Source organism: Artibeus jamaicensis, unplaced genomic scaffold, assembly GCF_021234435.1.
Source record: "Artibeus jamaicensis isolate MK-2021 breed Jamaican fruit bat unplaced genomic scaffold, CSHL_Jam_final contig_585, whole genome shotgun sequence".
Classification (NCBI taxonomy): domain Eukaryota; kingdom Metazoa; phylum Chordata; class Mammalia; order Chiroptera; family Phyllostomidae; genus Artibeus; species Artibeus jamaicensis.
In genome coordinates this window covers 20113576-20244838 of record NW_026521894.1, presented here as the reverse complement: position 1 = coordinate 20244838, position 131263 = coordinate 20113576, and the positions used below count along the sequence as shown (strand labels likewise).

The following is a 131263-nucleotide window of genomic DNA, read 5'->3' as shown; positions in this document are numbered from 1 at the left end:
GAGGAGTTACTCAAGGTTACTCTAAGCTTTCCATCTGTTTTCCATTATTGAAAGTGGCTATTTACAGTCCACACATTGAATCTCTTAACTGCTGAAGAAAAGTCCAGTATGCTCATTTTCCCATGTCAACTACTGCTTATAGAGTTAGAAAAGTCACTTTTGCAAAAAACAGTCGGCTGAGGAGAACTCCTTAATACGAATAAACAGAGAGAAAATGGTCTGGCAACTCCTTTTAATGGTCCGGCAATAAAGAAGGATTAATACATATGACAATATAGATGAATTCTGAGAACATTACACTAAATGAAAGAAGCCAGACACAAAAGCTCACATATTGTATGATTGTGTTTATATGAAATGTTTAGAATAGGAAAGTCCATGGAGACAGAAAGCTGACCCGAGCTTGTTAGGAGCTGGGGGAGAAGGAATGGGAGGTGACCAGCAATGGGAAGGGGATTTCGTGGTGGAATGGTGAAATCGTTCTAGAAGTAATGGTGATGGCTACATAACTCTGAGTACACTAAAAACCATTAAACTGTACACTTTAAATGGATGAATTGTATGGCATATGAATTCTATCGCAATAAACCTGTTATATTAAAAAAATAAAAATAAGCAAGGGGACCAAGGTGCTGTGATGGTCCGCACAGGCCGAGCAGCCGGGGCCATGAAGCGAGGGGCCGGCCCGGAGGCCTCTGCTGCCAGCACGGCCCGCTGGATGTCTTCCTTGTGTTGGGTGCGGGCCCAAGAACACGCCCATTTTAGACACTTCACAAAACAAATTAATGTTACTTAGAATGAAAAAGCATGTTCTCTGAGGTCTGACTGACTGGATTTGAACCCCAGATCTGCAATTTATAGTTGTGTGATGTTGGTCAAGTTCCCTAACTTCGTCTCAATTCCCCCTTTGTGAAACTAGAATATGAACAGTTCTTACCACCTTGAAGGCTTAAGTACAAGGCTGGGCAAAAGCAAGTTTATAGTTGTTCATGTGGAAAATAATACAATAATTAATAAGCAATAAAAGGGTAAACCCTGTGCTCCGGGCACTCACCGCTGGAAACCTTCTCTTGCCCCACCATGTATATGAGTCAAAACATGAAGAGCTCTCAGCCCCTGGTGCCCCATCGGGGGCTTTAGAATCGTAGTTTTTGAAGCAGCTACAATTAATTTTGTTTTGAGATCATTTGGAGGGTTTGTATATAGTCCTTGAGATAGCTGAAGATGTGATGAGCTGTAGCAACACAAGGATTGAAAACCAGTGACCTGAATTATTTTCCAAATTTCAAATTAAATCAATAATCAAATAATATACTGACTGTGGTTAACCCCCAAAATAATTCTTACAGATCATTATTTCTTTGTTGAGTAAGAGAACTGGCTCCCAGGTATAGTTGTAACAGTCTTTCTAATACATAGGAAATTGTACAAATTTTGGAAAGATAGAGTCTTTCTAATGCGTAGGAAATAGTGACTGTGTTTGCGTCAAAACTCAATAGGAATATGTGCATGCTGATTTGAGGCAAGAATTTTGTGCAGAAATAATTTACTACATAGACTACTCATTTGGCTTCTGCGTAACATAGTCCAAAAATGTTTTGTTAAGTAACAGTTTTGAACAAAACATGGTTCATCTGCTCCTCTGGGGATCAGGGTTTGCAGTGTGATGACCTCTAAACAGTTTCCTGTTAACCTCAGTTGTAACTATATATGGGTGGCCCAGAAGCCCCTGGAAAGCACCAGGAAGGTTACTAAGGGATGAAAAAGTTCACCTGGGTGGAGAGCTTCCCAGAAAGCTCCACATTAAATTTTCTGTGGCTGGAAGCAAGCTCACCTCCATTTCTCCTGGTGTGAATGGCAGAGCCAACTGTGTCTGTTGGGTCCCTGTTGGGTCCTCTTTTGTGTCCTCAGATGTTGACTCTGAAACACCTTAGATGTGTGTTTCACACAGCAGATGGCAACAAACTATGCGGGTTTTTGTTTGGAATTCTGTGTGATGTATTTTTAAATTATCACACAATCTTCAAGCACTTTCATTTATATATTACCCAGGTGTTTCCTCTTTATTTCTGTTTTTAGTCACTTCCTTCTACAGGCAACGATACTGAAGGTTCTTTGTGAATATCACAGCTAAATTTACACAGCGAAGTGCCATTTGAGAAGAAATACATAATGCTGGTCAATGGGTTGTAGTTTTAGACTCCCATAAGGAAGCATAGGAAAGTCGAAGCTAAAAATGCTCTGCTTTTCTTCCATATAGGCCTGAGTAAAAGGAAGACATTTCTTCCTTTTCTTTTCTTCCTCTTCTGATAATCTGTCATCTCCTGGGTCTGTCTTTGGTCCCATTACCATCCCCAGCAAGGCCAGACTGAAGTGCATGCTATTACACTCAAACCTCTGGTCCCTGCTTTGCTCCCACCACGTAGACTCAGAACTTAAGTAGAAGCAGAATTTGTTGGTAAACAAACTATAGTAGGAACTTAGTGAATGACTCTGAGGTCCAAAAGAGGACTCTTTTTTTAATGCACATATACTCGTTTAATCTCTTCTCCACTGATTTAATCCAACGTCCTTTCCTTTAATTCCGTATATCATTTTAAATGGTTGGAGATGGAATTAAATTGTTGTTGCACAATGCAGCATGTTCTTCTGAGAAGAGCAGGAATGATCAGAAAAGGACTAGAGGAAGTCAATGAAAAAACAATTGCAAAAGACCAGTTGAGAAACGTAACATTTAGATCCATTTTAGATGATCTGCAGCGGGGAAAAAAAATATCCGTATAAATAGTCAGCGATTTGTTTATTCTTGGAAAATCCCAGGCATTTAATGCAATGATAAATAACATGAGCTTTTAAAGTTGGGTAGTAAATGTGTTTACAGCTGCCTCTGTAAGGGCAGGGATATCAAACCTCCTATTAGAGCATATTTTGCGTGAGTTGCAGACTGCCCAGTGATTGTAGTGTGTCACTACTAAATTTTAGATGTATAGTCATAAAAGAATTGGCAATTTCTGGAAGCTGATATATTGAAGACTTCATTTCTTCCCTAAAATAGTTTAATTTTCACAAATAATTATTTCAATCTTTCTGAAGGATCTAGGTACCCCAACATATTCACCCTCAGTATTCACGTTTAATTCATTAAAAATACTTATTAATCATTTATTTTATGGTGGCACCAACCTAGGCTCAGCTACTCTCTAGTGTGAACTTCTGCCCTCAAGGAGCTTACGATCTAATGAAAGAGATCTACCATGCGAATAAATAGATCCAGCTACATTGAAAGACACTAAAAATACTTTGAAAAAAATAAAGCAGGGAAGAGGAAAAAGGGTGTTAGAGTGTTGTTTTATAAAAGTACATTTGGAGAAAAACATGCTGAGTCACAGAAAATTATGCGGAGATGTGGGTAAAGGGAAGGAAGGTGTCTCTAGGTTTCAGGTAGAGGAAGCAGTAAGTGTGAGGCCTTAAGGTAGGAAGGGATTGGGCATATCTGAGACACAGGATGGCTGGAGGCAGTGAGGGAAAAGTAGCAAGAGGCGCCGTCAGAGGGGAAGCCAGCCAAACTGTAAAGAGTCTTGTGGGTCCCCTAAGGAGATCAGATTTCATGCTAATGAGATAAGTGTTTTGAGCAGGTGGATGCATGGTCTCTGTTATGTTTCAAGGGGTCTCACCCTGGCTGCTGGGTAGCATGCAGCTTGTAAAACTGTCGTGAGTGAATGCAGAGACACCAGGCATGACATTTTCTAAGGTAGAGTTGATAATGGCACTGACCAAGAAAGTATCAAGTAGTCAGATTAAGGAAAATTCTGCAGGTAAAGCCAACAGGATTTGCTTCTAAAGTGTAGGTCTGATTTAAGAAAAACAAGAGAGTCAAGAATGACTCCAAAGCTTTGAGCCTAAACAAGTGAAAGAATGGTGGGAAAACAAGGAGGGCTAGAGGAAGAGCAGCTTTATGAGAACTGGAAATCAAGAGTGTAGTTCTGAACTTGCTACATTTGAGTTGCCTATTTGACATCCAAGGGGAGATGTCCAATTAGGCGGATAAATATAGACACTGGGGTTCAAGGAAGAATTGAAGCTGCAGATAGAAATTCTGGGGTCATATTCCTTATAATATTATTTGCAACTCTCCCTACCCCTACAGACTACCATGGAAATTGGGGTAAAAATAGATTCTAAAAGAGTAAGAAAGCAAGTAAAAATGAAATCAAGGGGTTTTTTTTGTCTTTTTAAAAATTTATTTAATTATTGTTCAAGTACAGTTTTCTGTCTTTTACTCCCATCCTACCCCCCCCAGTGCTCCCCACCTCCCTCCCATCCCCCCCGCCTTAGTTTTTGTCCGTGTGTTGTTTATACTTGTTCATGTAAATCCTTCCCCTTTTCCCCTGAAATTCTCTCCCCTCTCCCCTCTGGTCCCTGTCAGCCTGTTCTGTTTTTCAGTGTCTTTGGTCATATTTTGCTTGTTTGTTTGTTTTGTTGTTTAGGTTCCTGTTAAAGGTGAGATCATATGGTATTTGTCTTTCAACACCTGGCTTATTTCACTCAGCATAATGCTCTCCAGTTCCATCCATGCTGTCGCAAAGGGTAGTAGCAATCAAGTTTTTAAGTCACTATTCAGCTTTCAATCTCCTAATCCACTCTTCGTTTCTTCTTCAAGAATATGGTTTAATTTTCAACAAGAGTTTTTGAGGTTTTGAGGGATTCTTTATCTTGGCTTTTCATTCACTCTTGGTACAAAAATCAAAAAGCAAATCACAAAGGAAAATACCAAATCATAAGGATTGCTTTTTTACAAGAAAGTTGTTAGTAGCCTTGGAACTTATTAAGGTAAAAGAGCATTCAAGATTTTTTAAAAATTGATTTTGTTCTTACAGCAAAAACACCTGTGTGATCTTACCATGCCTTACAGAGAAAGTGACTAGTAAGATGTCTACCATGTTCTTCCACATTTCCCTGAAAACCAGAGTCTTTGTGCCTTTACCTGAAGGTAAAGTCCTTTCCCAATACCCAAATCAATCTTCAGGACACAGTTATCCCTGGAACCTCAGTCCAGCCATTCAGTGGAGCTTGTTTATCAAAAGGGCCAGTCTCACTCTTCAGTGGGCCAGCATACAAAGGGCAAAGATGAATTCCAGATATGTACACCCTTTTCTGCCTGACCCACTGTGGCAACCAGGCCTCTGCCTAAAATTCCTCTCCCAGTAAACAGATTTCTAACCCTGCTATGAACCCTAGATCACTTGTCTGGTGTCCCAGAATAAAATATAGCACCACAGTGGTATTTCAATCATCATTGCATACCTAATTTGCTTTGTGACTCACAGTAACCCTGAGAAGTATTATTGTTTCCACAGTTCCACAGACAAGACTAGAAATTTACATAAACATGTACAGAGAAGAAAATCAATGCAAATTAATTGCCAAGGGGGTGTCATGGACCACACATGCTATAAGAACACAAAAAAAGGGCAAATGTGGCAAGAGAGAGGGAAAGAGTGAAGGAATCTTGGATTCTCCTTCCTGCAAATGAACTTGAAGTTGAATTCTGTTCTTTTCATAACATTAATACTCTAAGTGGTTAGGGTGAACTTCCTGCCTCTCCATAAACACAACCAGATCATCTCTCTCCTCCTCCCACTTTTTCTTTTTGTTAATTACAAGTTAGTCACAAAAATATTTCCCTATGGTTCAGCCAACTCAAATTTAGTTTGAAAGCCTGGAACCTAAATAGATCACATGCATATGAATGGAAGTTTTACTGAATTGGAAGCAGGCTTCAAACTATTACACAAAGTAAAATAGAAGATAAAATAATAGTAAAGGCTATTCTGAAAAATATATCATATGAAAAACTTTAACAATCTCTTTCTGGGTTTTTCAGTATTTCTGCATGTCCTCAACACATCAGCCCAGGGCTCTATCTTTATCAATATCAGAAGGAGGCTGGGAAATGATTTATTATTTTGTTTCTTCATTCATTCAGGTATCTATTTATTTACAAGAAAAAAAAACCCATCCATAATTAAAGCCTTTCTGGAAACCAAAGACACTGCCTCTGGCTACTTTCACAATCTAGGAAAGTAGGTCTAGGTTTATGGGCTTTGTTTATGTAAACTGTTTCCAAGGTCCCACTACCATGGGGATGAGCTACCCCCTCTTATCTCAGGAAAATCTAGCCTAACTCAAATGCCCCCTGACTAGTTCTGGGAGTTCTTAGAGGGTCTCTCATGTATGATCAGGATTTATTACTCTGCTATTTTTTCATCAGATAATTTCTGGAGATATCCCCTATTGCCGAAAACACTGACGGCAAAGCGACCACCGTGCACCTGCCCCCCTTCCAGATCCCGCAGCCTGCTCAGGCCCTAACTCCATCCTGTGCTACCTCAGGTCTCCTGAGGGGCAAAGCTGCCTCCCGCTCCCTGAATTTCTCCCAACAGTGTTTGTAGTTGTCAGTGTCCAGGTCTTGAACATATTCTATGAAATTTTTCACTACTTATATATGATCCTGCTGCAAATAGTATTCTATTTTCAAGTATTCATTGTTTGTATATAGAAATGCAACTAATTTTTGTATATTGGATTTGAATTCCATGACATTGCAAAATTTACTTATTACTAATGGTAGCATTTTTATAAATTTCGTAGGATTTTCTACATAATAGGCAATTATGTCTATGTAGAGATAAGTTCACTTTTTTCTTTCTAATCGTGACGCCTTGGGCCAACACTACAATGCTGACTAAAAGTGAGGAGAACAAACTTCTTTGCCTTGTCCCCATTCTTAGGGGCAGGCGTTTAGTCTTTACCATGAAGTGTGATGTTAACTGTACGTTAATTATAAAGGCTCTTTGTCAAACTGAGGAATTTGTCTCCTACTCTCATGAATGGGTATTGAATTCTGTCAAATGATTGTCTACATATGTAAATGATGAAAGAGTTTTTAAATTCTTTTATTTGTTCTTTTACTTATTTTTATTATAAATTAAATAAAATAACTTTCAAATCTTAAGCTGACCATGCACTCATTCCTGGAATAAACCCTATTAAGTCACGTCGCATTAATTTATTTTTATGTTGTAGGTTTAACTTTGCTATTTTGCTTCAAATACTTGCAACTGTGTACATAAGGGATCTTAGCCTGAGATTTTCCTTTCTTGTGTTTGTCTGGTTTTGATATCAGGTTAATGCTGATCTCATAAAATGAGTTGGAAAATATATCCTTCTCCTTTGTTACCTGAAAGAGTTTGTCTATGGTCAGGATTGTTCTTCTTCAAATAATGTTTACTGGAATTTACCAGTGAAGCAATCTGGGACTAAACTTTTCTTTGTGGAAAGATTTTAATGGCAAATTCAAATAATTCACATAAGGCTATTCAGATTTTCTATTTTCCCTGTGTCTGTTTTAGAAAGTATAGCTTTAAAAAAAACTGTCTATTTCCAAAAAGGTGTTGAATCTACTGGTATAAAGTTTTTAACTAATGTTCCTTATGATCCATTTAATATATATAATAAATATATAAGATCTTCTTTCATTCCAGAAATTGCTGAGTTGTATTTTTACTTGTTTTTTTCTTAATCAGTTGCTAATGGTTTGGTTTTTTATTTACAGTTCAAAGAACTTATTTTTATTGATTTTTCTCAACTCTATGTCTATTTCCTATATTATTGATTTGTCACTCTTACCTTGATTATTTTCATACTTCTACTTACTTTGGATTTAATTTACTTTTCTATTTCAAGCTCGTATCTTAATCATGCCCCTTTTCACACCTTAACATTCTTATCTGATCCCTTCTCTTTCTCTGTCTCCCTTTTATTTTGATCCTCACCTGAGGACATTTTTTTTTCATAGTTTTTTAGAAAAAGAGGGAGGGGGAGAGAGAGAGAGAAATAAAGACAGGATAGAGACAGAGAGAGAAAGAGAGAGAGAGAGAGGAGAAAGAAACATCGATAGGTTGCCTTCTCATATGAGCCCCAACCAGGAATCAAACACGTAACCTGGGTATGTGCCCCAACCAGGAATCGAATCTGCAACCTTTCCCATCTACAGGGCATTGTTCCAACCAACTGAGACCCAGAAGAGGAATTACTGGGTCATATGGTAATTCTATTCTTAATTTTATGAGAAACCTTTATACTGTTTTCCATAGTAACTGTACCGGTTTACATTCCCACCAGCAGTGAACGAAAGTTCCTTTTTCTCCACAACTTCTCCAACACTTGTTATTACCTGTCTTGTCGGCAATAGCCATTCTATGAGTTGTGAGGCAGTATTTCATTATAGTTTTTATTTGCCTTTCCCTAACAGATAGTGAAGTGGGGTATCTTTTCATATATCTGTTGGTCGTTTGTATGTCTTCTTGGGAGAGGTATCTGTTCAAGTCCTCTGCTCATTCTTTAATTGGGTTGTTTGTTTTGGTGTTCAGTTGTATGAGTTATTTGTGTATTTTGGATATTAACCCTTTGTTGGAGCTATTGTTTGCAAATATTATCTCCCGTTTGGTTGCTTGCCTTTTTGTAGATTTTTTTGTCAGTTTCTTTTGCTGTGGAGAAGCTTTTTAGTTTGATATAGCCCCATTAATTTATTTTTGCCTTTACTTCCTTTGCTTTTGTAGTCAAATTCATAAAATGTTCTCTATGACCAAGTTCCATAAGTTTAGTGCCTGTGTTTTCTTCTGTGTAATTTATTGTTTCAGGCTTTATATTTAGGTCTTTGATCCATTATGAATTAATTTTTGTACATGGGGACAAACTGTAATCTAGTTTCATTCTTCTGCACATGACTCTCCAATTTTCCCAGCACTATTTATTGAAAAGGTTTTCTTTTCTCCATTGTGTGTTTTTGGCTCCTTCGTCACAAAGTATTTGTCCATATATATGTGGTTTTATTTCTGGGGTCTCAGTTCTGTTCCATTGGTATGTGTGTCTGTTTTCCTGCAAATACCATGCTATTTTGATTAATCTAGCTTTATAGTTTAATCTGAAGTCAACTAGTGTGATGCTTCCAAGTTCATACTTTTTTCTCAGGATTGCTTTGGCTATTCGGGGTCTTTCATGAATCCATACAAATCTGATAAATTTTTATTCTATTTCTTTAAAAAATGACATTGGGAATTTGATGAGGATTGTCTTGTCTGTATATTGCTTTGGGTAATAGGGCCATTTTAACTATGTCGATTCTCCCAATCCATGAACATGGAATATCTTTGCATTTCATTGTATCTTTTTCAATCTCTTGTAATAATGTTTTGTAGTTTTCATTATATAGATCTTTCACATCCTTTATTTATTTTATTCCTAGGTATTTTATTTTTTTGATTGAATTTGCAAAAGGAGTTGTTTTTTTTTCTTGTTCTGAGGTTTCATTATTAGTATATGGGAAAGCAATATTTTCAATGAAATGTTTTGTTATTGACTTCTAATTTAATTGCATTGTAGTCTGAGAATGCAGTCTTAATTACAAAAATTTTTTTAAATTTGCTGAGACTTACTTTTTAACTTGTCTTTTGATTCATTACATGATCAAATTTTGGTAAATGCTCTCTGTGCATCCAGATTTGGTTTTTAGTATGTGAACTTTCTTTTGAACATCTTGTTTTCCCCAGATGTCTTAGTAATTTTCTCTGAGTTCTTCACGTTATCAGTTTCCCTGGCTAAAGGATGAAGGCCCACATCTTCATACCATCTTGCTGAGTTTAGAGACTGGGAAGGAATTGAAGCACCTCAGGGCAGGGTGCTTGCTGATGAAGTCTGGACTCAACCACTGTCATTTCTCATCCTCACCAGTGGTTTGTCCTCTCAGGGACACCTCAGAAACTCAGCATCACATTCTGAACATCCCTGGGGGCTGCTGCTAGTCTGTGGTTGCCTAGTGTCTAGTGTGGGGAGGAGTAAGAAAGGATCTTTCAGGAGCTGGTCAAGCTGACTACTTATCTCCTTATGGACTTCTCATCTTTGCTGGCATCCAGCATAAGTTCCACACTAATTTAGTCAAAGGTATTATTGAGCGACTACTTGATCCTTGAATTATATCAGCAAACAAAAGAAAAGCCCTTGCTTTCATGGGGTTTCCAGTGCACCCGAGGAAGACATACAATGAGTGGTAGACATAAAAAGTGATTAAGTTGTACAGTGTGTTAGAAGATAGTAAGTTCTATGGGGGAAAAACTGTTGAGCAGTGGAGGGCATTGGGAATTAGGGGTTGGGGTGTAGTGTGTAGTTTTAAGTATGATAAGTCAGGTAAGGCCTTACCGAGAATGTAACAAATTAATGTCTTCATTAAAAAACAAACCCATTTCTTATTTTAAAGTAAAATGTGCCCTTGTATTGTACTTAACACTGATAAATTAAAGAAAAGACTTAGCTTTTTTCCCTAAAACCAAAATTATTAAGGCATTCTGATTTGCCAAAGACTTACTGATTATTATGTGAACTTTAAGAATTTAAGAATCTTAAATTCTTAAGATGTTTCTGAGTCAAGTCTCTGTAAAAAAAGAACTTGAGAAAAAGTATATATTTACCATATTAAAACTTCACTTTTCTTGTTTTCTGCAAATTTGGGGAATATTAGAATTACGTAAGTGCTTATTTACCTCTATGAAAAATCAGAACAGGCTTCTTTAATTTGAGACTATGATCTAATTTATTAATACTCTCCAGTATTAATACTTTCCGGAAGTTGGAGAGCATTTCTTACTCTCAGAAGTAAAGGATGAGGCCTTTTTCAGTTACAGCCACTAATACACGCAGACACAGAGACACACGGAGAGCTACGGCTTCAGGCTCACACTTCAGCCATATGTCAAGAATAACAATAGAAGTACAAAAACTAACTGGTCTACACCTCCAAGAGCTGCTTTTCTTCTGACTAGGCACAAAATCCTGCATTGATTTGAGCCACAAATAGATGGACAGACAGAATAATGAAAAAGACTAATCAACCAGATTCTCTTGTTTTTTTCTCACCCAGTAGAGAATTCATCTCTATCATCTAGAGAGATCACAAAACAATTACTCCATAAAACCAATTTCCCAATTACTGATGCAACCAATTTGGGAATAAATAGTGACTATGGGCAAACCACAATGAAAAACAAAACCCAAAAGTGGTAGACAGAGAGACAGAGGGAAAACAGGACAGGAGCAGAGAACAGGCAAAGCTGAAGTTTTATTGTTACTTGGAACTTACTCTGAAAGCCAAGACAGGATGTGCCCATGTTAAGCAACCATTAGTGATCGCCCCCTGAAACACCACTTACTTGATACTTTGTCAGGTGAGCCTATTCCCAGCTTCTCACAGAACCTCCACAATTGCTAACCTATAATTTTTCTAAAAGGTAAAATTATCACTCTCAAACAAACAAAATAAACATGTCAACAAATTTGTGTATTCAGTTAATTAATGGGGTACTAGGCAGAGATTTGGGACAATGTATATATGCAATTAGGAATGCTGAAATAATTTTTCTAGTAAATGCAAAACTCACTAGTATCCTGTAAGTCCATAAAATATAAACTTTACATTTAAAAAATGTATCTTTATGGGGCAATCTGCATTTCTATGGAAAAGATTGCTTGTATTCCTGTGGACAGGAAAATACATGTACTGTTACCAGTTTTCTACAACTTACTTTCTATCCTTACAGAGCTATAAAATAGCTCAGTTACTTGGAGACAGTCAAATAATTAAACAGAATCAAATAATCTTTGAGGATCAGCTGGACGCCACTCAGGACCACGTCACTGAAAGAACACTCTATGCTCTCCTTTTTACCCTTTTCGAGTCTGATCATTTTTCCTGAAATTTAAAACAAATTTAAATAATAAAATTTCCCACATCAGTTTACTCAGTCCTATATAATTAACTTGTTGTTGAGCTGGATCATGGGCCGGCAGTCTGCCTACATATACCCATACTCACGTGGCCTAAGAAAAACCAGCACTGGGTACTGCTAATCGCAGGCAGCCAATTAGACTTGGCCGTTATTTGAAGACTTGTTGTAATATTAGTTTCTAATATTCTGGTGGGACTTGGGATTTAATTTTTATTTCCTTTTGAAGTAATTTCAAAATAAAAAAATTTCAACATATTTAAAGTTAAAATTAAATGAAAGACACACCTCTAAGTCAAAATACTGCTTTCTCCTCCCATTTTGCCAGACACTATTCTTCAGAAAGTTTATTATTAGGTGGAACATCTACTGAGAAATAGGACATTTGAGAGAAAGGACACTTCTTGGACAGAGTAGCTGACGTGGCCCCTGCAAGTTCACTGGAGCACCCAAACACAGTGCCTAGTAGGTGGTGGCTTTGCTCCTTCCTGTCTGGGAAATGCAGGCAGGTCCAGAGCCTCCACACCGGGACCAGTGGTATTCCCGTGTCTGCATTCACCCAGAAACCAGCCTTCAAACCCACACCTAGCAAGTGATCAGATGTGTCCATCACTGAGGCATTGTAATGCCAGAATAACTGACTAAATAAAATTTTTTCATCAAATGGTTTTGGGTACAACTAAAGTTTTATCAAAAGCGTAAAAAAAATCCTTAAAATTTGATGTTTTTACTTTTGATGAGTAAATAAATTAATGAACAAATAAGAAAACATTTGAGGAAGAGAAGTGGTTTACATAGACAATTAGGAGAAAATAAAAATGATACAACTTTTAAAGAGAATTATAAGGAGTTCGGACTGTTATATTGGACTTACACTGTGAAAGATCCTAAAAAATAAAACTGAAGACTGCACTTTGTTAAAAGAAAAAAATGCAGGTTATAAAATGAAAGTTTTTAAAGGGCCTAACAGAAAAAAAAGCGGTATTTTAAATAATGTTTGGTGGTCCGCAACCCCAGGAGTCCCCAGGTAAATTTGGAACAGGCTCCAATACGTGGAGGGCAAGGAAAGACTGAAGAGAGAGGCAGGCCACTCCAGAGACGTAGGTGGCAGATTTAATGAGCAAAAGAACTTAGGCCTGTCCTGGCCAGCAACAAGATGAGTAGATCTCCACACATGCCCACCAGAATCTTATAATTTATATACAGAACTTAAGTGAGTTCAGTTACATACTAAGTCCAGAAGGCCTCAAAAACACCTTACGTTCTCAATGCTGCATCCTTGAAATGGCTCCTAGCGCAGGAAGGGTAGGCGGAAAGTATATTCCCAGGAGTGGGGAGCGGGTGGGTCCAGCTTCAGGGTCAACCACTGGTCAGTCCTTCTAGATGACTCCCTTGGTTTAAACTAAGTCATCATTGTGTTAACTGAGAGGAACAATTGGTTAGGAACCTCATGTGAATATAGTGGACTTTTGTATCTAAAGAAGAAGTGTTGGCACGTGACAAACCACTTGCTTCTCTTCGGAAGACATTATTACGGACATGTTCAACAGATGTAAAATTAAGAACGCGCTGTAAAAGTTTACAAATGCTTACTCTCAAGTTCCAGTAGGTGTGTCCTCACAGGCAGATGGCAAGCTGTTTGCAGACAGACATCAGTGGACCACATTTTAAGTGGCCCTGGTCCGTAGGACATAGCCATTCAGGATGATGGGCCTTAAATTCAAACCTTTTATCTTATCAACAATATCATTCAACAAGTTTGCAAACTAAGGATGCCATCACTGAGACATCTGCAAAATGTGCTTATATTATATATATTTGTATTTATTAATTATCTAAAAACAGATTACAGAGGAGATATAAAGAAAGAAGAAATGGAAGGAAGAAGGGAGCAAAAAGAATTGACTGGCAAATTCTTATTTTCACCAAAAGTTATTTCAGTAAGGCCTTATTCATAAAACATTATAGCCAAGTATAAAAATTCTACTGAGGAGAGAATAAAAGAACATTAAGTTAAATTTCACCAAATAAGAATTTAATGGGAGTGTAGTCCTTAAACAATTAAAAATGCTCTGAAGAGTGAAAACTGTCAAGCGTTTCGATGTGATACCTGTCATACCAAGAAACCCTGCCTCGTGGCCTGGCACCGTGGGACTTACCCTGGTCTCTTTGGGGAAGTCAGCCAATTCCTGCCCAAGATTTAATCATTCTTCTCGTAACAGAGCCCAAAATTCCCGAAGGTAACCACGTGACTAACCATAGTTTGCCAAAAACTTCAGGCCAGTGAAGCTCAGGAATTTAAGTATCAAAGAGCACCAAACCACATAACTAGGAATAAAATATAGCACAGAAAGTTCCCAAGTTATAACTGGGTTTTATTTGAAAACTTTGCTAGTTAATTCTTTAGCACTCAGAACATATTGCTTATGATAATGATCTAGGGGTGTATCACCTACCAGGAAAATTGCTGGGTCACAATCTGCGCATATGTTCAGCTTTAATATGTGCCACCAAACTGTCTTCAAAAGTGGTCACATTAATGTCACTCCAGCCAACAGTGTGTGAGTTCCAGTGAATGGTCATTTTTACTGAGTATTTGTTATGTGCCAGGCACTGTGTAAGTGGTTTACATGTGTTACTTCACCTAATCTTCACAGCAGCTCAGTGAGGCGGGTGTTAGGGTGGTGTGATGCAGGCTGTAAAAGAACTCACAAAGAGAAGAAAGTGCAGAAAGTAAAGTTTTTTATTCACTCTCCAAGAGGGGAGAAGGAAATGGTGTGGAGAGATACACCAGCATTGAGGGGTGGGGCTTTGAGCTTTTATTGGATTATAATTGGATTAAAAAGGGGGAGGGGGTGCTGTTTCAAGGCCCCTGGGCTGTTGGGGGCCATTGCAACCCAGCAGGATTGGGTGGTTTTGCATAAGCTGCAGTTTGCTCCCATGTTATCTTTTGCCTGTGGCTGAAAGGAGTGGTTAGTCTTGTTCTGTTCTTGCTTCCCAGTACTTTCCAGTCCTGAGGACACAAACTCAGAAGAGTAAAATGGCAGTTGTATTTAACAAGGTCAGGTCATAGCCCTGCTCAGCAAATGATGTCATGAGAGCAAATGGTGCCGGCTCTGTCCTTCAAGTGGGTATTACTGTTTTCTCCTTTTGGGGAACTTGCCCTAGTTATACAGCCAGAAAAAGGCAGACTCAGGACTGGAACCCATGTCCGGGGCGCTTAGCCATTAAGCCTTCCCTGAGAAGGACTCCAAGGCACACAGAGAAAACACAGATGGAAAATACCCAGCACAGTGTTACCAGACGGGAGGGGGCTGTGTGAAAAGGGGAAGAGATTAGTACAAATTGGTAGTTACAAAAGGGTCACGGGAATGTCAAGTACAGCACAGGAAATATCGTCAATAGTATTGTAATAACTGTATATTGCCAGGTGGGTACTAGACTTACTGGGGGATCACTTCATAACTTATATAAATGTCTAATTACTGAGTTGCACACCTGAAACTAATATTAAATATTATTGAATGTCAACTGTAATAGAAAAATTAACTTTTGAAAAAAGAAAAATACACCTCATAATACACAAAAGGAAGAGCTGCGTTTACTCCTGTGCATAAAGCAACTGTCAGCTCTGCGTGGGTGTATCTGAGGGCTGACAGCAGCAGTCAGGAGGCCTCCAGATGGAATTAGCACAGGGAGAAGATTCGGAGGTTTGGGAGGAAGGGAGGGGTGGCTTGCACAGGCTATGAGGTCGAGAGTACCGTGATTTGGCTCTCTCTGCTTTTGGCATTTGCAGCCGCCTGCACAGGCCGCATTATTAGCAGTGAGTTTTCTGATTTTCCTGGAGCTCTCTCAAAATAATAGACTCCAGGGCTCTAAGTGAAAGAATAGTTTTCACCCACATTTCACCTTTCCCAGGAGAACAAATTACTGTTATCTCTTCCTGGAACTACACCCTTTGTTCTTTGGTTCTGTTTGTTGTTTCTGAGTGGGATTTTCTTCCTCTCTTCCTCATTCCACTGGTGCAGGTCTATTCTCACCACTGGGATAGGAATTCCTCCGAAAATGCCCCAGTCTCTTTGAGGAGCAGAGTCTGGCTCGTGTTATGGGACCTGTGCTCTGAACCTCTGGCTGTCTGACCACATTCCCACAGCCCATAAGTGTCTCTGCACAGATCATAGGTTTTTGCCTCCTCAAACTCTTGGACTGTTTTGAGGGAAGGAAACTCTGGGAAACTCAGTCTGCCTCCTTGAGATCCAAGTCTCTTATTCTCTGGGCAGACACTCCCCTGAGCCAGTTTAGGGTGCTGTATTTTAGCTCCAGTGTCTCCAGATTCTTACCTTTGAGGTCATACTTTTCTCTAACATCCAAACACAATAATGAGAGCCCTCATTCTGTGCTGGGTCTCAAAAGTCATCACCCCCACCCCTTGCCCCTCACCAAACACCACCACCACTCAAATCCTCTGAGAACTGCCATGTTAGGGGGGATGCTTACATTTCCATTTCTTATCATCTCTGATTTGTCCCCATCAGCTCTTCTCCAAGCTCCTTCTCTGACCATCATCATGTCCATTTGTGCCTTGTCACCCTTCCTGGGCTTACTGTCCTCTTCAGTGTGGACACAGGCTCTCTTCCCCATGCTGCAGGTCATCACATGCACCGTGTTGACATGAGTACCAGATTTATTGCAGGTTTAAGGGGGAGTTCAGAGCACGGAAGAGGAAATAACTTACAGATGAACATCAAAGCTCGCTGGCAACATTCCTGACCATTCTCATCCCAGTATCTATTCCTGGTTGAATCTCAGCTTTAATTTCTCTTGTGCTACAGCCTCTTCTCTCTCCTCTTGCCTGTATTTTCCCTTTCTCCACTCCTCCAAATTCAGAAATCCTTGAAAACTTCCTTGGGACCACCAGAAGAAATAGGAAATTCCTGTTACCTTATCACACAGATCAATTTAGCTTCTTTTGACCTCACTTCCCAATTCCTGGATCTGGGTTTGCATAATCAAAATGCCATAAATGATATTCTCAAAACTATCCACTCTAGGCTTCCAGCTTCAGCAGGGGCCCAGATCTCTGCATTTATTTTTAATGACTTCAGAGTTTCCAGTTCTAGTGTTATTAGATTCATGGTGAAAGCACCTGTGCTCTTCTCTCCCAGGAGTCTAGAGGTCAAAGGAAAGCACCTAACAATGTAGACTTCCCTCCTAACCTGATCAAACACCAGGGCCAGGGCTCTTTTCCTTGTCTTTCACAGATAAAAATGCTTCTCAAGGACGCAGTCTCCTAGAGAGGAATCACGTTTCCAATACCAGGCAAAGCTTAATTTAAGGTTTGTTCACATCGAAGAATGCAAAAATTCTTCTTCCCTTCGCTATTCCCTTTGAGAAGATAAAGCACCTCTGGGATATGGAGTCAACACAGAGAAGCAGCAAAGATATGGAGTCAAACAATAACAAACTCCAGTCATGAAACCAGAAAAGTTGTCATTCATTGCTACTTGTCATTACCAGAACCAGTAAGTAGAAGCAAGGATTGAATCTTTGTGGAAACTTTATTCAGATGCCAGTGATCTGGGAAGATGGCAGGTTATGTACCCTAAAAACTGTATTAACAGCTCATCTCAAGCCAAGCTTTTTATAAGGAGAAGGATCAATCATTCTTTATCTGATGAATTCTTTATCTGATATTCCTTCCCAAGAACACAATGGCTACTCAGATACCATCTCATCTCTTGCAGACCCCCAGGGGCACAAAGGTTGGATTGTTTGCTGACCCCCTGGAGTCACACAGGTCACATGTTCCAGTTCCTGGAAAAACAGCTTCCTACTTGCATTAATCATTTAAGCCTATCAACTATAACAAAAGCTTGAGTTCCCCTAGCATCATATACTTTGGACTAAAAAAGGCTACAAACTAAACCTGACAAGCTCAGCGGGAAGCCTAGCCAGCAGCCTTACACACTCAGAGACCTAAAGTAACCATATAGGATGGTCTGAAATTAAAACTTTCTAACTAAAAGCAGTTCATGACAGGTAGTCATATCCTAGGGCAGTATTTTTCTTTAACAAAAGTCAATCTTCACTTTAACTAAGCCTGGGGTGTGTGTGTGTGTGTGTGTGTGTGTGTGTGTGTGTGTGTGTGTGTGTGTTTCATCTGTGATAGTACTTTGGAATATCAAAGTAATTCTCTTTTCTCCTGACCCCTCAGAGCGCAACCACCACACTAGAGCAGAGACCACAAACCATCTCATTATTATCATGTTAATTATTGACTGATTAACCCACAAATGTGAAAGAAGTACGTGGCCATTCATTTTATTTTTTATCCAATCCTTGCTTTGTTTTTTCCCACCTCCCTAATCTATCACCAGTGAATTTCATGTAATCCCCCATCTTTTTTCTAAAGATTTTATTTATTTTTAGACAGAGGAAGGGAGGGAGAAAGAGAGGGAAAGAAACATCAATGTGTGGTTGTCTCTCATGCACCCCCTACTGGGGACCTGGCCTGCAACTCAAGCATGTACCCTGACCAGGATTCAAACCAGCAACCTTTTGGTTCACAGGCCAGCATTCAATCCACTGAGCCACACCAGCCAGGGCTCATGTAACCCCTTTCTGCCTCCTCCTTTGGTTGTAGTAAATAAAATAAGTTGCATAACTGCCATTTCGTGGATCATTTTCTCAATCTGTTGAGGATTTTGCTTCCTGGCAATTGTTGTCAGTTTGGTTCAAATAAACTCATAAAAATTGTTCCAGGTTTTGATGTTTATGTTGATGATACAAAACAATATTCCAGAGATCTGAAACAAACACTATTGTAACTTCAAGATGCATGTATCTCCCTATGAGATATTTAGGTTTTATTTCCATAGTCCCTGTGAAAGAACTTTCTGTTCCTGTCCTCTATGCCAAGAGTTTATTTCTCAGAAGGGTCCTGCGGGGTAGGGTCATTACTCTCACCTAACAAGTGCTGTAAGTAAGGCTCACAAAGGTTAAGAATTTTGCTTAATTTAACATAAATAAGTGCCAGAAGAATGCTAAAACCTTGTTCTTCAAATTCCAAGTCCTCAGTGAATTGTTACTCCAAAATACAAAAAATAGTAAGTCAAACATCCAAGTCGTAATTAATGGCTTTGCATTTGCCTCACACCCCAGGTCTTCCAAAAACTACATCAGAGGAGGGGACATAGAGGCTATGGGACAATGAAATATGAAGATAGTTTTCCAAGGCAGGAGAGAAGGAGATGAAAAATGAACGCAGCATTACATATGTCAGCCTATGTTTATTACATATATTTGTAGCTTATTCATTTATAAAGGTATTAAACTATTGACTTTTCTTTGCAGAAATCTATTGTACTGCTCTGCCCCTCCAGGATAGGGAAAACAGATATTCAAATAGATAATAACAAAATGCTGAAAAGTATTGGCTTCAAGAAACCTATGAAGAAAGGGCAGGATTTCCGGCCTACCTGTCATGGCCATGAGTGAGGAGAATGCCATGTAAAAAATGAGAAGTCAGCACAAGGCACGTCAATTGTGTTGTGCTGCATTATGTTGGTCACCTACATTATGTTGGTCACGTTGACCCGAGACAAGCAGCTTCAAAGTCTCCCCAGCTATGTATGAAAGATCCAGACACAAACAGCATTTCTGCAGCTCGAGACATCCACCCACATGCTGCTGTCCTCAACATGCTCACATTATAAGGGGTTCATGCTTCACTGTTGGGAGAGCTCTGGACAACGCTCTGTCCCACCCTCTCATGTTATTTACCAAGCAATGCAACTTAAATAATATGCCTAAAAACTAATAGGTTGTCAAAGTAGAAACCAGAACTCAAACCCAGGCTGCATTCCTGGAATCCTAAAATGGAAGGGTGACTTGCTGGCTGGGTGGGGGTTGCAGGGGTGGTCAGTGGCTGCAGCAGCAAGCGAACAGCATTGGGCAGTCCTGCTGTCAGTGTGCTTTCCCCTTTCTGTGCTTTTCTGCTGGCGCACATATCACAAGTCTGTTTTTTCATCTGTAGAGTGGGAATAACAATTACAGAACTACAGTGAAAATGAAATGAGGTAATTGACATAAAGCACTAGCACAATGTCTAGTTCATAATAAACAATACCTTAATAATTAATATAACATTAAAATAATTAATGATTACTTTTTGTTCCCTTTCGAGTCTTGCTGGTCTAATAATCAAATAGACAGGAGATCATTAACAAGAGAAAATCATCAAATTTAACACACATAAAGGTATGGGAACCCTGCATACATGACAGGTTTAGAGGCCCTTGCATGCATGAGAAGTTCAAAGCTGGAAAGGGGGGTTGAGTTATATCCACATTCTGAGCTGGGGTTGAGGTAATGCAGCCTGGGGACTTCATTGTGGAATTATAGTAAAATGGATGGTTAGTACAAAGAAGTTTGTCCTGCCATAAAGATAAGTCAAAAGAAGTTATCTCTGATTCACGCTCATCCCAGGGACTTAAGGGAGGGGCAGAGTTTCTATTGAGCCTGAAACTAAAAGTGCCTTTAGCTCAAAACAATCCACATACCACGAAAGCTCATTCAGGGCGACTTGCTCTGATCCCACTCAGTACCCGCTCCTGAACAACAAGAAATCTGAGTTCCAGTTCTGTTCTTCTGCTAATGAGCTCTATGTTCTTGGCTGATTTGCTTCATCTTTCTGGACTGACTAAATCTCAGTCTGCTTTTTATTTATCACTATGTGTTAACAACTCTAAATAATACCATCGATGAACTATTCCTCCTCTAAAAATCTTGTATTAGTTTATGTTCTAAACAAATGCTCAAATTACTGTTGAATTTTAATAGTATATACAAGGCCTGTCCAGAAAGTATCTAGCCAAGTAATATAAAAAATAGAGACATTTATTGAAGAAGATACAAGAAACATTGCACATGGGACAATGACACCTCAGTCCCTTTCAAAGTAGACACCTTAGGACCTCACACAGTTCTCTCAATTGCCATCAGCTGCCCTGTCATATTTTCCCAATTCTCATCGGCTGCCTGAAATCTCTTCCCTTTCAAAGGTGATTTTAGTTTTGGAAAAAGCCAGAAGTCTCAGGGCACCAAGTCTGGGCACCAAGCAGGGCTGAGTCACCTGGGTGATTTGATGTTTTGCAAAAAGACTCTGCATGAGACATGATGCATGAGCAGGTGCATTATCATAATGAAGCTTCCAGCTACCAGCTGTCCATAGCTGAGGCCTGCTGAATTATCCAAATAGTTTCCCTGGAAGAATATGATGCAGATTCATTGTTCTACTTGCTCAGTCATTTTGAATGTGACAGTCACGTAGTACACATGCTCACTCAACAGTGTCTACTGCCCCTACTGACTAGTACAGTGAAGTTGTCATTGTTCACACATGTGCATTCCAGTCCACTCTCCTTGGCTGCCAGGTTACATCAAAGTTGCCCAAACGGTTCTCATTATATTAACAATGGTTGGACTTTTTCTGGACGGACCTCATATGTATACTTCAAATTAGTACATTTTTATTCTTTTTTTTTTTAACAGGCTTAATTCACTTTGTTTTTCTCATACAAAAAATTATGTGGTGGCCACAGCTGGAGCCTGGGTCCTCTGCACAGAAACTCTGGTGTGGGTCTTTACAAGATGGTTGGTGAATTCCTGGTAGGGAGACTTGGTGAACACAGTCTCTTTCCAGAGGTCAGGGGTGGGATAGCTGTAGGTCTTGGAGATGGCATCAAAGGTGGCCTTGGCAAAGTTGCCCAGGGTAGCAGTGCAGCCCCTGGCTGAAGTGTAGCAGTCGTCAATACCAGCCATCAGCAGCAGCTTTTGGGGCACAGGGGCTGAGACAATGCCGGTGCCCCTGGGTGCAGGGATTAGGCGCACCAGCACAGAGCCACAGTGCCCAGTTACCTTACAAGGGACGGTGTGGGGTTTGCCGATCTTGTTCCCCCAGTAGCCTCGCTGCACAGGGACAGTGGAGAGCTTGGCCAAGATTATGGCCCCATGGATGGCAGTGGCTACTTCCTTTGAGCACTTAACACCCAGACCAATGTGTCCACTGTAGTCCCCAATGGCGACAAATGCCTGTTTTGCTTCTTTTACGGTCTGGGCGCCCCCCTGGGCTTTGCACCGTCCTTTGGTGTGCTAAAAATTTAGGCTATACTTTCATTTTAATAGCTATTGTGTCCCACCTAGAAATTAATTCAGAGAACTTTGAGCTAAACAGCTAACCTTGGACAAATGAGGATTCAAGTATACACATACATTTGAAAGTAAGGTAGTAAAGGGTCACGATCACCTCAGCACAGTTTGTTTCTCCAATCCCTGTAGTACATCGAATTCCAGGATTTAAACAGCAGGTTCGAAATAAATGTAAGATTACAAAGAGAGAAAACAGAATTTGAATTGCATCAATTCTGTCATTTCCTGTGACCACCTGGAGTTTTAATTTGTATTTTTAATTTGTATCAGTAGAGACATATGAAAGATGTTAAATCCCAATGAAACAGACAAGGATAATATTGTGATTTCTGGAACTGATATAAAATGAGCTTCTTTTTTCATGACACTGACAAGCTTATTCTTAAGTTTAAGACTTTTCCTGGCTATTTGTATATTGGTTGCTCCATGTGAAAGAAAGTTTTCAAAATTAAAATTAACGAAAATGTTCTTTGATTCACTATGAGTAAAGGTAGATTGACAAATGAACATAAACATACTAAGATCAATGAAGGAGTTCTGACCAAAAAAACCTGTAATGCTCTTCACTATTATGATAGGTTACTATTATGATATGAGAGATATGAAAAAAACTTACGGGAATAAGTTAAACATTAGTGCAATATTCCCTTTTGTACTCAAATATTTGTTTATTTTTTGTGTGTTTCCCTGACATCATTATATATAGAATATTTAGTAGGCAAAAGTTTTGCTTTCTGCATTTCTTTTCCTGTCAGTATTCTTATTCATTTCATTTCCTGATTGTGACTGAAAAGAGAAAGGGTATGAAAAAAATGACTCGTTCCCTGGGCCACATACCCCAGGTATGCTCCTGTCTCTGTCAACCAGAGGTAAAGAGGTTGGGCTGGTTTCAGGGTCAGAAAGGGGTGGTCCACAGGTGAAACCTAACTTAAAAGTGTGTTTTCTTTAAACTCCATGGTGTTCACTTACATTGTCTTGTTATTTATTTATTTATATTAGTTAAAACTATAAAATCAGGATTTTCCCCACAGATCATTGGAACCAGCATGCTTGATATCCTGACCAGAATTCCTAGGTTTTTACAATGTACTACCTGCCGTGTGTGTGTGTGTGTGTGTGTGTGTGTGTGTGTGTGTGTGTCTAAGAGAGACTATAGTAGGGCAGGTGTCAGTGCAAGGGTACAGAAGGGGTCCAGAGAGGATTTGGTTTCAGCATATTGACAAAAATTTATTTCCAAGAGGACTAATCGCTGGATCAAGTCCTAGGCCAAATGTTTTTTCTCTCCTTCCTTCAATAAGCATGTGTCTGTAGCTACACCTACTAGCCAGGCACTGCACTCACCAGTACATTCATCCCTCTAACCTTTATGTCCTTAAATTCTCTCAGCCCCATGGTTTCTGAACTTCACACTGACATACCTCATGGTGCGCAAGTGAGCTCCCAGGACACTTTAAATTTCCAAGGGAAATGCAGTGACACTTGACATTTGTAGGACACCACACAACGCAGTAGCTCCTCACTACGAGATCACGCTATGTTCCTTTACATGTCATCAAACTTTGCAAAACTGGGTTTTCCACAGTTGCTGTGATTAAAAAAAAGACAAGTACCATATAAAAATCAATGTGGATTGACCTTATTCCAAAAATCAAGATGTTGTGCAGTTTCCAGCAGGTACACACATTCCACTAGTAAGAAGTCATGGTTATTTAAGAATGAAATAAAAATATTATTTTTTCTTTCCATTTCTGTGTATTCTTTTTTCAGATAGATTTCAAGTTGCTGGGACATAAATAATTATTAAGTTGATTTGGAAGTAACTCAGGTCCATAAGGAAAAAGGTTATCCCTCACACAAAATAACTCTGCCTGTAGCACATGGAGGTATAATGTCAGCTCAGCCCAGACTGTGATGAGGACTAGACATCAGCTGTGGGAAATCCAGTAATAAAAGAGAACTGGTGCAGTTTCATACTAACCAAGGGTAATCTTGGTGACTGTGAAAATGCCTTGGGAAATTTTCAGACTACGATGGCCAGGATAAGCCATGATGTTAGAATTACTTCCAAAGGATATAATAAAATTAGAGAAGTCTTTCCTTCACCACAAATGAAAGTAACTTTATTTTTAAAAAAAGAAGTAGGCAAAAGAAAATCCTGATTGCAAAAGTATCACATTTATTACCAAATGTCAACCCCAAAATAGTAGTGGCATGATGTCTAATTGAATCATGATTTACATCAAGAGAAAAGAAAGTCCAAAAATAATCTAATGCAAATTAAAAAAAAAACACCAGCTATTAAGCCTAAGGGGAAGAGAGGAGACTTTCCACACACATTGTAGTGGCCCCCAAGACCTGCTGCCCTGCAGGTGCTTAACAGTTATGAGTGGGGTGAATTGACCCAAATTACTGGACACTGAACTAAATACCAGAGTGAATTTGAAAATTCTCCCATGAGCTAAAACAAAACTCTCTAAGACTTTTCTGTTTCTAAAAAACCAACTACCATTAACAGGTAAATTTTATGTCATGTAAATTATATTTAAATAAAGTTGTTTAAAAAACACTACAAGGATCTCCCCTAAAAATTGCATCGATGATGGTTAAAAAATTCTCTCTTCATCTGGTAGGAAATTACTGATTTTCCATTCACATTTCTTATCACATTTTTAGTTTCTCCAAGTTACATAAGTAACATGCATTCATAAGCATGCTTATAAAAAATTCAATAATGCAAAAAAATTGAGAAGGCGGTTGGTTTGACTAAATAATGAAAAGCACAAGTTTTGGCATCAGACTAACATGTTACTTAAAACATCTGTGCTTCATCTTCCTCATCAGTAAAATGGAGATAATGATGATGATGGTGATAATTTTATGAGAGCTTACCATGTGTCAAGGGCTACTCTAAAAAGTTTATACTTAATCTCCATTAATCCTTACAACATCCCCATTACTTAAGTACCACTTTTATTTCCATTTTACAGAGGAGGAAACTGAGGCACAGAAGATTTAAGTAACTTGTTTTAAGGTGACAGTCTTAAAAGGTGACACTCTGGAATATCTATAACCAGGAAGAGCCTACGCTGTTAGCCACTCGTGTCTTCCTCATGGAGCTGTGATGACTGAGTGAAATAATATAGGAAAAGCTTTAAAACAAGGCCTAGAACATACAATAAATGTTAGCTTTAACTAATTATTTTAAGGTAAAAAGTGAAAATCTCCCTTTATTTGTATTGTATTGCCCTCCCCAGAAGAAATCGCTATTACACATATATTTTATATTTAAATATATATTTATATAAATAAAATAATATAAACATATCATTCAGCTACTTGCTTGCATTCAGTTACATTCTTTGGACACTTGGAGACATTTACATGACTCCAATTGTCCAAAGGACACATTTACATGTGCATAAAGATCATTTAATTTAAGGTAAAGATGATGGTAGATAGGGGGAGGGCAAGAATAGTTTGGGAAATAGAATTAAAGAACTTGAGACACATGGTCATAAACTAAAGGGGGGGAATCATGGGGGTGGGGGGTGCAGAGTGGAGGGGAATGAAGGGGGAATAGAACAACTGTAATGGCATAATGAATAAAATTTAAAAAATAAATAAATAAAAGGAAGGAAATTCTGAAAAAAAAAGATGATGGTTTAATTAAGTGGGGAAGAAGAATTAGTTAATTAATGCTGTTAGTACTACCAGTTATCTTTTCTTCCATATTTACTGAATATGGTCATGTTCACTGAATATGACACAATGGGCTACAATCGTCTATGGCATACCAAAGGTGCCCTCCCAGGTGAAGGACATGCTACTGTATCTTCTACCTCCCAACACGAAGAAAATAAGCACAACCATCTTTGAAATTTTTGTGATAGCAGGTATCACTCTGACCTACTTATTGAATGAATTTACAAGGCTGCTAGATTTAAATAGGGTCCTGATCCAGAGAGAGAATTTTCTGGCAGGTTAAAACTATAAGCAAAACCCCAAAAGAGAGTCACAGAGCAGACCCCCAGGACTGCAGGATTCTGTAGCGCACAACTATTTGCTTCCTGAGAACACACATGATGGCAATGGTACCTTCAAGAGCAGACCCAAGCTGGTCTAGAGAGTACATGTGACTTGAGTAGGAGGCCAAGACTGCTATGTAACCTTCACCTTTCACACTGATTCCTCTCCCCCAGATTATACTTACAGCCCTGTGATGTTCTCTATGGCTAATATACAGGAAAAAGGAAAGCATTTTTCCTCTATCTGCCTAAGTTCTCTAGCTGGGGCTCAAAAGTTAGACTGACAAGAAATAGATTAACAAGAGAAAAGCCAAGTTTATTAACATGTGCATCTTGCCTACACAGTATGGTAGCACTCAGTGATGAGTGACTCAAAGTTGGGCTTATATAGTATCTTAACAAAAGAACAATAAATTTTTAACAAGTGACAAGACAAAGGAAAAGGACTTTGAGCTTCTAAGGAAGGTAGATATATTGGGAAACCAATGGAAGTTAAAGACTAGTTAGTAAAATTCATTATATAAAGTCCTCCGGTGGCATCTCTGGGCTGAGAAGGGTCCAGAGCTGTCTCTGGTGATTAGCTCCTGTCCTTCCTGATAGAGAGGGAAGGAAAGACACCTTCGCAAATTCATGGCCTGTTTTTAGGCAAATAGGGAGAGGGCAGAGAACTTTTCTTGTCTCTGTTTCTTCTCAACTGCCTTCGGTTCAAAATGTTTTATATAAAAGTGGCATATTTTGGAGTGGCATATTCTGCTCCTTTCCACTGAAAAGGAGGAAAAAATTCATGACTAACTCACTAAAAATAAATTGCTACTGTACTATAGCCTCACAGAGAGAAATGCTTCCAGTAAAGACCATAGAGGGAGTAATACTTCCAGTAAGGAAGCATCCAGTGGTGCATTTCATGTTGACAGTGACGATAAGTAGTCATGAGCTCAGTCTGGAAGGAGAAGTGACCTTACGTAAGAATATTCATAAATCCCTGAGTAATCACAAGTTACTAGATTGGTTTATCAGAGTCTGAAAGGAACAAGATAGAAAGATTATAAGATCAGAAGAGGTTGGGAGAAGTAACACCTGAATGAACTTATGCCAGAAACACAAAGTGTGTGGATCACTGTGTCTCATATCAATTCCCAAAAGAGAACATCTGCGGAGGAGGCAGCACTGAACACCTGTGTGGATGGGGTGATGCCTCCAGGGGAGGTCAGCCAGCCTCCATCCTCACCTGCCGCATGAACAGAATGGGCCTGTGAATAATGTGGCACGGTAATGGGCGTGGAGTCTAGACGTGAGCCCAACTACGTTAGATCTGGCTGCTGTTGCAGGTACAACTTTTTAGTATAAGAACTGAAGCTGAGCCCTCAGGATGGTGCCATTGTTCGATGAGATCAACTAGTTACTAATGAGAAGTTGATTAAATCAGATATCACAGATATAAGTCTGCCTTCAGTACATCAGCCCGCACTACCAGGTGTGCTAAACGGTCTTCCTCTGTATTTCTCAGTATCTCAGCGAATACCTTCACCATTGCACAGACCATATTGAGTTCTAATTTTATGTGTCTATTTCATGCCAGCTGCTAACTTCTTGAGGGAAGGTTCTAGGTGTTACTCTTTGTGAGTTTCCTAATCCTACCAGAGGGCTAACACTTCCTACCATATGCTTTACAAATACTCGGTAAGTAAATGAAAGAGTAAAAAGACTCACGTAACAACCAAATGAGCTCTACTAAAAGTGATAACTAGGACAGTGGCAGTGGTTTTGAAGAATCTCTGTCCTTGTCTCCCAATGTATTATTTCCTATCAGTCAGCACACTACAATTAAGTAGCCTTTCATAACCATAGTGAGACCAGGATAAGGAAAAAATCAGACTGGACCATAATTCAGTGGGTGAAACGATTTTATTATCTATTCATTATTAACTTTCATTGTTAAAATGCACAGTTTAACAATGTGTCATTGTTAAATCACAAATCACACAAAACCTAATATTAGAACTCTGTCACGTGTCTCTACGGCCCTGGCACAGTGCCTGGCGTAACACAGACACTTCATATGAATGACTTAATGTCTGAACTAATGAATAAGAGGTGACATGGAATATTGAAAAATCTATGGGCCTAACATACAGGTAGGGCTGGATTCAAATCCCAGCTGTACCACTTACTACCTGTGTAACTTTGAAGCTAGAATAGAGATAATAATACCTTTGTGAATTATTTGGGTGAATGAGTCAGAAAACCAACCCTAACAATCACAGTGAAAATAAACAAACAAATATATAGGATATCCTGTTGGCTTGCTTAATTGGGAAATCCAAGTAGTTAGAATCACTTGAGCTCTGCTGGAATCCAAGAAATCAAATGATTTGACTGGGAATCGCAAGACCTCTGCTTATTTTTATTCTTAGACCACTATTCTCCGTGGAGTAGCAAGATGGCCACTAGATGCTCCCAGCTTGCATGGTTCCTAGAACTCATGTTCCCAAGAAAGAGCAAGACTTCCTCTCAGCCATCGTGTGCAGCAAACCCAGAAAGGACTTCTTACTGGGACTTCTGGGGTCACATGTCCACTCCTGGCCTAGTCACTGTATCCAAATCCTGGAGAGGCGTGTGGGGCCAGTGAAAGCACACGAAGAATTACTAAAGTCGGAGAGGGGTGGTTCACAAAAACAAAAATTTCCAAGCTAACATACTTGCACTTGTAATTAATTACCTTTGTAGCATTGATGTGATGAATAACTGTAAAATCACATGTAAAGTACTTACTAAACAGTAATGGGCATACAACAAACAGTAGCCATCATTAATAACAGAACTTTTAAGGGACTGGAGTTCAATGTAATTATAAGACTTATACATTCTTAGAAGTTTATTCATTCAAATAAAAAATACTTCTTTTTAAATGTTGGATTTTATAATATCATCCTAATTTAAAAAAAACAAAAAAACAGAAAATTGCCCTGGTATCACTAAAAACTAAGAAGGAGAATCTGGTAGTTGCAAACTCTGAACTTTTAGAGTTAGGCCATTATGCTTCATTAAAACAGTTCCTGAAACTGAAATTTGATATCATTATCAAATTGGCTCATATAGTTAGCTTCCCTCTTTTGCTTATTTTCTGGTTTAAAGAAAAAAATTAAAGGGTACTAAATACAAGGTGGTATACAGGATTGGACACTGGAACAGAAAAGGACATTAGCACAAAAACAAGTGAGATCCAAAATGGCAAAACACTGAGAAAATTTTTGAGAAGTCTTGATGACTTCACATGGCGAGAAGAAGTAAAACTTAAGGAAACCTGGTGACCAAGTAAGGCGGGACGAGTGACACTGTACTCCCAGCAGCAGTTCACCTTGTGAAAACTGAGGGAAGAAGGAATAGTCTTGGTCAGCAGGAAACGTTCACTCCTTCCCAAAACGTCTTCAACAGAACTTAGTGTCTTTGGCATGTCTAAGTAATAGAAGAGGAACCCTGGCCAAATAAGTCTGGGGAACACAAAGGAAAACATTCTGAAATCATCGATTTCAAATGCACATTTGCATTTTGAAGACTCTAAGACTTCCTGCAATAGACAAAGCTGAAAACAGTTTTTCCCAAAAGTATTTTGTCATAGCATGTTTCCATATAACACCCATTAATGACTTGCCTCTTAGTGCTCTTGGAAAATACTTACAGGTAAGTTCCTAAGTCTGGTAGTAAGCTAAGGAAGCTTGGCAAGTATGTAACCAAGTCATCAGGTATAAAATAAAACACATGACACCAAAGAAATGTCCCCACCTGTGGTGAGCTACTTTGGACCACACCCTCAGAATCCTAAAGGGCACCTAAATAGGGAGGTTCGAGAAACACAGTGGTAAGCAATAAGAAACTAGTGACAAACCCCTTTCCTGGTGACAAAGGCCCAGAAACACATATCCACAAGGTAAGGAATACATGATGGAGGCAGGGGCACTCAGGAAGGCTCCCTTCCTGCAAAAATGACAATCACTGATTTCTGGAGTTTCTTGAAAAGGAAAATGACTATTCTGTTATAGACATAGGATTAATGCCAGCAACCTTGGGACCTCCGATGGAGGTTAAAGGTCACACTGATGACCTATTACAATTCTGAAAGTTAATGTAGGCAGAACAAGCATTAAGGAGCTCAGTAGTTAAAGAGGGTAGCCATGGTGACAATGAGCTGGAGGGAAGGGGCTGAAAGAGATAAACCCCTAGTTGATCATGGAACTGGCTCTAATCTGAATCTAGATTTAAAAGGGCAAGTTTTTTTAGCCTCACACTGGCTAGTGTGGCTCAGTGGATTTAGCACCAGCCTGTGAACCAACAGGTTGTTGGTTCAATTCCCAGTCAGGGCACATGCCTGGATTGAGGACCACGTCCCCAGTTAGAGGTGTTACAAGAAGCAACCGATCAATGTTTCTCTCTCTCTCTCTCCTTCTTCCTCCCTTCCCCTCTCTCTACAAAAATAAATAAATAAAACCTTAAAAAAAAAGAGCAAATTTCCTTGGCCTTAACGACATTAGAAAACTGAGTGGAGATGCCACCCTTGGAGAGCCAGAGATTTGGCCTCAAAAGAATCAGAGGCTGTCATGCAGCCGGAACCCAGGTGCTGCCCAACGGACAGAGTAACCGGAGGCAAGCTGCTTCGGGGTGGTGGGCATTGCCATCTCTCCTCTTGCTGGGGTCATTCTAAACCTTGACATGCATGACTTTCTTCAAAAATTATTGCTGATTTTACTTGTAGTTTGCAAACTACCTGCACTATGAGCGTAAAACAGCACCTGTTGTTCTGTAGCACATCCCAATAACTGTCTGGTTCTAAGGGTCAATCTAACTAATTTTCAACATCAATCAAACTTGGGAAAAGAGAGGACAAAGTAGGGCAAATATTCCCAGAATAACTGATCGAAAACCAAACATTTTTCCACCAAAAGTTATATTTAGAGTAAATTATGCAATTTAAAAGTTATGCCATTGCAGTTATGGAAACAATCAAAGGTAAATTATTTGCTTCTATTTTTAATCACAAAAATCAATATAATCATAAATATCAATTACCTCTAGAGAAACTGTAAGTGTAGTCCATGTTATTTATGATGTAGTTGAGGAGCTAAGTTCTTGTTTCACCTGGTTCCTCTAGAGAAATAACTGTTTTTGTTTAGAAAAATACCTTGATAAGCCTCTTAGTAATGGAAAGGGAGACCTGGAGAGCTTGGATTGTAAGGAGACAACCTGGAGAGGACTAAGATACCCCAATTAAAAAATAATAAAACAAAAGTGTGGGGTTAGAAGCTCTTAGAAGCCAGCAGAAGCAGGAAAAGCCCGGCAGGAAGCAGGTCTAGTTGGTGGGAGAGTTTTATTAAGAACTGGGGGGGACTTCTGCCAAGATGGAAGCGTAGGTGGAAGCACTGAGCCTTCTCGCACAACCAAGTTTAAAAACAATAAAGTTTTAACAACAAAAACACAGCCAAACCACAGAAAAATTGAACTACACGGAAGTCTGACAATAACAAAACCTTCAGCCAAACCGGTAAGAGGGGCAGAACCAGCAGCAGAGCGGGGTTGGGCAGGGAAGATACATCAGACCAACCTGGGTGCTCGACCCAGGTGCGCCAGCAGCTGTAGGCGGATCCCAGGTGTGGAGAGCGGGCAGACCCACTGAGGGCTGATCGCGGTCACACATTCGCACACAGATAAACCGGTGAAGGAGCTAGCAGTGAGATGGACCGCACAGGCCCCAGTGGCAAGAAGCAGCAGAGGGAACTGCCATTGTCCCTCTCTGACCCCGCCCCCACATACAGCGTCACAAACCAGCGACCTGGGTGGCCCCGCCCTGGTAAACAACTAAGGCTCTGCTCCTCATAAGTAACAGGCACAAACAGATCAAAACATGGCTCAAGAACAACTCAGAGCCCCAGAGCTGATAAATCTAAGTGATGAAGAAATAGCCAAACTTTCAGATGCACTGTTCAGAACACTGGTGATCAGGATGCTCACAGAACTGGTTGATTTTAGTCACAAATTAGAGAAACATATGAAGGCTAAACTAATTGAAATGAATGGAAATACACAGGAAACCAATAGTGATGGAAAGGATACTGGGACTCGAATCAAAGGAGTGGACCAGAAGGAGGAAAAAAATGACCAAACAGAAAAGGATGAAGAAACAAGAATTCACAAAAATGAGGAGAGGCTTAGGAACCTTTAGGACATCTTTAAACGTTCCAACATCCGAATTATAGGGGTACCAGAAGGGGAAGAGGAACAGCCACTAGTGGAAAACTTATTTGAACAAATAATAAAGGAGAACTTCTCCAATCTGGCAAAGGAAATAGACTTCCAGGAAATCTAGGAAGCTCAGAGAGTCCCAAAGAAGTTGGACCCAAGAAGGAACACACCAAGGCACATCATAATTACATTAGCCAAGATTAAAATGAAGAAGAGAATCCCAGAAGCAGCAAGAGATAAGGGGACAGTCACCTACAAAGGAGTTCCCATCAGACTGTCAGTGGATTTCTCAAAAGAGATCTTACAGGCAAGAAGGGGCTGGAAAGAAGTATTCCAAGTCATGAAATCCAAAGACCTACATCCAAGATTGCTCTACCCAGCAAAAGTTTCATTTAGAATAGAAGGGCAGATAAAGTGCTTCTCAGATAAGATCAAATTCAAGGAGTTCATCATCACCAAGCCCTTATTATATGAAATGTTAAAGGGACTTACCTAAGAAAAAGAAGATAAAAAAGATGAACAGTGAAAGGACAGCAAACTCACAGTTATTAAGAACCACACCTAAAACAAAAGCAAACTAAGAGGACAGCTAGATCAGGAGCAGTACCATAGAAATGTAGATCACGTGGAGGGTTAGCAACAGGGGAGTGGGAGAAGGAGAAGGGGGGAGAAAGTACAGAAAATAGGTAGCATAGATGGTAGGTAGAAAATAGATAGGGGGGAAGGTAAGAATAGTAGGGGAAATATAGAATCTAAAGAACTTGAGACACGTGGTCATAAACTAAAGGGGTGAGTGGTGGGGGAGGGGTGTGCAGGGTGGAGGGGAATGAAGGGGGGAAATAGAACAACTGTAATGGCATAATTAATAAAATATATTTTTTTAAAAAAAAGAACGGGGAAGCTTAGCACTAAATCTAAGTCATCTACAGGACAATGCTGGTCCGTAGCTCTGCTTACATTACCCGAAATCCCCAGGTAAATCTGTTGTACAGAGCATATGTGTCTCTCTGGGGAAGATCAACCATACAAAGTTATATCCTGCTTCAGTTTTGGACTGGCACAAGGATAATCACTGCCCTTTCTTTCAGAGGTAGGACTTGGAAAAATTGGCACTATTTTGGAAATAATACCTAGATCTGTCATTTCCCTGACCTTCCTCTTGCAAGTGGGGAAGATAGGCTTGCTTAATCAAGGTTCGGGTCCTTTAAAGTTAGGATTTGAGGGGAAAGAAAAGAGTAAATAAAGAGGAAGAGTAAATGGTTTTATTTTTTGCCTTCTCCCCTTGGTGATAGAGAAGGAACACAAAGAAAAATGGGACCTGAGCAGAGGCTGTGGTCACTCCAATCATCCTCTCTCCTACTTTCCTCTCACCTGCCTTCCCTCCGTGCCCTCCTTCCTCCTCCACTTTGCCAATTCTGCAATTCTTCTTTCACTAGTAGGTGCCTGTGCTCAGGAAGGCGGCAGCTGCACCAGCTCAGCTGTCACCTTGTCCAATAGCTTCTCGCCCAGATGTAGTGGGAGGGCTTCTCACAGCACCGGATGCATTCACTGCCTTCCTTTCCTTGGACAAACCCTTTCTCCTGAATGTGAAATGTTTCCATGCATTTAAAATCAAAGTTGTGTTACTTGTCCAAACATCTGATTTACTCAATTTCAATTTTTGTGGCTTTTTCTTCTGTGGATATGTTCTGTTGTTCATACTATCCACCTAAATATTTTATATTTTATTGATAAATACTACATATGCACTTCTTGTGTTAAAGGTCAGTGTTGTCTATGATAAGGAGATTTTCTTGGTTAGTTATTATAACACACTACATTGTAGTGTTTAAAATAGTTACTTCCCTGTTTCTCAGAAAACATTGACATTATCAAGTATCAGTAAAACTATCAGAACAAAACCATTTACTTTCTTTTACTCCTACTTTCTTGTATACTTAGTTATCTGATCACCATGCTAGGTTCATATATAGGAAAAAGAAGAAGGGCACTATAATAAATGAAACTCCTAGCATATAATGGCAATGACAACGATACAAACTAGCATTTATAGAACCCTTACCATGCTCCAAAAACACGACTCATTCTTTTGTATACTTAATCCTCTTATCCAATTCTCACCACAACCCAAAAAGAAATGTACTGTCTCCATTTTTCAGATAAGGGACCTGAAGCACAAAGAAGTAAGCGTTTTATACTATGACACAGTAGGTAACCGACCAGGGCTGAATGACTCCCATTAAACACAGTAACAAGTGAAATCAGCCTGGTCAGAAAATCAAAGGAAAAATCTCACACTGCAGCAGGGGAAAATCAAAAGTAAGAAAGGAAAGCTATCAAAAATTAGTCATATTTAGCTCTTAAATATAAGAGCTAAAAATATAAAACTCTTGGAGGAAAATAGGTCTAAATCTTCATGACTTTGATTTGGCAGTGGATTCTTAGATAGGACACCAAAGCATAAACAACCAAAAAAAAATAGAAAGTTGGACTTCATCAAAATCAGCAACTTCTGTATATCAAAGTACATTGTCAAGTAAGTGAAAAGACAACCTAGAGAAAAGGAGAGTATATTTGCAAATCCTATATCTGATAAGGGTTTTTGACATTCTGAATATATAAAGAAATCCTGCAACTCAACAACAGAAACACAAACAATCCAATTAAAAATATGAGCTAAAGACTTAAGGATACATTTCTCCAAAGAAGACTTACAATTAAACAACAGGCACACGAAAACACGCTCGAGATATGAAGAGCTCCATCCAAGATGGAGGTGTAGGTAGAGATGCTTCACTTCTTCGCACAGCCAAAAGCAGGATAACAACCAATTTAAAAACAATGAACAACCAGAACTGCCAGAAAATCAAATAGCATGGGATTCCAACAACCAAGCAATTTTATATGTAAATATATATTTATATATAAATATAAATATATAAATATATATTTATATAAACATAAGTATTTAAAATTATATGTAAATATGTATTTATAGAGAGAGGGAGAAAGAAATAAAAACATCTATTTATTATGAATTTATTTGTTGCTTTTGTATGTGTCCTAACCAGAGTTTGAACTCACAACCTTGGTGTATCATGCCGATACTCTAACCAACTGAGCTACCCAGCTAGGGCTCTCATCTGGATTATAGTAATAACTTTTTCTTGATCTATCTGCTTCTCTAATACCCCTCTACAGAGTCATCTCTACTTCCACCATCCATCTTCAGAATAGCCACCAAAATTTTCTTACAATATTACAAATCTGATAAGGCTGTATCTTTTTTTAAAACATCCTTCGATGCCCTTTAGGATAAAGTCCGAACTCCCTAGCATAGAAAGCCAGCTCTTCACAACTTGACCCTCACCTTTTCCAGACAGTCACCCCCCTGTCCCCAACAACACTGGCTGCTCACTCTATTTATGATCTTTTCTTCCCAGATACTCTTTCTATAATTGCCTATCCCATGGGAACTCCTGGTTGCCCTCCCAAATCCCGCTAAAATGCCACCTCCTCTATAACTATATAAATCATTTCTCAGTTCCCATTGCAAGGATGAGCTGTTCCTTTCTCTGTGGTAGCATTGCATACTATAAGCATTTGTCATGTTGTTTTAAGAGTATTTACTTCCCTATATCCCCACCCCCGAGCACAAGTTTTCAAAGGCAGAGACTGGGACTTGATCCCTTTGATTCATTTTTTCACTAATTACAATTTAGATGAACAAGAGAAAACTTTCTTCTCTATCCAAAAGTGAATATTCAAGAGTTACTAAAATTCATTTAAAATATCTGTAATGCTGAATTCTCTTTAAATTACTAAAAATAAACAGAAATATAAAGTCTGAGAATACCTTTTAACTTTAATTCAATGCAAAGATCATAGAAAACCTCATATAACTTTCAAATTAGTGGGTCCAAGCTCATAAATATTCATTTATTCTATAAACATTCACTGTACACCTGTTACATACCAGATACTGATGAGAGGTACCAGGTCTTCAAGTATAGTTGAACTGTGACTATGCAAAATTAAAGCAACTATGTGAAGAAAGCAAATTTAATTAACTGATCTCAAATTTTTACCTTAACTAATACAGACTACCCAATCACCAGATAGTTTCGAAGATATATCTAAATAATTAAATTCTGCAGCTCCAGCATATACATGTATGTTGTGCTCCCCATGATGCATTACAGTCGAAAAACATGGTGCTCTTTCCCAAAAAGTGTATAATATAATGACAAAATGAATAGGCAAGGTGATATGATAGAAAAAGCACTGAACTTGGAGTCGGGACTACTATTAACCAGGACCTTGGGAAAATAAATTAATCTGTCACTTTAACTGCAATTTTATCTTTGGTAAACATTGAAGTAGTTAGACTAGATTAAGAATCTCTAGATCATGGATTCTTAATTGTTATATGTATAACGACCGTTATGTGTATCAAGGACCAAACCAGCCCTAGCAGCTGGAGTTGGGGTGATTAGAAGAGGAAGGGAGTCTGAAGAGATTCCCAAACTGAAGGCTTAACTTTGGATAAAACTGTTTCTATAGAATGTGAAGAGTGGTAAGTACAGTAAATGAACAGTCAGGCCTATGCTTACAGATTTTTATTTAATTTTTTTCATGTAATTCAAAAGAAATTCTGAGTAATGTTACCGCTAAGAAAAGAAATGATCTGTTTAAAAGGAGACTTAAAGAAGGGAATTTTTGCCCTGGCTGGGTGGCTCAGTTGATTGAAGCATCATCTGGCACACCCAAAAGTTGCAGGTCTGATCCCCGGTCAGGCCACATATGTCCATACTACATACTTAACTTGCATGTTCAGTCCCTGCGGGCAGGTATGGGAGACAACTGATTGATATTTCTCTCTCACATCAGTGTTTCTCTCTCTCTCTCTCTTTCTCTCTCTCTCTCACTCACTTTCTAAGATCAATAAACATATCCTCAGGTGAGGATTTAAAAAGAAAAAGGGCCCTGGCTGGTGTGGCTCAGTGGATTGAGCACAGAATTCCAACCGAAGAGTCACCAGTCTGATTCCCAGTCAGGGCACATGCCTGGGTTGCCGGCCAGGGTCCTAGTATAGGGGTGTGAGAGGCAACCACACATTGATGTTTCTCTCCCTCTCTTTCTCATTCTCTTCCCCTCTCTCTAAAAAGGAAAAAAATTAAAAAAGAAAGAAAAAGAGAAAGGGAATTCTTAGTGCTCCACCAAGGTCCCTGGAAGGTGAGGGAGTGGAGCACAAGCTCTCCTTGGCCACTGACCCATGTCACAGCACATTTCCCTTTGCCATTCCCGCCCTCATTCCCCTCAGAAACACAGGATGCCAGCAGTGTTCCCCTGTATGACTTTTGTGCCAGTTACAGAATGTTCACTTAATAATTACTTGATTGTTTGCATATTTTACATACCGTTCTATGCATTTTAATGTTTTAAATTCTTTTAAGATATGTGGTAATGCCCAAAATGATGCTCCCCCAAAAGTTTAAATTAAGAAGATATGTCTGAGTAGCAATTTGATTCTGGCAAATAAAATGTGTTTTCTCATGGATTAAATTTATACAGCACACAGGGGAAAAAATCCAAAGGCAAATACACTGTGTGCTTTTTGCCAATAAGCACACAATACTTCCTCGTTGTCGTTAATGAAAAATAACACACACTTTAAAATTCTGTAGACACTAATGAGAAAGAAAACATTCAAATGAGTCACCTATTTTTACATTCAGGGTTGAGAGGCTATATAAACTTCTCCAGCCTCTGGAAAAAAAACAGTAAACCAACCATAGATCTGAAAACAATCTCTGCACCCTGCGATGCAGCTGGCCGTGCTGTGCGCTGTGTGTCTGCTGCCCGGCAGCCTGGCTCTGCCGCTTCCCCTGGAGGCAGGAGACGTGAGTCAGCCACAGTGGAAACAGGCTCAGGTATGTCACTGGCCCCCTCACCTGGGGCTCCACGGTCTGGCCATCAGCATTAGGAACTGTGCTTTCCAATTTTGCTAACTTTTCTGTTCTAAAGGCAATCTATGTTTTAATCAAGTAGCTATTAAGAACAGACTTTAGAGCCTCCCACAACTGGGTTCAAGTTCCACCTCCATTCACTATGTAGATTAATATTATTAGCATAGGAATACTATGATATTTCTCTGAGCTTCAGTTTACTAATTCGGAAGTCAAATATTAACATGGTATCAACCAAATGGGGATGTAGTGGAGCCTCTAACACAGCACCTGAAATATTGTTCCCCCTCAGTGCATTGAGGTTGTCACTATTTAATGTAACCAGATTCTTTTTATAAATAGCAGAGGGAACGATGTGTAATGGAGAGACTGGAAATCAGAAAGCCGGGTAGAAGGGATGTGCAAGGCATGAACTTTTGACTTTGTGTTCTCATGTGTCCAATGGAAATAATTATGTGTTTTATATCTCACAGGATTATTCTGCATAAGCAAATAAATGAAGTAATAACAATGCCAATTATCACATGTGTAACAATTATAAAGTACTTCATATATATTATGTCATTTGACCTTCAGCTCAATCTTGGGAAAAATAGGAACCTAAGTTATGTTGATCCACATACTTGTTAATGGTGGCGAATCAAAAATGAGTTTTAATAGGCATCGAGGACAATTTGTTCTGGTTCAAAATCATGTTCTTTCCAATACATTACTTCAGAAGCAGCCTAATAAGTATAAATGATTATTATTTGGTAAAATAATGAGGTGTTTATTTGTATATATTGTTTATAAATTTGTGTTAAGCATAAGAAAAGTTGGGTTTTATTGTACATTGACTTTTAAAAGTAAATATTAGGTTGGATCATATGAAATTACTGATATTCTATTGTTTTTTACCTGCAAAACAGCCATTTCATATGGTTCCACCCAACAGATTATCCAGAAGGAGGACACTTACAGGAGTACTGACTCCCTAAGCTTTACTCAGTGTGCAGGTTACCAACAAACTAGAGGGAGGCCAGCTAGGTTTAACCTGAGGCAAGAAAATTCACCTCAAGAATGCAGAAAAGATTTCTTCCAGAAGGTGTCTTTGTAAAGCCTGTAGTTATGGAATGGATAAAATAAATTTTTTGTTTTTAAATGAGATTAATTCCTAACTGTCATGGATGAACAATAAGTAGTTGCTGTTTTGAATAAAATGCAATCATTGGTAACAGGAAGAGAGACCACGATATTTCTAAGGTCAAGTGCATACTCCGAAAAGGTTCTGAAACAAGTTACCAATTGACCTACTCCAAGTTAGACTGTCAGTGAGTGAGCCAATGTTTAAGTCATTTCAACAATATAACTATGCATTATACAGCCTTACATGTTTTTCTAACAAAGTGGGCTTTGGAATCAGAACACATACTGGTTCAGATACTGGCTCCTTCAGTTACTGATGGGGTAAACTTGTGCAGGTTATGTTGCTTTTCTGGGCCATGATTCTTTACATGAAATAGGAATACCAATGTGGTCCCTACTTCACAGAGTGATTATGAGCTTTAAACGAGATAAGTATGTAAAGCTCCTAGAATAGTCCTTGCCACTAGTTAGTGCTTAATAAAAGTTCTTGTGAGGCTACAAGCTGCTGCTATTGTTATTTCATTCACTTTTTAATTTTTTTTATTTAGTACAGCAGCTATCCTATTCAGACACTAGGGTCCTTTAAGAAATGTCCAGGGACCGATTGCACAGGGGATACACCAGGGAGACCTGCTCTCCTGCAGCTTCACAGTGGTTTTTTTTTTTTTTTTAGAGATTTAACAGTAGAAAGAGCACAGGACTGCAGTCAGGAAACTCAGGGCCAGTTCTGCTACTATTTTTTTTTTATTCTGTTACTAATTTAATATGTGATCCCAAACAAGTCATTTAGTTGCTATGAGCTTTGATTTCCTCATGGAGAATATGTACGCTAAACTAAATAATTTCATATTATCCTTTCCCAGAACTAAAATTTTAACACCCTTGAACCTGAGCTGGGACCAGATCTCCAGAGATCCTCAGAAGGGGCCGGGCAACTTGGATCTCCTGAGACAGTCTCCGATGCCAGGGAAGGTCTCAGCTGTGCCCCTGGAGGACATCCTAGTCAGTCTTCCTGATTGGCTATTACAGACAAGTCTATGTTGTATGAAGTGTACGGAAGGTTTCTCCAGAACAGTTAATGAAATAAAAAGGAAAATGGAGGGACTTTTTCCTTCTGCTCATAAATTGGAATGACAATGCTTCATTACCAATACTAAATTTTCTTTTCATGAATGCACAGTTATTTTACTCGGTGACTGTAATTATTGTGTCTTCAAATCACTGTTTGAGTCCATAGGTATAGAGGCAAAGATGTGCAGACTACTGAGATAAAGGACAACAAGCAAGGATTACAGATCAATTACTCTCTTTCCAATAGAACTACCTCAAGAAATTTTATCCATTTGACTCAAAAACAAGGGGCGCCAACAGTTTAGAAGCCAAACTCAAGGAGATGCAAAAGTTCTTTCGCCTGCCTATAACTGGAATATTAAGCTCCCGCATCATAAAAATAATGCAGAAGCCCCGATGTGGAGTGCCAGATGTTGCGGCATTCTCACTGTTCCCAGACAGCCCAAAATGGACTTCCAAAGTAGTCACCTACAGGTGAGTTGTGCTTTGGCTTGTCTAGGCACAAATAAGAAAGCCCTTTTCCTAAGAGGTCAAACATTGTTTTCTCCTTTGCTACCAGGATCGTGTCATATACTCGAGACTTACCACAGTTCAGAGTGAATCAGTTAGTAGAAAAGGCCTTCGAACTGTGGGGCAAAGAGATCCCACTGCAGTTCAGGAGAATGCGATACGGAATTGCCGATATCATGATTGGCTTCGCAAGAGGAGGTAAGGAAGAGGTTCCTCTAGGCCAGGTGTCAAACTCATTTTCACAGGGGACCTCATCAGCCTCAAAGTTGCCTTCGAAGGATCACATGTAATTTAGGACTGTATAAATGTAACTACTCCTGAATAGGGGCAAGGAGCTGGGCACTGCCAGGTAGAAACAAGGTGTCGGGCAGGATAAAGCAAGGTGGAGGGCCGGATTTGACCCGAGGGCCTTGTGTTTGCCACCTGTGCTCTAGGCTAATCCTCTGAGCCATTTTGCTCATCATATCTGTGCCCTCCTCTCTTCAGAATTCAAAAATCTTTAATGATATGTATTACTAAACAAATATATATATATATACATAGATGAAGGGAGAGATGTTAGTACACTTTTTCTAGTACATTTAGAGTCACTTTTCTATAGCAGAGAAAGGTAAACTATGTGACCCATGAGTCAAATCTAGCCCACAACCTGTTTTTGTAAATATTTATTACAACACAGCCATAATCCTTTACTCACCTATTGTCTGTGGCGGCTTTGGGGCTTCCATGGCAGTTTAGTAATCATGGCAGAGGCCGTCAAGCCCACAAATCCTAAATTACCCATTGTCTAGCCCTCTACAGAAAAAGTTTACCCACCCCCATTTTGTAGCATTAGTCATGACACACAGACGTCCACACATACATAAATATTTACAGAACAATTTAAAATATATCTGACATGAACATTAAACCAAGAAAAGAGATTACAACGCCCAAAGACCTTAAGTGGTCTCCAAGAAGCGGGCAGCCCCTCCGGACTGTTGCCAACACCTGTCATGGATAAAAATGTAGAAAATAGAAAACTTTCATATTAAAGGGCTTAAGGAAACATAACCCATATAAATGAACTGCTATTAATTACTAGTGTTTTATGGTACAAATTTAGAGAAAAATATTGCCCTTTTCATTCTGTACTAATATTTGAAATGTCTTGGTGAGGTGAATTTAGCTGAAACTGAACTTCAGCCACGATAGTAGTAACACTGAAGAACATGTTATGGAAAGCACTAATCATGACATTAATGATTTTCTTCTGTTTTTTTAAGTTTTTTTAAGAGTTATTTATTTATCTTTAGAGGGGAAGGGAAGGAGAGAGGGAGAGAAATATCAATGTATGGTTGCCTCTAGTGCATCCCCTGCAGGGAACTGGCCTGCAGGGAACCTGCCTGCAACCCAGGCATGTGCCCTGACTGGGAATCGAGCCGCGATCCTCTGGTTCACAGGCCCGTGCTCAATCCACTGAGCTACACCAGCCAGGGCTTCTTCTGGTTTTTTAAAGATTATATTTACTTATTTTTAGAGAGAGGGTAAGGGAGTGTGAAAGAGAGGGAGAGAACTATTGGTGTGTGAGGAAAACATCGCTTGGTTGCCTCTCTCACACCTCCAACTGGGACCTGCCCTGCATCCCAGGCATGAGCCCTGACCCAGGAATCAAACTGACGACCTTCGGTTTGCAGGATGATGCCCAACCCACTGAGCCACATTAGTCAGGGCCGTTCTATGTTTTATAAGAACAAATAAATGACATGGCCCAATATCCACTGAAAATAAATAGCTCCAAATCACAACTAAAAGAGCCATCCATTTAAGACATCTTAAGCATGGTCCTCCAAGAAAATGTCTTCTGTACCCACGAAGATTAAGCTAGGTTTTTAAGTTATACTATAACAGGTATACATGTTACTTGTTGAACACTGTTCTAACTCATCCTCCATTCTGCCACCACTTGGCCAAGGAAAATGAGAAAACTTAGAAGCTACCATAAGTTAGATGTGAATGTATTTAAACTCCCATATCCAGTAAGCTTTAATATGTAGTGGGTATCAGGGATAAGCATTGGTTCTGTGACAGAAAAAGTGCCTATGACCAACACCCAAACCACCCTGTGTAAGCACCTGACTGCTGGTAACAAGTGTTACCTGCTTGGACTAGGCTCATCTTTCCAGCTCAGTAATCATATAAAATCAAAAATAAAGTGACTAAAAATAAATTCAGTCGCAAAGGGCAATCGTTCTATTTTTTCCAGCTCACGGGGACCCCTACCCATTTGATGGGCCAGGAAACACACTGGCTCATGCCTTTTCACCGGGACCAGGCCTGGGAGGAGATGCTCACTTTGATGAGGATGAACGCTGGACCGATGGTAGCAGTATAGGTACAGCATCCCATTTCTCTCCCCGCTCCACATCCTTTTTAAAATCCTGAACTTCTTATACTAACTTTAATATTTCCTGTGATTAGTAATAACTATTGAGCCCTTAATAACTGCCAACCTCTGTGCCACATTCTTTAAATACATAATTGTATTTAATAATACTACATACACAGAAGATGGAAGCTCAGGATTATGGAGGCAAGCAACGTTGGGTTCACTTTGCTGTACCTCATCCAATCCCTCCCTGTGTGCCTTTGGGCAAGTAATTCAACTTTTTGGAGCCTCTTTTCTCATCTAGAAAATGGGATTATGAGTAATCCCCACCTCACAAAGTTGTTGTTTGAGTTAAATGAGATAATGCTTATACAGTGCTTATCACAGTGTTTGGAAAATACTAATAATTCAATAAATTATACTTCTTTGTTTATGTTTCCCTTAAATTTGTTTTTAATTGAACAAAAAGGGGAGCAGTGCTATGATATGTAAAAATGATGTATAATTGTGAGTATTCACTAGTGTTCAGGAAGAACTCACATCATAACCCAGCCCATCATATTCATCATTTTTCAAAGTAGAAAATTAGAGACACATCAGAAAACTAACAGAGAAAGGCTCTGGCATAAATAATTCTAATTGGAGATAATTCTTAAAAAAGGGAAATCAGTACTTGGGTCTGGCGGTGGGAATTCACCACTATACTGATGCTTTGCTGTGAAAAATCTAACCTGTGTGAAACTATGACACTGTCTCCACTTCACATCTTATGTATCTTTTTAATTCTTATTTCTTTCCACTCAAGATAAGCTAAAGGCAGCTTCCTGCAATCTAATGCACTGTGATTGGAACTCTGGTAACTCAAATTCACAGTCTCACAACCTCTCCCTTCTTTGCAAAGCCTTTCAATGAGTATGACAGAGAGAAAAGCATACATAATACAACGCAATAAATAAAAAGCCCAGCATTTCCTAGCAATTCTGCCTATCAGTCTTGCTTTCGCAAAACCAACTTTCTTTCTCCTGCTATTCAAAGTCACTCTTATTTATTGACTAGCCATTGTTTTTCAGATATTGGGAAACTCTAAATATTCTGAAAAACCTACATGATAGGAATTATTATGTCTGTTTAACAAATAAGAAAATGAGACTCAGCGATATCAATTAATGTGCCCAGAGTCATTTAGCTAACAGGTGGTGGAGCTGGGTTTCAAACCTGGATCTTAATGTTTCCGAGGCCTTCATTTTCCTCTTCTGTAGAAGAGAGGAAAGCTATGTGAGTAATTGTATAAGGAGCAAATAGACACAAAAATACTCTTAAAAAAATAGATGTAGTGCTAAAGTTAAAACACTACTATTCTATTGTCCTTCTAAATTTCCCTGCCCTCTTATGAAAGCCTAGAAACAAATAAATAAATTATGGAGAATTTAAAGAGGTAGGTATTTTTATAGTTATTTATTATCATGTTTCTATATTATAATATATTTCATACATAGGTATTTTTATAGTTACTGTATGTCACTCTTTGGTTGTAGGAATTAACTTCCTGTATGCTGCTACTCATGAACTTGGCCATTCTTTGGGTCTTGGTCATTCATCTGATCCTAATGCTGTGATGTATCCAACCTATGAAAACAGAGATTCTGAGGATTTCAGACTTTCACAAGATGATATTGAGGGAATTCAGAAATTATATGGTAATATTTATGGTTTCAAATATGGAGAATTTCACATTACCTTCTAAGAGTAAGCTTGAAGGAGAAAGACCAGGAAATGGATATTTACTTGGAAAAACACACTGGAACTTACACTAAAAGCCTATTGAGGGGAGAAATTTGAGAACTTAGATACTCCGCATTTACCCAGACTATTTTATATTCTGAGGATATTGATTTTAAGTTTTTGGTAATAGAGCATCATTAGGCAAAATTATGAAAGTGACACTATAAGATTTTGGGATTTTTGTTTTCTTTCAAGCTGCCATTTACTGTTCTTTCTTTCTCAGTTTAAACACTTTAGGAGAGTCTCCCCTGTGGGCAGGAGCTGAGGAACAGAACACCTTCCTCTTTAGCTACCTACTTTCAGATTCAGTCCTAGGTGACTAAAAGTGACCCAATTTTTCCTGCTTGTGGATATGTGTAGAGGAAGAGATAAATCATTGATAATGATTGCTTGCAACTGCCAGTCACAATGCTTATGAATATCCTATGTCCTGATCTATACTTTTTTGTTTTATTCAAGTTCCAAATTTAGTTTAAAAGAATAAGCTGATTTGTACTGATGAGAAAAAAGTGAAAGGACAAGGAGAAAAACCATGTCTGTAAGTAGAGACGAGAATAGTACAATTCAAAAGGCTAAATGGATTGCTATGCAAGGTCACATGGCTGCCCGATGATGGAACAATGATTCCACAGCAGGGCTATAGGGTTTCATACACTTTCTCCTACCTATTTCTGCCTATTACTATTTAGTAAGTTTTAAGAGCAATTTGGAAAGGAGAATACAAATCAGACCTTTCCAGTGAAATATCAGGATGATAAGAATACTGCAAAAACTTCGCTTAAGAGCCTCTGAATGATCAGAAGAGCAATGAATGTACTTCCATATAATAATGGGAGAAAATTATTCAAATAAGATAATGTACTCACACTGTCAGGTGAACTTAGAATTTACTACCAATCAGCATTTCCCAAATTGTATTCCTAAATGCCAGTCCTGCAAGACAATTTCTTAATTACAATGCTGTGGAGAAACACGTTCAATAATGCTACCTATTGTATTTCAGTTGCATAAGATATTTAAAGAGTACCTAAAAAATTCTTGCTTACCTTAGCGATTCCTAAATTATTATCATTTATATGGAACACCCATTGAGCCCTCACAGAACAGTCTTTCAGAGAACACATTTTGAAAAATATCATGTGACTGTACCTTAAAGTTCTGACTCAAAGAGCTGCTGCACACTATGAATTGTTGGTAAAATTATTGCCAATAAAAGAGAACAAAGTACTTTCCCTTAAATGAAACTATGGTATATTCTGTGGCATGCATAACTACCTCGAAACCTTGAGAAAACTAGAAAGGGCCTCACAAGGATTCTGAGGCAGACTAATTAGAAGAAAACAGGCTGGTAAGATGCCTGCCCCTAGTCAAAGTCAAAAAGCAGTAACTTCTAGACAAAGGAAAGTAAGATTTAATTATGGGTTTCAAATTTAGGAAGTTTATTAGTCCAAGAACTGATATGAACCAAAAATATAAATTAAAAAATTTAAATAAACTCATGGGTGTAAAATTATCCAATGCATTGTTATTATCCTCATTTTGCAGATTGGTAATATAACATTAAAAGAAGCTAAGCAGTCATTTGCCCAAGATTATAGAGCTGGTAAAACGGCCGATACCTGACCCCAGACCTACATTCCACACAAAACTGCCTTCTCAGCCTTTGAAGATTACTCTTCAAAACCTTTGTTCCAAGCACAGAAAACACAATGAGCTGATGAGAAATTATACACAATTAAGACATTTTTTTTGAGTTTTTATAGTCTTAGTGTAGTTTTTATGTATTTTATATCATGTTAAAATTATTTTTATTTTCTCTCTTAATAGGGGAGAGAGATGATTGAAAAAAGAGTTTAGAACCTTCTGGGAGAACACACGCTCATTCGTTGGATTCTAATCCATTGTTTCCCAACCCGAATCGGAGAACACTGTTCCTGCACCCCGTTTAGCACTTATTTTATCTTTCCTTGTACTGTGGTTGGTTTTTGCATGTCTCTGTTCCTCTGGAAATAAGCTTTTTTTATGGCGCAATTGTGTCTTACTCCTCTATGTCTCTCTCCTTAAGCAACTTATGCTTAGAAGATGTCAATGAATGTGAAATAAACAAATGAAATTTTATTTCATAGGAAAATGATTTATATTTAGGAGCATCATTTCTGTGTCAAAAGAAGACATGTTATACAATAAAATCAAAGACTAAGACTAAAAGCAAAAACCCCATCACATTATTGTGTGTCTTCATCTGCACCCGACCCGATCACCAGGTGTGTACAGAGAGCTCCCACCCGGTTTGTTCATTAGTATAATCCAAAGTCACACTCAGCACCGCTTACCCTTTAGTGCAAGCTCTAAGTATTCTGGAAAATCCAATTCTTCTCACAAAATGCATGTGAATTCTCAAGGTTTTACATTCCCACAGTCCCTTCTGGCTCCATGTTCTTAGCCTTGACCTCCTGATTCCACAGTGTCTCTCCAGCCACAGCTGTTCTGTGTGTTTCCTGCGTCATGCCAACCAAGATATCAGCCTCACCCTTTCCTCCTAAACTCTCTCTTATTACAAGGCTATTGGCATTGTTGAAGACTTGCATCAACGGTGATATTTTACACACACAAAGACAATGAATTGAATGAAAATATAACCAGATATTATCCCCGTCCTTCAAATCCCTTACCTATCCCAGCATCAGAAATTTCTCACTGGCCACTTACTTTTGCAGGCTCCAACGTCCTACCCTGTCTCTCCCTAATCCTCAAGTCTCTGGACTCTGTTCCTTGCAGCTTCCTCCACAAACTCATTTTCCTAAAGTCCACACAGCTCCAGACCTCCCTTTCTACACACAGAGACTCTCTAATGTGTTTCCCTGGAAGAATCATTCTCTATGCAGGGCTTAACCCTGTAGCAGAGCACATAGCTGGCAAAGAGGCTTTGCCTTTTCAGCCTTACTTGCTCCTCTCCCTGCCCCACACCTGTGCACAGCTGTCTCTATAAATAGAGGGATAGAGACTTGGAATTTACTTTCTTACTGATATAAATCACACACACACACCTACAACCACCAAAGCCATTAGGAAGCCATTCTAGGGATAGTTCTGATAAAGGGGCAAGTGTAATGTCTAAGCCAAATAAGAAGTGTATACAAATAGGAATTCAAATATCCTTTGAAAATCTAAGGCAGTAAGACTATAATAACAGAATGAATAGGAAGTTAGAAGTCACTGACTTTGAGTTTCTCATTTAATAGAGGACAAAACAAATGGAGAGAGGCTAAATGATTTCCATAAGGCTTGTATAAGTAAATCAAGAAGTGATTAAAGCATATTTTGGGTTGTTTGCCTGTTTGCATTTTGGTTTGGGCAGCAGAGGGCAGTATTTATTTTGCAGTTGAAAGGGATATCAATTGTTTTCAACTGCCCAGCATCCTTTCCTTCTACTTTGGAGGACAGGGACAGTGTACCGGGACATCACTTAGGATGCCATACACTGCCTGCTGTTAAGGGAGTACAGGACCCAAGTCTGGCCTGTCAGACACTCCACTAAAGACACAGAGTTTACTCCATTCTGGCAGTGGGTTCTGGAGATGCTGCCTATTCAGTCCTTCATCCAGACGAATCCCTGAGGTTGCCCCGGGTTCTGTCCTGCAAACAGCTTAGATGTAAGGCTTCTCTTCCAGGTTTTGCAACTGACTGCATTACCTTCTAATAAATTTTGTCTCTTGCTTATGTTAGCCAGAGTTAGTTTATGTATGTTGTTCAGAAAACCCTGACATAGTAACCAGACTGGCTCTCCTCTGGCATCTGAGGTATGAGCTCTGTTATGTACCTCACCACACACTCCAATCTTAACAATAAGTTAAGCTCTAACCGAAGCAAAGAAGTTAAATTTTTTATTCCTATCAAAATAGTATAAAGCTGACTCGTAAATAGAACTTTTCCCTAGACTATCTATCTCATGTTCTTTTTTAAAAGATTGTGCTAAAATACACATATAAAATTTACTATTTTAACCATTTTGAACATACAGTATTGCTGAATGTGTTCACGTTGGTGCACATAAATAAAGGCTCTTAACCTCAGTGCTATTGATGCTCAACTGGATAATGCTCCACTGGAGGTTGCCCTGCACATTGGTGAATGCTAAGTAGTATCCCTGTCCTTCTCCACTAGGTGCCAGTAGAACATCCTCAGTAGTGGCACCCAAGGATGTCTTCAGACATTGCCAAATAAATGTCAGTGCCCCAATATTGCAAGTGAGACTAGTCCATGAAATCCAGAAATCTGGAAACTACTGCAATAGGCTACAAAGATAGGGGAGGTTTTGGGTAAGGAACTCCCAAAATGAGATTAGTTTTCTCAGAAGTCAACTAAAATCTCAGCTTTATGAATTACGAGCTCTCCCATCCATAATCCTTCAGAAAAGGTCAGGAGGCCAGTGGACTAGACTATAAAAAATACTTACCAATTTACCAAGGTAGGAATAGCAAACAAAGTGCAAAAAAATTTCGTAGGTTACATGGGATTTACTTTACTATAATTATTTAGAAGTGTATTTGCAACATATTTTTAAAAGGTAATAAACATTTAGATATTTTATTAACAGTGAATCCTTGTAAATAAACCAGATAATTACAGTTTATTCTGAAAACTACACAGAAAATATAATTTGACAATTTTTCTCAGTTAGCCATTCTACAAACATCCATTGCAACAGGAAATTAAGGAATAAAAAAATGCAAAGGTGAAAAATACATAGAACCCTCTTTCAAGAATCTCTAAGTTTCATGAATAAAACAGATACTCAAGAAATTATTATAATACAACATTCTAAGTGTTGTAATAAAAAACGCAATGTGAGAGAAAGAAATCTCTCCTACTGGGATTCTAAATTATTTTAATCAGTTTTTGAGCTGCATTCTACAAAACCTAGAATACCACATATAACACACATGTCCAAAATTCCAGTTTGATGGTTAAGTATTCTGCATAAATAAAACCTCTCTAACAGGCTTGAGACTCCCATCAGCCTGGTCAAAGTTTCTCAAAACTATGGTGTATCCTAAGACTTCACAGTCTCCAGGTCTGCACCATGGAATCAAGGCTCTCCCTGCCTGTTCTGCTCATTCACCTTTGACCCTTCCTAAACATACTGAAGCATGCCTAGCAATAAATCTCTTGCAGATCTAATCTCATCTTGACATCTGTTTTTCAGAGAACCTGAATTAACACAAGGTGTATTCCAATCGTCTATTATTGCATTAAAAACTACGTTAAATAGTGAAGGGATTAAGATATATCACATATACTTGTAGATATACGTATATGAATAACACATAGGCACAGACAACAGTTCAGTGATACAGAGGAAAAAGGGATGGGGTAGAAGTGGGCAGAGTGGGGATAAACGGGGACAGAAAGAGACTGTGGGTGATGAGCGCATAATGCAGTGTGCAGGTGATATTTTATTGAGTTGTACACTTGAAACCTCTAAGGTTTTATTAACCAATGTCACCCCGATCAATTTAATGAAAAGTAAAATACTGATAAAATAGAATAAAATGAGAAAAATATGTTTGCAGTTAGAATTCTTAATATAAATTAGATATTAATATTATTTAAATTTTTAATTATTTTAATTTTTAAATTATATTCAATATTAGTACTAAAGATCTATACTCATGATGAAATTTTGAGAAAATACATTAAGTGGAAATAAAGGAAAATAAAATTACTTGTAGTGCCAATATTTAAAGATAAGCACACTTAAAAATTTTTTTAAACTACCTTAAATAGTGGCTTCATATAACCATTATTTTATTAAATATCATGATTTTGTTGGACAGGAATTTGGGCAAGGCTCCGTAGGATTCTTCTATTTCATGAGCCAGATGACTGGTTTGGAGGGTCCAAGATAGCTTCACTCACGTGTCTACCAGCTTGGTGTAGGTGGCTGGTAATCTAGGCTCAGCTGGGACTGTCAACCCTATTGCCTACACTGTCAACCCTCCGCCTCTCCAGTGAGATCTTCAGGTGAGTCAGACTTCATAGGTGGCTTACAATAGCAAGTGTTACTGCAAAGAGGGAGAAGCTGAACAGCCTTTTCTATCTAGTCTCAGAAGCCTCATAGATCCCTCGTGCTGTACTCTACTGTCGGAGTAATCACAAGGCCACCCAGAGTAAAGATGAACGGATATACATCCACCTTGATATACATGCTAAAGATGCTTCAGTCATGGTTTTTGTGTGTTTTTAAAATAGTTTATTTATTTATTTTTAGAGAGAGGGTAAGGGAAGGAGAAAGAGTGGAAGAGAAGAAACATCAATGTGTGGCTGCAATTCATGTGTCCCCTACTGGGAACCTGGCCTGCAACCCAGGCATGTGCCCTGACTGGGAATCAAACTGGTGACCCTTTGCTTCACAGGCGCATGTTCAATCCACTGAGCTACACCAGTCAGGGCTTCAGTCTCATTTTAAAACTCCACGGGGGGTCACCCTTTTTCTTTTAAAAAAATCTATATTTAACCACAAGACATATATTTATTCTAATGGAAAGTATGACTGTTGTAATAAAAATCTTGTATGAATCAACAAAAATAAGTTCTAGTTTGCCCCCTCTTTGCCATCACAGCTAAGAAATCAATCCCTCAACCAACAAAAAGTGAGTTCAGAGTTAGTGCTTTACTGTTCAGGTGACAGATGACTCTGTAGACCATGACCCTGGTGACCACAATGTTTCTTTGAAAGTAAATTTTATAATTTCTGCAAGTATAGAAAGCTGTCATGCAGCATGAGCCCTGCCAACTTATTCACTGATCATTCTAAGTGTGCAAAATAGTAACTCCGATTACTTGCCAGCATGAAGAGGATGGTGAATTGCACTTTGGCCTGTTAGGTAAGGGACAGCCATGATCTGCTATTGCAACTTTTATCGGTGTGGAAGAAACACAGCCTTATGATTACCAAAGGGTAGTTAAACTTAAAGGAACAATACTGTCCTTTATCCTTGTCATCTTTTGCTGAGGATTTCCCTAAGGATGATAGACTTTAGGACCAAGAACCAGTGATTCTTCTTGATTGCAAACTAAGGGTACACTTGTTCTCCTAGACTTTGATAAAGGTAATTGTCAAGTTTGTGTGTGCGTGTGCATGTGTAATGAGCTAGACATTTAATTAAAAGACACTTTGATAACTACCTCAGCATCATACGAATGCATTTGAGAGTCTTCTTTTCTTGCTTCTCAAATTAGTAAGTTTATATAGCCCTGAATAAAAACAAATAACCATATAGAAAAGTTTGAAAACCTTAAATAATGCACTGAAAGTCTATTCAAACTTAATATTTAATTACACTTTCTCAGTTACCTATAATTAGATGATATTCAGAGAAGAATCTACCTCAAAGTATGTAGATTGAAATCTCTTAATCAAAGGAATCATTGTGGTCTAGAAAACATTGATTGATCTAATTCTTTTTTAAAAAAGCTTCTCCCCAGTGATGTTCTTGTAAAAAGTAGAGTTCTTTTTTAAAAGATTTTATGTGTTTATTTTCAGAGGGGAAGGGAAGGAGAAAGAGGGAGAGAAACATCAATATGTGGTTGCCTTTCATGGGCCTCCTACTGGGACCTGGCTCAAAACCCAGGCATATGACCTGACTGGGAATCCAACCAGAGACCCCTTGCTCACAGGCCAGCACTCCATCTACTGAGCCACACCAGCCAGGGCTAAGAAGTAGAATTCTTGACAGAAATGGCAAAGTCAACCTGAAGTGTTCAGAGTTAGTTAGGAACAATGATTAGCACAATCACTGGCACATAGAAGTTGTCTGACAAATACTTGTTGAATTGTTGAATGAATGAATATTGGAGTTAACTTGCTCAATTAAAATTTTTGTTTTAGATATCTTCTAGAAGGTGATGGTATAATTCAAGAATGCTAGGTAAGATAGAGGCTAATTAAAATTTCAAATAGCTAAATGGTTTTTATTCATCTTGTTAAGAATTAATACTTAGAAAGATATTAAGACAGATTTCCTTTGAATTTCATTTCTTTTTTTAAAGATTTTATTTATCAATTTTTTAGAGAGGGGAAGGAAAGGAGAAAGAGAAGGAGGAAAACATGAATGTGTGGTTGCCTCTCAGGACCCCCCTACTGGGGACCTGGCCTGCAACCCAGGCATGTGCACTAGATCAGGAATCGAACCAGCAACCCTTTGGTACAGAGGCCGACATTCATCCACTGAGCCACACCAGCCAGGGCTGAACTTCATTTCTTTCATGTTCATAGCAAACAGGCCTTTTTTTAAAACCCTAATATTCTGAATATCTTAATAGCCATCATATCACTAACAGACTAAAGGATATCATCTTAATTCCCTTCAGGCAGAGAATTTAGCTGTGTTGTACCTATAAGAGCATGTAACATAGAGTAGGCACCCATTTAATATTTGTTGAATGAAGAAATTAATCAATTGGTGTATAAATCAGTAGCCTGAAAAAGCATCAACTGGAATTTGAATTTTCCTGATTGATTTATTCATATGGTGGGCCCACAGGGGTAATAATCGCTAGCATAAATGCTTTAAATAATTGCTTGGAATACTATGCGTAACAAGTACTCTGATGGTTGCTTAATATACTCTTCGGTTATTTATGACTATATAGCAAATAAACCCAAAACTTAGTGTCTTGAACTACTGCAACCATCTCTTATCATCCAATTCTGTGGATTGACTAGGTGGTTCTTCTGCTGGTCTTGTTTGGGGTCTCTCTTATGTCTTCAGTCAGATGATGGCTGGGCTGGAATGTCCAAGGTGGCTTCATTCATATGGCTGGCACCTTAGCATGGATAACGGAAGAGCTGGGACCTCTCTCTCTCAAAAATGTTCTCTTCTTTACACAGTAGCTGAATCCCAGAACCACCATTTCCAAGAAGGAAAATGCAGAAGTATCACTTCTTCCAAGTTCTATTAACTAAAGCAGACACAGTGCCAGTCAGCCTAGATTTTAAAAATGAGGGAAAATAAACTCCTTGTCTCTATGGGAGAACATGACAAAGACTTTGTATCCATTGTCAATCCGCCCTATATATTTGCATTCTATTAGGACAATCCTGAAAGGTGTGTATTATTTCATTCATTTCATTGATGAAGAAATTCTCACAGTTGTATGTAAGGGCACTTGGATTTGAAGCCATGTTTATGTTTCCAGTCTTTTTTATTATCTTGCCAATAAGATAACATCAAGGACATATACAAAATAAAAACGATAATACTGACTATCCAACTCTGTGCCTAGACTTGCTCACTTGCTTCATTCTTGTCCATGAAAGCGATCATTGTTTACAGAATCATTGATCGGAAGCTCATATTGCTTTTTGGCTCCATATTCTGACCCTTCTGGATTTCCCGTTATTGTTGTCAACACAAAAACCACTCATTCCCTGGCCTTCAGCCGGGTCAGTCAGCCTGGTCTTCCTTTCTTTTTACAGCCTTGACAATTATTCAGACACCTGGGCACAGACAGTCCTTGGTTCTTCGAATGGTACTATGCTCACCTAAACTAAGCACACAGATTTCAGCTCCAGGCTAACTTGCTTTCATAACACAATCACTTTCTCTGCTGCCGGACCTCTCAGGATGCAAAATAGTTTAATACTGGACTAAAATTCATAATTCTTCCCTACCTCAAAGCCCTAAAGATATTCCATATTTTCTACTAGCAATTTTAAACTTCAATATTTAGCTCTTACTTATTTTTATATTTTGGAGGTTGTGTTGTCCTGAGGTAGGGATCTAATTTATTTTTTTCCATGTAGTGAACCATATAGGAACCAATTTTTACTACAAAATGTTTCAATGACCCAAATGTTCATATGCCTCTTTCTAGGTTTCATTCTGTGCAATGATCCATCTGTTGTTTCTATATCAATACGTCATTGTTTACCTACTATGCCTGAATAATACGTCTGAATATCTAGTAGAGTGAGATTGTCTCCTCTTGCTATTCTTATTTATGATCGTCTTAATCAAGAATGAAGGAACTACAACCCATGGGCCAAACACTGCCCTCTATTTTTGTCAATAAAGTTTTGTTAGAACACAGCCACAACCATTTGCTTACATATTGTCTACAGTTGCTTTTGAGCAAAGAACAGCAGAGTTGAGTAGTTGCCACCAGTCATCAAAGCCTACAATGTTTAATATCTGGCCTTTCACGAAAAAGTTTGCTGACTCTTGGTCTTCAGTACTCATGAACTTGTATTCTTCCACATAAATTTGAGAATCGTTTTGGCGAGCATTTCAGCTCCAAGTGCTTGATTGCAAGCAACAGCAGAGACTGGTTCTGGCTAATTTAATGCAGAAGAGAATTTATTGGAGAAGATAACAGAACACTCACAACTCCCTTGAAGGAGCTCGAGAAAGTCTAAGAAAAATGGGGCAATAACCAAAGGGGGCCTGACTGAAGAATGAAAGACAGGGAACGTTGCAGGTAGCCCCTGGAAGAATGCCACCATGGGTTCTGCCACAGTGAAAAGCCTTATAAATTCTCCCAGCATCACCATACTACTCAGCGCAGATTCAGAGTCATGGGTAAGAATTTTATGTATGAGTTCAGGTTGCCTACTCATGTGCTAACTTCCAAAGAACAAGGAGTATCTGGGCCCTCTCCCACTTCCACAGAAGGAGGAAGGGCCTTGCCTTCTACCGAGACTCACTAAATGGAGGAGGGTTCATGCAAAGTATGAGAGGAACAGAATTTCCCAAAAGGTGGCTGTGACTTAATGTATAATTAAGTTTGGGGGAAATTTCTATCTTTAAATACTGCATTTTCACTCACGAAGATGATTTATCTTACAATTAATTCAGCTCTCTATCTGTATCTTTGGTAGAGTTCTAAAATGTTCTTCTGTAATAATCCCATAAATTTTTGTCTAGTACAGCATTCATATTTTATAGTTTTGTTGTACTTTTTGGATGGTAACTTATTATCTATTATTTTCTTGATTTTCTTATCACTGGTATTGAGAAATGCTACTGATTTTTGTATATTGATCTCATAATCAGCAAACTCATTTAACCATCTTATACTTTTAAGTGTCTCTTTATTTTCTTTAGTCTTCTATTTAAATCAAAACACAAATGACAATTTAATTTCTTCCCATCCAATCTTTATATTCCTTAGTGTTCTTTCCTATTTTATTACATTTCCCTGAACCTCCAATGTTATATAGAACATTATCATAGCACGTATTTTTTGTATTGTCCCTAATCTTAAAGTAAATGCTTTAAAAATTTCTCCAGATAAAAATAATCAATACCTTTCTATCACATTAAGGAAGTTCCTTTCTATTTCTAGTTTTCTACTAGCATAAGTCATAAATAAGTATAGAACTTTAATTAATGCTTTTTCTGCATCTGTTGAAATGTTGGTAAGTACTTCCTTCTTTAGTGTGTTTGTATGGGAAATCACATTATTATATTTTTCTAATGTAAAACTTTCAATTTGCATTTTTTAGAATTAAGCAACCATAATAGGTCACAATATGTGATAGTCTTTTAGTCATTACTGAATACAGTTTGTTAATACATATTAGGATTCTTGCATCTGTGTTCACAGGTGACACTGAACTGTAATCTGCTTTCATTGTACTGCTCTTACCAAGTTTTGGTACGAGGGTTAAATTGGCCTCATAAAAGGAGTTGGCCAATCTTTCTTCTCTTTTCTAAATAAAGGAAAATAAAACCAAGTGTACAAATCAATAAAATAGAGAATTTTTTAAAGTAGAAATAAGTATCAAAATTGTAATTTGCTCTTTTTTTCCCTTTTTTGACGTCTGATCTTATTTATTTGTTACTCTCAGAAAATCTCATCTTGACTGAACTCAGTCCTAGAGGTAGGAGCTCTCAGAGAAGGCAGCCTAAGTCTCCTGGTGATATATTCCTAGCATTTTTCTCTGGCCTTCTTTATTCTCTCGACCAGAAGTTTAGCTTATTGTACATCCTTGTCCTTACTTTTGCTTAGCATGCTGTTTCTTTGGAGCAATAATGTGACATTTGTGTTGCAGGATGTGTGGAGTAACAAGACACTGAATTTTGGGTGCTTTGGTTCTAAGTGTCTTACCTTCTTTGTTCAGAGACTTTCTCACAACATATTGGTGGACATCACCTTCTGTAGAGAGATTGAAAAGTTTGCAGATTCTGCTAGATCTTTGGGACCCCAGGCAACAAGGTATAGTAGTATCAGTGAGTCCAAGAGTATCTCTCCCCTGATCCTTTTTTTTTTTTTTTACAATGACCAAGTTGAGAACACTGAGCTTGGCATCCGTAAAATGACCACAAAGAGATTTTCACTTTCTTTCTCCAATCCTCCCTGGTCTCTAACCAGAACGCCCCTCACTCAGTAGCAGGCAGAAACAACCATGGGTCAAGGTACCCTGCTTCATAGGGAAACCTTGTTTGTCGTCCCCACCACTGATTCGAACTACATAACCCTTCCAGTCTTTGCCCAGACCATCCGCAGCAACTTCTGTGGCCATACCTTATCACAAAAGATACAAAGTCTGTGTTCAGTGTCCTCCTCAACAAGTTTCTGGCAGCCAGTCATTGAGAAAAAGATGTTCAGCTTCACCTTAAAGCAGCCAACAGCCTCCAAGGTGCCACAAAAAAAAGAGCTACAATTGGTTTTTGTATATCCTTTAAGTCAGTAAAAATAGAGAAATACCCAGTTGCCCACACATCCCCCATCTGCTCAGGAGCACTCTACTTTACTTTAACTGGCACAATTATTTTAATAGCATCCCCTTTCATTCTCCAAGTGTCACTGCTGGGCAATTACAATCACTGACATGGATTCGGTGCGGCACGTTGTCTGTTTCACGGTGGTCAATTCCCCCGGCTGCTCTGAGCTTCAGGGCTCCCATCAGCAGAATAGAAGTGCTAACACCTCACTGGGTTGTTTGAAGAGCGAAGGAAATAAAGCAAGTTCTAAAACTCTTAAGTTTTAACTTCGAAATAAAAGTTAGTTGATTCCAACACCAGCCATCTCCTGGAATCCACAGATTAGAGTACGGATCCCTGCACCCAGTTTAAACCCAACATAATTCCAAAGAAATCTTGATTAGAGACAGGAAAATATGTATATTATTGCCCCTGGTTCAAGGCACAGAGCTCCTAAAACCCCTAAAATGTCCTACATGATAAGAGTTCTAGGAGCACCTTTTGTTCTAAAGTTGCTTTTTGACGCACTGCGTGACACAGAGCTCCTGAAACCCTTATAATTTACTGGCTGATAGGAGTGTCTTTGTTCTAATGAGGTGACTCTGGACAGTCTCCTGGATGAGGGCCGGTCAGCAGAAAGACCCAGTCATGGTTAGAGGCTTGGGATTTTCAACCCCACCCCCTTTCTTTTGAAAAGGGAGAGGCGCTAGAATTGGAGTCGATGATCAATCATGCCTACATGATGAAGCCTCCATAAATATCCTAAAAGTAGGGGGTTTGGGGAGCTTCCTGGATGAACGCATCCACAGGCCAAGTGGTGATGCACCCCAGCTCCACAGGGCTACAAGCTCTTGCACTTTGGATCCTCCCAGACCTCACCCTATGCACCTCTTCATCTGGCAGTTCCTCTGTATCCTTTATCAAATCCTTTAATACATGTTTCCCTGAGTTCTGTGAGCTGTTCTAGCAAATGATCTAATCCAAGGAGGAGGATCATGGGAAACTCCAATAGGCATCAAGTTTGACAAAAGGGGTGGGTAACCTAATGACCCAATAGTTGTGATTGGCAACTAAATTCTCCTGGGACTGAGCCCTTAATCTGTGAGATCTGATACTGTGTCTAGGTAGATAGTGTCCGAATTGAGTTAAATTGTAGGACACCCAGGTGGTGTCACAAAGTTTTGTTTGTTGTAGGGAACGCCCCCGCCCCAGTAGGTCCAGTGTCAGAAATGTTGTACATGTGGTGTTAGTGTGAGAGTAAAGCAGAAACACAGGATTGGGTGTTTTTCCTACACAGCCACCAATGCTCAGCCCCTCTCTCGCCCCTCCTTCTGAAAATCAGCAAAGCCCAAGTTCAAAGATGTCGCCTTCAGCCATTGCTTATCCCCATCACCTGCCCCACCGACTGTCTAATTCATCGAGTCTTTCAGAGGACTGGGTTCTCCCTCGCTCTTGCCAATCTCCTCTCCACCAATATGTGGGAAGATGTTCATGTTCACACTATTTAGATGCGTAGTTGGACCTGTTTTTATTTTCCTTCCTTTCCTTTGAGGCACTAGAAAGTTAAGTACAAATATTGTTCTCATCTTTGCAAAGTAAGCTCTCCCTTCCCTAGAAACATATTTTTCAAGTTATGGATTTAACAAACTTAAAGTATGTGGTGAAAGAACAAGAGGGAAGAACTTCCACCCAGACCAGAGATTACTTGGAGGTGATTAGCAGAAAAGAGGAAAACAGGTCTGCAGGAAGAGGTTTGGAGGAAAAGAGGTCTGCAGGTCTAGAAGCAGGCAGGAGCCAGACTTTGCTCCAAGTCAGTACCCTGAGAAGCAGCAGGACTCCAGAGAGGAGGTACACGGTTCGTCTCAGCAGCACCCTAGGCAGTGGGTTTCAGAGCTTTGTCAAATATTCCAGTGTCTGAAACATGTCATGGAAACTGCCAGAAACTGCCAGACCTGTGCAGACACAGACATGGGCAGATCTGCAGTAACTGGACTGGAGGGATGATGCATGATTAGAAAAGTCCTCCAGAAGCTCTGGAACTGGTGTGGTAAAAGGATGTGGTTGGGGCGGGGCCACAAGGCTGCCAGAGTGATTCATGTTCACCTTACTGCCAACCCAAAGGAATGGCAACTTGGAGTCACAATTAGGTTGCTTCATGGGTCACAAGGAAATGTAATGTTTCTTGCACGCTTATGCTTCTGGCTTTAAATTCAAAGACCATCTCTCCCTCCTTGTCTTGATGAAGCTTATCTCAGGAAAGAGTCACTTGTAGGATGGAAGGAGTTTCTCTTCTTCAATTTTACTTTCCAAATTTCTTTGAGTGGCCGTCTATCCCCAGTGACTCTCAAATTTCCATCTCCAGCCCTCTCCTCACTACAGAAGAGTAGCTCATGTGACAAGCTACTGGACCTCCCCTTGGGTACCTAAATAGAAATCAAGTTCCAGGTGTTAAAAACAGAACCCATTAGTTCATGTCACCCCACTCTTTATCCTGCCACCCAGTCCCTGTCTCAGTGATTACACCACCACCCAGTTGCCTTAAGCAGAAATCCCAAGTCACCAAGTCCTTTAAAATGTTCTTAATCCCTTCTCTCCAGTCCTATTACATCTGATTCCATTCAGGACTTCATCGTCTTTTGCCTGGATTATTACCACTGTCTCCTAACTTGTCCAAAGCCAATATACTCTCCATAGAGCCAGACTGATCTTTCTAAAACACAAAGTGACTGTCATGCCCTCTTTTAACATCCTTCTGGGATGCATCACTGGTCTGTTGTCTCTTGTCATACAAACTATCGCTCCTGGCCACATTCAGCCTGCAGCCCATCTTCGTATGGCCCTTGAGCTAAGAATGGGTTTTACATTTTTAAAAATTTTTAACCAAAGAAAACAACAAAGAATACACAGCAGGGGCCATATGTGGCCTAAGAAACCTAACATAGTTACTATCTAGCCCTTTAAAAAAAAGGTTTTCTGCCACCTCTTAAGTTTAGAGAACTCCACTTTGGCCCTTCTCTAACCAGTCGAGGCCCAGAGTCCGCATCTGTCCACAGGGCTGTCCCACCTGGAGTCTGTGTTCTCCTCCCTTGTAGACAATACTCCTGGGATTCCCAACCCAGAGGACCTGAGCCTGCTGCTAGAGTTCACTCTTAAGCCATAGAGGTGGCCAAAGGCAGATGTTTTCAGGGAGATGGGACGGAGCCTGGACTTGTAGGCTGGGTCATTCACACATATGCATGAGGGCTTTTCAGTGAGGTGCAAGAGAGAGGATACAAAGGGAAAGGAACCAGCCAGGAAATTACTTGTGTTCTTGGCCTGGGACCCACACGTGTCAGCACAGGCCTGCCTGTGATACATTTAGATACATTTACTCCCTGGCAAGTAAGTAAGGCCCTTCAGGACATAGTCGCCCGTACCACACACTCAAGACAAACGCTAAGTAGGCTGACTCCTAGTGCACTCTGCTGTTTTAGCAGCTCTTGTGGTCTTGCTTCCCTTTCACTGCCATTCTACTGGTTGAATCTTTAAGACTCAAGTCCAAGGTCAGCTTTCCTACTCTCTCTTCTCCCATCCTTTCTTCTCATTTTAGTCTTTGTGGCCTCAATGCCCTAACACAGATGTCTATCACAGTACTGATGACACTTTACCTAGTTTACTGTGTCTGTTCCCATCCACTAGGTTGAACCCTCCTTGAGGACAAAGACTGGTTCTAATATTTTTATGTAAAATAGTCAGTTTAATGGAGTTTCAATCAGGTAATATGTACTCAATGATTTCTGAAAGAATGTAAGAATAAATGAATATATATGATTGGCCTACCTTACCACAGCCTGTGATCCACCCTCAAAAGACATGGATACTTGTATATTGTTAGTGTCTATGGTCTCCATTCCTTTTTAATTTTTTTATAATAGTTTTTCTTTCAATTGCAGTTGACATACAATATTATATTTGTTTCTGGTGTGCAACATAGTAGTTAAACATTTATATAACTTACAAAGTGATCACCCTAACAAATCTAAAGCCCATCTCACACCATACATAGTTATTACAATATTACTGATTATATTCTCTATACTGCAGTTCACATCCCCATGACTATTCTGTAAGTACCACTTTGTACTTCTTAATCCCTTTACCTTTTTCACTCATCCCCTATACCTCCCATCAGTAACTGTCAAAATGTTTTCTACCTATGAGTCTGTTTCTGGTCTGCTTGTGTATTTTGTCTTTTAGATTCCACGTTTAAGTGAACTCATATGCATTTGTCTTTCTCGGTCTGACTTATTTCACTCAGCACAATACCTTCTAGGTCCATCCATATCGTTGCATTTGGCAAGATTTCTTTCTTTTTATGACTGCATCATATTGCATTGTATATATGCACCAGTTTTTCTTTATCCATTAATCTCTTGGTGGGCATTTAGATTGCTTCCATATCTTGGCTATTGTAAATAATGCTGCAATAAACATATGGGTGCATGTGTCTTCAATTTACTGATTTGGGTTTCTTTGGGTAAATACCCAGAAGTAGGACTTCTGAGTCCTTCTTTGTTCTTGTTATAGCCTTTGTTTTAAAGTCTGTTTTGTCTGGTATATGCATGGCTTTTTTATTTTTCCATTTCCATTTTCATGAAATATCTTTTCCCATCCATTTACCTTCAGTCAGTGTGTGTCTTTTGATTGCAGTTAGTCTCTTTTTTTAAATATATTTTATTGATTATGCCACTACAGTTGTTCTATTTCCCCCTTTCATTCCCCTCCACCCTGCACACCCCTCCCCCACCATTCCCCCCTTTAGTTTATGACCATGTGTCTCAAGTTCTTTAGCTTCTATATTTCCCATACTATTCTTGCCCTCCCCCCTATCCATTTTCTACCTACTGTCTGTGCTACCTATTTTCTGTACCTTCTCCCCCTTCTCCTTCTCCCACTCCCCTGTTGCTAACCCTCCATGTGATCTACATTTCTATGGTTCTACTCCTGATCTAGCTGTCCTCTTAGTTTGCTTTTGCTTTAGGGGTGGTTCTTAATAACTGTGAGTTTGCTGTCTTTCACTGTTCATCTTTTTTATCTTCTTTTTCTTAGGTAAGTCCCTTTAACAGTTCATATAATAAGGGCTTGGTGATGATGAACTCCTTGAACTTGATCTTATCTGAGAAGCACTTTATTTGTCCTTCTATTCTAAATGAAACTTTTGCTGGGTAGAGCAATCTTGGATGTAGGTCTTTGGATTTCATGACTTGGAATACTTCTTTCCAGCCCCTTCTTGCCTGTAAGGTCTCTTTTGAGAAATCCGCTGACAGTCTGATGGGAACTCCTTGGTAGGTCACTGTCCCCTTAGCTCTTGCTGCTTCTAGGATTCTCTCCTTCATTTTAATCTTGGCTAATGTAATTATGATGTGCCTTGGTGTGTTCCTTTTTGGGTCCAACTTCTTTGGGACTCTCTGAGCTTCCTGGACTTCCTGGAAGTCTATTTCCTTTGCCAGATTGGGGAAGTTCTCCTTTATTATTTGTTCAAATAAGGTTTCCACTCGTGGCTGTTCCTCTTCCCCTTCTGGTACCCCTATAATTCGGATGTTGGAATGTTTAAAGTTGTCCTGAATGTTCCTAGGCCTCTCCTCATTTTTTTGAATTCTTGTTTCTTCATTCTTTTCTGTTTGGTCATTTTTTCCCTTTTTCTGGTCCACTCCTTTGATTTGAGTCCCAGTTTCCTTTCCGTTACTATTGGTTTCCTGTGTATTTCCCTTCATTTCAATTAGTTTAGGCTTCATTTGTTCCTCTAATTTGTGACTAAAATCAACCAGTTCTGTGAGCATCCCGATCACCAGTGTTTTGAACTGTGCATCTGAAAGTTTGGCTATTTCTTCATTGCTTAGATTTATTGGCTCTGGGGCTCTGAGTTGTTCTTGAGCCATGTTTTGATCTGTTCATGCCTGTTACATATGAGGAACAGAGCCTTACGTGTTCACCAGGGCGGGGCCACCCAGGTTGTTGATTTGTGATGCTGTAGGTGGGGGCAGGGTCAGAGAGGGACAATAGCAGTCCTCTCTGCCACTTCCTGCCACTGGGGCCTGCACGGTCTGTCTCACCACTCCTCCTTCACCGGTTTATCTGCACGCAAATGTGTGAGCGCGGTCAGCCCTCAGTGGGTTCACCCCTTACTCCACACCTGGGATCCGCCCCCGGCCACCGGCAAGCCTGGGTTGCATGCCCAGGTCGGTCTGGTGGATCTTTCCTGCCCGCCCCTGCTCTGCTGCTGGCTCTGCCCCTCTTACTGGTTTGGCTGAAGGGTTCGTTGTTGTCAGACTTCCGTACAGTTCAATTTTCTGTGGTTTTGGCTGCATTTTTGTTGCTAAAACTTTGTTGTTTTTAAACTTGGTTGTGTGAGGAGGCACAGTGCTTCCACCTACACCTACATCTTGGCAGAAGTCCCTGAAGTTAGTCTCTTGTAGACAGCATATGTAAGGGGTCTTGTTATCCATTCAGCCATTGTATGTCTTTTGATATAAGCATTTAATAACTTGCATTTAAAGTAATTATTGATAGATATGTATTTATTGCCATTTTATTATTCATATTTTTTATCTTTTGTTTTCTTCTTCTTAAAGAAGACCCTTTAATATTTCTTATAATACTGTTTGGTGGTGATGAACTCTTTTAGTGTTGTTTTATTTGTTTGCTTGTTTATTTTTTTGTCTGAGAAGCTCTTTATATGACCTTAAATTATAAATAATAGCTTTGCTGGGTAATCTTGATTGCAGGTTTTGCTTTCCATCACTTTGAATATTTTGGGCCAATCTCCTTTTGGCTTGCAAAATTTCTGTTAAGAAATTAGCTGATAGTCTTATGGAAGCTATCTCGTAGGTAACTGCTTTTCTTTCACTGCTTTTAAGATTCCTTTTTTGTCTTTAACCTTTGGTCTTTTAATTATGATGTGTCTTGGTGTGAGCCTCTTTGTGTTCATCTTGTTTAGGACTCTCTATGTTTCTTGGACTTGTATGTTTCTTTTCTTATGGGAGGTTAGGGAAGTTTTCCATCATTATTTTTTCAAATAGGTTTTCAATTTCTTGCTCTCTCTTCACCTTCTGGCACCCCCATGATGCAAATGTTGGTATTCTTGACGTTGTGCCAGAGGCTCCTTAAATTATCCTCATTTTGGGGGGGGGATTCTTTGTTCTTTTTGCTCTTTGACTGGATGTTTTCTGCTTCCTTATCTTCCATTGATTATTTGACCTTCTATTTCACCTACTCTCCTGTTGATTCTCTGTAATGTATTCTTCATTGTGATTATTGTATTCTTCATTTCTAATTTTTTTATGTTTGCTATTTCCATTTTATGTTTCCTTTGTTTCTTTGTTGAAGTTTTCACTGAGATCATTGAGCATCCTTATAACCAGTGTTTTGAACTCTGCATCTGGTACATTGTTTGTCTCCTTTTTATTTAGTTTCTCTTCTGGAGTTTTGTTCTGTTTTTCATTTGGGACATTTCTTTGCCTCCTCATTGTGGCTGCCTCCCTGTGTTTGTTTCTATGTATGAAGTAGAGTTGCTACATCTCCTTGTCTTGGTAGAGAGGCCTAATGTAGTAAGTATCTTATAGGACACATTGTACAGCCTCCAAAGTCACCCTGTCTGGGTGCTTAAGGTATGCCCCTTATGTGGGTCATGTGTGCACTGTCCTCTTGTAGTTGAACCTTGGCTGCTTTTGGCATGTTGGTAGGAGGGATTTACCCACACACCAATCATTTGCTTGGATTAGCTATAACTATAGCAGAGGATCTGCTGTGTGCAGAAGCCAACCTCACAGAGCAAGACTCATTTCAGTGAGGCTCTTGTGCTAATGAATCCACCCCTTGAGCATGTCACTCATAGAGGGGTTTGGATGATGCTCCAGCATTGTCTAAAGCTGGCCACCAGGTGCACTGGTTCTGGGGCCTTCTGGGTGGTTCAAGCCAAAATTAGCAGCTACCTGTGCCCTGTCAAGGGCAACTCAGCATAACCTACGAAGTAATCTGCAGATGACTGCTATTTATGCCGGGCTTGGAGGTGCCTAGAATAGGCCAAGTTGCAAACCAAGGCCAGCAGTTTCAGGCCTGGGGCCACTTAGCAAGAGATAGGGGGCACGCTAAGGCCAGATGCTGCTTGTTAATGGTTTGTGAACCTTTGAGAGATTTTAGGAAAATCCACAGCATGAGCCAAGACGAGGCCATTTGTATGGAAAGCAAGGCCACAGCAAGGCTGTTTGTATGGAAAAGCTACTGGAAATGTCTTTGGTGGGCCCAGAAGTTGGGTGGAGCATGGTTTCAAGGAATTGCCAGGGAAGGGCCAACAGTGCAAGCCAGGTCGATAGAGACACAGATATTGCATCCCCCTGCTAGGTCTGTGGGGGATGATGTGGTAAAGGAACAATAGCTGCTGCCAACACTTCTGTCTGGGAGAAAGCTATTTCTTTAGCCCCCGACCAGAAGCCAAAGGATTCAATTCCTCCTCATATGTCCCTTACTCACCTCTTAAGCTACCATATCAGTACTGGAAGTCAGAGCCAGTGAGTTTGAGTAAGTCCATGCCTAGACCCTTTAAGAAGAACTTTCTGGGATTCCTGAAGCCCTCCATCTCACTCAGCCACAATCTCTGCTGGTTTTCACAACCAGAAGTTACAGTGACTTCTCTTTCTGGCATTGAAACCCTGGGTTGGAGAGCCCAGTTTGGGGCTGGGACCCTTAGCTTCTGAGGGGCAACCTCACGACACCTCCTGACTGTTAACTGCCACGTGTGAGTGTGGGACGAATTTGTTCTACAACTCCACCCTTCCTATGAGTGTAGATGTAGCTTCTTCTGTATGTCCTTAGTTATAGGACTTCTGTTCAGCTAGATTGCAGGCAATTCTCAATGACAGTTGTTCTATAGTTCAGTTATAATTTTGAACTGGTTATTGGAGGACTCAAGTACTGCATTTACCTAATTCCTTCATCTTAACTGGAAATCCATTCCATTTTTATTGATAGGGAACTAGTATCAAAGGTAGAATGGTACAATTATGACCATTCTACCATATGCACCTTTTCCATATGCACCTTTTGTTTATGACCTCAGTGACCATATTCATGAGGCTTTCTTTGCCTGGTGAATTCCTCCATATTACTAGTAAAACACCTCAGATGTCCCCTTTTTCAGAACACCTTCAAGCTGAGTTTGCTATTCCACATTGCTGTGCTCTTGTTCAATTATGCATTTCAGTAACCAAACTTCCACATTGCTTATGTCTTCCTCCCCAACAAAATTGACTGCTCCTTGAAGGCAAGATCTGTCTATGCATTTTTGTATTTTCAGTGACCAGGTCTATACCTAGCACTTAAAAGTTGTTTAATAAGTGTTTGTTACTACTTAAATGTTCATACATTTAGAGACTTTAAAGACTTTAGAGACTGTGGAAGTTATTCAGTCCAAACAGGAATCCTGGACACAGCATTCCCTATGATCATCCATCTCTTTTTGTAAACCTCTAGTGACTAGCACCTTAATAGAAAGTACACATCATTGGAGAAAGAGTTTTGGGGTTTGTTCACCAGCAAATCTCCAGAACCTAGATCAGTGCCTGGCACATAGTAGGTACTCAACAAGTATTTGGTAATGTTTGAATGATTAGCTGAAAATTTTTTCCTGAAATTTAACCAAAACTTCTCTCCCCATAATTTCCACTCATTGATCTTGGAATACATGTTTGCTTTCTTTACATGATGGGTTCCACATATTTTTAAGAGAGATCTTAGATCTTTTGCACCCTGAACTTCCTCTCTTCTAAGCTTAAAATCCTCAGTTCCTTCAGCTCTTTCTAATGTGTTCTTAGACACTTTGCCATCTTCATACATGCTGTATTGTCAATATCCACTTGATATTAAAAAAATATTTAGAAGAGCTGTGAAAATGATGAGCACACCATCATTAAAACTTAGAGCACTGGGCCCAGTACAACAACCTGAACAATTAAGAATTTGGAGACTCTCTGGAGGTTGTCTACACACTCCTCACTTCACAAGTGAAAAAACTAAAATTAAATTACTCATCAAATCAAGGCCTGCTTCTGGTCCAGGAGCCAATCAGAGGTAGATACACCTTAACCCAAATTAATCATGTTATTCTATTTGAGTTCTCATTCTAATGCAAAACTGAAAAGCTACTAGATTTGCAAGATCTACTAGATTTGCAAGATCTAACTCCCACCAAAAACTATTCTTTCTAAGGAGATGATGAAACTATTTTTAAAAGAAAGCCAAGTTTTCTACTTCTATAGGAATAATTTACAGTCATTTGAGCTGTCTTTCATGAATTACCAGATTCTTGGTTGCCTTTTAAAGATAGAGTTAATAAAATAGTTTATAAGTTATTAAAAGAGCTATAGAAAACCATGTTAATAAGTTCTTATACAGATTCCTTGTTCGATACTTTAAAATTTTTTGGTCATGAATTAACTGAATCTCAGTGTAAATTATAAGACAGAAGCAATTTCAGCTGAACCACGAGAGATTCATGTTGCACTTCCCTTTCATCCCGTATTCAGGCAAAAGGAGAGGAAATTAAATTAAAACCAATTTTTCAGAACAAGCAAGGATCACCCATTCCCATACCTATTTACCACTTCCACTTTTCACAAAATGTCCCAGAAAATAAACAAAATCAAACAGAAAATGTCAAATGGTTAGTAAAGACATTTAAATATTTCAAAACTGGGGATAGTTACATACCTTTTAAGGAATTTTCCATATTGATGGAGTAACATAGTTAAAAGGAGGATTGTAAGGGCTATTTTGCATTTAATAGGAACAATTTCTATTTGCAAATGATTCAGTTGAAGAGTTGGTTTTTTAATTCAATCTGCTAAAATGAATTTGCTTGTTTGTAATTAGGAACTTCTTGGACTACTAAGATGGATAAATTTTATTTTCATGTTAATTACAAACTTTAGTAGTCAACAATTTGCACAAATTATTTTGGAGAGAACCTTCCTCTGTGAACTTGCTCTTCAAAGACTGGTCATTTAAAATAGAAAAATGCACAGTGGAGTCTAGTATGAGAATTGCATCAAAGTGTTACCAGAACAATGCACTGAATTTTTATCTTGGAAATTGCAGCTAACTACAACACATCTTTCTTTCCCTGTAATTATATTCACCTTTGAGGCCTCGTCCATGTCGCCAATTTTCCAAGTGTGGTCTGACAGCATCAGTAACACCTGGGAACTGGGTGGAAATGCAAATCCTGAGTCCTATTGGAGACCCTCTGAAAAAGAAACTGCGGTGGTAGCCCAGCACTCTGTGTCTTAATTAGCCTGTCAGGTGATTCTGATGCAAGTTTGAAGGTAGATGCTAAATTGTGGTAGCCACTCACCACATCCTGTTTCTTTGTCTTTCATTGTTTTTACTATTGTACCGGTCTGTGCCACTTTATAGAGGTAAGAGGAAAGTAGCTTGTGACCTCTGGGAGCTGTCCTGGCATTCACAGCTGGGTTTGGTATAGATCATAAACGATTCCACAAAACAGCATCAGTCCAGGCCAGTGTGTGATCGTAACAAAAAACAAGACCGCTCTACAATCATGTCTGAACACAGATAAAAACAGGAACTTGTTGAAACCACAAAAATAACCGAAATATTTTCCAACCTAGCTGAGTGGCCATTGCCTCTTTCCCCGAATTAAAACTTCATACTTGGTTTACTTCTGCCCATTTCCAATAAGATTTATCAAAAACCCAATGAAGGAATTACTTCACTTCCTGACAGCATCCAATCCCAGAAACAAAAAAGTCCCATGGCTCGACATTTACCTAACATAAGCTCAAATTCTAAAGTAAGTCCTTTCTAATTCTTACTAAGAAGTTGCAGGGTGTGGGGTATCCCTTGCTTCAGCCAGTAATAACCCGACCTGCTCAGAACAGCTGGGGGAGGGGTTTGACTGCAGGACACTGACCCAGGAATTACCACACAGCCTTCCCATCAGTGGGGACCAGCGCCCCCCTTTCATAAAAAGCTTGCTTCCAATCCCACCCAAGGAAAGTACGGAAATTGAGAGGTATCTTTTAGAAATATTACAACAATCTGAGAGAGTAATTTTATGTCCATCAAATTTAAAAATAGAACATCAGGCTTGTATTTTGTGTACCAGTTGCTTACATTTTATTTTTCTAGTAGGTTGTAATTGTATCTTACAAATGATCTGCAATAGATTTTAAAGAGAAAAAAAGAAACTGGTTGTGTATCGCAAATTGTTTGAGATGCACCAACCTAAAGGACTTCTCTAATCCTTTTCTTTCTCAACATTGCTCTCACATTAATCTTCTTAAAATTCTGCTTTCAGATTATTACGTGCCACCTTCAACATTGCAATCTCCTGTTTTCCTGTTGAAGTGGGAGAAAACTAACTTATTTTGAATGTCTAACCATGTGGAGGCAACTTCTCAGCGAGCCCCCCTCCCCCCGCCCTGGGCCACGGACACCAGGATGAATAATTATGGCCGAGACATGTATTGATCTGCTTGGGGACGAGGAATGGGCTGTGGCCAGTTTCTCAGGGGAGACAAAGGCCAGCAGCAGCCAGTTTCACCGAGAGGAAAAGGCCTGGAGCACCCTCTTCCATAGCCTTTTATTGGGTTGTAATACACAGGAATACAGGGCAGCAAGGATCAAACAGTAGATAACATTTCAAAGAGATCTGAGGGCTTAGTATCGGATAGTGTCTGTCAGGAAGAAAGTTGTAGAAACTTTGGGAGACATACTCATTTCCTCTCGAACCCTTATCATATGAATGAAAGCACTCTTAGCAGAGCAGATTTCACAGGTTTATCAGCAAGTCTTTGTGGTGCCAGATTTTTCCCCAGGACACTCTATAGCAAGGCAAGGAGTTGCACCTCTCCCCAACAGGTATTCAGGCTTAAGGGGATTAGAGCCAGGAAGTACTTCTCCCAGAGGACATGCGGACTTGGGCTTTGTCAAAGCCAGGGGAGCCAGAGTCCATTGCTCTTTGTTGCAGCCCCCACCCCACCAGTCCTTCCATGAAGGCCTCCCAAATGATCGAGTCTGGCTTAGGTTGTCCCCCGCTGTGAGGAGTCTTACCCGCCATTGACTTCCGACCAAGCTCTGGGGGCAGGGAGAGGAACTGAGGCAGCATTTGCTACCAGAGACAGGCTTTGTCTCCTGCGGCTGGCATTCCAGAGGTTGTCCCTCTGGCCCTTAGCCACAAGGGGTCAAAATACAATTCTTAAAACTAGGCAGAGCATAACATAACCACACTCTATTAACTGTACAGATTTAAATACACCCAATACCCAGGAAGGAATTTTAAATAAATATTAGCACCCTACTGCAAGACCTACTCTACAAAGAGCACAAGGGCCCTATGTTTTTTGGGTGATTTAAATCATCAAGGAATAAATAAATATATCTCAAATGTTATTTCAAAAAAAATCAAACAGGAAAATCTTCCTAATTAACTTTTTTAGAGGCCATCCCAGTAGAGCAAACCTGGTCAATATAGCATTTCAAAATTAGAGTGGTATGACATTAGTAAATATTGGTGCAAAGGTGTGTACTAGACACATTAGAATTTGTTCTTCAGTTAACATCAGTGAGGTACAGCAGGTCCTTGAATGATGTCATTTTGTTCGACATGATTTTGTTATAATGTTGATGAGATGCCAAAGGAACTTAACTCATTAATATCAACTAGCCGATGGCAAAACTGGTTTTGTCTTAAATTGTTTTAGTTCAAGTTACAGCCTCTATCAACGATGTCAGTGAAGAATTACTGTATTTATTGTTAAGTGTTAGCACCATTCATGGTGCTTTCAGTGATCACATTTGTGCCACCTTCCTTCCTATGATAATACAGACTTTGTCATCCTTGGCAATAGAAGGAGGCGTGACATAGGTAGAGCCAATCAGAACATCTCACCCCTCTAGCCTCAGTGACTGCAGTGAATCGTTCATGGCCCATGTAGAATTCATCGGTTTTCCCCCAACTCAGTTCCCATTTATGGGCAGCAAGGAGCAAGGAAGTTGCCCTTTCTTCTTTGTTGTGAGTCATTAGGACATGGTACAGATTGTCATAGCTATATTCCCAGTTATGTGGAGGAAAATCTATCTGACATAGGAAAAAAGTCCGTCTGAAATGCAGAGAGATGTGGAAGTAGAAAGAATAAGACTGAGAATGAAAGTCCAAAGGAGAAACTCTCAGCACTGTGCGATTCCCTGGGGCTAAGTCATCCCTGAAGTCCACTCCTTCTCTTCCCTAAAAAGAGCTTGCTTTCATAAACCAACAAAATTCCCTTTTTAATTGAAGGTAGTTTCAGTTTTTTTCCTTTTCCTTGCAACTCAAAAGCCTTCAATAATACAAATCTTCAATAAGTAGCCTGGTGTGGTTTTGTAGAAAGAACAAGGGCTAAAGATTGAGATGAATACAGTTTTTCCACTTAGTAATTATATGGCAATTAGTTACTCAGCCTCTCTCAGCTTCATTTGCCTTGTTTGCAATCTGGGAATAAAAACAGTCCACACTTAGAGTTGTACTATTAGCTTTGGAAAGGCAGAAAATATGTCTGTCTTTCTTGTTATGTCCTTGGCACAAATGAGGCACTTAATAAATATTTATTGAATAAACATATGAAAGAATGAATTGGGAGGTTAAATAAAATCACTCTACTATTCCTAGTATGATGAATAGCACGTGGTCTGTGCTCACCTTTCTTTTTCATGGGAAAAGAAAGAAGAATCTCTCTCTATCCAGTAGTTGTTCATCAGTTAACTCTACTAAAATCTCTGTCTTATTTACCATTTTTCCCCAATAGCACAATGCCTTGAATGAGGGTTCTTAATAAATAAATGAATAAATTAAGTCAAGGGAGGCATCATGGAAGAGGTAACATTTGAGCTGAATTCAAAGGACAGAAGTGGTAAGATCGTCACAGGCACAGGACAGATGCAGCAGCAGCAAAGGCAAAGAGACATGGCAGAGCCTGCCTCATACAGCCAGAGTTCAGTGAACACTGGGTGGCAGAGAGAGAAGAGGCTGCAGAACAGTGTTGGCTAGAGGGAGGGAGACCCGAGGCTGTTAAAAGATTCAAGTGACTTGATTATTGGTGATGAAGTCAATGACTGAAGTCAATTGTTGGAGGCAAGGAGCAATGACTAGGATATAAACTAGGCAGGACTTGGTGAATGGTTGGCTTCCAAAAGGAAAAGGAGAGGAAGAAATCTGAGGGGGCATCTAGATTTCCCGGCCTTTGGTCTCACAGGGTCTGCTATTAGGCTCCTCGTCACAGATGAACCCTGGCATCTGGCTACCTGGATCACGGACCCAGGGGAGGAAAAAGTTTTCCTTGAGCCTCATAGGGTCCCTTAACAGGACCTGGAAATTAAACTGACTAAAACAGATTAACAGGAGCAAAACATACAAATTTATTTAATATAAGTTTTACACGACATGATAGCTTTCATAAGAAAATAAAGACCAGAAGAAATGGTTAAACCTGAGTGTTTTTATGCAAGGTCTGATGAAGAGTGGACAGTCATGGAGAAGTATGATAGAACAAAGGGTATGTGGCAAGTGTAGTGAACTGGAGGAAACTTAGCAAGGCCTGCTTATTCAGATTTTTCTCCTTTCATTGTGAACATGAAGATGCTCCGTTCTCCAGGTAAAGAGAGGGCCCCTCTCAGGATCTCATGACCTGCTTTCGGGGAGACGAGCCAGGGGAAGGTCAGAGAGAACTTCCTGCTTTTTCCATTTTCTCAAACTCCTTCAGCTCGAAATATTCACTATGCCAAGATATTATATTTTAGGGTAGCCTGTCTTGAACCCCATCACTTGAGGAGATCAGGCACATTTAGGGTGGTATGGTCATACACTGAGCCTCATCACTTGAAAACGAAAGCTTGTTTTGGCAAATGTATCCATGGTGAAAGCCAACATTTTGACATATTCGTGTTTCCGATTTTACTTACTTTTCAGCCTTTGAAAATTCCTAATTTCCTCATCAGTTTATTGGAGTCTTCTTTTCTAAATGTCTTTTTATTCTTTACCCAGCATTTTTATGTGTTTTCACTACTTGAGTCAACCAAGATACATAAGCTGCTGTATTGTCAGAGATGCAAGTCTGTGGCTGGTAGTTCTATTTACCATACTTTTAATATTTTCATTTCAAAAATGTTCTCTTTACTCAGTGGTTTTTCTCTCTCTACACTATTGTATTTTAATAGTTTACTCTATTTGATTTTTTCTTATATTTCATGACTAATTATTTAAGTTTTTCCAGACTATTAAAAACTTTCTAATCTGTGCACAAGCAAAGGAGTATGTATAATTTTATAAACTAATCAGTGAAGCAGAGTAGTGAAGAGCATGAGTTCTGGATGCCAACTTGCTGAGTTCAAATACTCACTGCCACTTAGTTATACACCCTGTGCCTTGAACTTCCACATGTATAAAATGGGAGTGATAATAATAGTACCCTTTGTATTGGGGACTGAATTAGTTAACATACGTAATGCTTTTAGAGCATGGCCTACCACATGGTAAGTACTATATGGTGTTCATATCATTATTGTTAAAATCATTATTGCTACCTGGCATCTGTCAGTGACGACATGTATAGATTAGTAACTCATTCACATGAGCTTGATTGGCTGGAGAAATAATGTGAAAGCCATGCCCATATAAAAGTTAGGAAACTGGACCTAAGTATTTTACATAAAGAGAGAATGAACACTGAACACTTACTGTGCCAAGCACAACAGTAAGGATTTTCTGCAAACCATCTTACTCTTCTAACATCACTATAACATAGGTACTACCATTAGTCTCATACTACGATTGAAGAAATGGAAGTTCTGTGAAGCTAAGGGACTGACTGATGCTTGTCGATGGAGGAAGGCACAGAGTCAAAGGCAGGCTGTCAGGCAGCACAGAGAGCACGTTTGACCAGAAACGTGGGCAGTCATGTCTCTGGCTTCAGCACCCGTCTGTATCCCTTGAATTCACGGATTTGGTTCCATGTTGCTATTGGCTGTGGCAGCTGCATGGGACATTAAAGACGCCTTAGTCAAATGAATGCTCTTCATTTTACCTGAGAGGAAACTGGGGCTATAAGTTTGTGACCAGGGCTCCACAATTGAAAATGGTAGAAATAAAGCCAGAAGCCCTCTCTTCTGACACTTAATGACAGTGTTCACTCATGATACCTTCCTTAATCCTCAAGCCTTTTCAAAAAAAAAGAACTTGTTTTTTTTATAAATAAACCATCTGAATTATTTGATATGGAAGAAATAAATTATTTTATTAATATATAGAAATCCAGAAAGTTGAAATGTTTTTACCTAGATAAGTTCATTACAGTCACACGTATAATTTACAGCTAGCAATAAAACAAGATAATACAACACCAAGCAATTTGAACACACATAATTTCAAAAAAGTGACAGGTGTTTAACTGGGTTAGATAATAATGCCACTATCACTAAGCCACACCACCTTTCTAATATACTAGAGGATCATGTAAACCAACTGGTTCTTAAAAAGAAAAAGATATTGTAAAGCTCAGTAAACTTCCTCCTTCTGCTAAAGCATAGTCACCTTCTGTGAACAGATACAGCAAAATACAGTATAAATTAAAACCAGTGCTGTCCTGAATGAGAATGTGAATTAACACTTCACCATTCCCTAAGTCTCAGGCACAAACAGGCCACTTGGCAGCCCCCCTCTGCAAGGCAAGCCCTCATTAACAGGAATGCAGATCAGATCTGGGCCTGCTATCGCTGAGACTGGGATGTTCACTGTGCTAAGCATCCAAGTGATTCACTTATCCCAGCCTGCAATAAACTTTGTTCCACAAGGAAGGGAATTTGACATGTTTATCTTTGTTTCCCCAGCACCTAGCACGGTTCTAATGCATAGTGGGTGGGCAATACCTGTCTTTGGAATGTTGTAGCAGATGAATTAAGGAATCAGTGAGTTAACGGATGTCACTGTGACTGAAGATCGGGGGCAGGGTTGTTCAGATGTGGCATGTGCTCTCTGCGGTCACAGACAAGGTCTATGTGAAAATATCAGAATATTTAAGTTCACCCTAATTCAATATAAATCAGTAGGGAGAGTGTGGCTGATAGAAAAACAAAATTATGATATAACCTTGAGATTGAGTTAACTAGAGTATGGCGCTCAGAAGAGAGAAAATTAATATGAGATCTTCACTCCCATGGTCACTTCCCAAGCTCTTCGAATGCTGTGCTCAACCTAAAGGGAAATGATCTTTCTTTCCAAGACAGAATCTCACCCTTTGGTCCTGTCTCTTCACATGAGTTTTTTCCACCTCATTCTTCATCTCTCCTTTGTCCTTCTTGGAATTCTTTTCTGTTCTACACCAGTACCCACACGCCCAACTTATTTCTACTTCCACCAAACCCCTTTTATAATTTATGGACATGTGTTCTTTATCAAAATAATATAAACTTCAAAGCACCGATCAAAGGCAAATGGTTTTCATTATTTTTATTGCACATTTCATATCTATCAGATTATGATCTTCTAAAAGCCAGTAACAGACCCTTGCCATTTCTTTTATTTTTATTTCCTTTTAAATTACACACTGCTCCTAGCTAGTTCCTCTGAACAAAAAGAAAAACATTGCTTGTTTGATGGTTAACTCAAATATCTATCTACAAGCCCCAACAAGAGGAACCTGACACACTAGCAAGGAACGTGCAGACACTCCCAGCCAGGAGCTAGCTTTTGAAACACTTCTTAGTACTATAGATAAGCAGGTATGTTCTCTGACTATCTATTCCAGGTACAGAGCTCAAATAAGAGTTAAGCAACTTGATATAAACAGATAATTCCCAGAAGAGGAAATACAAATGACTAATAAAGTAGGCAAAGATATGTTATCTCATATAATGAAAAGGTAAATGCAGACTGAACAAAATAAGACACTTCCATTTGCCTATCACATCAGCAAAAGCGAAAAAGTTACTGTTCAGTGTCAACAATAGTGGGGATGTAAACTTTAAAGGGCTCTTTATAATACTAATCAAAAGTTTTAAAACACATATCCCTTGACTAAATAATCTCACTTCTAAGAATGTACTCTTCAGAATTATTTTTTTCATACTGACAGGAGCTTGGCTAAAGGATGTTCACAGTGCCATCAATTTATATTAGTAAAAGTTAGAGATAATCTAAATATCTATCAAAAGTGAGGTGTTTAAATAAATTATATCTACATTCTGATGCTATGTAGCCATCACAAAGACTGAAGCATACCTATATGTGCAGATATAACAAATGATCGCAAGATATTATAAAATAAAAAAGTAAGTTTTACATGGCCATAACAGAGAATGAAATGTTACCATTTGTAACAATGTGGATGGACCTAGAGGGTATTATGGCAAGTGAAATAAGTCAGTCAGAGAAAGACAAATGCTATATGATTTCACTTAAATATGGGATTAAAAGAACAAATGAAACAGAAACAGACTCATAGATACAGAGAACAAACTAAGGGTTGTCAGATAGGAAGGAGGTTGGGGGGCTGGGCAAAAAAAGGTAAAGGGATTTGGAAGTACAAATTGGTACTGACAGAACAGTCCTAGGGATGTAAATTACAGCATAGGAAACAGAGTCAATAATATTGTAATGACTATGTATCATGCCAGGTGGGTACTGGATATACCAAAGGGATCACTTTTTAAAGTATGTGATTGTCTAACTACTATGCTATACACATGAAGCCAATACAAAATAATACTGAATGTCAAAAATAAGAGAATTGAGTTTAGGTATAAGATTAGGGTTAGGGTTAGTGTTAGGGTTTGGTTTGAGTTTAGTTATAGGTTTAGGATTATTTTGGTTTGGGATACACTTGAGGTTAAGTATAGGGTTGAGGTTAGGGTTAGGGTTAGGGTTATGGTTAACCATTGAGGTTAAGTACAAAGTGTTAGTGTTAGGGTAAGGATTAGGTGCAGGATTAGGGTTAAGTTTACTGTTAGGATTTTGTAGATAGTTAGGTACCAGGGTTATGGTTGGGGTTAAAGTTAAGTTTGAAGTTAGATGCAGGGTTAGGGTGAGGGTGAGGGTGAGGGTTAGGGTTTGAGTTAGAGTTGGGTTTAGAGTTGAAGTTAGGGTAGAGGTTTGATGCGGACACCGGCCTGCAGTGTCTGCAGCATTATAGATGAGACGAGACAAATTCACGTGGACTACAGAAATCCTGTGGAGAAAAGAGACGATGTGGCTGCTCTCTCAGTGAAAGAGAGGGCCGGCCTCATCCTTGTCTGGACAGGCTTTTATTAGGTTTAATTTGCATAGAAATACAGGGCAAATATATGTAAAGTGTAAGTTTAGGTTTATACTAAATTTCTAAGTTTAGGGTTACAGTTAAGGTTGAGTTGAGGAGTAGGATTAAAGTATGGTTAGGTTTAGAGTTAGTATTCAATTGATGTTAGATTAAGGATAGGGTTAACGATACAGTTAAATTTAGAATTATAGTGAGGGTTGGGGTAAATTTATTTATTAGGATAAGATTAAGGTTAGAGTTAGTGTTGGGTTTAAGATTTGTGGTCAAAGATTTGTTTTGAGGTTTGAGGTTAAAGATCAGGGTACGGTTAAAGATAGGTTTAGGGTTGAGATTAGGATTAAGATTAGTTTTAGGGTTAGGTTTATGTTTAGAGTTAAGGATCAGATTAGGGTTAGTGTTAGGTTTAGAGTTAGAGTTGAGGTTAAAATTAATTTTATGGTTTAGAATTAAGTTTATGGTTAGTTATAGACAAGGGGGAACCCCCCAAAACTAGAATTATCTTCTGGAGGGCAGGTCCCTTGTATAGGCTTCCCCTGCTAGGTGAGTGTTCCAGGGACCCATCTGTGCCAGTGTACCAGCTGATGTTGTTATGAGTGGCTGCATTCGGCTTCAGTGAATTTTTTTGAAGACTCAATGCGTTTGCCCATTTCATGGTGGCAGCTTTACGAGCACAACTGTTACACAACACAGAGTGTTCAGCAGTTTTTGAACTAAAATGGCATGACCCCCATACCCCACCACATTTACCCAGTCACATTCCAAGATGTTTTTTGTTCTCTTCAGGTGAAAAAAATACTCAAAGGGAAACATTTTGCCATTGGGGAAGAGGTGAAACAAAAAATGGCAGAAGCATTAAAAGGCATTGAAATTGACCAGTTCAAAAACTATTTTGAGCAGTGGAAAAAATGTCTCAGTAGGTGGATTGCATCAAGTGAAGAGTACTTGAAGGTGACTGAAGTTTCAACATGTAAGAATTAATATACAATTTTTATAAATAAATTCTGGTTTTGGGGTCCCCCCTCATAGATTTAGACTTAGTGTTAGTGTTAGGTTTAGATTTGAAGGTAGGTTTACTGTTAGGCCTAGAATTAGGATTTGAACTATGGTTATGGTTAAGGTTAAGTATAGATTTAGGGTTAGAGTTACAAAGAAAAAACTGATGATAAGATATTGTAAAGAAAACAGTCCAGGTTTTACTGAGGGTCACATCCAGCTGTGATTGCTTCAGAGGCCTCTTTGATAGTAAATGACATGGCAGAAAACATCAAGACCAAAATCAAGAATTACCACACCGCCCCTTTTCACAGTGTCCCCAACCAGAACCAGACCAGAAATTGGCAGAACTACCTGGACTTCTGCCACTGTGAGAAGGCAATGACTGCTAAAGGAGATGACATCTCTATGTGTGAATGGTACCAGAGTATGTACAGGTCCCTCTGCCACGTGTCCTGGGTTTTGGCCTGGACCACTGCAGGGCAGAAATCACCCTTCCTGGGAAAATCAGAACAGGCTGCACTTCATGTCTCCTCTGTTTGCCATCTTTCTCCCAGGGAGGTGAATAGGGACTTGAGTACATCCTACCCTGGAATATGGAAACATGGCTTAACTAATAAGAAATACTTGAAGACAAACAAACAAACAAAAGCAGGTTGCTAACTTTCCCATAAAAAAAGAATGAAATTTTACCGTTTGCAACAACATCGGGGGACCTAGACAGCATTATGCAAAATGAAACAAACAAAGACAAATACCATATGATTCCACTTATACAAAGCAAAATAAATTTAAAAAATACAGAAACAAACTCAGATACAGAGAACAAACTGATGATTGCCAGGTGGGAAGGAGGTTGGGGGACTAAGTAAAAAAGGTGAAGGGCTAAAGAGGCACAGATTGGCAGCTAAAGAATAGTCATGTAAAATATAGCACAGGGAACCTAGTTAAAAATATTGTAATGACAATGTACAGTGCCAGGTAGGTACTAGAGTTATTGGGGGATCTCCTCATCTAACCACAATGCTATACACCCGAAACTAATATAATATTGAATATCAACTGTAATTTTAAAATAAAAGTAAATAAAATATAAACTTAAAAGGATAATCAAGAATTTTTTGTAAAAAAGCAAGTTACAAAGCAGTAAATGCCATAATTCAGTTCTGTGGGAAAAAAGACATATCTTATATGTTCCTCTGTTCATATAAATACACAAACAAATTTCTACATAACTGTATGTACAAAAACAAACACACAAGTAAAAACAAAGGTCTAAAAGGAATAACAACCCCCTTTGAAGTGTAGTTCTCTCTGGGGACATAAAACAGGAAGAACTTTTACTTTTATGTACTTCTGTGTATTGTTTAAATTTTCTTTCAATGTTAATGTAATATTTTTTACTTTTTTTGAAATAAAAAAATAAACCAATACAAGTAGAGAATTTATAAGTCGTTATAAAATACTTGAATATTCTCGGAAGCAAAAAATCAAATTTCAGAAACTACATGCATGAATAATTTCCTTAAGTATTCTTCAGAACTCTATTCTCAGATTATCACACACATTTATGTGGGTTACAGGAACCTGAAACCTTATGTGGTAGCATGCAACAGCCATTTCCATCTTGTGAATGAGGTAGGGAAAGAAAAAGAAGTTTCTTTACCACTTTTCTCTAAAGAACCTGGCAGCCCAGGCACGCGACTCTCAGAAACAATTCACGTGATCATTGATTTAGGCTGGGGGCCACAAGTTCAAATGCCACAGGAGGGCAAAGTAACAGAGATTAATGAGGTCAGCTGGGAATAAGACCAAGAGGAGCTGAGGGACTGTGGGAGAGTGTGCACGGCCTGAGGGAAGCCGCTGTGGCGTAACTCCAGCCAGAGGACAGCACGGGGCTACTATTACCTGTGCTTCTGACCAGCCGGCTATAAGTCAGCGGTTCCCATGACTCCCACCTTGCATTTGATTAATTTGCTAGAGCAACTCGCAGAACTCAGGAAACCCATTTGCTCATTAGATTACCAGTGTATCATGAAAGGATGTAACTCAAGAGACAGCCAGACAGAAAAGATGCAGAGGGCAAGGTATGCGTTAAGGGTGTGGGCCTTCCATGTTCTCTCTAGGTAGGCGACTCAAAACTCCAAGTTCTCACCCACTGGAAAGCTCACCGCTCTCCGTCCTTTGGGGTTTTTTGGTGGTTTCATTAAATAGGCATTATTGAGTAAATTGTCTACCACTGGCCTCTTCTCTCCCTGGAGGTCAGAGGGAGGGGACTGAAATTTCCAACACTCCAATCACATGATTGGTTCCCCTAGCAACTAGCTCTCACCCTCAGGTAGTTTAGGTTGCTACTTTTCAAAAGTCACTTGATTAACATAAAAAAAGAAACCTTTATGTCTCTCCTTGCTTAGGAAATTCCAAGAGTTTTAGAGGCAAGCTCTTGTACTAGAAATAGGGTCAAAGCCAAATATGTACTTCTTATTATAAACCACAATGTTACAATATACAGGGGTTTATTGTTTAGCCATAAACAGGAGTGAGGTTCCGATACTTGCCATGACGTGGATGAAACTTAAATACATTCCGCTAGGTAAGCCAGACACAGAAGAACAAATACTGTATGATTTAACTCATAAAACAGGCAAATTCATAGAGCCAAGAAGTAGATTGGAGTCACTGGAGACTGGAGGACAAGGGAGTGGTAAATTACAGTTTAACGGGTACACAATTTCTGTTTGGGGTGATGAAAATTTTGGAACTAGCTAGTGGTGATGTTTGTACAGCATTGTAAATGCAATGCCAGCGATTGGTTAAAATTGATCTGAATAGCAAATTTTGTATTTTCTATATTTTACTACAGTAAGAAATGAGAGATTCTCATGGGGTATTTTTAAAATGTCTTTGAACTGTAATGTCCTAGATGGGCTAATGGAAGAAGGGGAACTGGTGCAGGCCAGGAAAGACATGTCCAATGAGTCCACTAGAACGTCGTAAAGACAGTAAAACCAAAGACGGCAAATGGGAAGCTACGCCAAACCCAGCTGGGAGAGGTGTTTTGTTTGGCCTTTGCAGTGTTTACCAACACAGTATTTAAGATTTTAAAAAATTAGTTCGGTAAAATGTATAATCTGGGGAATTGCTATGAAAAATTCTGATTTCCTGAAATACTGAAACATCTAGTAACACCAGCCCCGTGCTGTCCTCTGGCTGGAGTTGCGCCACAGCGGCTTCCCTCAGGCCGTGCACACTCTCCCACAGTCCCTCAGCTCCTCTTGGTCTTATTCCCAGCTGACCTCATTAATCTCTGTTACTTCGCCCTCCTGTGGCATTTGAACTTGTGGCCCCCAGCCTAAATCAATGATCAGGTGAATGGTTTCTGGGAGTTGCATGCCTGGGCTGCCAGATTCTTTAGAGAAAAGTGGTGAAGAAATTTCTTTTTCTATTAGTACCTCTTCTACCTCATGCACAAGATGGAAATGGCTGTTGCATGCTACCACATAAGGTTTCAGGTTCCTGTAGCCCACATAAATCTGTGTGATAATCTGAGAATAGAGTTCTGAAGAATACTTAAAGAGCTTGCAATTAGCATCTGAAGCAGGGAGGGCTGTCTTGCAGGACTGAACCCTTAACCTGTGGAATCTGATGCTCCAGGTAGAACATGTCAGAATTGAATTAAATCGTAGGACACCCAGCTGGTGTCAGAACGTTGCACGTTATTGTGGGAAACCCCTGCCCTGAGTGGAAATGGGTGCAGACCCTTTCCTAAGTACATAGTATTTTTCTTTATCCATTCCCCTGTTGATAGACATTTGGATTGTTTCTAGTTCTGGGATATTGTGAATATTGCTGTTATGAACATTACTGTAAAAAAAATATCTGTTTGAGCTCTGGCAAGCATGGCTCAATTGGTTAGGCTCCATCCCACCTGGGTTTCGGGTTCGATCCCCAGTCTCGGCACATGCAAGAGGCAACTTACTGATGTTGCTCTCTCTTATCAGTGTTTCTCTCCTTCTCTTTCTCCCTCCCTTCTCCCTCTCTAAAAAGTAAATACATATTTTTTAAATAATAAAAAATAAAATTCAGTGGACTTAAGTATATTTATAAAATTATATAATCACTGCACTATCTAATTAAAAATATATATCCATTTGAGTCCAAATTTTATTCTTTTATTTTTATCCTATCCCCAGGAGTAGAATGGCTAGGTAATATGATAATTCTATATTTAATGTTTTTAAGGAATTGCCAACCTGTTTTCTACACAAGCAGCACCATTCCACATTCCCACCAGCAATGCATGTAAATCCTCATTTTTAAGACGAAGAATCAAGGATAAAACCGGTTAGACAGCTTAACCCTGTACTCAGCCAACTTTAGCGCTCCTCTCAGAAACAGCATCTCGACTCCCAGTACAGCCTCCTTCCAAGCTTCACTTCACTAAGATTTAATCCAGACGATCGGGCAAGTGGCGGTTATGTCTACAGAAAGATGAGGCCATTGGAAATAGCTCACTTGATATATTTGGAAGAGAGAATTTGAATAAGTTCTGAATATTGCTCTCCATCATGGCAAGAATTTTGTTTTATTTTTTTCTTCCTGAGAGCTTTTTCTAAGCTCTCAGACAATATTAAATAATACTTGTCTTTAGCCTAGCACTTAATTGTGGAATAGTCAGACATTCTTTAATCATTATGACACTAACAATTCTAAAAATAGGGCTTTAAAAATTCTTGAAAGGCAATAAATACTAGTTTTAGAAAAACTCGAACATTCGGAAAACTGGAGAGGATAAAGGAAATAAGACCACCTGGAGAACTAACTATCAACCAGAAAACTAACCATTAACCTTTCACTATGTTTTTCACAGACGTTTCCCCTAAGAATTGGGGTTTTGTTTGGTATACATGGTTGAAATGATAAAATCTTACAGCTTAAGAAAAGTATTCCAATTCTGGGGGCAAGCTTAAAAAGTAGTATAAGGAAAACAGACAGTAAGTTCTAGGAAAGGCCCAAACATACAGTTAGGGCTCTTTCCTACCAACTCAGTCCACATAGTTTTATGACATCCCTTTGACGGTATGTTACCTGTATTACTTACCTGTCTCATGGAAATATTTTGCTTATATAAGAGCTTCAGGGGCTTGGCTACATGTTACACAATTTTCTTTCTTCCTCCATACCTCATTGATTGCTACAAACACAACAAGCACTCAGTAAAGAACTTCTGGATGATTTTTGCTGATTCCCTATCATTTTCAAGGTTCAAGGTTAATACTCTGAGTCTCCATAGGGGTAACCCAACCCAGGTCCTGCAGGGTTATCTTGGCAAGGCTTTACATTCTGAGACATTGGTTCAGTATTCAAAAGTAATTTAAAAGCCATTCGAACCTTTATTTCCATTATTTGAAAAATATGAAAAGAAATTCAGCTTGTAACCCATACCAGTGTTTGTTAAAACACCCCATTCCTCTCACTTCAATATGCCACAAGTCCACAGCTGACTCAAAGCCCCAGTCCCCAAATCAACACCAAAATTTCTCCCTAAACTTTATTCTTTGTGGTTCTTTTTTTTTAATATTTAAAATTTTTATTTTATTGATTATGCCATTACAGTTGTTCTATTCCCTTCATTCCCCTCCACCCCGCCCCCACCATTCCCCCCCCTTTAGTTTATGACCATGTGTCTCAAGTTCTTTAGATTCTATATTTCCCATACTATTCTTGCCCCCCCCAATCTATTTTCTACCTACTGTCTTTGCTACTTATTTTCTGTACCTTCTCCCCCCTTCTCCTCCTCCCACTCCCCTGTTGCTAACCCTCCATGAGATCTTCATTTCTATGGTTCTGCTCCTGATCTAGCTGTACTCTTAGTTTGCTTTTGTTTTAGGTGTGGTTGTTACTAACTGTGAGTTTGCTGTCCTTTCACTGTTCATCTGTTTTATCTTCTTTTTCTTAGGTAAGTTCCTTTAACATTTCATATAATAAGGGCTTGGTGATGATGAACTCCTTGAATTTGATCTTATCTGAGAAGCACTGTATTTGTCCTTCCATTCTAAATGAAAGTTTTTCTGGATAGAGTAATCTTGGGTGTAGGTCTTTGTGGTTCTTGGTTTTGCTTTTCTTTCCCTTCTTTTGCTTCTGCTTTTCTATTCCTTCTTCCTTCCAGCCAATAAATCACAGCCCTTTACATAATCTGGGCATTCATTCTTACTTCAGCTCACCCTTCTCTCCTCAGTCTCTGATTCTGCTCCATTTTCAACAATGAGTGATGACTGATGAATGGAGTTGGCATACTTAGCCCCTCTCTTGGAAGGAGACACAGGAGTTTGGACTGAGGTGAGAACAAAGGGGAGGAGGTGGGAGAACTCACAAATGTTTACAACGTATGGTCCTTTCCTTTGTTCTCATTACACAGTAAAATTCTCATATATTATTTATTCAGGGTGGGCTACATGGAAGGCCTTTGGGAAAAAATATGTGGCAAATTGTAAAGGTAAAACGATGACATCTTCTTTCAGGAAGGTGATCACTGCCTCTCCACCCTCTCCTCTTTACCTTGAGGACAGAAGAGGCCTGATACAAATGTTCTGACCTTTTGATCTTACAAAGTCATGGGCCTTCTGACCCTTGAAACTGTAAATGCTTAACTGAATTTAGTTCGGACGTCCAATTGACTCCACACTCAGTCCACATCCAAAATCCAATCACTTCTTCCATTTTTGCTACTTCAAGCGTCGTTCAAGCCACCATACCCTGGCCTCCTAACTGGACTCCCTGTTCCTGTCTATAGCTGTTAGTATAACCTTTTAAAAATATACAAATCATAACATGTCACTCTCCAACTCTTCAATGGCTTTCAATCATATTTGAATTAAAATCCAATTCCTCACCTGAAAAGCCCTGTACTTCTCTGTCCTTACTCATTAAGCCTCAGCCACACTGGCTTTCTTTCTGTTCTCCAAACGAACCAAGCTTGGTTGAAATGTACTTCCCCCCTGGTTTTTACACAGCTCCTTTTAAAGACTCAGTTTAACTGTCACCTTCTTAAAGAGGACGTCTCTGACTAGTTATGCTAAAGTAATCACTCAGTTGTTCTCCATTACATTGCTGTTTTCTCTGCAAAACAGTTGTTTGTAATTATTTTTTATGTGTATGTGTGTATTTTCAATTGCTCAAAATATTTTGGAATGAGTAAATGGTCAGCCCTACTCCTTCATTTCCTGTATGAAAGAAATAGTAAGTAGGAAACAAGACCTTAAGAATTTTATTTCAGGTTATTTTTTAACTTCCACACAACAGCTATTTTATCTTTTTCAATTTCTTGGTAGTAACTAGCAATGAAACTCTTTCTGTAGAAAGCACTTATATTCTGGGGCATCCAGGAAGAATAGCTTGGGGACTCAGAACTAACTTGTATGAAGACTTGAGGAAATAACACCAAAGGATGGAATCAGCAGTGACTTCAAACAGGAAAGGGAGGGAGGCTGAATCTGGAATCTGTGTAGCCTACAGAAAAGAAACAAAACTAGTCCAAGTAGGAGCAATAAACAACCTGGGACTTAACAATGGAAAGGCCCCTGGGGCTTCCTTGTGCCCACCCTCAAAGTCTCTGAACTCATATCCCATCTTCTTACCGTCTTCACAGCACAACATGATTCTGCCCAGAACTCATCCTGAAGACTCACCATCAACACCTCTCTCCCAACCAGATCCTTCACATTCAGACACAGCTCCTCACTCCTATTTTGAGAAATTATTCCTTAAAAACTTTATTCTACCGGAAACCCTTCTTCTCTGACCTCCTTGTTTCAAGAGAACAAATCCAATTGTGTAGGAGTTCATTGTTCTATTTTTTTAATCCTTTACCATTACTTGGTTGTTTTACTGTTTTATTTTTACTTTTGCTTTTATCTTTTTTTACTGTATTTTTTATGTAAATAAAGTTCATAACCACACGGCTGACATATAATACTGTTATAACAGTCAAACTTGTGAGCCTACAACAGAAGCTGGTGGTGGTTAACCAGGAAACAGGGTTGAAAAGACCATGCTAAAACAAAACTGCCAGCTCCAATGGGACTAAAAGATCAGGATTTTAAGTAGCAACAAATATATGCGCTCAGCTACTCAGCTACTGAGTATTCCAAGTTTTCTATACACATTAAAATGATTTCTTCCATCACCACTCTAAATTCACACGGTCAGATGTTTATGCATTTTGCAAGTTACACTGATTGAATTCTTATATGGGTGTGGGGGTTGGAACATTTCCCAATTTGAAGTTTCTTTTTGTTTTTGTCTTAATCTGAGAATCCTATGTAGCGTTGAACACAGAATAGATGCACCATAATTCTGGGCGTTAATTAAATAGATTCACTCTCTGAGGGAAGAAACAAGAAGTAAAAATAAAAAAGAAAAGGAAGAAGGTGCAAGAAAAACAGGGAATACAGGGGAAAGGAAGTAGAGGTTGGAAGAAGGATTGGGAAGAAATACAGTAAATGAACTTCATTGTGAAGACTTAATCACAGTTTATAACACACTGTCAATCTGCTAAAATGAAACTTGACAGGAAATTGGCAGAAACAGGGATGTGGCCACAGGCCAATTTATAATCTTTTGTTAAAGCTTTCCACCACCTTGCCTTATTTGCAGCTACCTCATAGACTCAACATCAGTAGGATTATGATTCATTCCTCATGCAAATATTGATTTATCAACAGACTGGCTTATACACAGCTGTGGACGTCAAGCCAGACGGGCTTTCCTTTATCAGCTCTTCCATTTTTAATGACTAAAAGTTTACTGTGGGATATAAGTTTCAGTGGGAAAACATGAAATCTCTGTATCTTCTGTATAGTTATAACATACACAGCTTTTGCCATTCCTCTCTAGAAAGCAACTCACTTTGAAAACATTCGGACTGGGGTCTGTCACTTTATGAGGCAGGTAGATCTGTGTTATTCACTGGTGTTTCTTAGCATGTCATGTTTTAATAGATTTTTGGATATTGAGTGATTGAATGAATAAATGGGTCATGGTTCCAAATTCTGGTCCATCGTCACGTAACCTCAAGTCAAAGACACAGACATATGAGAAATACAGGATGGACGAAAAAAAGAACATCATTAAGGGAGTGGAGTACCAGAGTTTTGCTCTTCTGCTTATCTTCATACAAAATTTATAGGAAATGCTTTCTATCTGATGGAAAGTGTGTTAGACCCTTGCACACAAACATGAAGACACAGCCCTGGCTTCAGTGCATACTTTTCCCTGATCAAATCTTATCATCTGTCTCCCCACTAGACTGGGAGGTCTGTCAAAACATTGTCTACCACACAGTAAACAATAAATAGTTGGTAAATCATCTAAGGAAGACCGTAGCCTCATGGAGGGGGAGAAGACATAATCAACTATATAAAGTCAGGATCCTTAGTTGTGAGCAAGAAAAGCTGACTCTCGCTGATGCAGTAGAAGAGGTGTGTTGAAGATACTGGGTAGGTATCAGAATTGTTGGACGGTGTAGGTATGACTAAAGCGGTCCAAGAGTAAAGAAAACAAAACGTAGTGTCCTGAGGACTACTTTACAGTAGCTCCCTACCATTGTCACTTCTGCATGAGCTACTCATTCTTGCAACCACAGAGAAGCTGCTGGTGCTCCTGTGCTGCCAACAAAGCCAGCCACCTCTGCTGCTATTCATTTCAGCAAAGCTGGAGGTGCCATGCAGAGCCTGCTGCCTTTGGTTGCTCATACTTGAATTTAAGTTTCACATGAATGAGCCTGATTGGCAGAGCCTTGATCACATTTTTGAGCCCAGTTGCAAGGGAGGTTGCAACATCAGTTGAGCTCTAAATAAAGCTCAGAGGATTTGAGCTCTAAATAAAGGAGAACTATTCAAAAGATGATAGGTATCCATAAATATGACAGATGTCCACTGTCCTATACAATGTGTGATAGGAGCTAAACTAGAGTTACACATTCAGATATAGACTTTTGTTCCCATAGTGTTACTGAACAAAGTGGTGTGCGGCTGCCTGCCTCCAGACACAGGCATAAAACAAAGGTTGGTGGGGGATGAAAACGTCTTTTATTAAAATGTTGCACAGTTTGGGGGAGCAGAAGTCTCCCTGACTCCAGGTTCCTCTCTTCTGCAAAACAGAGAAAAAAACCCCTTTGTTCCCCCAAAGACTGAAACCTCAAACCAAGCCCTGAAAGCTTGCTCCATTCTTACCCGCCCCACAGAGCACAGGGCTGCTATGTGCTGACTCTCCAGCCTCAGGCTCACTCCCTGGAGTCGGGTGTGTGAGTCAGGTGTGTGGGGCTGGTGCTGCCATTACCACACCACAGCTGCTTCTCACCCTGGAGGCCTGGGCCACAGCCAACTATTGCAGCTGGTCATACGTGGGTTCCATCTGTGGGTCGCGGCACCTGTGGCTGCTCCAGCCCCCAGAGCCAGAGAGTGCTCTGGCCTGCGTATCTGTGCACTGATGTCAGGGAAAGAAAAGGGCCTGGTCCAGGACCATCCATGTAGCATGGATGACACCAGTGTCCCTCAGCCATGGCCTGGGAATGCATTCTTGGGACATGGCCCAGCTAGCTTCCAACAGGGTGACTGAGAGGAAGAAGCTGCATGCTTTTCCCAACCCTCCATTTGAATTTCCCAGCCCCAATTCTGTGTGCTCTGAAATCCATTCTTTTTTTTTTCCAAGTTATACTGGCTGGTCAGCACCTCCCCCTCCTGCCATGATCAAGAAGGGAGTAGGAGGGCTTTCCCTCCATCAGTCACCCTCTCCAACCTGTGCAGTCTCCACTGCTCCTTTCCCCACCTTTGCTGGATCTCAGTCCCAGGGTAGGGAAATCTGTCCCCAGTCACCAGGCTCAGCTTCATCCCCACCACCTCCAGTGTTTCCTGCAACCCTTCCCTCATTCCGGGGCCTGCCCAGGGCATCTACTTGCATCGGTAGAACTTATACCCTTGTAGGAGAGACAAACAAGAAACATAGAAGTAAGCAAAATGATGTATGCATTGATTTCTGCTATTCTATATATGATAGGTCACTAGCTGCTACAAACACAAATAAAGCTGTGAAGGAGAGCATTCGAGACAAGCTCTTCTGGCCCTGGCTGGGTACCTCAGTCAGTTGGAGAGTGGTCCGGATACACCAAGGATGCTGATTCAGTCCTCCATCAGGGCACATACAAGAATCAACCAATTAATGAATAAATAAGTAGAATTATAAATTCATGTTCCTCTCTCTTTCAAATCAATAAATTTAAAAAAATTAAGCTTTTCTGAGATGAGCAAAGACCTAAATGTTGCAAGGGAGCTGCCAGCACAAAGGCTCTGAGATGGACACTGATTGGCAGCCCAGGACTATGTCATGTAGGCCTTCGCAGGTTATGAAGACACAGGCCCTGGCTTTGGACTCGGGAAGGTGGCAGGGCAGTGGCATGATCTGGAATCTGTACACGAATCCCACTGGCTTCTGTGTGAAGAACAGATTAGAGGGAAAGAGGGTGGATGCAGGGAGACCAAACTGATAAAGTAAGAGCAGAGGGATTAGAGCACTAAAGTCTGCCCAGATGAAGAGTGACATAAGAAGGAATCATGAGAGATGAGGGTAAACTGCCCGGGAGAAGAGGTCAGAAGGCGTCTTTAGGCAAAGGGAAAAGCAGGAGCAAAGACACAGGGCATAGAAGGCCCTGGCGTATTTGCAGAACTTTGAGTAGACTGATGAGGTTACAGAGAGGGATTCAGACATAAGATTGGAAGAGTAGGGGAGACATAGACTGTCAAGGGCTTCCGGGCTGTTATATTAACATTTCATGTCACTAAAGTAAAACAGTGGTGCAGTGATGGGGACAGAGTCTGAGACAAAACTGGGTCTAGATTTTCCCTCATAGAATTCAGATCTCTCATGGGAGTTTCTAAGAGGGCAGAAAGAACACAGTTTCTTGCCCTTTTCACCACTCCTCAGACCAGAAAAAAACACAGCCAACCCACACTTCTGTGCTATTATTATCAAAGCGGCACACCCACTTATATCTGAGGTACAGAAATCAGACCACAGTGAACATCTGAGTGCTTCTCCATCAAGGTCAATCCCAGGAGAAATTGTCAAGTAGACATCTTGTATTTCATACTTTCTCATTTCACTTCTGCAATCATCTCATATTCTACCCCAGACAGATGTACACTGAGCCTTAAAGAAAGTGTTAGATGTGGATTGGTGAAGAGAATGGAAAAGGAGGAGGGCATTTCAGAAAGAGAGAACAATGTATGCAAATGCCAGCAACGAGAAAGCACCGTTGCCCATGGGCAGCCAAACCAAGGCTGGAAAGACCGGTTTAGCCTGGATCGTGAAATGCTTGGACACCAGGATAAGTACTCAGTCATCAAAACAATTTACCCCGACATCAGGTTCCCCAATTAAGTGGTGTAACCAAAAGGTAAATGTGCAGTGCTTGCTTTTTGCCCATTTTGGATGCCAGGTTTGGCTGAATCAACAGGTGGAAGCCTATACATTTAGGAGAGATTAACCATGCTAATCTCTATGAGAGGTTCTCCATATTGATAGATTTACCTGAGATCAGAAAGTACTATCTCCCATAACATATTTTTGGGAGTTAAATGTGATGTGGCCTTTATTTCATAAGATTTGGATCAAATGCCAAAGATCTGCAACATTTAGAGCTTTGCCATTTAGAGCTTTGCAGGTGGGGAATTTGCCATGTTTTGTTTTATCTTTAGAAGGGAAGGGAAGGAGAGAAATATCAATGTATGGTTGCTTCTGGTGCATACCCTGTTGGGAAATGGCCCCTGCTGGGAACTGGTCTACAACCCAGGCATATGCCCTGATGGGGAATTGAACCGCGACCTTTTGGTTTGCAGGCCCCTGCTCAATTCACTGAGCTACACCAGCCAGGGACCCCACCCTGTTTTTAAGTGCCCTGGATTCTTCGGTCTTTCATCCTTGCTGAGGGTTGCCCCCCAAACCAGGACTGAAACCAGTCTTTCTCCTGCATCAGCCACAGGTTGCTACAGGTCGCTTCTCAGTTTTCAGGAAAAAGATATGCACTTTAGAAGCACTGCAAGTCAAGACAAATTAGTGGAACTGGTTCCAAGGGCTTAAGTGGGCTTTATCCAAAAACTATTCAAAACACGTTTTTCCATCTGAACTGGGACAGCAGACACCAAGGAGAGAAGGGACTAGGTGGGATTTGTGCAACCTCAGCCTTGGTGGCTGGCTATACTTGCCTATGAAATGTTACCAACTCTTCTGTTCCCGTCTATCCCTCCCCACTCCACTAATCTTTTTTTTGCACAGAATGTATCTTTACCCAGAGATGCAGGGAACCTGTGGAAGAGGATGAGGTACAATTAGTGATATAGGATCATGGCTTTTTTACATATGAACTTAAGCAATGAAATTTGTCTGTCATCGCCACCCCCTCCCCACCCAACTTAGGCCGCGTCAAGAAAGGAAAGCGCCAACATCCCAGGACCTCTCAGAAGGAATCCCACCCCCACCCCACCACGAGTTTCTCTCGTTCCCTGCTCTGCTGCCCTCGCCTGCAAACTTTCCCTGTCATCTGCACGCTCCCCAGTGCCCCCACCCGAAAGCTACGCATCACAGACATCCTTCCGGGCCCAGCGAAGGCTGGTGTGCTCAGCATCCGGAGAGGCAGCGGTGCTCGCTTTTATCGGAGAGAACAAAACTTGCCATTTCCGACAAGAAAGGAAACTTGCTCGAGCGTTCCCTGCTCTCACGCGCACCTCGGAGGGGGAGGCGGGGAGCTGAATCTGGGCGCCAACCCTTGCAAACCCCGCCCCCCGCATACCGGCCCCGCCCCCGCGTTTCCCCGCCGGGCACCGTCCCACCGCTCGGGCTGGGTTCGCTGCGCTAGCTCCAGGCCCTGCCGCGGCACCCTAGCGAGCCACTGCGGGGCAGGTGGCGGGAGGGCGGGCGTGCGCGCGGAAGCGGACGCGGAACAGACTCGGGTGTGTAGAGGCACCGCTCTAGCTCGCGCCACTGCCACCGTGGTTGAGGACCCACGAGGCCACTGCGTCCTGCCTTGAGAACAATGGGACTCGGCACGCGAGGTAGCTGGGCCCTGTTGTTCGTGGGGGCGCTGCTGGTGCTGGCGCTGCTGAAGGTCGCCGTAGAAGGCGGAGATTCGGCGGGTAAGTGGCTGCGGGGGGCGCCACTGCCCAGCGGGAGTTTCCAAGTTGGGAGGTGGTTGTAAGGAAAAGTTCTGCGTGTCTTACGCCGAACGCAGGGGTCCAAGCTGGAGGCGACTGGACAGGACTAGGGGAAACTAAGCCTCCGGCCGGCCTGCTCCTTGCCCCGGAGCCGCCTGCTGAGCAGACTGTCTCTGGTCCATCCCTTTGGTTTTTCTGCGAACCGAGGTTGCAAACCTGGAGGAGTGCGTATAACCTGTTGAGTTGCCCGGAGGACGGACCTTCAGCGAAGGGCTCAAGTTAGTTGTACCAGCCTTCCCCTAGTGTTACATTAGTTGTTCCAACCTTTCCCTTTATCTAGTGCTTTCTTTTGTACTAAAGAGTAGGTGGGCTGGAAACATGTCTACCAGTTCGTTGGGGAACTTTTCAGGAGTCTCCGTGGCGTTTTATCGGCTAATTGTGTAGTATCGAACAAATGATTTATAGTCTCATGGCCCCACACCTTTCAAGTCAAGACTCTGGGGCTAATGTGGCGGGGTGGGAGCTTTTGGGAAGCGCACCCTGCTCTCCCGGGCGCTGGTGAGGCTTATGCCCGGGTGGGAAGGGCGCCTCCTGCCCCTCGTGTGCCATAAACCAGCCGAGGCGCGCATCAGTGCATCAGCTGTGCAGCCTTAATATACTTGCTTGAGTATAGTCAGGACCTCGGTGACGTCGTCAGTGAGGGCAGAACTTTTCTTGCGGAAAGGGGCTTTTCCTTTAGGCCTTTTCTCTTTGGGGACTTTAAAATGTTCTATTTGGAAAAGGCTAGAAAACTGGTATTTGCTGTTTAAATTACATTTTATTTGCGCACTATTATAGAAGTTAGGGTAATGGTCAGTAAACCAAAATAAGTTACTTGAAGGGAGTCAGGTTTTCATGGATTTAAATTCTATTCACCTACTGTATGTTTAGCCTAACATTAGTTTTTATCTAGATAGAGAGGACAGCTTGCAAAACCAGACAGTTCAGGCACACACCTGCTTTTGCTAGAATAATCTGAGTGAGACAGTAACAACTTTTGTTTGTTTTGCCAATTTTTTTGTTTGCTTTGCCGATTTTTTTGTTTGCTTTGTTGAATTGTGCATGTGACAAACTGGCTTTGCAGATCTAATTTTGAGATCATTTAAGAAAAGGATCAGTAAGTCATGTTCATCATATTTTCAATATTATGAGATGTTTTATTGTAAAAGTGAACAATCTAGGATGAAACAGTATATCTTGGTGCTAATTTTATACCAATAATTTTGTATTTGTTACTTTGTTGCAGTGATCTTTTTTGTTTCTCTAATGAATTGCTGATTAAAGAAACTGAGGGTCCTTACTCTTTTTCTTTTGCCTTCACAACACATTTTTTTGCCCTGTTTTAACATTTGCTGCTTGTTGTGTTTATTACTCAAAGTCTCACAAGAGGTTAGTGCTATTTGGAAAACTCGGAATGAGTGCTGAACCATATGAAAGCCCTTTTCATGAACTAATATAACCAACATAAACTGGAATCCATTTTTTACAGACAGTAATGTTACCTTGAAACTAAAGAAAGGCTCTGTAGAGGATATCTCAAAAAAGAAATAAATGTTCTAGTCTTCATGTACAGTGTGTAATTTGATAGAGTCATTATGAAATACAGTGATAGAGCTAATTTGTACTACGCATTTTTTTATGTACTTCACACTATGCTAATTGGGGTCCATACCACATCCATGGAATCCTCACAGTATTATCCCCATTTTATAGATAAAACTGAGACTTAGAAGTTACCTAACTTATTCTGTGTTGTTTGTTTTACATGTTTGTCGTCAGAGACTGGAATCCAAACTCTCATTTAACCATTTTGCCACATTAGGTGATACTGGCTTACCAAGGTGATACTGCTTAAATCCACAATACAGCCATGCCCAGAATATTGTGGGAGAGGATAGAAAACATTGCTGAAATTCTTCTTTTAAAACGTCCTGCAGCCCTGGCTGGTGTAGCTCAGTGGATTGAGTGTGGGCCTGTGAACCAAAGGATCAAGGTTTGATTCTCAGTCAGGGCACATGCCTGGGTGGCAGGCCAGTTCCCAGCAGGGCACACAGGAGAGGCAACCATATATTGATATTTCTCTCCCTCTCTCCTTCCCTTCCCCTGTAAAGATAAATAAATAAAATCTTTTAAAAAAATTTTTAAATGTCCTTCATAGTCTTTTGTGCAGTTTCATAAATATCTTTAGTTTATGGGGGAGAGGATGAACACATTAGCAAACAGGATAGATTGTAGTAGTGCAATGAGAAACATTAAGGGAAGAAAGAAGAGAGAGGCTGTTACCAAGACTCTTGGTGGCAAGTGACAGAAACATACCCTGAGCAACCTTAGGGGAAAGAAGGGATTTTATTGAGTCTTCAATGGAAAAGTCCAAGGACTTTAATGGAAAAGTACAAGGAGTTCAAATAGATTGTCAGGAGGAGATGGCCATTTCCACCTCTTTTGATTACATGTATCAGTGCTCAGGCAAGCCATAGTTGAACTGTCCTCACACTGGTGGTGGGTGAGTGGGGGTATGGGGAAAACATGACATTTCAAATAACAGGGACTTTCTAAAGTGAGTCGCAGGCTTCAAAAGCCACCATAATGTGTACCAAATTAGGAAATGAAATAAATCCGTAGTGAGTATGTGCCACTTCATGAATTTAACTTTTTGGGTTTTTTTTTTTTCCATTCAGTTCATCATTCAATTGAATACTTGGTCTTTCTGTCAGGTAAAGCTTCAGACTTCTTGTACTGAGGGTTGTCTCTTAGGTACAAAAACAGTGCCTGCTCACAGCAAATACCTCATGTGTGTTTATTGAAAAAAGGAGAAAATTAGGAAAGCTAGAGAGATTCTGTATTGTTTCTCAAGCAAAAAATAAAAAATGGGTTGCCAGGAAATCATCCCTCATAAGAGTGACAATAGCTTGGAGACAAATACAGGAGACTCTTGTAGTCGGCCAGACCAAAGATGATGGATGGCATGCAGTGGTGGAGATTGAGTGGATGAATTCTAGATCTGTTCAGGAGTTGGAACTAAAGTCACTTGCTAATGGATTGGATGTTGGAGTGAGGAGGAGGGAGGCATCCAAGGATGACATTTTGGTTTGGGGGTTGAACAACTGGTAATGCACCCATTGGGGAGACTAGGGAAGAACAGGTTTATAGTGGAAAATCAACAGTTCCATTTCAGCATTCACATACACAGGCTTTGGAATTAAACAGCCTGGTCCAAATCCAGACTCTGCCACTCACTAGCTGGGTGGCCTTCTCTGGGCCTCAGTTCCTGTCACTGCAAAACAATATTCCTGTCTCAGAACTGTTGGGAGCGTTAAATGAGCTCATTCAAGTTACATGCTCCCTGAGGAGGCTTGGCATGTTCTAAGCTTTTCATAACATTGGTATTGGTTTGATACCTACTGCTATATACATCTGTATAGTCTACTGACCTTGATCTTTTTCGAGTTGAATCTTCACACCAGATTTTTTTTGTGGATTAGTTCCATGGAGAGGAAGAAATTTGCACACGCAGTAAAGATCCCTCAAACTTGTTATTGCTTACCTCGTTTGTACTCTTAGATGTTTTCTTTGAGGAAAGCTACCTTGGTGAAAAGAATACAGTAATGCCCTTGCTCTCTTCCTATGTGTTATATATATTTAATTTTCCATTACACAAAGATACAAGATGAATAAACCAACAAGTTGCTTACTTGGGACACAGAATCCTCCTAAACCTTTTCCAAATCTTTAAGGTGCTAATTAAAAATTGAGTTATACCAAGAAGGCTTCCAGTTAAAAGTGAATTTGTCTCCTCTACATTGTATGAAGTTACAATGTTGGTAACTTCATACAATGTAGAGAATGTTGGTGGTACAAGACCTAGGGACACCCAGGAATAGAAGGGGCTGCTCCCATGGTGCCCACTCCACTCAGGACAGCAGGGGTGCAGTCGCAGAAATCAGTTTCTCTCTTACCACTGTGTCATCATGTGGATGAACTTTGGCAAAGCCATTACACAATTAGCCAGTCGCTGGTACATAGTAAGTACTATGTAATTGTTACATAAGCCATATGTTTTCTTCATGAAAAACCAATAATACAGTTCCACATTTACTGACAGTATGTTTCATTGCAACAGTGGCAAAAGTAGACATTAGAATTTCTTGTGGAATAACCTACCCTCCTCACACCACCACCACAATATATTACCATTGTTCTCAGTTAGATATCAAGAGCCCATTAATCACACGCTATTTATTTTTATAGGATCTCCAGGATGGAAATTTTCCATTCTTCTCAAAAGTTCCACTACTAAGTCAACAGATGAGTTTAGAAAGGTTCAGGAAATGGATTTTCATCTATCTAGAATACACAAAGAACTATCAGCCAGGAAAGTATATGCATGAAGTCTGGTATACTGACCTGTTTCAACCCCCATTTATTCATGAATCCCTACAGCCTGCCCCAAGGGCTGCCCTTAGTGGGCATCAATAAATGATAGTCCACCAGATGAGTAGTCTTTCTCAGTCTAGCAAAGATGTGAATAAATTCTGAAACTAAACGCATATTAGAATTTCATACTGTGTGGGTTTATTGATTTTGGAGAGAAAGAGACAGGCCGATAGACAACCTTGGCATATCAGGATGGTGCTCTGACCAACCGAGCTACCCAGTCAGGGCCATACTGTGTTTTGAAGAACATTTTTAGTTGTGAAGTTTTTGTACTCTGCTTGCAGATGTGAAATGTGAATACCTAAGTCTGCTTGTTTTGCTGGTGAAACAAGTCACTTTAAGCTGGTCAGCCGGGGCAGCCTTAATTTGCCTTGACAGACTCTAAGTAGACCCTGCTTACGTTTCAACCATTGGACTTCGGCGCTGCCCTCCCCTGCCCCTCCACCACCTGCCACACACACGTACATCTTGCTTCCATGTAGAAACAATTGATACATTTTCCCTGTGCTTTCAGTTTGGGAGAAATGGATTTCTTCCTTGGAATTCTGAGTTCACTAACATGGAAGAATAGATATACGAACCTGGTTGATGTCATAAATATCAGTAGTAAACCATTAGGGTGTGTGTTTTATAAGCAATATTTAGGTTATCTTTTTATTATCCTTATTCTTCAGAGTTAACTGAGGTAGAAACTAGAGGAAAAAACGTACACAGACCCTATCACTAGACCCATTTTCTCCAGCTTTATTAACAAATATTTATTGAGCGTGTCTAATGTGCTGCCGTGTTCTAGATGCTAAGGATACAAAATGGACCAAGCCCTGGCTTCTTGGAGATTTTCTTGGTAGGGGGTGGAAGATGTTTTGTTTTGTTTTCATTGTGGGAAAATATAAATAACAATATTTATGATGTGAGCCATTTTTAAGTGCACCATTCAGTGGCATTAGGTACATTCACATTGTTGTGCAGCTTTGTAGAGTTTTTATTCTCCTGGGTGTCCCAGTGCCCCGTGTGGTTCCTGTTCTTAGATTACCTCTGTGCTTTTTATTGTCTATGCCTTTTTCCTACTGGTTGCTGGCTGAACATAGGCAGGATATACTTTTATTTTAGCTTTAGTAATTCTATAGAAACATTCGTGTTGAGTGGGGGGAAGACTGGATAGATTACCCCAAAATGTAATACTATTATTGTTGGGCAACTACGGGAGGGTGTTCTCAAAATGTTCTATTAAATTCTTAGGTGTCTTTTCCTGTTGACCTTTATTAACTCTAATTCCATGCTGCTGAGCATCCTGAAACTGTGGTGTGGCCTTAACTTTATAAAACTTGCCCTGGCTGGTGTGGCTCAGTGGATTGAACACCAGCTTGTGAACCAAAGGGTTGCCAGTTGGATCCCAGTCAGGGCACATACTGGGTTGTGGGCCAGGGCCCTAGTAAGGAGTGCCTGAGAGTCAACCACGCATTGATGTTTCCCTTTCCTTCTCCCTCTCTTGCCCTCTGTCTAAAAATAACATAAATAAAATCTTTAAAAATTATTTTTTTTCAGCCAGGAAATACCAAGGTATACTGCTGATGTTGACGGTGAATAACACAATACTTTGAGAACAGCTCCAGAGTCAGTGGGGTGATTTCAAATGTCCTTTCTAGCCCAGGGGAATTTATTGAGAAAAAAGAAAGAAAGCATTGCCTCAAATTTTTTTCCCAAAGGAATCAGATAATACAGTTATTATAAACAATTTTTGTTGTTCAATGTGTAACACTGCCCTGAACTTAAGTTCCTCCTATTCTCTTTGAATCTTGAAAACTTATGTAACATGTTGAATTTTTATAGGACCTGGTGCTTAATGTTTTATTTTGTGGTAACATGGGTGCTTCTAATTGTTGTAACATTGCTTTTTTGAACATACCATTCACTATTTTGTTTGGTGCTATTTATTTAGCCCAGTTTATTTGATACCAATCCCAAAAGGAACATAACGTCTTTCTTTGGCAAACTCTTGTGTGATGTGTGTTCTACGAAAAAGTGAAGAATGCCAGCAACATTACCACATTAGGTGCCTATCACTTTTATAGGACTTAGACCGCATTGGATTCAATAAACCTTTTCCTCTTTTGTCTTTTAGTCTCCATCTAAGTTCCTTGAAAGTGGTATCTATGATTTATTTATCCTGGCTCCTAAGAGTATGCCCCGTACATCGTAGGTATGCACACATGTTGATTGAACTGAATTATTGAACAAAATACATACTCTGTAATTGCTGGCTTGACTTTATCAAAGAACCACTGTATACATCTTGTAAACATGAGTGGTCCCTGCTCTAATCTTACCCATTATTATAGCTGGGGGTGAGGGGGTTCTTCTTATTTATAAAGTAAGATAGATACTTGAGGTCAAAGAAACAGGAATTAAGGTTACTTTCCAATTGTCCCATTGAATTATGTATAGCGGTTATTTTATTTTTCAGCTGCTCTAATTGTTATTGAAAGACAGCCATACTTTGAACATTCTTTTCTGCAGGGACTTGTTAACATTTTCAGATTATGAAGAAAATAATTTCCCCCCATTTTATGTATAGTTAGAGGGTTTATATTTTAGGGTCTCTCTGTGGATGAATTTATTCTTTATGGTGCAAGGAAGACACATGCCCAGATGATTTTTAGTAGCAAGAGTTTGGGCAAGGGTACAAGAGAGTGTGACATGGTTCAGGATGGACAGCAGGTCTGTGTTCAACTCATGTTTTTGAGATTGCATGTGAAAATTGTTGGTCATTTTTAACAGCATCAGATGTTGTCTCAAGGAATATAGAGTAGGAAAATCATGCAATATTATGTTCACTTATTTGGGGAACAGATGTTTGTTTTGACTGCCTGTTCTGTTAGTCGCTGTTTTAAGCACAGGCATCTAGTGGAAAGTAAGACAGAAAAGCCCTGGCTCTATGAGGCATATGTCCAGGTGGAGAGATGCAGACTATGAGGAGAGAAAGAACCAAAGAAGATGGTTTGGAATTGTGATTTAAAAAAAATAAACAGGACTGTGTGTGCGTGTGTGTGTGTGTGTGTGTGTGTGTACACATACATATATATATATATATATATATATATATATATATTCCTTCCCTAGTAATTCTCTACCACATTCATATATATTCATATTTACATCATTTATATGTCTTCTTGTGAGAAATGTCTGTTCAGATCCTTTGCTCATTTATCAAGTACCATATTTTGCCATGTATAAATGCGCAGCCATGTTTTTGGCTCAGACTTTCAGGGAAAAAATCTTTTAATTTTTTAATTCTATTTATTTATTTATTTATATTTAGGAACAAAACCAATGATCATATTCCAGAATATTATTTTGCATATAAATATCATTATTGCTTTCTAGAGTTATACTTTTGAAGCATGCGCATAAATAAAAGAATTTAAAACATTTATATAGATACAGAATTAGTACTACCCATGTATAATATACATACTTATTTTTCCCTCAAAAACTTGGGCAAAAAAGTGTGCATTATATGTGGCAAAGTACGGGGTATGTTGTTTGTCATTTTTAGCTTGTTATTTTGTTAGCTTGTCTGTGTCTTTATTAATTTCTTTTCTGATTATAAATATGTATCATTTTCTGGAAATTTTGGAAACTACAGCAAAGCATTTTTTGTTTTTATTTTCTTAGTCTTTTTTATATTTCTTTCCATTACCATTTAGTTCCCGTATACACTCCTCCCCCCACCAGTCACCACACTGTTGCAGCAAGACTTTTTTTTTAAAGATTTTGTTATTTATTTTTAAAGAGGTGGGAAGGGAGGGAGAGAAGCATTGATATGCGAGAATTACATTCACCAGTTGCCTCTCTCACATCCCCGACTGGGGCCCTGGCCTGCAGCCTAGGCATGTGCCCCGACTGGGAATTGAACCAGCAACCTTTTGGTTTGCAAGCTGGTGCTCAGTCCACTGAGCCACACTTGCCAGGTCAAGCATTTTTTAATCACTATTCAAATTACTTTCACAAAGTATTTTTAGGGTTTTGTTTGTTTTAATCTCAAACATAATTACAAGGTACAGTTTCTTAAAATGAGAATTAACCCACTCTTACAAAACATTGTCATTATGAGTGCATAATGACAATGACAGGAAACTAGTTGAAAAATGACAATTTTAATATATTACCTGACTGTTCAGTAAGAACTGGCTTGACGGCTTTTTTTTGTTTGTTTTTACTTCACAGTGAATTTGAGCCACTAGTTCTAGTACTTTCCCCCCAGTATATGTGCTCTGTTGTATTTTGGGGAAGATACAAAGGGGAGAATAACTGCATTGCTGTTAAGTGAACTCGGCAAGTTACTGAACCTCTCTGTGCCTCAGTTTCCTCTAAAATCGAGCTCATGAAATACAGCTAACTCACAGGATAAATGAGATACATGTAGAGCATCTGGCACAAATTAAAATTAAATGTGTTTCTCACCATTCTCCATTCACAGTGACCCTGTGTTTGATCCTTCTGTGAAGCTCTCTGTTACAGGGCTTTATACCCAGGCCTGCCTTGGGTTTTCTTGTGTTTTTTTTTAAGATTTTATTTATTTAATTTTAGAGAGGGGAAGGGAGAGAGAAAGTGAGGGAGAGAAACATCAATGTGTGGTTGCCTGTCACATGCCCCCTTACTGGGGACCTGGCCTGCAACCCAGGCATGTGCCCTAGACTGGGATCAAACCAGCAGCCTTTTGATTCCCAAGACCATGCTCAATCCACTGAGCTGTGCCAGCCAGGAGGCCTGCCTTGTTTTACTGTGCTTCACCATATGGCACTTCGCTGATGTTGCTTTTTTTTTTTTAACAAATTGAAAGCAAGTCGTCCACCAGCAAAAAGATAATGAATTGTTCTGTTGCCGTGTTCTGGAACCGCATCTGCAGTGTCTTCGAGGTGCACCTGTACTGTTCTAGCTCCCAGAAGAGCTGTGCCCTCCTATCCTTGCCTTTCCCATGTTAACACCCATTTAAGCCTTTAGATCTCCGCTCTAGCTGTGCTTCCTTGGGGGGCACTTCTTGACCTCTAGTTACAGGCCTTCAGAAGACCATGTCTGTTTGCATCGTGTTTTATGTAAGTCTCCCTCCCTTCCTGAGCAGAAAAAGTCAGCTTCTTGGGCAGTGCTGACTTCACCACCACCACATCCCAAGGACCTGGCACACATTTTCGGTGAAAAAATAAAAGATAAAAGAATAGGATAAAAGAACAGATACTCGCTCCCACGGTATCCCTCCCGATTTTTATCCACCACATGTGAGTGTTGGACCACCCATACTGCCACCTTTTTCTGCTCCATACCACGGCTTCACACCCCTCCACCCCTCCTACTGGTCTGGATGAATGTGGCTTCTTTAAATCCTTGGTTGTCGGCCTTCCATACAGCGTGATTTTCTGACAGTTCTGGGTGTTACTTGTTTTTGAGGTGTAGTTGTAATTTTTCCTGTGGTTGTGCAAGGAGGCAAAGTATGTTTACCTATGCCTCCATCTTGACCAGAAGTTGCATCTCGTTTTATTGCACTTCGCTTTCGTGTACTTCGCAGGTGTTAGATTTTTTTTTTTAACAAATTGAAGGCAAGATGCTCCACCAGTGAAAAGATTATAACTCTTTGTTGTGGTCGTCTGAAACTGAACACGCAGTATCTGTGCGACATGCCTGTACTATGTCCCTGGGCAATTCTGTTTTTCTCTGTTCTGATAAAGCCCCTCCAGCCAGGCCCAGATGCCAGGAGGGATGTGTGGAAGGGGATAGACAGGGCATTCAGGCCACAGAGGACACAGAAAACCCTGCCTGGCTCACCAGGCCTGTGCTGAGGTCACTCTCCCTGTTGAGGAGGCGATGCCTCAGATATTTGGTCCACATGACATTTTGGCAAGGCAGGGACATCTGTGCTCTGCAGTGGTGTAAAAGAGGTAAGGAAGGTAGCCAGAGAAAGGTGTGTTGGGGATTGCTGCAGTCCTTCAGGAAGTTTGAGTTGATGGAAATGCAGCGGAAGCCATTGCAGATTTTAAACAAATCAGTCCAAGTGGATGGTGGGCCAGGGTGGTAGCAATGGAGATGAAGAGAGATTTTGCTGATGGGTTGGGTGTGGCTGTGTGTTTGAATTTGAGCTCAAATCAAATGTTTTATTGTCCCAGTCAAAATCAGACACCTTATCTGGGGGGTTCCTATGGGGGTGGGGAGAAGTTAAGAGTGAGAACAGCTGGGAGCTCCCAGCAGCCTGGAGGGGGAGAGTGGGTTGGTCCATGTCTGAAGCAGGAAAGCCTCGTGAAGAAAGACAACAAAGTAAGGACAAAGAACTGGGGGTTAGATAAAGTAGAAAGGGAAGAGAATCTCTCTTATATGCTTTTTTGTCTTTGAGAAGGATTCGGGGGAGGGACACTGACAATGCTAAAACTAGTGGTTTTAACTTCCTTCCCAATCCAGTTATTAAAGAGGTTTCTGGCAGGATACATCTCAGAAACTATCATCTTGTAGTTATTCCATTTTAATTAAAAAAATATATAAAACCTTGAAGAAACCTTATAGCAGTGTTTCTCAAATTTAGTAGCACCTTAGAATTACCTGGAATGTTAAAAATGCTGGTGTTGATTTCATTTAAGACAGTTAAATCTGGGGTGGGAAAGTAGCATGAAAACATGCCCAAGTGATTCTAACATAGAAGGGGTGGGACCCAAAAAAATAGAATTATCTTCTGGAGGGCAGACGCCTTGTAGGACAGGCTCCCCCACTAGGTGAGTGTTCTTGGAACCCATCTGTAGCAGTGTACCAGCTGGTGGTGTTGTGAGAGGCTGCATTCGGCTTTAGTGAGTTTTTTTTGAAGACTCTTTCAACGCGTTTACTCATTTCATGATGGCTGATTTAAAGCATACCTTTTGACCCAAAATGGCATGACCCCTATGTCCCACCTTCTCTATTCACCTGATCTTGCCCCAAGCAACATTTTTTGTTTCCCCAAGTGAAAGAAAGTCCTCAAAGGGAAACATTTTGCCAGTGTGGAAAAGGTGAAACAAAAAAATGGCAGGAGCTCTAAAAGGCCTAAAAATCAATGAGTTCAAAAACTGTTTTGAGCAGTGGAAAAAACATCTCAATAGGTGTATTGCATGAAATAGAGAGTACTTTGAAGGTAACTGAAGTTTAAACATGTAAGAATAAGTACACGATTTTTTATAAATTAACTCCATTTTTTCCCTTTCACCCCTTGTATAGCTAAGGTTGGGAATCACTGACTTGAAGAACAGCTGAAGGAGGCTGCTCTCCCTAAGGAGCCTTTGGCGCGTGTGTGGAAAACACGGATGCTTTTGTAATAACAGTTCGTTTACTTTGTCTTTATTTTTTGTAAGAATTATAACATCTTAACTAGTGGGGATATGCAGAAAATAGTGATTCTGCTTATCCTGGGATATCCCCCCTCCCCCCCACCCCGCCCAAAATGAAGTACTGCGGCGAGATCCAGAGAACAGGGGTTTTTCCAGGAGATTCGGTCAGGATAAGGAAACATGGGACCCACAGGGGGACGCAGCAATAGTAGTTACTTTAGTAGTACCATGCTTTTGTTACTGTGATTAACATTGTTTAAAGATGATAGAAAGCCCATTTCTTTAGCTGATGAGGAGAACGGGGACTAACCCTCCAAAATGTAGTTTCCTTGAGAAATTTCAGAAACAAGAATAATAATTATTTACATGAAAAGCTATAGAAAATAGTTGAGAATCTTATTTATAAGATTTTTTATTCCACTTATATGAGACTTTTTTACACTTTACACAATTTCTGTATGAACAATTTTTCTTGGATTATTTGCAAAAATTTTCTATAACATTAAAGCTGACTTTCATTCCAGGTTAACTCATTCCATTAACTCTTTAACATCACAGTGTGACAAAAAAAAAGAAAACAGATAGCAGTAACTTTACAAATAATGGAATGAGAGTCATTTATGCCTTTCTCTAGAGTAAATTGGATTAAGACTTGGCTTTAAGGAATACTTAGGTAGCTTTTCTCATAAAGATGTGCATATTGAGATTGTATTTTACATATGAACACGAGGACAGTTTTTTAAACATAATAATACCATTATACCTAAAATTAGTATTTTATAGTTTCATTGAAGTATAATTTACATATAGCACTGTATAAATTTAGAGTGTACAGCATAATGATTTGACTTAACATATATCATGAAATGATTGCCAAATTGAGTTTAGTTACATCCATCATTTCATATAGATACAAAAACATATACAGAAAACAAAACCAAAAAATAGTGAATAAAATATTTTTACTTGTGACAAGCACTTTTAGGATTTATTTTCTTCACTTTCATATATACCGTACAGCAGTGTTAACTATAGTCATCATATTATATTATATTCCTAGTACTTAATTTATCTTATAACTGGAAGCTTGTACCTTTTGACCACCTTCTATGAGTTTTATGGTTTCTGGTCTTAAATTTAAGTCTTTGATTCATTTTGAGTTAAATTTTGTGAATGGTATAAGATAGGTGTCTAGTTTCATTCTTTTGCAAGTGAATAATATCCAATTTTCCCAGCACCATTTATTGAAGAGACTGTCTTTTCTCCATTTGTATTCTTGGCCTTCTTGTCAATATCAGTTGACTGTATATGCACAGGTTTATTTCTGGGCTCTCTGTTCTGTTCCATTGGTCTGTGTGTCTGTTTTTATGCCAGTATCATACTGTTTTGGTTACTGTAGCTTTGTAATACAAGTCATATTTTATCATTACCAGTGGGTTTTATATTACCTCCTTATGTTTTTATGATGTCAGTTAGCATTCTTTACCTTGACGTCGATTAATTTCCTTTAGCTTTCTTTGTAAGGCATGTCTAGTGGTGACGAACTCTTTCCGTTCTTTTTCAGGAAAGGCTGTGACTCTCTAAAGAACCAGCTTTGCCAGGTATAGAAGTCATAGTTGGCAGGTGTTTCCCACCCCTCAAATTTTTGAGTATATGATACTGTCGTCACCTGGCTTGAAACATTTCTGTTTAGAAATCCTTTGATAGTCTCAAGGGGGTGGGCAGGTCGTCCCTTGTATGTCATTTGTCTCCTTTTTCTTGCTGCTTTCAAAAGTCTTTCTTTGGCTCTGGCTGGAGTAGCTCAGTGGATTGAGCACGGGCCTGTGAACCAAAGGATCGCGGTTCGATTCCCAGTCAGGGCACATGCCTGGGTTGCAGGCCAGTTCCCAGCAGGGGACTCATGAGAGGCAACCATACATTGATATTTCTCTCCTTCTCTCTTTCCCTTCCTCTCTAAAGATAAATAAATAAAATCTTAAAAAAAAAGTCTTTCTTTGACTTTTGACAATTTAATTAGAGTCATAAGCTACATAACAACATTTCAATCAACAACATACAACATACAAAAATTCCTGTTGTTTGGTGATGTCATAGCCATCATGACATTATAACGCAACGCATCACTCGTGTTTGTGGTGATGCTGCTGTGAACAAATCCACTGTGGTGCTGGCTGTGTAAAATATACTCCTTCCAATTGTGTCCAGTACTTAGTACTTGATAGTGACACTAAACAGCTGTTACTAGCGTATTTACTGCAGTATACTTACTGCTGTTGTTGAGTGTACTCTTTCTACTTATAAAAAGTTTCCCATAAAATGTGCTTCGTTACGCTGGCAGCAGCCTCATATATCTCATGTGTACTGAGTCTCTTGGTCACATAATTTTCTCTGGTGTTTGATTTACTCATGTTTTATAACAGTAACATGCTGTACAGGCTTGTAGCCCAGGAGCAATAAGCTCTACCGTATGGTGTGGGTGTGTAGTAAGTAGGCTGTAGCATCTAGGTTTGTGTAAGTGCACCTGTGATGTTCACACAACAATGAAATTGCCTAATGACACATTTCTTAGAATGCATCCCCATCATTAAACAGGGCTTAACTGTGACGTGTCTCAGTGTGACTCTTGAAGTTCAAACTAAATATTTGGGGTCTTTCGGGCCTCGTGAAACCAGATATCCATTTCCACCCCCAGGATTGGGACGTTTGCAGCCATTTTTGCTTTAATTAGGTGTTTTATATTTGATCCTCTCTTCTTTTTCTGGAATCCCTGTGATGTGGATATTGTTTCTTTTGATTGTGTCCCATGAATCCTATAGGCTTTCTTCACTCTTTCATTTTTTCTTATTGCTCCTCTAACTGGGTAATTTCAAATGTTCTGTCTTCTACATTACCAATTCTTTTGCATTGTCATCTGCTTTTGAAGTTATATTTCATTCTTCACTATAGTCCCTGTGTTTTTCAGCGGTAGGGTTTGTGTTTGTTTTGTTTTTGATAGTTTCTATTTCTTTGTTGAACTTTTCTTTTTGTTCATGACTGTTTTCCTAATTTTGTTGTCTCTCTGTGTGTTCTTGTTCACTAAATTTTTGGAGGATTGTTCTGAATTATTTGAGACTTCATAGATATCCCTTTTTTTAGAATGACTTATTAGCACTTTATTAGGTTTTTTTGGTGATGTCATCATTACTAGTTTTTTGGTGATCCATGATTACTTATGTTGGTATCTACATTTGAATAAGCAGTCTCCTCTTCCAGACTTCACAGGTTTGCTGTGGTGGAGACAGTTCATCAATCAGTTCAGTTTGGGTTTCTAGACATGTTTGCTGGTAACACATTTGGGCACATTGGCTTTGCTCTCAGGGTCTGTTTTGGGTGAGGTCACTGTCTGGGCTCGGAGGCCAGTGGACGGACAGGGTGGGGTGCTGCTGGCTGAGAACAGCCAGTTGGTGCTGCTGGCTTGGTTCCCTGCCCGGGTGAGGCTGTAGGACGGGCTCCACGGTAGCTTGGGTTCTCTGGTCAGGGTTTTTTAGTGGTCAGGACTGGGAACTATACGTAGCAGTATAGTAGGGCTATGAATTAGCTTCTCTGCCCTAATGGGGCAGCAGGATAAGCCCTGGAGCCCCCACAACTTGTTGTTTGGGGACCCAGATCAGGCAAGACTGTTCACCGAAGTTCCTGACCAGAAAGTACCACTGGTTTTGCTCCACAGACAGTGAAAGCCACCAGTTGTGCTCTCTGTTCAAGTGTCTCTGTGAGCCTGGCTGTCAGGTGGCTACACAGCTTTGCATATGCTCAGTTTAGGTTCCCTGGTTGGGTGGGTTGAAGGTCTATGGTCAGGGCCATGAATTAGTTTCCCTGTAAGTCGCAGTGGGAGAACCAAGTCCAAGGCAAGTAAGACTCTAGCCAACCTCACTGGCCAATTAGGGCCACTGGCTTTGCTCTGCAGACTATCAGCTCTGCCTTTTGGCCTCTGCTCAAGCATTGCTGGCTATGCAGCTCGTAGGTGTTCTTTCCCTTCTTTCTGGTCGGGCAGGGTTGGAAGGGAAGCAGTGGGAAGGGCTATGACTCAGCTCCCCTGCCTGCGGCAAGGCAGATCAGGCTCCAGGATTGGTAAATACTTCATTTTAAGACCTGAATCAGGTAGATATGCACCCTGTTCAGTTCCCTAGTCAGGCTGTACCACACTGACTTGGTTCTGCAAATGAGCAAAGCTGCTGGTTTGGCTTGCTACTTGGACACTGCAGGTAGGAGCTCTGCCAAGATCCAAGTGCTAGTCATTGCAAGCCCCACCCCCTTCCCCATCCAATCAGATTTCCAGTGGTTGAGCTCCACAGATTCCTGGGCAATACCCATGGGCAAGACAAAAGCAGGGCTCCCAAGATGCAACCCACAGTGCTGAGGGAGCTGAACGTCCACCCTGGGCTCTGTTTTCCTGTTGAATGAACCACGGGTACAGGGGAGACCTCTCAGCCTGGCTCTGCCATCCTGGGGGAGGGGCATGCAGCCAGCGTGTAGCCTACTACTCTTCTAATGCAGTCTGTCTTGGTCTCTGGTGCAAGGAGTACTTCAGACAGACAGACAGACAGGCACACATACACACCACCCACACCATCCCCACTGCACGCCCGTGTTCTAGGATTCTTTCAGTGATGTCTTGTCCATGAATACTTGTTAATTGATCTTATGGGGGAAAAAAGTCAGGAATGCCCTATGTCACCATGTTGGCGACATCAGTCCCAGTAATTTCTTAATATATGCAAATACTCAGTCACTGCTTTTTGAATTATTTTTCATCAGCATATACAGGGCACACCTTGGAGATACTGTGGGTTCAGTTTCAGACCACCATGAAAGAGGGAGTCATGAATTTTTTGGTTTCCAAGTGCATATAAAAGTCTTTATACTACGCCGCAGTCTATTAAGTGTGTAATAGCACCGTCTAAAAAAAAAGTACATACCTTAATTTTAAAATAATTTATTGCTTAAAAAAGGCTAACCATCATCTGAGCCTTCAGGAAATCATAACACTTTTGCAGGTGGAGGGTCCTGCCTCCATGTTGATGGCTGCTGACTGATAGGGTGGCGGTTGCTGAAGGCTGAGGCGGCTGTGACAATTTCTTAAAATAAGACAGTAATGAAATTTGCCACACCAGTTTACACTCCTTTCACAAACAACTTCACCGTAGTACGAGATGCTGTTTGATACCATTTTACTTGCAGTAGAACTTTTTCAAAGTTGGAGTCAATCCTCTCACACCCTGCCACTGCCTTGTCAACTAAATGTACATAATCTAAATCCTTTGCCATTTCAACAGTCTTCACAGCTTCTTCACCAGGAGTAGATTTCCTCTGAAGAAGCCACTCATAAGAAGTGTTAACCGAAGACTAGGTTTAGGCCGTAATGAAGAGCAAAAGCTTTAACTGAGCAAAAAAAAATTGCAGTCCAGGAGGCACAGATTTAGGTAGCAACCCAAACTGAACTCCAAAGAGAACAAAGACAGGGGCATGCAGCCAGCGTGTAGCCTACTACTCTTCTAATGCAGTCTGTTGGCAAAACCCACACGTTTGTAACACAGGCAGCTTTCCTGTTGGCTGTCTAACACGGGGTGACGACTGGTTGAAAAGGGTAGGGGGCGTCCAAGTGGTGAGATTCTGAGGTAAGCTACTTCCAAGACGTGCCACTTGGGCAGCGATTTGCAACCTTTTTTATCTCATGACACACAAACCAATTACTAAAATTCTGCGGAACACCAAACAATGTATTTTTTAACTATCGCTACAAAAAAATAAGTGTAATTTTGACTCATTCACACCAGATAGCTATTGTGTTGCCTATTGTTATCTTTTTTTTATTTGACAGAAGGGAAAAGTGGTCAACACCCATGACTAAATAGTCAGATATTGCATGTTTTAAAAATTCTCGTGGCACACTGGTTGAAAATCACTGCTCTGTGGTAAGCAGGCAAGTCCAAGAATTCAAACCTCATTTAGATGCTCTATGCAAGCGAAAGATACAGACTGGTGAGCTGGATTGGCTCCTTTCAGGATAGAGTTCAGGTAGTCTCGTTGCCATGGTGAAGTGTAAGCGAAGTTCAGGATGTGGTCTCAAAAATTCACAGATAGGGTGAGCATAAGACAACCTCTTCATGACCTCTTGGCTCCATTTCAGTTCCCGTGAGATGAGTGACTGTCGTGACAGTTTACATTCACAGTGCTTAATAATGTCTAGAATGGTGAACCCCTTCAGAAGGTTTTCGATTTGCTTTGCCCAGATCAGAGGAGTCACTCTCTATGGCAGCTATAGTCTTAGGTAGTGTATTTCTTCAATAATAAAACCTGAAAGTCAGAAGTACCTCTTGTTCCATGGGCTACAAGATGGATGTGGTGTTAGCAGGTATGAAAACAACGTTAATCTCATTGTACATCTCCATCAGAGCTCTTGGGTGGCCCTCCGCTTTGTCAGTGAACAGTAATATTTTGAAAGGAATTTTTTTCTGAGCAGTAGGTTTTAACAGCAGGCTTAAAATTTTCAGTAAACCGTGTTGTAAACAGGTGTGCTGTTATTCAGGCTTCGTTGTTACATTTACAAAGTGCAGACAGAGTAGAGAGAGTCAGCCTGTCTTTGGAAGCTTTGAAGCCAGACATTGATTTCTCCTCTTTTGCTATTCAAAGTCCTGTGTATATGGCATCTTCCAGTGTGAGGCGGTTTCATCTGATACACTGAATATGTATTGTTTAGTGTAGCCACTTTCATTAATAGATCTTCTGGGTAACTTGCTGCAGCTTCTGCATCAGCACTTGTTGCCTCACCTTGCACTTTTGTTTTGGAGAAGGCTTCATTTCTTAAACCTCATGAACCCACTTCTAGTTTCAGACTTTTTCTCTGCAGCTTCCTCTCCTCTCTCAGCCCTCATAGACCTGAAGAGAGTTAAGGTGGTTGCTCTGGATTAGGCTTTGGTTTAAGGGCTGGTTTGATATTCTGTTCAGACCACTAAAATTTTATCCAGGTCAACAGTAAGGTAGTTTCACTTTCTTATCATTTGTGTGTTCACTGGAATAGCACTTTAATTTCCTTCCCATTTACAATTTGGCTGACTGCAAGTTTGGTGCAAGAGGCCTAGTTTGGGGCCTTTCTCTACTTTGACATGCCTTCTTCATTAAGCTTAATCATATCTAGCTTTTCATTTAAAGCTACTACTTTAGTAGGGACATCACTTTAGTGCAATAACTGATGTACTATATTTTTAGTACCATAAGAAGCACCTAGGTTTTAGAGGGGGGAAATAGGGGAAATTTTTGAAGCAAAAAATGTGTAAAATATTTATCATAAATAACATAGGCCACCAATGCACTCCACTTTCCTCCCAAATGGGGGGGTGCATCTTACAGTCCGAAAAAATTCGGTGTATGCCCAGACCCAAAACTTTATCCATTACAGGCTATTCAGTAAATAAAAAGTTTTGTGTATGGGCACATACATCAGTTAGTTATTTTGATGTCCTATAGTAGTCAGGATGTCATCAAATCAAATAGAAGTCTTCTAATTGTGAAAGTATCAGGCAGTCATGGATTTTATCAGTAAGTGAGGAATAAAATAGCCTTTTAAACATGACCCACATGCTTATTCAATCGTTATCTTCATATTCTAGTAAGTAAATTTGTTTTCACTGTTAAACAACAGCAACAAAAGGGATACCAGAGATCTTTGCACACCTTATTTGATTGTAAACTTTCTGGGTTTTTCTATTATGAAGTCAAAGATAATTTTTATAACTTCCTGGAGATAGCTAAAGCTTAAATAGCAACCTCATTACAGAGAGGTGAATTATCGTAAAGAAACTGATCCCAGGTAATGTTGCACTCAAGATAAGGGTTTCATTTAGAATTTTTTTTGTTTTATTTTTACAAAAATCTTATTATACATGCTTTGTCAATGTACTAATTAGTTGCAAAGCAGTTGACCTCAGGCAAGGTAAGTTTCTGTGGGAATCCGGGGCCTAGAGATCACTCTCCTTGACTTTTATACTAGTTAGACAGAGGCAACTAGAAGTGTCTCTGTAGATCAGTGGAAATCGATTATGGACAAGAAATAGCAGAACCTTATTTTTACTTGGGAAAAAAGCATAGTCATTAATAAGCATTGAAATGTAAATAGGGAAAGAACAGAAAGTAAAACACATCTGATTCCAATCCACTGGGTTTTGTGAAGACTGATTGAAGTAAACTGTGGAGCGTTGCAGTGCTTAATAAGTTCCTTTTGGCCATTATAGCTTTAAAAATTGTTGACTTCTATTTTAACTAATTTATGTTTTCATTAGCCTCATTAGCCCTTCTTTCTCTTATACAGTTAGAGGAAAAGAGGCACTTAAAATCTGTGCCTTAGTTTCTTTCTAGTACCACTTTATAGTGTTGCGTAAGGATGAAATAAGTACATATATGTAAAGCACTTGGAACAGTGTCTGGCACATAATAAGTGCTACGTACGTGTTAACTATTACTGTTAATGATGATCCAAATATAGTGGTCAAGAGTAGAGAAGTCAGAGTTGTAATAGGTTACTGTAGTTATTTAGATTCAAAACTACAAATATCCTGCTGATCTTCCTATAGGAGTTTAGTGATAATTCTGCTGTATAAGCCTCTGATATTCCTTTGTTGTATTCACTCAACAGATGTTCATTTTGAACCCAGTATGTTTTGGGAGTATGCCGGGTACTGTGGGACCTACAGAAAATTAATTGCACATAGATACTGCCGTTAGGATGCTTATGATTTAATTGAAAAGAATAAAAATAGCTGTAATAAAAGATCCATATGCTAAGTATAGTAATAAATGTGCAAAAAACAAATGAGCACTGGAGAAGGAGAGATCTCTTTTCAGTTGGGAAAATCTGAGAGGAAATAGCATGAACCAGGTCTGAGTTGATGTGACATTCAGAGGTGGAATGAAGGAAACCATTGGCAGACACAGCACGAGGGAAGGTGTGGGGGAAGGAGATGGTGTGTGCTGTAAAGAAGGCCTGGGCATCTTTACTTGCAAGTTGGCCCTGTTGTAAAGTGATGGCGGAGGTGGTGGTGGTGGTAATGATACCGATGATAACGCTTGGTGAACATAATGCTGTTGCCAAACATTACTCAGGTATTGCACCCTTGGATTTTAATTCCACAAAATAACCAAATGAGTTAATTATTGTTTTCCCTATTTTAGAGATGAGGAAAAGTCATACCGACAGAAAGTGACTTTGTAGCCATTTAAGCACAGGAGTGGTTGACCCTGCCTTTCTTGCTAATACACTTGGCTGCCTTTTCAGAAACGCAAGTGATTGCACTCAAGTGAGATAATTAGACACATATGCTATTATCTGGAGACTAGAAACTGATACAAATTAGAATTTTCTGCATTCTCACTTCTACATTTTCAACAAAGAATTCCTGCTGCCTCCAGCATCTCCCAGAAACCCCTGGTAAGAACAGCTGTTTGTCTGCACAAAGACTGTTTCTGAAAAGGTTGCTTCTGAGCCCGTAGTTGTGCAGAGTTGAGTGGCGAGGAGGAACACTCATTCTGGCTGTAGTGACGAGAGGACCCACATCTATAATCTTGACCCTCTCTCTTTTCAGTATCAGATAAATGGTATTGTCTGTATAATCAAGTTTGAACTTCTAGCATGAAATTCAGGGTGCTTTTGTGCCTTGACTCCACTTGCTCCCTGGGTATGTTTCCAAATCAGTAAAATGGCAGTAAAAATGCTTCTGTATGTCTCAAGGCTTACTATGGGATAAAACAAAATTCCGCATGTGGCATACTTTATAAACTATTTACCGCTATATAAATATTATTTTATGATTATAGTCTTGTGAGATATACATTCTCGAAGGCTTCTAGATAAATAAGGGTCTTTGTTTCTACATTTGAGTGGTTTCGGATGGCTTATTTTATCTTCTGTCTCCTTTTTCTAACAAACTCAACCATCATGTCTTTGTATTGGCGTTATGCCTCCCCTCCCTCTGTTAGCCCACGTCTCCCCCAATTTGCTGCTTTTAATCAGCAGTCAAGTAGGAAACCACACAAGAGAATTTGTTAGCAGTGCGTCTGAAATTAAGGTAATTTTGCTCTTTTCTTTTACAGAGGGGGAGAGTTTTTTATCTTTATTAGTTTAAAATTCTTTCTTATTATTTCAATCTTTATAGTCTTTAAAAATTGTAGAGGTTAATAATGCATGCACTTAATCTTTTAAGGAATGCAAAAGCATACAGAGTAAGGATCTGGTCCCTCCCTCCCTCTCCCTTCCCGATAACTCCCTAGATTAATCACTGTTTGCTGGTATGAATATACAAATAGGCATGTACATAACATTCTGCAAGTTGACTTTTGGCTCAGCTATGAAATACTCATATTTTTGTATTATATTACTGGTTATTGCTGCATAACAGAACCCCAGAACTTAGTGGTTTATTATATTTACTATTTCATGGTTCCTCTGGGCTAGGAGTTAAGTAGTGATTTAGCTACATGCTTAGCTGGGGTCAGATTTGAGGTTGCAGTCACAAAGGACTCGCTTTGGAGGTGAACTAAGTTAGAGGCTGGCTGTCAGCAGGCCTCAGCTTCCTCTCCTTTTATAGGATGGGGCTGCTTGAGTATCTGCACAGTGTGGTGGAAGGTGGAATTCCCTAGGAGTGAGCAATCCTAGAGGTTCCTAGGTCCTAGAGAAAGCCAGATGGAAGCTATTTCTCTCTTCTTTGGACCTAGCCTCAGAAGTCACATAGCATAATTTCCACCATTTTCTTTGTTAAAAGCAAGACTCCTAAGTTAGGTCCACGTACGAGGGAAGTGGAATTAGGCTTCACCTTTTGAAGGGAGGAATATCAAAGGATCTGTGGGCATATTTTAAAACCACCACAGTTTGTATAGCTCTGTCTGATGGATTTTTATGTTTGTGCTATGTTTTATAATATGGATGTCCCATCATTTCCTTGACCGTGTCCCAGTATGTGGATATTGTTACTCTTCTAAACAGTGCTACAGTGAACACACAAGTGCACTTGTACAGGCTTGAGCTAGGATTTAGCTAGATTCCTAGAAGTGGGATTGTTGGGTCAGCAGTGGTTGGGGTTTGAGTGAGGGCTCAGGGGATAGATCTCTTTCATCTGAAGAGCCTGATTGTACACAAACACATTTTGCCTTTCATTTGTGTTCTGGGTAGATTATTCAGAAAGGTATTTGAGTCCGTCATATCATCAGTCTCACAGAAACAGAAAACATCTCAAAACATAATTCTGAATATATAAAAATTTAAATACTTATACTATGAGGAAGGAATGAACCAGAGGAGTCGATGTTAACATGAATGAAATTAATTAACGTCATGTTGAGTACAAAAAAGAACAGATTACACTTAACATTATGCTATTATATAAAATATAAGCATGAAAAACAGTACTATATTGCTTAGAAAAAGTGTGAAGTAAAAAGATAAAGAAATGTAAATAGACTCAGGATAGTGGTTCTTCTGACAGAATTGTAGTTGAGGAGGGGCGCACCTTTCCGGGATTTCTTAACTGGCAAAGTTTTATTTAAGTATATACATTTGCTTATTGAAGGTGCTTTTAGTGCAGTGAAGATAGTCAATGATAAAACTAGTACCTAAGATAGATACTAGATTCCATTTCATCAGGAATAATGATGAAACCCATGAAAAGTTCAGCGGACCCAGAGGCGATGACCTGGGTTAAGTAAGGTCTGCTCACCACTTCGTCTGACAGTGAACAATTTAGGGAATTTACTTAAGCTTCTGAGTCAGTTTTCTTATCTGTATGTCACAGGGAGCAAACCCATTCTTGACTCTGGTACCATTTGTAGCATTTAAGCAAGTATGTATTTTTAGTAACTGCAAAGTTTTGCCTTTTTTTTGTTGTCGTGCAAGAAAATTGTTCAGTATTGAATATCAGATTTTCTAATGTCTTTACACAATGATATAAAATCATTCACTGGTGGATACTAAGCTGTACAGTTGTCATCTCTGGGGATTTCTTTTTGCTGACATTTGAGCAGACTTTTTCTGCTGACCCAAAATCTCTTTGTTGTGGGGCTTTGTGCTTGTTAATGACCAATTCTTCGGTGGCAGCTGCACATTACACATGCTTATTCTCCATGTTGGGGCCATAGATCTTCTGCAGCTGAGTGACAGCATCACCTGCACAGCCTTTTGAGGTTGCTACTATAGTTCTAATAACGTTATTTCGCAATATTACAGACCTATTTTCTCACACGTCGTAGCCCTGTCAGGACAGTGAACTACGTCAGGGGATGAGAAGCTGTTTTATGGGTGTTTTACAATGCAGACAGACTGGTAGTGTTTTCTGTATGTAGGTTTGTAGAATATGTAACGTCAAGAGTATTTGTTCCATACCCTGCTGAGGCTTATTAAATACTTAGAGTTATTGTGAGAATGTTTATATCGTGATTTTTTTCTACCTAAAATCCATTATTACCTTATACTTAGAATGTTGAAGGTCAGCAGTGGGGCAGTGGCACAGTCACCCACCCCAGCCAAAGCTTGTCCTCTCGATGGCACTACTTTCTGTGATGTAACGTAGTGATCAAGAACAGCGACTCTTGAACCAGACCGCCTAAATTCAGATCTTGGCTGCTCCCCTTACTGCTTGGTGCTCAAGTTACTCAACCTCCCCACCCCAGTTTCATCTGTAAAATGGGGGTGACCATCACATTACCTCCTGGGTAATTATGAAAATTGTAATATTTTTAAAAGATTTAGAACCATGTCTGGTTCAGAATGAATACTGTTTAAGTATTCATTGAGTAAATATTGGGTTGGCCAAAAACTTGCACATTTTTCATTTTTACCAGTAACTTTATTGATCTGGATACTTTGAGTATGTCAGCTATCTCCCACTATTGGCTTCCAGTGGGTAGAGGCAGGGTTGCTGCTAAACATCTTCCAAGGCATGAGACAGCCCCACAGCAAAGAATTATTGGGCCAAAATGTCATGGGTACCAAGAAACTTCACAAACCACTTTTGACACATTTGATCAGTCACAGCACCTTCTCCATACACTGCACAGATCTTTTGTTTGTTTGCATTTCAGTTGAGTTTTTACCTTTCTCAAAATAATGAAGCTTAACATGCCAAAAATGTTGTGTATTTTCTTCCATTTTCAATATTAAAATGGCTATACAAAAATTCACCGATTTTGATAAGTTTTTTTTTAAATGCATGCTACTATGACAGCTGTCACAATACAGTCTAACAAAATTGTTTTGAATTAAGTTGAAGACAAATGAGCAACACTAGAGCCATCGTACAGAAAAACACATAATGGGCTTTTGGCCAACCCAGTACATGTAGACAGACAGGTAGCTTTAGAGCACACAGATCTGGGCTTAACTCTGTTCCTGGTTCCAGGTTAACCAGCCTGTTCCTGGTTGGATCTAGTCCCAAGCAGTAAAGGACACTGCGTTTTCAGTCAAATCAGTTAGTTATACAAGCTAATAAAAATAAGGCAGAATGTAAAGCATTAACAAATGATGCTTTCTCTTTGGCTGAACCAAACCAGAGGCGTAGGTGGTACGGTAGCCTGTCAGTACAATTCATAAGGGTTCTCTCTCAGGTCAGAGAGCTGGTGGGATGAGGAAGGGAGGGATCTGGAGGGACACACAGGGAGTGTCCACGGTTTCTAAGACTTTTGTCCATGGTGTCCTTCATGTGCAAAAGCTCTTTACTTTGATGGAGCCCCATTTATTTATTTTTTTCTTTTGTTGCCCTTGCTCAAAGAGACCGATCCAGGAAAAAACTGCTAAGACCAATCAGGAATACTGGTCAAAGAGTTTGCTGCCTTTCCAGTGTTGTTTGAGATGAAGGGTAGCATTCTCCTTTCTCTCCAGGGGCAGAGGTGGGGGTAGACACATAGCACAGTGACACCCTCCGATAACTTACCTTCTTTTGGGCTTTTTATTTTGTACGTATTTTGTTTTTAGTACCTTTTAATTTTATTGAGGTATAATTGACATATAACATATTAGATTCAGGTGTACAACATAGTGATTTGATATTTGCAAAATGATCAACTACAGTAAGTTTAGTTAAAATCCATCACCATATACAGTTACAGACTTTTTTCCTTGTGATGAAAACTTGTAAGATCTACTCTCGTAGCAACTTTCAAACATACAATATAGTATCATCAATTATAGTCACCATCTGTACATTATATCCCTATGACTTATTTATTTTATAACTGGAAGTTTATACCTTTTGAACCCCTTTACCTATTTGCTCAGCCCTCACCCCAAAAGCCTTTACAGCCTGTGCTTCTCAGAGGCCGCAGGAGACTGAATGGCTAAGACTGGCAGAGTCAGATAGGACCTGATCCTTTGTTAAGTCCTGGGCAGTCTCTTCTGCAGGAATCTCTGCAGGTGCCACCCCTTGGAGGTGCTGGTCAGTAACTGAACAGTTAAGGGAACAGGAAGACCTCCAGACTTCCTTGGCATAGGATCATTCATAGTGCAGCACTTACTTATTTTACAGACGAGGGAGGAGGAATACTGGATATGAGTTCCGACCTTGAGGAGCGAATCTGGGCATTGCAGTTTACACATTTAATCATGAAATACAGTTTGAAACAAAACATACTGGCCTGTTTTGTCAATTCGTAGTTTTGGCTGCTTAGTTGTTTCTTCAACACATTTGGATTTTCTTAGTGGAGAACTAAAAGTAGATCTCTATTTTTGCCCATGTGACTTTGTATAACATTTCTTATTTTGGCAGGGAGTGGGAATTGGGCTGTGTTTGTGTGTTGAATCCAAAAGCAGCATTGCTTTCATTGATTTACTCTGCAAAGATCATTTTGTTCTAAAGATATATAAATGCTAGTTATCTGCTGTATTTCATTTCACTGCAATAGAATTCATCCACTAGTTTAAAATAAAATGTGATTATTTCAATGTTAAACCATATTTTATCTATATAAAGTATTCAGAATTTAATAGTAAAAGATTAGTTCAAGTTCATAGCATTTGTATCATATGCTAGAAAGTTTTAACTTAGTGGTCTTTATAGTACCTTTAAAAGGTCTTAGGCCTTTTAAAAATATTAGATAATACTCAGTGGAAGATAACACACAGAGACCCAAAGTGGAGAAAACGTAAGAGGAATTTGAAACATGCCACTACTGGTTGTCCTCAAAGCTGGAAAGATGTGGCAGAGAGACTTTAAACTTTTAATTTAAAAAACCCTCTCATATCTATTAATTTACTTATCTATTCAACTAATGTTTGGGACAGGAAGTATGGTAAGATCCTCAGATAGAAATGGTTAAGACATCATCCCAGTATTGAAGGGACTCAATCCTTTTTTTTTATATCTCCGCAGAAATTCTTAAATGTAGGTTTGGTTTCTGCTGAGTATTTATTAATGGACTAAAGTATCTCTCACGCTGCCTTACTTGTTAGACCTGTTTCTGTGGAACCATGAAAGTCACAGTGACGTGGGGTCTTAGTTTCCCCGGGTCATAGCTCCAGTTTTAAAGATTTTTTAAGCATATTTTATTGATTATGCTATTATCGTTGTCCAATTTTTACTCTCCCCTTTATTCCCCTGCACATCCTTCCCACCAGCATTCCTCCCCCTTCGTTCACATCCATGGGTCATACATACAAGTTCTTTGCTTCTCCATTTCCTGTACTATTCTTAACCTCTCCCTGTCTATTTTGTACCTACCATCTATGCTACTTAATCTCTGTACCTTTTCCCACATTCTTCCCCTCCCCCTCCCTGCTGATAACCCTCCATGTGATTTCCATTTCTGTGATTCTGTTCCTGGTCTGGTTGTTTGCTTAGTTTTTTTTTTAAGGTTTTATTTATTTATCTTTAGAGGGGAAGGGAAGGAGATAGAGAAATATCAATGTATGGTTACCTCTCGTGTGTCCCCTGCTGGGAACTGGCCTGCAACCCAGGCATGTGCCCTGACTGGGAATCGAACCATGATACTCTGGTTCACAGGCCTGCGCTCAATCCACTGAGCTACACCAGCCAGGGCTAGTTGTTTGCTTAGTTTTTGTTTTTGTTTTTAGGTTCAGTTGTTGATAGTTGTGAGTTTGTGGTCATTTTACTGTTCATAGTTTTTTATCTTCTTTTTCTTAGATAAGTCCCTTTAACATTTTATATAATAAGAGCTTGGTGATGATGAACTCCTTTAATTTGACCTTATCTGGGAAGCACTTTACCCTTCCATTCTAAATGATAGCTTTTCTGGATATAGTAATCATGGATGTAGGTCCTTGCCTTTCATGACTTGGAATACTTCTTTCCAGCCCCTTCTTGCCTGTAATGTTTCTTTTAAGAAATCATCTGACAATCTTATGTGAACTCCTTTATAGGCAACTGTCTCCTTTTCTCTTGCTGCTTCTAAAATTCTCATCTTTAATCTTGGGTAGTATAATTATGATGTGCCTTGGTGTGTTTCTTCTTGGGTCCAACTTCTTTGGGACACTCTGGGCTTCCTGGACTTCCTGGAAGTCATATTCCTTCACCAGATTGGGGAAGTTCTCTGTTATTTTTTCAAATAAGTTTTCAATTTATTGCTCTTCTTCTGGCACCCCAATGATTCAGATGTTGGAACATTTAAAGTTGCCCCGGACATTATTCAGCTGCTCCTCATTTTTTTTTAATTCCTGTTTCTTCATTCTGTTCTGTTATTTCTTTTTTCTCCAAATTGTTGATTTGAGTCCTGGTTTCCTTCCCTTCACTGTTGGTTCCCTGTATATTTTTATTTCATTTGGCATAGCCTTCACTTTTTCCTCTATTTTGTGACCATACTCAACCATTTCTGGGAGCACCCTCATTGCCAGTGTTTTGAACTGTGCATCTGATAGGCTGGCTATCTCTTTGTTGCTTAGTTTTTCTAGATTTTTGATCTGTTCTTTCATTCGGGCCATATGTCTCTGTCTCAGCACACCTGTTACATTGTAAAGTGCAGAGCCTTACATAGTCACCGGAGTCTGGTAATTCACATTGCTTCATTGCGTTGCTGTAGGTGGGGGAGGGGTCCTAGAGGGAACAATGCCATTTGCTCGGCTGTCTGCTGGCTTTCATTCACTTCCCTCACTACCCACAAGCAAATTGGACCCTTTTCGTGTTGATTTCCAGGTGGGTGGGTTTGTGTATGTTCTAGAACCCTATGGATCTCTCCAACGAATTCTTGTGAGGCTGGGAGCTTCCCGTGCCACTGCAACCCCCACAGGTTTTTACAGCCCGAGGTTTTGAGGCTTTATTTCCCTGCACTGGAACCCTGGCTTATGCAGTCTGTTTCACTCCCCAGTTGTTCCTCCCAGTTTATCTGCACACTAATGTGGGACCGTCAGCCACCGCCTCACCCGCCCAGTCCTCCAGCCACCGCCTTGCCGAGTGTCCTCTCCACCCCCGCTGCCTGTCTCCACCCCTCCTACTGGTCTGGATGAATGTTTCTTCTTTAACTCTTTGGTTGTCAGACTCCCATACAGTTTGATTTTCTGTCAGTTTTTGTTATTTTTTGTTTATAAATTTGTTGTCCTTTTCGTTGTCCAAGGAGGCAAAGTATTATCTACCTACACCTCCATCTTGGCTGGAAGTCCAGTTTTAATGTTTTCTGATATTCTTACAGGGACTGTCCCACCTGTGCCTCCTGACGATAGGAATGGATCTTCCAGCACGACCGTGAAACCATCTACAACCTCAGTTTTCGGAGCCATAGTCAACACCTTGAAATCCACAGTAAAACCAACTTCAGTTACTGTAGTCACAAAAAATGTGACTGCAGGCACCACCTCGAAAACCTCAACAACTTCCCAAGTGACAACAACACCAGGGATCTCAGCAAATACACCATCTACCACCTTAAAGTCTACACCCAGAATAACAAGTGTTTCACAAAACACATCACAGGTGTCAACATCCACGATGGCCGCAAGCCACAACAGCTCGGTGACGTCTGTTCCTTCATCAGTAACAAGTATGTATTAAAAATGATCTACTTTTCCTATGCTGAAAATAGTTGTTAATTTAAGTGCCACATTTGGATCATCATTCCATTCTGCAAAAATAAATAACAGAAATTTAGGCAGTGATTTCTTACTAAATAAGTTAGTTGTAGAAATCAGGAAAAGAGCTAATTGACTTAGTGTTCTTGTCCCTTTAAAAAAAGTGGTTTTCCAACTTAATCATACCAAATAATGACTCTAAGACCCATTTGTGAATATGTAATTTATCCTAACAGGGGACTTTATTTTATGGTTTGAAGATTTGTCATACCTTTAATGCTTTTCCTCATTGTAGGAAGGAATCAGGAAGGCTCAGTCTACATGGTTTCCAGAGCAAAATCACAGTGAACTTTGATTTTAATTCATTTGTGCCATAAAGATATTTTTAAATTGTATTAGATGTGATCATGTATGTAGTTTCAGAGTCTCAGCACTCTTTACTTTTTGCATTTTTAAAAACACGAGGTTTGTGAAACCATGAGTTCCAAAACCCTTAAGAAGATCAAGTTATCCAACGCTGGTGTTCTTTTTAAGAGCTAGTATATTCATGAGAACAAATAGCAGACTTTATGGTTTCTTTTCTGTGTTTTTATGTATTTTACTTCATCTAGTTTAGTTTCTTTATTGCTAGAATTTATTTATTGAGATCAAACATAACGTCTCAAAGGCTCTCGCCATGATTCAAACCAAAATAGTTTAGATTTCCAAATTATTCGAAAGGAGAAATTTCAGTTAGAAACATTTATTCAAATTGGATCCAATTTCAAGATAATAGCTGTGTTACCCAGACTTCTTTTGTTAAGGCATAAAATCTTAAGAGGATTTATAAGGAAAAAAACCAACAAGAAGTCTTGCTGCCTCTGAGGTTCTGGTAAGAGACTGGAAGTCCAGGGTGTTGGAGAACCTGAAGAAAACTAGCTCCAGGCGAGTCTGTAGAGATGCGGGAGAGCACCTTCCTGTGTTCAGAGGCCCCCTGTCCCAGTTCCGTGTTCATTTATATAGAGATCCAGAAAATTTTAGGTTATTACAATGGTTTTAAAAAGTACTAAAGCCTGTTTTGTTTTGTTTTCTTTCAGTCACAGCAACTATAAATTCTAAAGAAAACAAAGGCTCAAAATTTGATATTGGCAGCTTTGTTGGTGGTATTGCATTAACACTGGGAATTTTATCTATTCTTTACATTGGATGCAAAGTATATTATTCAAGAAGAGGCATTCAGTATAGAACCATGTGAGTTTTGGTTGCCCAGGACTTTAATTTTAACTATTTCTGTATTTCTCTATTTAAATATCATGACAAAACATCAGAGTAGTGGGGGTGATATTCTTCTCAGAGATGAGTAATTTATAGATTTATGAGTTATGTTCCCATTAATCTTCTATGCCCAAAGTAAATTATTTATGTACAACTTCTGATTACAAATATTTACAAACAGAAATAGATGTATGTACCTGTAAATGTGTTTGTATTTTTTAATGTTACACATTTTTACCACAGACCCAAGTTAAGCCAACCCTTTTTACTTGACTGTAGCTGTAATTAATCATCAGGAACACTGGATCAGGCTTCGTGTGGCTGTCGGACTAGCACGTCTTGTGTTTATCGGTAGCACTAAAAGAACATCCTTGGTAAAAACATGGTTTTTGCTTCCTATGACAAAGGCAAAGCTACTAAAGAAATTTTTCTGATAGCCACATTTTCCCTGATAATTTACTGTATCAGATGACTTGTTAGTATAATATACATTATCATTTTATCTGTAGTAACACTACTTTTTAGATGAGCTTTACATCAAGTCCTGATCACCAAACCATATTCCCCCTTCATAAATTGTATAGGCCTTACAATTTTTGGAGGTAGTACCTCCCAGCTTTTGTTACACCAACAGAATCCTTTTAGATTTGAGTCTTCTACATACACGTACCAATTCCTTCTTTTGATGTTCATGTATAATACCATAGACTAGATGATCATTCTCCATAACTGGTTCGTTTTAAGTGGTTTTCAACATACATATCCCACACAGACTTCCCAGGAATACTGATTGAACCTTTAAAATTTTCAGTAATTTTTAAAAATCACTCGCTCTAGAAATATTTATCATCTGTTTCCTTAGTAAGTTTAAGCAGTTAAACAGAAGGCACATTTTAATTATAGTAAATTAAATGCCAATTGTATTTCATATATCAATAAGTATTCATTTTAAATATCAATATGTATTCACATAGTTGAGGCTATAAAATAGTGTAGCAGTTAAATTAAAATAAGCATTTTCCTTTTAAACTGCCTTAACCAGGAAGTATGCAATTTCAGCTTCTGGGCTCATTTTTCCCTTAGACACACATGGCCTGTGGAGTAAGTCAGGGTCCAGACCCCCCTTGCTGGGAGGAAACTGCTGGCAGAAGCACTTTGACTCGAAAAGGAGTTTGATTTTCATGTAGGAACCAGTAGGTGGTAAAAATACCATGTTTAGTTGAGTCTAAGTAAACATTTTTGTTTTTTTCCATGTTTTAACACCTCTGAAATTAGGATGTATCTTACAGTCTGTGGGATGAGAAAGCACTGTGTTTGCGTTTAATTGGCTGTACTTTTCTTAGTGCTTTATTTTAAAAAATGTGCATTTTAAAGCCAGAAGTTCCTTTGAAATTATAAAAAATGGTGTTCCATATGTAAGGACTTAATGTTTGTCCCAGTAAAGAAACTGAGACCTTCACCCTGGCTGCTGTGGCTCAGTGGATTGAGTGCCAGCCTCTGAACCAAAGGGTTGTCAGTTCAATCCCCAGTCAGGGCACATGCCCTGGTTGTGGGCCAGGTCCCTGTTTGGGGGCGTGTGAGAGGCAACCAATCAATGTAGCTCTTGCACATTGATGTTTCTTTCTCCCTTTCCCTCTCTCTGGAAATAAATAAAAAATATTTTTTAAAACATTAAAAAAGAAAGAAACTGAGACCCTCTATATCCAGTAACAATGAACATTTCTAGTTTTCACTTGTTGGATATTAACTGATTAAAATGATAGCTCCTATGTTTCTTAGAGTTACATGGACAGTGGAATTAAATAGCTAAGACACAGGGTTTGGGGCAGACTTATTGGGTTGACCAGGAAGTTTGTTTGTTTTCTGTATGATGGCTCTTGTGCTTAGTTGTCTTTAACTTCATTTGAAATAGTTTTGTTAGATTGTATTGTGACAGCTGTCATAAGAGCATGCATATTTAAAAAACTTACCAAAACTGGTTTTGTTATCAAAACTTACCAAGACTTGGCCCTGGCTGGTGTAGCTCAGTGGATTGAGTGCAGGCCTGTGAACCACACAATCGCAGTTCGATTCCCAGTCAGGGCACATGCCTGGGTTGCAGGCTGGTTCCCTGCAGGCCAGTTCCCAGCAGGGGACACACAAAAGGCAACCATACATTGATGTTTCTCTCCCTCTCTCCTTCCCCCTTCCCCTCTAAAGATAAATAAATAAAATCTTAAAAAAAAAAACTTACCAAGACTTTTGTGTAGCCATTTTAATATTGAAGATGGAAGAAAATATGCAACATTTTCTGCATATTATGCTTTATTATTTCAAGAGAGGTAAAAACGCACCTGAAACACCAAAAAGATTTGTGCAGTGTATGGAGAAGGTGCTGTCACTGACCGAACATGTCAAGTGGTTTGTGAAGTTTCTTGGTACTATTGACATTTTAACCAAATAATTCTTTGCTGTGGGGCTGTCTTATGCATTGGAAGAGGTTTAGCAGCACCCCTGGCCTCTATCCACTAGAAGCCAACAGCAAGACATAGCCAAAAGATCCAAATCAATAAGGGTATTGGTGAAAATAAAACTAGACGGACTTTTTTGGCCAACCCAATAGTTTTAGCCCTGGTTGACCGCTGACTAGCAGGGTGCCTTCCCGTGCTTATGTAAACAGGCAGCTTAGTGCTCAGTGGTCAGGATGGGAGTTCACATGCTTGCTTAGCTTCAGATCCTGTCCAAATGGGAGAATGGATACATCAAGCAAATGAAAGTGTCCTCTGCACGGGGTTACTGTGATGATTACATGAGTTCTGGGTGTAAAGTCAGGAGTATAACATCTGGCACATAGTAAACGCTCAAGAAATGGTGGTGGTTTTCTTTTTTAAAGAGGGTTGTAATCACTAACTGTGAACAGTCACATAGCCCCAAGAGGCAGAGCAGAGATTTCAGTTTAGGTTTGACAGCCTGAACCACTGTTCCAATCCTTAACCATTTAATTTGAATTCTGAAACTTGAAATTATTTGTTACTTTAAAATATGAATATATAAGTAGTCTTGATACAAATACAAAACAAAGTAATTTTAACCTTTGATTTATTACAGTGATGAACATGATGCCATCATTTAAGGAAATATGAGGACCACTGGAAAGAAGATCGGTGCATCCCTATCGATTAGTTTAAGACCATATTCTCTTTTTGAAAACAGTATAAACAGGCCATGCATATAATGTATAATACAGCATATAAATATGTAAAGACTTCTCATGATTACTAAAGGTAAAAAGGGTTTTGGGGTTTCATTTGGAACGTACAGGTAATGCAGTAGTTATATTCGCTTTTAGGAAATAGATGGTAAGACAAGTCCTGTCCCATTTTCTCATGGCATTGGTCACATGGGGCCAGTGATTGGAAGACATCGTCTCAGAAGGGCACAGTGCCATCCGGACAAACAAATAAGGAGCTCGTCACAGCACTCAGGATGTGGGTTGTCTTTCCTGCTCACACAGAGAACTTAGTGCTGCACAGAGCTGGGTATATGCTGGTTTACTGATGTCAGGCATTTTATGATTAAGCCAGATCTTAAGCATAATTTTAGTTTAAGTGTCAAAAAGCATGAATATTTTATGTTTTAGTCCTAGGTTTAGAAACAAAGTGCATCCCCTCCTCCCAAAACAAAACAAACAAAAAAATCAAATAAAAGCAGAAACAATACTGGAGTTTAGCCCTGTGAGAGCCTGTATTTTTATTAATGACTTCTTTTGAGCTTTAATGGCAGTTGATACAATATCTTTTCTTCCCTCTGTAATTTCAGTAAATTGCAATGTTTAACAGTATAGTGTTTTAAAGACTTAGTTTCTAGTATTAAATAAGAAGTTAGATTATATGCTACTGTGAGAATATCGTCACCACTGGAAATTGCTTTATTTCATATTCAGCTATTATATTATTTAGTGAATATTTTTAAGAGATGTAGAGCTGCTTTCAATATATAGAAATGTTTAATGCAGCGTAAACCCAACTAACTTTTTTAAAAGCCCCTTATTTGACTTCCAGTACAACATTCAGCACTCTGTACAGTCGAAACTGTAGAGTAACGCTCTGCTCCTCAGGCCAAGGATTGTAGCGCTCCCCTCATGCTGCTAAACCTGCAAGGTGGACATACTGCATTTTTCTGCACTGTTGATTTTACTTAAAAGCTGGGGAAGCAGCATTTGTATACTAAAATACCAATTCTTACGACGATTTAAGACAAGAGTTTCTTATTTGGGTATTCTTCCCACCACTCCTCTCTTGCTGAAGAGGAGGTACTTTCACATGTATTGTTAGCAGAGAGAAAAAGCATAGTACTTACAGGGACAGTGATATTAGCCAACACATTTTGGAGTGTTTTCAGTTTTACAGTTTATATCCCAGCACTCAAACTCAGGGTCAAGTTTTGACAAAAGAGGTATTGTGTCATACTGAGATGGTATTTCTATCTTAGATTAGTCAGAATAAATCACACCAGTTTCTAATAGTCTAAAAATGAGCTAAGACATCCTAGTAAACACGCAGCTACATTAATAGGACTTAAATGTAATTTTTGTGATCAGCTTTTGGTTTATGGAGACTATATTAAGCGATTTGATTTAAAAGAATCATTTCTACTCACTGTGCATTATGGCCTGTTGATAGAATGCACATGGATGATAGAAGTTACCCCAGATACGGACGTGACAGGATGGATGCGGCACATGCTGTGTGGAGAAAACATTACGAAACCAGTCTCTTAGAGCAGTGGGGCCTTTTACACTTAAGTAGTTTTGTACCTTACATTCTTGCTGTTTCAGTACCTCAAATAAGTCAGGACTTTGTAGACAGGCCTGAAATTTTCTTGCGTACTTCTTTCTTTAGCACTTTGAAGGTAAAAAACCACTTTTTAAATACTAAATGTCATCATAATGCCTTTAAAGTTTTCTGTTTTGGGTTTGAAATAATTTAGTTATGTCTTTTCTCTGTATATAAGTTGTATAATTTGCTACTTTTAAATACCAGTATTTCAATACAAGTCAGGTATTTTTGGTTTTGTGCAAAATTTGAGGGAAACAGGGAGGCAAACCAATATTTTGCTTTGGAGCATATTTTCTAATTTTTTCCTAATTATATTGACTTAAAGCAAACATTCCATTTTGTTTGCATTCCTTGAGAATGTATTTACTTGAAGATAAAAGCAATTCAGATGTATATTGTCAGGTACAATCCAATCGGTGATTTTAAAATTTCCTTGGATAATTCATAAAATAAATAATTCAAATACAGATACATGAGAGTTGGCAGTATATTACAGTGATAATTTTGTATTTTTCAGAAAAAATTTTAAAGTGAATCCTGTTTTTTCTTTTTATTATAATGACCAGCTTTGGATATTTCATTGTTAACTAAAATCTAAGATCTATTTTTAGAATAAAATTTTGTTCACCAAGAGTTTTATGTATGTGGTTTTGCTTCATTTTATCAAACTCATGAAAAATTAACAGAATACGAAACCCCCCAAATAAAATGTCAGATTGTTGACACTAAGCGTAGTTATCTGAACCACCAGTAGCATCCCCCGGAAACTTGTTAGGAGTGCAGATGCTTGAGTCTCCCACCCAAGACCGACTGAAACTCTGGGGTGGAGCCCAGCAATCAGTGTTTTAACAATCCTACCAGGTGATTCTGACGAATACAAAAGTTTGAGAAGCACTGGTCAAAGAATTTTCATTTGAAGCCACTTAATTCTGTTGGGTAAATTTTTTAAAATAGGTATATTCACAGTAGAAATTAAAAAAAACTACCATGATAAATCAACTGCAGATGCATTAATATATAGTATTCAAGTATTTTTATTCTTTAGAACTGGATATAATTAAAATATCTGAGAATAACAAATATTTGTATATAAGGTAATCAATAGGAAAGGGTGTGGTCCTCAGGAAATCCTCTATATAATAAAGTACCCTGTTACAGTATTTGTATCCAATTCTTTCTCCCTCCCCACCCTTTCCTGGCTTCACTCTAAGTCTTGCTTTTGACCCAATGGTATATGAGAGTACATATAATAAACAGCACATCTGTCCAGAAACTTTATAAGTTTCAGCCAATTATTTTTTTAATTAAAGTACATTATGCATACTCAAAAAAATGAGAATGACATCACTAAGATAGAACATGGGTCATTCCTGACTTTGCTTCCCCTCACAAGGGTGCCCACTCTCATCCTATTCACGTAGTATTGAAGATCCTAGCCAGAGCAATCAAGCAGGGAGAAATAAAAGTCATCAGAATTGGAAAGGAAGAAGTAAAATTGTCTCTTTGCAGGTGACATGATTGTACATATAGAAAATCTTAAAGATTCCACAAAAATATTGTTAGTAATACTTAAATTCAGTAAAGCGTCAGGATACAAAATATACAAAAAGCAATAGCATTTCTATACACCAAAGAATGATCTGAAAAAACAGTTCCATTTATAATAGCATCAAAAACGAAATGCATAGGAATAGCATAGGAGGTGATCTCTATTCTGAAACCTACAAGAAGAGACTAATGAAAGACATCATTCAAATGGAAAGGTATCCCAAGTTCATAGAGTAGAATTAATTTTGTTATAATGTCAATACTACCAAAAGCTACCTACAGACTCAATGCAATCTCTGTCAAAATTCCAAGGGCATTTTTTACAGCAGTAGGAAAAACTCCTAAAATTTATATGGAACCACCGCATACCCCAAATAGCCAAAGCAATTGTCAGAAGAACAAAGTGGGAGGCATTACACTTCCTGAC

General features: G+C 39.5%; 3 protein-coding genes and 1 pseudogene across 3 annotated transcripts; 2 read left to right on the top strand and 2 right to left on the bottom strand.

Annotated features, from left to right (window-relative positions):
* Positions 1-21422: 21422 nt before the first annotated feature.
* On the bottom strand, positions 21423-23438 carry LOC119054047 (40S ribosomal protein S2-like). Its single transcript, XM_053670411.1, has 2 exons — positions 23388-23438; positions 21423-21989 (listed from the first exon to the last, which is right to left on the bottom strand). Exons 1-2 carry the CDS (start codon positions 23436-23438, stop codon positions 21423-21425), a joined length of 618 nt encoding a protein of 205 aa, XP_053526386.1.
* Positions 23439-38073: 14635 nt separating this feature from the next.
* Positions 38074-47248, top strand: MMP7 (matrix metallopeptidase 7). Its single transcript, XM_037151892.2, has 6 exons — positions 38074-38238; positions 40718-40944; positions 41030-41178; positions 43226-43354; positions 44884-45045; positions 46958-47248. The coding sequence occupies exons 1-6, from the start codon at positions 38131-38133 to the stop codon at positions 46972-46974; spliced, it is 792 nt and encodes a 263-aa protein (XP_037007787.2). The 5' UTR covers positions 38074-38130; the 3' UTR covers positions 46975-47248.
* Positions 47249-56980: 9732 nt separating this feature from the next.
* Positions 56981-69029, bottom strand: LOC128628185 (40S ribosomal protein S6-like; annotated as a pseudogene).
* A 24007-nt stretch (positions 69030-93036) lies between these two features.
* On the top strand, positions 93037-129921 carry TMEM123 (transmembrane protein 123). The gene is made up of 4 exons (XM_037151881.2): positions 93037-93355; positions 122842-123189; positions 124294-124447; positions 127559-129921. Exons 1-4 carry the CDS (start codon positions 93256-93258, stop codon positions 127581-127583), a joined length of 627 nt encoding a protein of 208 aa, XP_037007776.2. The 5' UTR covers positions 93037-93255; the 3' UTR covers positions 127584-129921.
* The last annotated feature ends 1342 nt before the right edge of the window (positions 129922-131263 follow it).

Bases quoted from the DNA above. Each gene is read 5' to 3' on its own strand.
- LOC119054047 (XM_053670411.1), bottom strand. From the start codon at position 23,438: ATGGGGCTGAGAGAATTTAAGGACATAAAGGTTAGAGGGATGAATGTA. The intron at 21,990-23,387 runs GTGAGTGCAGTG...CTAAATTTTTAG, and splicing joins TTAGAGGGATGAATGTACTG to CACACCAAAGGACGGTGCAA.
- MMP7 (XM_037151892.2), top strand. From the start codon at position 38,131: ATGCAGCTGGCCGTGCTGTGCGCTGTGTGTCTGCTGCCCGGCAGCCTG. The intron at 40,945-41,029 runs GTGAGTTGTGCT...CTTTGCTACCAG, and splicing joins TCCAAAGTAGTCACCTACAG to GATCGTGTCATATACTCGAG. The intron at 41,179-43,225 runs GTAAGGAAGAGG...TATTTTTTCCAG, and splicing joins GATTGGCTTCGCAAGAGGAG to CTCACGGGGACCCCTACCCA.
- TMEM123 (XM_037151881.2), top strand. From the start codon at position 93,256: ATGGGACTCGGCACGCGAGGTAGCTGGGCCCTGTTGTTCGTGGGGGCG. The intron at 93,356-122,841 runs GTAAGTGGCTGC...ATATTCTTACAG, and splicing joins AGAAGGCGGAGATTCGGCGG to GGACTGTCCCACCTGTGCCT. The intron at 123,190-124,293 runs GTATGTATTAAA...GTTTTCTTTCAG, and splicing joins TGTTCCTTCATCAGTAACAA to TCACAGCAACTATAAATTCT.